The sequence below is a fragment of the Pyrgilauda ruficollis genome, unplaced genomic scaffold (genome assembly GCF_017590135.1).
Source record: "Pyrgilauda ruficollis isolate IOZ18807 unplaced genomic scaffold, ASM1759013v1 scaffold3, whole genome shotgun sequence".
In the NCBI taxonomy this organism is placed as follows: domain Eukaryota; kingdom Metazoa; phylum Chordata; class Aves; order Passeriformes; family Passeridae; genus Pyrgilauda; species Pyrgilauda ruficollis.
This window is the reverse complement of record NW_024524377.1, coordinates 20,121,270-20,265,448: the sequence shown is the minus strand read 5'-3', so window position 1 is coordinate 20,265,448 and position 144,179 is coordinate 20,121,270.

Below are 144,179 nucleotides of genomic sequence, written 5' to 3'. Positions count from 1 at the left end.
GTTTTGAAGTAAGTCTTTTCAAAACAAAAAATATTTCTATCAGTGAAGAATGAAATTCATTAGCAAATATGAAACTACTTGAACAGATTTAAAATGCCGTTTAGAAAGAATTTGTTATAGGTGGATTCCTTCTATTTCTTTCCAGTCTTTTGTTTGATTGTTTTTCATTTGGTAGATAAGTATTTGTGCCATACCCGTTCAAATGTATGTTATAATTGTGTTTATTAACCCAAATCCATCCATGCATAGTCTTCCAAGTGAATCTGTTAGAACTGATTGTGTCATGTTAGACAGCAGCAGTGCCATGACGTCAGTGATTACCCTGGAAACACGAGTGCAGTCTGCATCCGCACTCGGCTCGGCACTGGGGGTGGGAGCTGCCTCTTGCCTCTCTTCAGCTGAATGGAGGTGCAGTGCTTACAGCAGGCTGCAGACCGGCCTGGCACTGCTGCTGGAGTATGCTCAGGGCAGAACCTGACCACTGTAGATCATAATGAAGGTGTAGACAAAGTTCTGCATTTCTCTGTTAGGTAGAACAAAATGTCATTATAGAATTACACAGGAGGAGACTTCTTTGGAGTAAGAATTAGAATGCTTCTTTTCCTACATAGCTAACAGTATAAGTTAATGTGTGATAGTTTTTTTGTGGTTGTTTTTGGGAAAGAGCTGTCAGCTAGCTATTTTACTGAACCGACTGCAGAATTCGTAACATGTATTGCACTCTTCTTCAAAATGTACCTTCTCTTCTCTCTGGTCCTATGGAGGACTGTAAAATGCATATGTGTAACTTTATGACCTATCTTGTTTAATGGTGCCAAGGCCAGAATAGCAGGGTTCTCTTCAGGTGACTGCCATTACCAATACTGATGTACTTTCCAGTATATCCTAACTTTCACAGTGACTTTTGATTTGACTAACAGCTGCACAGAACCTGTCCCATAGTAGAGAAAGCTTTATTTTCTTTTTAGGAAAGATTTTCTTACATTATGGAAGTATTTCTTCTATTCAGACCACAGCTGAGAGATTTGCCATAAAAATTATATATTTGGAAATTTTTCAATGCTCTGTTATTGGCATTAGGTGACCATTTATTGGTTTCTTTGTTCAACCTGTAAATAAATGTAAATTTCATAGACAGTTTGGAACAGTTGCCTGAAATTATTTTGGCTTTTTCTGAGGCTGAGTGGTATATGACTGACTTGTAGTCCCTGCTTTGACCTTTGTATGGGCCTGGATGTGTGAGTTCATGTCGCAGTGCATGTGTCAGGTCAGCCTGCAGCAGCTGGTCTGAAAGAATTGGAGCAGAACACGGCAGTGAAGTCGATTGCAGTGTCAGAACCACTGCAGTCAGAGAGTGGAAACCAGGGCCCTGCCTCTTAGGGCATCTGTATCCAGCCAGCAGACAATGAAAGCAGCAGGCTCTAATGAGAAAAGGGAAGCCAGTGAAGGAGACAGACTCTGTGAAATTTATTAGCTGGTGCAATAAAGCTGCTTCTTTGGGAGTGAACCCGAAGTGGCCTCTGAGTTAATTTGGGATGAAAAGTCCAGTAAGGGAGGCAGTTTATTGGGGTTCATCCTCTTCATAACCCAAGATATTGACCCCTACGGTCTCCCAGCCAGCAGCAAAAATATCAGACTCTCCCATTTGTGCACAGTACCGTTTATTTTCATGTAATAAAAACACCCCCTGAGTCTGTTAACTATTATCCATTTCCCTTTGCAGGATGTATCGTACCAGTCATCATTGAGAATATTGCTTTCAGACTCATTTTAGTTTATAGCCCCAAATATTTCTTGTTTGCTTTGAGTAATTGTTTTCTGTTAAAAATTGGGTAGCTGGCTTGTTAATTAGTAAGATATAAACCAGATACATCACTACATTTTTAAAGCTATGGTGCCAGCTAGTGGTGAGAGATGATAGACAGTGTCTCAAGTGTGACACTTATCTAAGTGTACGGTATATTTTTTATTTGCATCATGATAACGTGACATTAAGTTTTATTTGTCAGTTATCAGTACCTTGTGACCAAAAAAATATAAAATAAAATGAGCCACTGCTATAATTGTACAGTTGGATTTAGTTGGGTTTATTTGAAACCTTCCTGCCATTATTGATGGAGTAATTATATCATTCATCAGAGCATTTGCCAGTGAAGCCTTTTAATCCTTAGTTTTTCACATGTGACCATCACTTCGTATACATTATGAACCTGTAGGTGCTCTTTAACTTTGCTGGAAATCTGAATTTCTTAAAAAATGCAGTAGACTTCAGTTGTAAGCAGCAGAAAGATGCTTAGAAGGTTTCTGTGATTGATTCACTTGTGCAAATTAAGGAGAACTTTAGTGTGGCCAATGCAGCTCAAAACTCTTAATTGATGCTATTTATTTAGCTGATACACCCTACTAAGATGGAAAGAAAAAAGTCCTGTATTTTATTAACATGAGAGGAAATTTCAAGCAATTCATTATTCATTATGCACTGTCTGTTCATATAAGCTCATAACAGAAAAGAAAAATACGCAACCCTTAAGAACATTTGTAAAGAAATGTAAAAAATAATTTATTTTTCTTTTTAACAAGGAGTCATTGACAGGTCATCTTTTCCAGTTTAATTAAGCAATAACCAATCTCGGTGAGGTTGTGGAAGGCTCTTGAATACTAATAAATAAAAGCAGAAGATGAAGCATTTCTTTCATTAAATAGTAGGAGCTGTTTATAACTCTATTACTTACTGTTAAAATCAATTATTATTACTAATACTCTTCAAGTAATTTATACCTGAAGGCACACTGAAGGTTGTAACACAGAACTTTTCTTTTTAAATGTCAGACATAGCCATGAAGGTCAGCTCTTGTGAATAAGGACACCTCAGATGAACACACTTGTAATAATATTTGTGATGATAGATCTCATGTTAGTGACAGCTGCCAGCAGCAAGCAGAGCTGCCACATTCTTCCTTCCCCTCTAATACATGTGACTACACTGGTGGAAAAATACAGGGATGTTTCTAATCCAAGGGAATGCAGAAAACAGAATGATTTTTGTATGAGATGGAATCAACCCAGTTAGACACAGAAGCAATTTATTTAAAAGAGGTGACTAAAATATTAACTTGAAATATACTGTCATGGTTTCATCATACTTTTCCTTCTGGTCTCCTTTCCTTTCCAGTGTGTTTGTGACACTTGTGTACTTTCTCCTTTTTCTCCTGTGCTGTTGCAACACAGTTGCTTTAATTTAATACTACAGGGATTACTTCAGTGGAAAAAAAACCTATATCCCTTAAAATATTAAAATGCAAGTATGAATCTTCATTGATTTCTTAACTGTGGGTTTTGTAATGTGTATTTAATGCTGTTGCCTAATTAATTTCTTTAATTGTTCAATTTATTCTGCAAATTGATAGTCTTTTAACATTTACATAACTTCAGATTCAATAAATAAGGGTTTAGTTTTTAAAAAAAAAACATATTGTGTGTTGCCCAGTTGCAACAGTCATAGATTAGGTACACACTTTGAATTTGAGGTCAACAAATGCATTCTACAGGCTAATTTTTCTCTTTTTGTGCTTGAAATCAAACAAGTGTCTATAAGCATATTATCAGTGTGTACCATTTTTATTTTATTTTATTGTAACTCCACTGTAGTTAAAATAACCTGCTTATTCAAAATAATCTAAAGTGATGTCAAGACTGAGATTAAATTGCCAAGGCATTTGACTTCTAAATAAAATAATGTGGAGTTCTGTGACATAAACATAAGGACCAGTATTTATTATGTTGATACATTCATTTGGATTGACAGTCTAACTATTATGGTATTAGACACCAAATGTATTTCTTGTCCTAAACTAATATTTTATGTGGAAGACAAAAAATTGTACAAAACAATTATTTTAAACACAATTTTAAGGTTATTTTAAAGTTTCTTTTTCACACTATTACTGGGTAAGATATAAATTTAGCAGTTTGCATTCTTTATTGGTCTAGAACATATCTTGTTAATACAGAACTGAAATAATATACATTTAGTGGATTCTACACTAGATACCCTTGTGCATCTCATAAAACTCTCTGAAATGTTTGTATTTAAAAATCTGTATGACACATTAAGTTCAGTGGGCTTAGAAAAATCCTGAGTTTAAGCATGAAGCTTAATTTGAAAAAAACCCCAAACTTAAAAAAAAAAAAAACCCTGTCTAAATTGAGCTGTCAAATAATTCCTTTAAATGCACTGATGTTGTATTGGAGTTGTCGTAGCAGAATGTGATACCATAGCTGATGAAGTGGGAAAAAAGCATCACAGTAATTTTGAAATCAAGAGGAATGTGTTTCAAAAGGCCTTTGGCAATAAAAACCACAAACAGACAAAACCACGCAAACCCCAAAGAAACAAACAAAAGCCCCACAAACCCACCAACCAACCAGGTGCTTGATTATTTCCAAAGAGCTCCCCCGTTTGAGTACCTGGGGCACCGTTTCTGCCTTCTCTTGGAATGCTGGCAGTGAAGCCCTCCACAGAGCTCTGTGTGGGAAGATGGAGTGCCTGGTATGGGAGTTGGCCACATCTGTCAGGAAACTGCTACAGATGGTTCAACTCATTAGCTGCCAGAACTCTTAGCAAACATCATCCGAGAGTATGGGGACCTCACTTGGACTAAATGTTAAGCTTGCCTCCTGTTCCGTGTCATTACATTTTCTGCAAAATATGATCCTTAACCATGTCTGTTAGAGACTGGATACTTTGGATGTAACCAGTCTGCAACTCTGTTTTGTTCGATTTGAATATGTAAAATAAATTAAGACTGGTTCCACCACCCAAACAGTGTCTCAAGTGTAGCTCACTGTATCTGTTAAATATTGGCTATATCTGATATTAGTACCTCTTCATAATGATGTCACAGTTGGGATGTGATGAACACCAATGTAGTATACACTTGTATTTGCAACAACCTTTCTTTAGTGTCATGTCTATAGTGTGATGTGTGCTGTCGCTCATGCAGAATTTCTCAGCTTACCTGTCTTTGTGTTGCTCGGTATTTCCAGCAGAGTTGTTTCACGTTTGTGTGTTGTAGCAGAGTGAGCACAGCAGGTGTTCCAGTTAGCTTTGCGGCAGAGCCAGCAGAGGGAGCAGACACACTGGTATTTTATGGTTCTGACAGATTTTGGCCATTTTTCCCTATTGTTTCTGCAAATGCCTATATTTTCATGTAGGTAGTCATTATAGATGAGAATGTGGGCAAATGTCTGTGTGCTGGAAGTTCAGTAACTGTGGGGAAAAGCTAAGCTATCAACTGTTTTATGATTACAAAATTATCTTTGATTTTGCAAAGATTTGCATAGATGATTTTGTGTACTGAGAGTCATTATTTGTGCTGAGTATTTTTTGGACCCTGGAAAGAAGATACTTTCCCTTAAAAAACCCTTCAGTTATACTTCAGGGCACACTGCCTTTAGAAAAACCACAGCATAAATTTAAGTACAGGTTAAAATGACTTCACACACTTGCAAGGTCAAGCCCTTAATAAATCACTATACACATTGTGTGCAGTTCACCTGTGTGAAATAGGCTTGAAAAGACTGTTCTGGTCACAGCTGATATTTGGAGATACATTTTGGGTGTATGCAAGCAGTCTTCTTTTTCAGTTACATCTAAATGTGAAAATGCGTGGAAATTGTTCTCCCATTCATGATCATTGTACCTTAGGCCCGCTCCCAAAGTTGGCAGGAATTTTATATGAAGAGGTGTCAGGGTAGAAAGGTGGGGGTCTTTATACAATCTTATGTGTGCTGAAACAATACAGTGAAGTAAGTATTACTTTGTAAATGATGTTGTTTGCATCATGGTTTAAACTTTGTTTAAATACTTTTTTTTGGTGATAGCATTATTGCACTCTGTGCTTGGTTAAGCCAGGCGGGGTTGATTATCATTAAGTGTTATTTATTTCTATTTTATTAAGCCTCCTTTTACATTCATGTTACAGGTTAATTTATACTTTTATTTCATGCACTACTTGGCTTTACTGATTAATATGCCCCATGGCATTCAATAAAGCCAGGCAGTGGAGGAAATAAGAGTGGTATTAATTTCTAACATTGCTATAAATTTGCCTTAATAAAACTACCTCAATAACACTGCAGTAGTAGTACAATGGATGCTTCCAAATTGCTAGCAAAGACACAACTGAAAGAACAACATATTTTTTTCCAGAATTTAAGAATGCTGTGCTGTCTTTTTACTGGTGTCCAAATTAGGCTACCTGTTATAATACTGAGTGCTCTTACATTGTGTTCTAAAACACAGTATATATATTTTTTAAAAATTAGTATTGTACTGAATCAATCAGTTCAATCATAAGCAGATAAATCCTCTGGGTCCTTTCAAGTGCCTTCTGGATTTTCATGACACTGTTACTTAACAGACAGGTTTCAAAATGTCAAGGAAAAAAGAAAATTTTGGACTATAAGGACAAACAGTACAAGAGAAATTAGAACAATGGATTTTCTTTTTATTAGTAAAATAACTACTATTGATTTAAATTTTCCGGTATTTCTCCATTGATTTATTTACATGTTGCTTTGTAGTAGAGGAAAATTTTCAAGAAAGAAATGCAGATAGGATTGATGAATATTAGTTTTAGGTGCACAAACTACTCATTATAGTTGTAAATATTTTGGCTATATTTTTTTATTAACTATTAACTATGATAGCTGTATTTTTTCAGATCCAGATTGTGAAATCTGTGTAGCATAAAATCCTTAAGTAAACTTTGCCATGTAACATTTAGTTGTGACAAATTTTTTTACTCATGCCTGCATTCCTTTACTACTCGAACTCACATTGACTTAACTGGAAATTTTGCTCAGAAAGAGGGGTTTGGATAGAGCTGTTATTTGACCTCAGTACAAAATGAAAGCATGATAAAGCAAGTTAGCACAGAAGAATCTGAACAAAACCACAGCCCAAAAGAATTGCCAAATCCTCAGAACTTGATCCTAGAAGGTTCATGGAGAAGCTCGTTCCTGAAGTCATTGGGATGTCAGCCTTCTCTGCGCTTTGCTAGGTCAGACCTTAATAAATCACTCAACACACTTTGCAGAGATCACCTATGGGGGGAAAGGCAGCAAATGTTTAAAAGGATTAATATAAACATTATAATAGATCAAACAGAACTTATTTTTACATTCAGGCAGCTATGAAAATAATACTGTCATCTTGATAAGTGTATTGGTTAGTTAAAATCAGATGGGCAGCACACTGACGGCTATAATTTGATTTTACTAAATAATATGAATTTACATAATGCACAGTCTAAGAATATACCAATGTAGATTCAAATTAAAATTGTAGGGTTTATGTAATGATCTTTGCTTAATATGTTTTTGTAAATAGTAACAAAACCTGTAAAATTGTCTTACTTACTATAAAACTTATATATATCCAAACATAGCATTTAATTAGGTCATATGATGCTGCTATAGTTTAACTATGTCAAATAATTTTGTTTAAGTGTTCTATAACCTTGTAATCATAGAGACACTGAAGTTAGAAATGGAAATGTTGTCTTCACATGTGCTGGGCACAGCCAGGTCTGTTCTGTGCCCTGCATACATGATGTGAGATATTTTGTCTGGGTGAACTTCTTGGGGAGTTCCATTTTATCAACTGTTTTCTCAGAAAAAAAAATTTAGTTTTTAATGGAAAACTAAATGTCTTCCTTTAGCTTTTTAACAAGGTATTAGCCTTGTTAAAACAATAGGAGTAATGACATTCACAGGTATATTTGATTCAGTGTTTTAAGGGGTGCATAATCTGCAATATTTAGGGGGAGATTTGCCAACTGCTGTGCCAAGCTGGATAGCTTACTCTAGAACTGTACTTCACAGAAGCTCCTATATGTGCCCCCAGAGTGGTAAAAAATTAGATTAGATAAATAGACCATTGATTAGATTGTTTGGCAGTTTAGTTTGCCAGAAATGATGAAAATCTGTACCATGTTTGATCTGTGCAGCCCATGAATGCTTTCTGTCTTTCATTTACAAGAGCAGAAGTTTGGGCTGCTCATTTGCTCTGTGGGTAAGGCCTTTGGGATCTATGTGAAAGAGAGTGAGAACATTTTCTTCCTGCTGCACACATAAGCAGCAGATAAGATTATGAAAGGAAAATTCACAAGACTGATTTTTCATGTTTAACCCCCTAATGCAAAACTATAGATCTGTTTTCTTCTTGGATCACCACAGTCAAGCAGAATAAGCTGCAGTGTTTACAAAACAGAAAAATGTGTGTTTGGGCTGAGAGCATAACATGCTGTTAAATATGAGCAGGTCTCTTCAGTGTTACCATTGTGGGGTCTGGAGAGTGGCATGAGTGAGAATGTCAGCCTGGGTGCTGCAGGTAAGGCAGGAAGGTTAAAGCAATGTCATTTTCTTTGACAGTTTAAAAAAAAGCAGTCTATTATAAAGGGGTGTCTAAAAAGAACGGTGAATCCTCCTCTCCATCTCTTGCACAGTACTTACCTTCATGCAGATGTTGAAACAAGAATATTCACTTCTGTTTCACTGTTTCTGTCTGTTATCAGTAGGACTAAACTGATGTTTTGATTTCTTTTGCTCTTCTTGTTTTATTTTGTTGTGTGTTGCTTTTTCTCCCCTACCCATACATCACGCCTGCATTTCTATAGGACACAGAAAATTCTGTACTTTCGGAAGGAAGTACATACTGATTTTCTATTCTGCTGGTCCATAAAATATTTCTCCTCTTTCAATGTATTTTTATGGAATTAAAATGTTGCCTTTATTTATTGGCTGGTGGTAAGTATTTATTTTTACACCTTCTTTACAGCATAATCTTGGAAGAGAAACTGTGCTCTAAAAATTGTTATTAAGTTTTACATTTCTAGCCATGCGTTTAAGTGACATTTGTTTCAGAGGGAATAGATCTCTTCTCAGATGACGCTTTCTGGGAACTAGAACCAAAAATCTAAAACCGATGTAGCCAAATCCTTGCCTGTATCTATGAGAATACCATAAATTGATCTGAAGAAACAGCCAAACATGATTGTAATTAGGATCACTGAAATATTTCCTGGATTCCTGAGGCAAAAACGAATGTAACACAGAAAAATAAGTATAGTCCATTCTCTATGAAAGTGTTGGCGTTGAGCTGATCTAGTGCTGATGCTCATGAGGAATTCGAACGGTGCCTTTATTTAGGCCTTCTCGCAGGCGGCATACTGTACACGGCCCCCGAAGTGCCTGCGGCTCCCCGCGCCGCGCCGCCCGGCGCTGCAGGGCGGGAGCTGCGGCTGCGGCGGGATTGACGAGCGGCGCTCCGGCGGGATAAAACATGCCATAAACTTAGCGTCACTCCCTACAATTCCTATTATATGATCATTTACTGGCGATCATTACGGGTTTGCTGTACGGAGAGCCGTGCTGCTGCCTCTTCAATCCCGCACGTAGCTCCATGGCAGCGAGCCTGCCTTGCAGCCTTTTGCAGCTACCATTTCCTACCAATAGTTGAGATCTTAATGACGAGATTGGAAAATGAAGGAATGATGGGGAGAGGAAGGATATCAATTTGCAACGTAGCCATAATTCCCTTCCATCTTTGCTTTCAAATATTTGTTTAAAATCCTGCTGGAAACGCAGATGTGGAGAAACGTCCACATCTATAAGCTATTGTAAATTGAATTCAGTTGATGAGTTCTGTATGGGTTGGAGTCTAACTGCAATCCCAAACAGAGATTATATGGTTATAGATATAATTTTAGGAATATTTGCCTCTGTCTGCAGTTTGTGGAAACTCCTTCCTTATGTATGGGCTGGAAATCAACAGACAGAAAGGTGAACTTCACATTTTGCCCACCACATTACAACTGCTCCTTACACGATAATAAATAATGCTGGCTATAACGATGATTATAACAATAACAATACTTTTATACACTGACATGAAGAGCAGAGCAGAGCAGACAAAAGGTCTTGCTACCAGGGAAAATAATCAGAAACATTTTGTGGACTTCCTGTCGTCACATTTGAGCAGATACTTTCCTATAATGTTAAGTAGTTGTTTTGGGGACCCTTAGAGAGTGTGGGTGTGGTTCGCTGTAGCTCATCCCAGGTATAGAGTCCCACTGTAACTGAAAGGTGCAGGCACACATTGCAAATTGCTGAAGTATGGCCTTTCTAATTGAAAATCAATGGGCCTCATTTTTTTGGGCCTTCCTTGGACTGATGCTGAGTAGCTTTATATTAATTGAAAGTTTTTATGAAATAAATAACTGGCATGCTTATAATGCACATATTAATTTGTCTAGAACTAAATAGTGGCAAAGGAGCTCAGGGAGGTTTTCACTGAGGGGTGGTGCTCTCAGCCTGGTGCTTTTATGAAAATGTTACAGTAGGTTTTACTAAACATCTGAAGTCAAGGCATCTGAGATAGTTTGGACAGTTTGTGTCAGCTACTACTCTATTTTTACTATGATCCCAAGATTTTTTCCTAAAATCCAGCAACCTTTGTGCTTGGGTTCCTGTTATAATCCCGCACAATAATTTCAGCTAGTCAATTTAGGGAGAGTACAAGGCTTTATAGCTTCAGAACTCCATCTAAGGAGATGTATCTAACAATATGGTTTTTTCCATGGTTATTTTTATCCCATTCTTTGTTAGAGAAAATATGTAGGAAAAATGTGTTTCTAAAATGTGTTCCCAACTATGATAGTTGTTACAAAGTGGAGTGTTTTTTTTTTTTTTTTAAACTCTGGAGGATGTTCCTCCAAATTGCTGCATTTCTTTTTTGGCATTTGTTACTTGGTAAAGAAAATATGGGAATGACAGAAGGAAAAGATGAGAAACAGGTTACAATAAATGGAATCTCTTCAGGAGCAGTACACTTTTCACCTCTGGGTGCCACTGTTCAACTGTTTCTTGTGCAATGACCATCTGCTTAAATGTCCAGCTCTTATTGGAGAAATATTTCCTGAAAGAAACCGTTAAAGAGATACTGCCTATATCTCTGCATAATCAAGAAGAGAGTTTCTGATAGATGGATATTAGTTTTGCACTGTTCTCATATGCTTTTAACATGCTGAACAAGGAAACAGTAAACGCTCCCCATTTGTTCAGTTTATTGAGAGTAGTCTGATGGTTTATTTAAAACTTTTTTAGTCTCTTTAGTTAGAAGTTGAAATGTGAATCTGGGGTTTTTTTCATATAAATGAATACTAGTGCAGATTTATTTAGTATACGGATTGACTGTAATAATTCAGTTGATTTAAACAAGTTTTACAATAGCAACAATGATTTGCTTTATTGCCCACAACATACATAATTCAAAAATCTATTGACTGATACAATTTATTTTCAAATACTGTAGAACTTTTAATATTCAGAGCAAAATTAATTGCAGTCTGTGTATTCAGCTGTTCCACCAGATTAATTATATTGTGACTATTTCTTCTAGAAACTCAGCCAGGGTAACTTATTGCTAAATGACACCAGACCTCTTCTCTGAACTGTTCTGTGATTTTAATTCTAGTCAAATAAAACTCTTCTATGAATGAAACCAAGTGTGTCATTTAACTCTTTCATTGCTATAAGATGTGTTCAGAACATTTTCAAAATAATAAAAATCCAAAATAATAAAATTGCATTTTATGTTATGAAATGTCCCTTTTCGCAGCCAGGGGCGACACTGCGGCTGTCTTGCCCATACCTTCGATCTAGTTCTTCCTGCACCCTGCTGAACACTGCAGTCTATCAGTGAAAGCCAGCAAGCCTTTTCATATCTGCACACAGACAATGGAAAGTTCCATGATTTCCTCATAAACAGGAATGGGCTGCATTTATTTTTGTTCAGTAGTTCTATATACGTTCTATATATGCATTTGTTCAAACTGGTGGAGGAAAAATTCAGACAAAAACATCTGTTAAAAATTAATTTCAACTTTGTCTCGGATTTGAACATTTTCTTTCTATCCAGTTTCATTGGAAAATCCCAAATAAATAGAACACTTCAAAATAAAAGAATTTAACTTTATCCTGGGAACATGCAGTTTAGGTTTTGGAAAGGGAAATGTGTAATAAAATGCTGTTCAAATGAAATTGGTGAGGCTGTAAAATACGTAAGTGGAAACTTTGAGGAAACTGGCAATGAGAAACTGGAAATCAAGCAGTAATTTAGGTTTCACACAACCACCCTTTGCATGTGTGAGTACAAAGGAGAGACTAGGAACAAGTGTGAGTCAGACCTCTCCTCTCAGGAACTGAAGGGACAGAGATTCCCAGCATCTGTTTCCTTAACTATCGCCCAGAGGATACTGGTGGTAAATCACAGTGAGTAAAAATAGAATCAGAAAAATAGCTCAAAACAAATGAGGTACTGTATTTTACAGTACTTTTGCAGTAGATCTGTATCCAGATCAGCTTTCATCTGTGTACAAATTGGTGTCAGCTTACATTCACTTCTTCTAAACAAATTGTTAATAAAATCACAAGCATAGCTAATCAGGAAGTTCCACAAAACAGCCCGCCAAATTTGATGCCTGAATGGGAGATTTATCCTGCTCACATGTTTTAATGAATGTCCTAATGTCCTAATGTCGTTGTTGTAGGGTAAGATGGCCAAACACTTTGGTAGAGTTAATCACTGCCCTTCTTTTGGAGTGAATGGGCCTGCATCCAGTTGAATCTACTCTGGTCTAGCCAAGAGACTCCAGCTGGAAGAGTGAGTTTGTATGTATGAATTATTTTAGGTGCCCCATTGATGTGTACCTATTTTCCATGTCATCAGTGAAGGCTGAAGTAATAATACTTTGCCTTGAAGGGCTCTAGAAAAATTTTATTAAAGTACTGTGAGTTCTTCATCTGGAAGATGCATATAGTCACAAGAAATTCTTATCAACTGTAAGAGTTCTGCTCAAACTATGCTCAAACATCAAATGTATAAAATAATGTTTTACCTATTACTTAAAGTTGAGATATTAAAAAAAAAAAATCAATGTGGAATCACCATGTCTTCAGTATTTCCTATTTGTTGTAAATAACCTTGTTTTAGGTATGGAAATATGATGTTACTCGGACTTCTAAAGAAAATCTGAGCCTTTTATTTTAATAATACATTTGTTTATGTGTAATTATTATGAGATACTAATGGAATCTATAATACTTCAGCAAATAATAGTTACAGGTTTTAAGAAATACAGCAGTTTTAATGAAATAGATTTCCAGATAAAAGAAGTTAACAATACTTAGCAGAGTTGATCCATCAAGTTATCATTGACAACTCTTAGTGACTACCATTTCATAATATACTATTGTCAAGAGAGAATAAAAACTTTGTCTTCTTTTAGTATTATTCCTGCTCATATTTTGAGATGTATCTTTTTAGACTTGTTTTATTAATAATAAAAGATAATTTTATTTCCAACACAAAGTGTTTGAAGAAAAGCCTTTTCTTTTAGAAAAGTTAATATTTTTAGCAGAAATAGCCTTTTTTTTTGTGGTTGAAGAATAAAACATAAAACAGATAAAACAATAAAAATCTGGCAAAAGAAAGCACAATCATATTTGAAATAAATACTAAATATAAACCACTGTTGATTCCAAGCTGCCAAGCAGAAAAGAAAATGAGGAGCACCTAATCTACTCCCTCCAATTGGTGTTATATAGAGAGAATTTGATTGAGGTAATTTTCACAAACAATGCCACAACAAATTAGCAACAGTGGTCTTCAAGAGTATTTAAATTATTTGGATCTTTAATTACCCAGTATTATAATTCTGGAAAAAAAAAATCTTATTGTTGGGTTCTGAAACTGTCAAGCTTAATGGTGTGATTCTCATCTAACCATAAGTATTTGTTGTTTATAATTATTTTCCTCTTTGCTCTATTGGCCGTTTATTCCGTTGGCCATGTTCTCTCGGTTATCACAGTCACCTCACTAAGGCAGTTTCCTCAGCCTCATATTCCTATGCCATGTGCTGTTATGCAAACACTAGCACTGACACAGCAATCTTCCTCTTAAAGAATTTGAATAGACTTTGACAATGACTAATTGTTGTACCCACCACACCCTGTGGCTTTGATGTATTGCATTGAATAACCAAAAAAAATTACTGAATAATATTCAGAAGTCCTCTTGATACACTGATGATCCAGCTCCCTTCAGTCCCTTGTGCTTACATCTGTTTGGGACATGATCATTTCTAGTGGCTTTTTTCCAGTAGTGTTTGAGTGATGTAGTGTGGTGAGTGCACCAGCTGCTTCAGGTGCAGATGGCGTTTTCCTTGTGTGCCTTTTAATGCCATTTGGCGTTTGTTTTTGTTTCCTGTGTTGACTCATTCATTCAGGTGCTTTAGTGACTGAAACCCCGTCTGATTTGGTTATTGAACATCATACATGTTTTGTCTCATATCTGCTGCTGAGCAAAAATATGAAAGAACATGAGAAACACATGAGGCAAAGAAGGCACCAAGCAAATTAAGTGATGTTAGAATTTTTTTCCTGCCTATACCTAGTTTTCCTGATTTAAAAACAACAAAAAAGAACATTATCTACATTATGTATATTTTTTCGGAATAGTTGAGATGTATTAATTATTCCAAGCATCCCCTGCTAAAATAATAGCAGCAGTTTTTATTAGCAATGAGGGGAAAACCCCAAGAACTTAAGGCCAGTACTAATTGCAATGTGCAATTTGCTGTGGCTTTCAAAATAATTATACTAAGCTAAATTTCTTTTCTATGCTTTCTCCCACTGATCATGTAAACAGCAACACATTGATTTATTTATGCTGCCTGTTTTGCCTTTCAGTCTCTACTACTGTAGCACTAGAATTTGCTGATTCATTCAGTAATGTTTTGCGACATCCATTTTCACACTGCATTTGGTTAAAAACCCCATCTGGCTCTGCATGACTGGGAAGCTCTGCTCACAGCTCCAAAATCAAGAGCTATGAAATGACTAAACTTGTCTGCAGATTGTTTAGTCACTGGAGGCAAGATTTAATGAAACTGTTGTCTGTTGTGTCATAGGAGACTTTGTAAGCAGTGCAGCTCATTATTTCCTGTCCTGAGTGTCTACATTTTAGAAATGGACTTCAGTATTTTTTGAATTAGATTTCTGTGTGTATGCGTGTAAAAAGTAAAATATATGTATGAAATTGATTTTTTTCTATGCATATCTATCTATCTATCTATCTATGCAAATGTAGTATAAAAACATTATACTTTCTGGAAGATGTGTAGGCTAATGGAAGTTAGATGTGATTTTAATATGAAACAGAATGATTTCTAGAAATTCAGATAGAAAAAAAAGCAAAATACCTGTTTCTGTGATATCGTGGAGAGAGCATTTTTGATTTGGATGAGCAACAGGGTTAATACTGATTTTAAGAGGCTTGCAGTCCCCTTGCCTTCCTACTGGGTCCTCTGCTGCAGGTGAGCAGAAAATAGATTATCCTAAAATGTGGGAGGATTTTGATCTGGTTTTTAGTAAAGACTGCAGCTCAGTTGCTTGTACAAACAATAATAATAATAATCCTTTCCAAGAAACAGGAGCTTTGATGTGAACTTGCTTGGAAAAAAAAGTGACACAGAAAACAGAATCCAAATTCTGTTCATAATGTTTTATTTCTCTTGGAGATTAGTTTTAGGCTTTCTTTATTTTGATCTGAATTATTAACACAATTAATAATAAATAATTGCATTTGTATACATATATCAATTTAATCTATGCAGACAAAATGGTGGGGGTTGGCCTAACAGTAGGAGAGACTGGCAAAATCAGCCTGCCCTGCTCGTTAATACCAGTGGGAGCAGGAGTAATACCAGAAGCAGGACCTGACATAGCAGTTCACTCTCAAAAGAGATGTGGCAGCTTCTTCTCTCCCTGCTTCAATGGGATTTTCTAGTGCTTACTTTGTATCAGTTGAAGTGCTTATCCATGTCTCTGTAATTCAGGATAATTTCTGATGAGGAATTATGTGTTGCCAATAGCTGGATGGCCTTGATGGGGCATCAAACAATAAGCGCAGAGCTGCTGGGAAGGAGGAGTTGGGATCATGCAGCCAGATGCAAAAGCTAAGGGAAGGAAGCAGGGAGATGAGCAAAATCTATGGGGCAGAGGGGAGACAAGGTTTCTGGTTTTCTGCTAGATATAGTACTAGGATTCTAGATTCTCCCATCTTAACTTCACTGTCACATAAGAGCATTGTATAGCAGTTATATTTTTTCAGCAAGTTGATGCAAATGGTACTTGTTGAAGTAATGCATGAGAAAATCTTTAGTTGCCTAACACCGAATCCTACAGGTCATATTCTGTTTTGAAGTAGATTTTCCCCTGGCTTCAGTTTTTCTGGCAGGTTTTCCAGAATAAGTAGAAATTGCATCTAAGTGTCAGTTTTGGTCAGTAGCCAGTATTTTATAGAAATCCACATGTAGAAAACTTGGAAAAAACCTAGCTTGAAAAAGATGCAGCTGTAAGTCCTATCTCTAAAAAGGCAAAGTGGTCTCATGTGTGGTGTTTTCTTGTTAGTAAAAAGAAAAATTTTGTGTGTACTTCTTTCAGTTTTCACTTGGTTTTTAAAAGTTTGCCTTTGAAAGGAAAAGCAGAAAGCCTGCAGTCAGTGATCCTTACATTCCAAAGGTGTGTCCTTTTATCCTCACAAGGTGGTTTTGCACTATCATTCCACCTCCTGGGACTTTTTCCTCTTAACAGCTGACTCTAAATTACACTCAGCTAATAAGAAATTTTAATTTCTTCTTGTTCAATAGGCACGCTTATTTGCTGCACATTACTAAAACTTTTTATTTGAACCTCGATTCCTTCCTGAGCTTTCCACAGAATTCTTTGCTATCGCACTGGTGTTCATAGTAATTTGTTCTAACCAAACTTTTGGAATATAAAGGACCATTATTCAGTTTACAGATGCAAAATGGAGACATATAGAAACAAGAATGTAAAGAATCTACTAATTCTAGAATTATGGCTTGACAGCAGTCTTGTTTTTTCTGAGTATCTGTATTGTATAATAGTACTAGTAATATAGTGGCACTTTAGGATTCCTGTCCCCATTGATTCCAATTATTCCTGTCATGCATGAAGAACACACATTTGGTGATCACTTAAAAAAATTGCTTTGAGTTACTTTCCCAATGTGTAAGGAGTGTATAAGTCTATAATAGCTTCTAATTCTGTAGGACAGGTTTCAGGAAATCATCTCTTCTGTTTCCACTAATTTTCAATTCTTTTAATTACATAGTTTAGCCCACATAATGTAACATATACTTCTGGTTGTGGCAAAGGTAATAAAAAATACCTGAAGAAAGCGATGCCAAATAGTAGAGGAAAGCTTTATGAAACATCAACCCAGGCATCATTAAAGTGGCTATTTGTTTCATGGCTAACTTTAATCATACTAAGTGGAGAACCTGATTTGAGATGACTTGTGAGGTCCTGAAGGTATTTGTGGAAATACCAGATTGAGTTCTGTCACATTCAATCTGGCTCACTAAAATGAAAGATAGTGACAATCATAGTGGCTGGACTCCAATGTGCTGAAGTTGCACTGAACATGAATTTTCACTGTAACTTCACATTGAAAATACCCCTGCACCCTTCTGCAATGAATGAAACAGTCTGAAAAGTATATAAAAATTCTAGCACAGAGCAGCTTCAAACTGTGCAGTCAGATAGGGACCCTGTGGAACAATTTATCCCAAACTCTTTTCTTTCAGGCCCCATCATCCTCTCTTGTTCCCACTTGAAACTGTAATTCTCTTTTCTTTTCAGGATGTTTCTAGGTGTTACAGGGATTTTTGCTTTAGGTTTGTTGTGGACTTGCAAGCTCAAAGCCTTGTTCAGTTGCTGAGAGATGACACTTTTCACCGAATAACAGCTGTATCTGTCTGTGTGTATCATGTTTTATCAATGTGGCTGCTACTTGTAGACTCAGTCATGACAACTGTTCATTGTTGGTGAAATCAAAGTTGGTGGTTGGAACACCAACTATTTGTCTTCTGTTTAATTGATTTTCTGTATGCTTACACAAACTGTAAAAAAATCTATTTATATTTCAAGCAATCCCAGACAGAATGTGAGGAAATGCTTCTATCCAAAGACACAAAAGACATTTGGGTCAAACAGTTACTTTTATCTGTCTATTTGTAGTGACTAAATGTTGCATGAATGTGTCTTGCTGGAGCTGTTAATGGACTGATGGTTGTATCTGTCCTGGATACAACAAATATGTGGAATTCTGCTTGCCACATTCAGTTACAACAGGTTTGGAACTGGTCCGTTTAATTCAGGAGATTAGTGCAGGATGCAAATTGATGTTGAATTTGATTCACTGTGGTTATTAGGCGTGTGAAAATGAAGAAAATAGAGTCTTGTGGAAAAAGCATTAACAGTTAAAAATCAAAATCTTTATTTCCATTGGGCATTTCTCCAGTAGGTGTTCCATGAAGCGTTAATAATATGCAATTAATTCTGTGAATGAGCATGTGCACTCTTTTTTATCAAAGGTTTTGAATGTTTGTGAAAACAAGATCCTTTCAGCTCTTTACATGACACTAGAAGGTCTGTCTGCTTTTAAGGCTTGTGTTCTTCTCCTGGGAGTCCAAGTGAAGGTAAACTTCAAATTTTGCTGAGTATTCAGGTGACTTGGACTAACTCTGTCTCTGGATCCACACATTGTGGATGCAGATTCTGCTGCTTCAATGCCTTATTGTAATATATAACACAGCATTTTGTCAGGAACAAGCTATGCGCAGAAAATGTATTTATATGATTTTCTTAAGATCTGAAGACCTGTTTCTTTATTCTCTCTAAGCTGCAGAACAACTGTTTATTCCATCTACAAGTTAGTGCACCTCTAGTTAATTGGATTAGTAAATGGCTAGGATGGAATATTTTATGGGAAATGACAGAAATGTTGAGAGCAAATGACTGGACAACTTTTATTCTTGTTTTTCTTTGAGCAAGAATAAGAGGATATTATGATTATGTTATATTTAATTGTATGCCTATGCAGTCAGCACTCTAACTAGGCTCAGAACCTGTCCAGTAGTATCCAGGAATATATTTTTCATTCCCTACTGAACTATTTTAATGAAAGGACATAGAATATCTTTACAGATGTGTAATAATGGAAGGGTTTTTTCTATATTTTTAAAGGAAATATTCAACAGCTGTGATATAAAATTGGTTATTTCCTGGCAGTTAACACTCACGTTTTGCATAATAAGATTTGTTTTCCTAGCAAACTGGTGCCTTAGTACTGTAGGATTAAAATTCTAAATCATATCAATGAAATGCCTGTTTCCATTTTTAATTGTTGAAGTCAGAAAGGGAATAAAACTACCTAATTGCAGATGCATTTGGATCTCAATTTTAAGAGAAAGCTGCCATTTTAAATAAGTTCAGTAACTCCTGGGAGCCAAGACAATTTTCAAAAGATAATAAATTTGGAAAAAACCCCAACAACCAAGCCTCAAGTGGTGTATATTTATAAACAGGAAAATCATTTTCAATTGAAGAGTGGTCTCTAGAGATCACTACACTTCCACAGTAAAACAATTCTCAGCTTGAATCCAATCCAATTTCATAGCTTTCTACTGTCCTATCATTGTGCCCTGATCAGTTAAGATGCTAATTATTTCCCCTTTGATCATATCATCCAATTCTGATGATATCAAAGCAAACCTAAGTGAATAAACATATCATTAATGGACATTTGGCATCATCAAGTGGCAATGCTCACTTTTGCCTCCTGTTCACTTTTAGTGTAATTATCGAAGTACAGTAAAAGTCCTTTGGTGTTGTGATGCAAATAGTACCTTTTATGTAAATGCTGTACACTTTCATTTCTTTCAGGAAGCAAAGGAGAAAGTGAAACTCTTCATGTTATTAAATTGGCTTTTTACACTCTGATTTGACCTTTACAAAATGAAAAACACAAAGTAAAAATGTAGTTATGTTAGGATTGCTGTATTGATTGGCTTTTTTTTTAAGGGAAAGAATATGGTTACAAAATGTATTCATTAGCCCATGGCATGTTTCTGACTCCAATGTTTTAACAGTCTTCCCCTTCCCCCAGTTTCTTTCTTAGTGGTTACAATACAGTATTTACTAAAAGGTAAAGGGCTCCATCTTGTCTGTAACATAAATATTAAATTTGGTGTTACAGGAGAGGTAACATTTATTTTAAAATTTTGTTGCTTTTCTGACAAAAATAATAGCAGAGAATCAGAACCCTGATTTAACTGTTCTTGAATATCAAGAACGTGTGCTTTAGAAAAAAGAAACACCTTTGGGCACCAGAACAGTAGGTTAGATTCTCATTTTATTTTTATACCTCTTTAAATAGTGCTGGACAATATATAAAGAACTTAAGCAGAGAACAGTTTATGTTTGTATTCACCTTTGAAGTCTTTGGGTTGACAGACTAACATAGAGCAAAAGCCGGTAGTAGATGCCTGAGGATGCATTTTTGAGCAGAGGTAAAAACAGGAGTATACAGGACAAGTTATTTGTGTTGCAGAATGGGCACTAAAGTGATATGAAAGAAGGAGTTATTTTGGAGCCTGATACAAAACCTTTGCAAACAAAAGTTTAATTTCTTTGATTTTGAATTGTTTCAGATTGGCAGCAACTTCCAGTTTTAAAGTCTCATTTAAATCACAGTATCATCAGCCAAATGCTTTCCTAGCATTGCTGAAACATTGTTTCAGCACTGATTTGTAGGAGAAAGAAACCACTTACTGAACCAGTGAGACCACTTCCGGAACATTTTAATTTTACAGGAAAAAGAAAATAACCATAGGATATTGAAAACAATAGGCCCAGCAGCTTTTTGCTGAGAGAAGCTTGACAATAATGGGCTTTGATTTAAATACTCATGTGAAAGTAGTTTGCCTTTCTTTATGAAATCTAAGAAAACAAGGAAAATGCTACTGAAGTTTCATCTGATTTTTTTTTTCATTGTATTTATGTCAGATTTATGATGTGAGTCTTTGTATCAGCTGTGTAACTGTTTAAACTATAGATTTTTGTAATAATAAAATCAGTTTATTAAGAGATATTTGTCCGATCTCAGATGAGATATGGACTACGTAACAGATCCCCAGAGACAAATTAAACATTCTGAAAACTTAGTTAGAAATTTTGCTGCAGATATTTAAATTTGTGCATTATTTTAATATGGATTGCTGTGTGTAAATGAATATTATGTTTTGAGAAAAATAGAATTTGGGAGTCCTGACTGTATAAGGATTTGTTTCTGTTAATATAAATACAGGTTCTACAAAGGCTTTTGTTACATTATACTCTTCCCTAAGCCCTCCTCTTGGCTTTTGCTGGAAACAGAATACCTGGCTACCTTTGTTTTGACCTGCCATGGCTATCCTTATTATCTGCCTTGAAAAAGGCAAGCATTCATACTGAGAATTTTTCAGGGAAACTGAAAAATCAACATAGCACTTTCTCCATAGCATTTTCTCCATAGAGATGTCACGATTCTCAGTATTATCCACCAAGGCTTTTTATGTCCTATAATTACAAGTTTGTGTATGCTTACATATATATACACGGGTGTATTTGCATGCACATATTTACATGTGTATACACACAAAAAACATAAAACACATAAAACATTCTTGTCTTTGATTTTATCTGTGATGATATGACCTTAAACATTTATGCTTCTTTGAAAGCATTCATAAAGATGTGCTTAAAACTGCAATGTGAGTATCTCCATTGACTTCAGACAAGCTCTCATATATTGCTGAAGCAGGTTATGACTGTGTACACTGTGTATTGTTATTATTTAAAGTGACCAACTATTAGTCATCATTTCCACATATATACTAAATCCTATTTCTTGTAAGTAAAAATATCAAAGAAATTTTCAGTTGAAAATTTTCAAGCATTTCTGAAAAACTTTATGATGCAACTTCCATGAAATTGATCTGTATTCCTTCACTTACCAACAGTTTGTTCTGGTAGAAATGTTTTATTAAGTAATAGATTTGCACCTCTTTACTTACTTGCCAGATGGCCAAATCTTAGATTTTTTGGGTTTTTGGGACAGGATTCACTTCATAGGCACTTCTGTAAAATGTGGTACTTGGACTATTTCTTCAGACATCATGGGAACAGACAAGCACTTCCATGAAACCACTGTTATTTCACTTGTCACTGAAACTCATCATTTCAGTTTCAAGCCCATAATGTCTTTCAGAAGATATAGCCACATAGTCACACAAAGTAGTTGCACATTTTTACAGAAAGGAACAAAAGAAAATATTAAACCTTTTTTGGAGTGCTGGAGCAGGTGTTGTCTGCATCCAACACTAGAATCCCCAGGGAAAATAGTAATCTCCTCTGAAGTAAGTGTGCATCTGCCTACTGCTTCTCCTGCTATGATGGATAGTTACAGGAAATAAACTGACTTAGCAATGATACAATGATTCTCACTCCCTTCTCTACTCCTGCTACTTCCTCCTATTTAGAATTAGTAGATGGATACTCCGATTAAACCCACTGTTTAGATACAAACTATAACACTGATTAAATGGATTGTTTTGCCATGGGAGACGTAGCTGAATTGCCCATTTTTCATTCAAATGTTCAAGCTTAGAGAAGTAGCTTCCAGCTCTAAATATATTGAATCACCATTAACCCAATGAAGGGGGTAGGAATACAGATATACCCTTCTTATTAGATGAGCAGAGTTGCTTGGCTGATAATTTGAACAATTAACTTGAAGTTTTTATTTAGATCCTTTTAAAATTTGATTCCACATGACAAGGTGTTGATTAAAATCGCAATAACAAGTATTCAAGGTAGTGATGTTGAAGTGTTTGTACAGGTCTGGAAAAGTCCCATTACACAGATGCTATGCATAAGTAACTGGTTGAAAAAGCAAAGGCAGAGAGACTCTTCAGAAATCAGGCTCACCAGAGTTATTAGTTGTTAACAGTTGGAAAGAAGCCACTTCCCATAGGAATCAGTAATTGAACCCTGTTCATTCCACTCTGTACAATGATCATGACTTACAAGTAAAACAAAAAGCTTTGAGAACAGTAGAAAATGCACATACAATCTAAGAGTGCTGAGTTTTGCTACGATGAATGCATATGGGAAGAAATTGTTTTGAGAACATGATAAAATATGTAAATGTTTTATTTGTATCTCTGTTTATTTCCACTTTCAATTTGGGTTTCTTTAGCACATAACAACTTACAATGTATTGTAAGAGAATTAAACTGATGTATTTGTGCTTATTAGTCATGAGGTTTTAATGTAACCCTCCAGATTTATAACAGCTTTTAAATGGACTCATAGAGTTTTAAGGCTAAAAGAAATGGTTATGATTATCTAGCTTGACCATAGACCATTTCCCCTGGTGATTCCTCATTGATTCTGATGACCTGGGGTGAACTACAGTAAATTTCATAGAAAGATAGTAGTAACAGAATGTGAATAATTTTCACATTTTATATTTCATATGATAATCTCTAAGCACCTTGTATTGTTTTTGCATACCTGAATATTTCCATTGTCTGCAACTGAATACTTAAATACACAAAAGGGTTCAAGGCTTACTTCATCATTTGCTGTTTTATCTCTTCATAGATGTTGCAGTTCTTAGTACATAGTAGTAAGTGACTTTGTTCAAACAGAATCAAATCTAGGACAAAAGTGATACAAGCCCTTGCTGGTCCTACCCACTCAAAATTTTCCTCAAAATAATGTCTCCATTAAAGTTTTTAAGTGGGTGGTGTGTTTTCTAACACTTGTTGTGAGATTTGAATGGGTAAGCAATCTGAAAGGATATCTCTCTTAAAATAGCATAATACAAAAAAATAAACTAACCTTCCTCATATTGAAAGTATATGGTATAGACACCTGGGGGCTTTTAGGAGGAACAAGAAAAGTGATGAGTGTAATAGCCAAATATAAGCTGAATTTAATTGTGCTGATAATTGTGTAGCAGCAATTTATCCAGCAGTGTTTGAAACTGTTTCATACTTTTAGTGGTTTTATGCTAAGGATATCAAACTAGAAGCCTTAGAAATGAGTACAGTTGACTTCATCATAGATGCAGGAGATGGGGAAAGTGGCATTCCCATTTGCATGATTTTGGTGGGAAAGCATTTAATTAAAATTATACTGCTCAAATTAAAGAAATACTACTTAAAATGAAGAGAACAGGACAACTGGAGAAAGTGATATTCTCTTTAAGGATGGAGTTTTAAGAAAGAATCACAGTCATGAGAACATGTTATTGCTCTTTGTGTTACTGAGAAGACATAAGATTGCATGTGACATAAAAACTAATGATTGGCCATACACAATTAAGTGTGAATGATTTGCCATACCCAATCATTAAGTGTGAATTTTATTTTATACTCTTAAGTAGCTTAAGCGTATACAAATTGATTGGTTTTGACACTAATTGGTTGGTTTAAAAAAAAAAATTTGTATGTATCAACCCTCCAAGAAATTATTACTATTACCAGTAATATAGAGTATCATCAGCATGATATGTAGCTATATACATGGAACATGAATGAACATCCTTATTTTATGAATGAAGATCCCAGTAGTGTGGAGATTCTTGAAAGCACCAGTGGTGAGAAATGATTTTGGGTTTGACTGCTTTTGGAATCTTAGGAAGGTCAGAACTTAAGAATAAGTTCTGTTCAAGTCAGGAAGAGAATATTAATATGTATGTTGGAGTCATATAGTCCTCTTATGACTGTCTTAAAGATGAGGAACCTGCCTCTACAAGGGACAGTAAAAGTCTTTTTTCCTAAGCTCAGGCCTGTGTTTCTTGACCTGAGGGATAATGATTTCAGTCTCCAATATTCTTCAGGTGTGTGTCTGTGTGTCTCAGTGTAAAAGATTTACAGAAAATACAGCTGCAAAAAGTTGTTCCGTTAATTAAGTAGGGAAAACCCTATGCAAAATGACCAGTGCTAGTTGGACAGTAATCCTCAACAAGGAGAATGGAGAATGTTACTTACATCTTCAAAAATGAATTTACCATTTCTGCTTCACTAGGGGGTCATTGGATGGGGCAGCAGAAGTAATTCCTTTCCACCACAAGTGGTGAAAAGAGAAATTTCCCCAAGTAATGCTTTTCATAAAGCCTCATGATCTTAGTGCTGTAGATGTATGTTAAGTGAAATGTTTCTTTTACTTATTGCTTGAAGCAGAGCCTATTACAAATTGTATTTTCTTCTGAAGTAAGTGAATGAATGCAGAGATTCTGGCACATTTTCCACTGGTATGAAAGGGAAGGAAATTCATGGTTTAATTGTTTGTTACCGTATTGCTTTCTGGTGTTTTGGCTGCTCATAATGATTGTCATTTGCTTTCTTTTGACTAGGCAGCTAATTAACTAAACTTTCCATAAATATTTATTGGCTTCTGAGTTATATGTGAAATTCAACTCAATCCAAAGGTAATTTTAAAAACCGTGAATGCTGTAGGGCTTAACTGTAAACTAAGCAACAGAGCTTAGCACACAGTGTGTGCTAATCCCACTCTGATTGGAAGCTGTAAATTTTCATTTCACCACCACTGGGTCAGTTTGAGTTCAGTTATGCTGCAGAATGAAGCAGTTTACACATTGCATTACCACTGCATGCTAAGTCCTTCTTTCAGTAGTGAAGAACTGATTGCCAAATTTCATTTGTTGAGGTAGGATCTCAATGAACATGAAAATCCTGTTCTATTAAAAAGATAGAAATACAATTTTGGGAAATATTTAAGCAACTAAATTGAGATAATTATAATTTAACATGTATTTTATATTTAATAATATTAATATTTTAATATTAATAATAAGAATTTATAAGACACTTCAAGAATTTGTGACTCCTAGTAACATGCTTTTAAAGGGTTAGTTTGAAATTCAAAAGCCCCCCTGGTTACTTGCGTATAACCGAAAATAGATTTTAACCAGTATTTAAGATTTTTTGAAAACTGTCTATTAGATTTGTTTTCATTTTAGTAACATCTGTACCAAATTTAAAAATTCATGCAAAAAAAGACAAATCACTTTCTAAAACCAAAAATGCATCGCTGGTGATGCATCATTGTCTTTTATACCTTTGTCATCATATCTCACAACACTAATACACAAATTTGTGCACTATACAGAGGGTTTAGTAAACTTTATTTTTCAGTGATTTATGACTATTGCTCTTTTTTGCATGATTCTGCAGAAGAAAGAACCTGCTACCTCTCTCCAGTGTAATTCAGAGCATGCCTTCAGTAACAGGAACAGCTCATATGCAAACAGGAGCTCCTGGCTGAGCTCAGAGGGGGCTGAGCAGCAGTACCAAGTCTAGCTGGAGGCCAGGAACTAACAGTGCATCTCAGGAGTCTCTAGTGGGCCCAGTACTGGTGCATGTCCTCATTAATGGTTTGAATTATGAAGCAGAGTGTACTCTCAGCAAGTTTGTTGCTGACATCAGACTGGGAGGAGTGGCTGATGCAGCAGAGGGCTGTGGACCTCAACAGGCCAGAGAAATGGCCCCACAGGATCCTCATGAAGTTAAAGGTAGGGAAATATAATAAATAAAGATTGGGGGAAATTTCATGGTAGGGAATAAGTCCATGCAGCAGTGTGTGCTGAGGATCAACCAGGTGGAAAACAACAGTGTAGAAAAGGACCTGGGGATCCTGGTGGACACCAAGTTGAGCATGAGACAGACACGTGCCCTTGCAGCAGAGATGGCCAGTGGCACCCTGGGCTGCACTGGAAGGTGTGTTGTCAGCAGATCAGGGAAGTGTTCCTTCCCCTCTGCTCACCATGGGTGAGGCCACACCTGGAATACTCTGCCCAGTTCTGGGCTCCCCAGATCCAGAGGGACATGGACATACTGAGAGAATCTAGCAAAGGGCCACTAAGATGATTGTGGAACTGGAGAAAAGGTTGAGAACAGGGACATTGAGTCTAATGAAAAGATTAGGGGTTGGGAAGATTTCAGCAGTGTATTTGAATATCTGAAGGGAAGATTTAAAGAGGGAGCCAGGTTTCTTTCAGTGGTGTCCGGTGACTGGACAAGAAATAATGTGCACAACAGGAGCTGAGGAGATAAGAGGGGTTTTTAATGTGTTAGTGATGGAACATTGTCCTGCAGTGTCCAGGGATATTGTGGAGTTTCCCCTTGGAGATACTCAAAAGCTGTCCTGGGTAACCTGCTGTAGATGACTGCCTGAGGAGGGGAGTTGGACAAGATGATCTCCAAAGATCCCTTCTAACTTCAGTTGTTCTGTGTATGAACTCTTACAGTTAAAATTATTCAATAAAAAAGACTAAATAAAATTAAAACCTTTAATGCCAAAAAACGGGGTTAACCTTGATGAATAATAACTATTATGTTGCTTTACCATGAGTTCTGACAGAGTAGTGCAAATGAAATATGATGTGTTCTGAATATTCATTGACTTTAATTTCTCGTTTTTTCCCTGTTTTTATTTTTGGTTTGGTTTGAGTTGGGTTTTTTTTTAGTTTTTTGTGGTTTTTACTGGAATGACACTGCCTTGTTGCAATAGGAATGTCAGCAGAGGAATAACAGAAGAGCTAGAAATTGTGCGTTAGTTGTTAGAATTTCATCATGATAGCAGTCTCCCTCAGCTGAGGATTTAGTGCTAAGCATCAAAAAGCATTCTTAGCAAGATAAATATTTATAGAGCAATCTCCGTTATTACAAATGATGGACAATGTCAGCTGAAAACCATGTGTACCCTTGATCTGAGTCATGACTATGGTTAAACTTCTGTCTGCTGCTGTTTGAACTGCTTGAAGACAACCAGCCACACCCATTCTGGTTAAAGAAATACAGTGACAAAAAATACTTCCAACTTTTTCATATTCTCTTTTCTGTTCTATTTAGAAGCTGGCAGAGATGTTACACTTACATGCAGAGAACTTCATCAAAATCAGCCTTATTTTAATTCTGCCTGGCTGATTCTCAGTTTAGAGAACCTGGAGACCAGATGCTGCAGGGTGGGTAGCCTTCCTGGAAATAAGCCAACTTTATAAATAAAGAAAAGTGCTCTGCAGAGAATGAAGAGCTGGCTTTCCGAAGTTGGGAATAATTTAATCAATTTGCAACCAAAGCATGACCAGTGATAGTTACCATGTAGTTCTTTCTGTTACAACAAATGAAATAGATAATAATAGTCAGCTTCAATATTCTTATTCTAAATCGTAGCTGGAAGAATAACAAGTCTGAATTTGGAGGACGAACATAGAGGGATTTAGGTGCTGCTAGATATTAGCTGACTCATTGATACAAGGGGCAGTCATAAGTCCCCTCTAACAACCTGTCTTCCTTTACAGTTATTAAGATCCATCATTTCATTAGAGTGAGTCACTTCTGAGGAGAAGAGGTCACTGTAGACTTGGTACCACACTACTGAGAGGTGGTAGAGACAGAAATATACTAGTTGTGATGGTTAGATGTGACTAAGTGCCTTGGTTTGTGAGAATATTGTGGCACATGAAATAATCTGAAGACCACTTAAATTGAAATAAAATGTAGAAAGCATCAATTTTTACAAGCCCTAAAACAGACAGAATGGTTTCATTATTTTGAGGTATCTGCCAGGAAAAATGAATGATTTTACGGCTATGGTAGGTCCTTCTCAATGAATTTTCTTTCACATTTATGGTTTAGGATGAAAATTTGTGAGAAAAAATCTAGTTTAAAACACTGTTTAATGGATGTCATTAAAACAATAATAGGCAAACAAACATATTATAAGGAATAGTTCAATGATCAAACTAAACTCTTAATTAGCTGTGACTGAATCTTTTAACCTTCACATCAGGACAAAAGCTGTCAAAACAAATGAAATTGATGCAAGAAAAGATTGTTTTCTATTTTTAGGCTCATGTCAGAGCTTTGAACTTATTTCCTTTAGTCTAAGACCCTAAAAATCTACCTAGTGTTATAAAACAAGTCTTTATGTAACAGGTGCAGGACACAACTATCAGTTCTGCTCTGAAATACTTGACAGAGAAGATCACTTAGTATACGTGATAAAATTGGTCTAGTGATGTTGCTGAGAAATGCAGAGGCTAGATAGGTTTCCTTGTGACCCTCAACTTCAGTTTCTCCAAATCTCACTGCTGTTACATTTGCACTCGTTATTTTCCTTGCTTCCTTCCTTTCCGTAGCCTCACACAAAACTGAGAAAAGCTTAGGTAGAACAGCCAGCTAAAGAGCTTTGATTTCTGCAACTCAAAATAGAACCTTTGATCTTGTCATAAGGTACAGATTTGAGAGCTGTGATATCATTCCACCAAGTGTATTGTGTGCATGCACTGTCTAAACACTCACATGGTGTAGGAGAAGAGTGCTTCCATCTCACTAAAAAAGCAATAATTCTTATTTTTCCTAAATGTATTGCCATTTCTTCTTCATTGTTTTGCATCTGTCTTATGAGGAAAGGCTGAGAGAGATGAGCCTGTTTAGACTGGAGAAGAGATGGCTGGGATGCATACATCTTACCAATGTATGCAAATATCTCAAGGGTGAGTGTCAAGAGGATGAGGCCAGGCTCTTTTCAGTGCACAAACAGGCACAAACTGAAACACAGGAAGTTCCCTTCCAACATGAGGAAAACCTTCTTTATTTTGAGGGTGTCAGGGCACTGGGTTCGGCTGTTCAGAGAGGCCAAGTCTCCTTCTCTGGGTATAATCAAAACCTGCCTGGACATGATCCTGTGCAACCCGCTCTAGGCAAACCTACTTTAGGAGGAGGGTGGACCAGATGATCTCCAGAGGTCCCTTCCAATGGCAACCAGTCTGTGATTCTGTTTTCTTCAGGAACTTAGCCTTCTTAGGTAAGTTGTTCCTAAAATTCAGCCAAAGAACGGTTTCCTTAGACACTGAAGGCAGTAGGAGTGGCACAGGCAGTGGCTGTTAGCTGGCACAGCCATGACTGAGATTTTTCACTTTTTGCTCCTGTAGAAAGCCATCAGTCAAAGGGGGAGTCATTCATCTGGAGCATTGCGGGTAAGCTGAGCGAACACAAACTGATTTTATGTGCTCATGACTTCCTGGGTTTGGGGGGAGCATTCTGCTTCATTTTCTGTGAAGACAGATTGTCAGCAAGCATAAGAAAAGTTCATGTGGCCCAATGGTTCCATAGTGCATAGGCTTCAGAGCTCTTGTTTTACTTGGAGGGTCCTACTTGTAGCTTCCTACTAATCTTGCAAATTCTACTGATGTGCCTGTCTATTTGGTACTTACAAAAATACATCAACCATATCAGCTTGACCTCACCAGGAAGCAACACTCTCCATCTGATGTATTTATTGAAGAGAAAAATGCTAAAAAGTTAGTCAATGACAACACTAGCATCTACATTTCATTTGCAGTCTTTTAAATCCATGACATTTACTACCTGGCAAGAAATGAGGAAAATAGCTTGTTCCAAATCGGAACAGAGTTTACTAGCTACTCCAGTGACTTGCAATCTAGAAGGACCATGTTATTTTTTTATCAGAATTAATTAAAGTAAGGCAATTCAGCATTTTTTTAAAATTTTTGTCCTTATTGGCTTAATAGTGTTTGATTACTATCTTGTTTTTTTCAAATGATAATTAGAAATCTTTAGTGTCTTCATTTTTCACTGTATGTTGACAGATTTCAGACAGCATTGCAGCTCATTTCAAACACAGTAATTACAAAATAAGAACAAATTCAAGGAGGAATTTGCCTTCCTATCAGCTGGTTTTATATGAAAATCTAGCTAACATGTTGACTGCTCAAGTTCTTCGTGTCCCTTAGGCATTTTTATAAGAAATAAACTTTCAGCATTTATACAATTTCTATCTTTCCCATATATTGATTTAGTGCATTCGGCCAAGCTGAATTTCTGTAACTGCTTCATGAAAGTAATAGGCTGACTGTCTTATCAGGCTTGGAAGAAATCCAACAACTCTAAATACCAAAGTACTTTTTAATAGTCCTCTTGGGACTTTTTTATCATGTGTTATACTCTGTGATCTGGGTTGTTATCTTTTTTCTTACCTTTATGTTCAGAATGGAATATAATCAATAACAAAACTTAATTCCAAGCTCATTTCTTCCCACTGTCAATAGACAGCTCATCTGTAATTCATTGTCATATCCATCTTTCGTGCTATACCTGTGCAAATTTAGCAAATGCTCTCCTCTTAGAAAGCTTTTGTGAAAAGTAAAGACTTTACTGGAACTAATAGGAGATAATGAATTTTCAAGTTTTCAAATGTTCCACATTAATGACTCCTTCAGGTAAAGCCCAGGATTTTACAACTCACACTTAAAGAAAGATTTCTTTCTTATTAAGTAAGAGGGCTGCATGCAAACACTTGCTGAATTCAGTGACCATTGGGTCTCCCTGAAGAAAAACTTCACTTGGAACTGTACAGACATAGATATTAAAGTAATAATAAACAGAGTGTTGCAATAAATAGTTTCATTAGCACATTAAAGAACTACTACTACACTTCCTTGCTTTGAGTTTGACAAACATGCAAAATGTCAAGACATCTTCCTTCTGCTTGGCTTGGGTGGGTGGTTTAGTATCATTTTCCTTTAGTTCCTGTCTGTAAGAATTGCCCCGTAGGGGTTAATTAATTTTTAGAAAAGGAAGTGAGATTTTTGGGTGGAATTCACTGTAGAACTAAAAATTATCAGTACTACTTTTTGGACTCTAGAAAATAAATCTTTATATATAGATTTTATTCTCACTCTTTGCAGACAAAAATATTTTCCTCTTAGGTGCTTTTATGAGCTTCAGCATGTTTGAAACACGGCTGCACAATTATGTGCAATAGAATAAAGTTTGCATTTCAGAGTTAGAATCTTAGTTGTGTCACTGATAATGTTGGTCATTGCCTCATTAAATGAAAAGGATTATTTTTATCTTCTGTTACTAGGTGATAACATAGAAGAGGATATTTGTATGGAAACTTGAGTAAGAATCAGTACAGGAGAGACATATAAAATGGCTACAGTGTAATAAAGAAGTATTTGGGTTAATCCATTGCCATCCATTTTTATTCTCTGTTCCACTCCATTGCAACCACAAATATGAACTTGACAGATGTTAGTAAAAGGCTGGATGTAGTCCAGGCTACAATGGTTGCTGTGGATAAAAAGTTTAAAAGTTTTGGCTCATGGCTGCAAGAAGCTGAGGAAAAAAAAATAGGAAAAAGAAGAGAATTTGGAATCACTGACTGATAGACAAAACATGAAATAAATTGATGAACTGTAAAATAAATTCATACTGAGAATACAAGGTTGATAGAGCTTTATGAAAGTAAGAAAGTGGATAGCTTGAGATCTGTTTTTTGTTGTTATAGCTAATAAGGTTGTTGAGAGATAAGTAATTTATGACTCATTTTACATTGTGTGGTGGGATTTTCTGTGCTGGGATTGGTCAAGTGAAAAGCACAAGTACAGGATTAGTGAAATGGGCAAGCATTAGCATTAGGGGATAGTGTGTCATAATTCTCATGTAAATATGAGACGAGGGTTCAAGTTTCAAAAATCATGTTTAAGACCCTGCACTATGGTCCAATATTTCAGCTTAAGTAAGTGTTTGTGATTGTCAGAATGAGAATAAAAATTATGAGCTTGGAACACAGCTCACCCTCTCTTGCCAAGGTAAGGATAAGCATATTTCTTTATTTCACTTCCCCAGTGCCACTGGTTTTTTTGGCTAAGGGCATGGAAAATATATCTACCTCAAGAATACAGGAGTGTCTTTGTGACACACAGTTGGTCTGTTCAGCTATCTTTAATAATGCTGTCTTTATTCACCAGACTCCTTTCTCACCTATTACGTGTTCTGATGTGGAGTTCAACAAACCCTATTGTATTACAAGTACTACTACTACATAACTGAGCTACTTTCTGCAACTTAAAAAGCTGTTTCTAGCCAAATAATATTTTTTACTTACTATTGCTAATATTGTATACTTGTTTGGCTCAGGAAAGCAGGAAAACCTTGGGCCTTGGCCAGAAAATGTTCCTATTGTTTTTTTCTGAAGAACTGGCAGAAAGAAGTTTTTTATTTTAACTCAGTCTTCACTGCTTGGCAAGCAAATGCAGTCTAGACCTCTTTAGAGATAATATTCTAGAAATGATAAAATACAAACAATAGAGACTTACATGTCTGTAGTGAAGTTCTATATCTTGGCCCATTCCCATTTCACCTTGGCTATTTTTCTTGTAGCAATGCATAATTTTGTTATCTGCTCTTATATCCATTATTCAAAAATCCCTCTGTTTTCAGGGTTAATAAAGCTGAAAACTAGAACTTCATCCTTCATGTTAATGCCTCAAATTTGGCTGAGGTGTTTCTTCCATTATTGGGAAGAAAGCAGTTGAAGTAGCCCTGTAGACTGGTTATTTATCCAGGAGGGTAACATCTTTTATGACCAATAGGTATTTTTAGAAGAAAGACAGAATGTTCCTTCAATAAAGCTTGCAGAATCTTTTCCAGTAGAGCTATGCCTGTTTGATGGAAAAATTTTCCAGAGGAATGTTCATTCTGTCATAGATATCAACAGAAAATCAGCAGGGAGGTGAGCTTTTATTTTCTTGCCAGGTTTTGTACCAATCAAGCAGCTTGTCAACAGCTGCATGACCTCTTTTCTAAGCTCTCCAGGCTCTTGACCTGGCAAGCTCTCAAGCTCCTTGGTCTCCCAGTTCATCACTTGGTGGGCAGCCAGATCCTTCTCTGGCTGCTGGTATGGATCACGGAGTGGCTTGCTGCTGGCTCACCTAAACTTCAAGAGTCTTGCTAACTGGCTTTCTTTCCTTCTTCTATTTAGCTCCTCAAATGCCTTTTCCACAGACTACCTCGGGCCTCATCTCCTTGGTGTTTGAGGCGTGGTTCCTGAGAATGGTTTATTGTCCATCCCACTGGCTCCCTGGTGGGTAAGCATCAGAAATCCAGCTTGTATCCAGCTTGTAAATCTGCACCTTGTCCAGAAGGTGCTTCCTAGCTGATTGTCTGTTCAGCTGCTCTATGGACTCTCTGTAAGGCAGGGAGCTGGTTTTTGCTGATGGTTGGCTCATTAGCATTCACCATGCTTTTTGAAAACTTTCCTATCACAAAACCAGGTTAATTAGGAACATAATAAAGTTTTTTTAAGACATCACTACTTAGAAAGTTTTGATTTTTAATTTTTTTATTTTCTATTATTTGAACTCCTTTCTAGTACAGATTATATTTTTTATTTTATTCCTTATACCTCACATGATTAGTAAGGATCTTAAAGAGCAGCTCTTGAGCTTTTCTCAAATGCTCTCAGCAGCTTGAGAAACCAGGTAACAGTCTTTTGTAGTGTCAGTCAGTGGAGATAAAAGATGTGCTGGTGATAGTACTACCTTAGTATTCATGATAATTATGATGGCCAGACTTTATCTAATGAAGTGATAAAATGTCTGCAACAAATCTTCTGTCAATACTTCACTCTTTTGGAGTATTAGTCCCTGCTCTAGTAAGAGGTGAAATGGTATGAGAGCATTGGGAACGGACTTGTAGTGACCTCGTGAGCCAGCTCCCTTTCTGTGTGTTTTGCAATGAGCACAAAGCTGTTTTGTTCACACTGCTGCTGTAGATACGTGAGGTCTTTCCGAAAGAAGCAGGGGAAATTCAGACAGAAAGATACACTTCTGTGTAGCTAAGGGGATGCAGTTAAAGGTGGTGAGAGAGAAGTCCTTTGCACAGTTGTTTTGAATGTTTATTTAAACAAGATATAAATCTTCAGTAAGTGACCATTCTTCAGAGCCAGTAATCACCCATAGCTTCAGGACCTAATGTAGGCACTGATTCATATTCTGTCTCCTTTTCCAGTGCTCCAAGCTATTCAATGTTTTCCTCTCTGGCACATGTTAGAAGATGATAAAAGCTGTTACAAATCTTATATCCACATTGAAGCTTGGACAACTGTAGTGCACTCTTGGTATTTAAAAGCTATTTCCTGCAGGCAGTCAAGCCAAAGGAATGTATCCAGAGTATATTGCAGAGATTTAAATATGTCTCTCTGACTAAGAAGAAACCCTAAATCAAGCCAAAGCAACATTTGCATACCTTGTAATTAATGTGAAAGCTTTGTACTATGTCACCAAAAACTCTCAACCTGTTTTTTGGCAACATTTAGGTTGGAAAAAGGTGAAAACAAAGCTCTGCAAATTACTAGAAGTAATTTATAAAATTGAAGCAATTAGCTTGGCTTGGCTCAAAGTTCTGGATCTGACTGGGAATAAGGATTAGTTTTTCTGAAAGTAGATTCTTGGAGTATCTTTGTGAACTGTGATGCTTATAGCAAGATTTATATTCTAGGAAAGAGTAAAAAATTATATGCTTTTATGTATACTATATAGGAAAAGAGAAGAGGATGTTACTTGCATATAGTAGAGGGAGGAATGGTTCCTGCTTTTATGAAACAGAAGTTCTCCTGAGCCTAGTGGTCCTTGCTAATTTAGCTGGTATTATTTATCATTATGAAAATGTCCACTATTCATGAGGTTTTATTAATTAATAAATAATTTGATTTCTATGGTATCAGGCAAGTATTATTGTACACTATACACAGAGGTGGTGACAAATCTTACAGAAAAGTTTTATCTAATGAAGCAGTAATGCTTGGCCTGGCTAGTAACATTGTCAGTGCTTTACCCAGTTGTTCCCTGTTTTGGCTCCCTATGGATTGGAGCTCAGTTCCAAAATACAAGCTGTGTCTAGGCCTGACCACAGCAGTCTGAAAAAGTTAACATCCTCACCAGCATAACATAGTCCATAAACATTCATAAAGCCAAATAAAGTGTCAGGCAATGTGGGAGGACTTAGAAATCCATTAATGCATGAACAAGAGTTTCACAGAAGCTGGACATGCATTTGATAACGCAGATCTATTTGAGAGAGAATTATCTCAGACTTTACTGTTCCAGAATTCATTACAAAATTCAGACTTGTTATTTAGTTCTTCTACTTCCAAATTTCTTCCTGTGAACCCTTTGGGAGGTATTATAGAAAATACTATATGATATTAGCTAACAGGCTTTTAGAACTGGTTTTCCTAGCAATTTGAATGCCTGCCAATGTTAGTGTTTTTGCAAAAGTGTTTCTTCCTTTCCACACCCTTTAAACATCCGTAAAGTAGTTCCGAGAAAAGAAACAAGTGTAAGGATCATACAGTATGTTTGGCATTTCTGATAAAGAATGGCCTGATTTATGTGCCTTCTGCACACCACTCATTCTCAGTTCATAGTCTTAAACCCCTTTTCTCCTTGCACATGCATTTTCTTTCTCCCTCATAAACAAAGAGGGGTTCAGAAAGGCAGGTGAAGTTGGCATATATGACTTAACTGGTGTTCTGTCATGACAAAAAGGGAGGGCATTTGTTTTTCTTGAAGGTTCCTGGTAGAAATCACTGACTTTTGTTAATCCACGTACAAATACTTAATCACAGAGGAGACCCGCTAACCATCTGTAGGGAAAGCCATTGCTCTCCATTTTTCCAGAGGATACCAGGGTTTGTATCCTCTTACTGGATCCTGGAAATAGTAAGAGGCTGAAGCTGAGGTTCTTCTGTCCTGCAGTGAGTGAAATTAATCAAAAGAGCAGTTGGGGCATGTGTGACATCCCAGAAAGGTCTTTGGAGCTCTAAGTAAAAGCTGGTTTCTACAGTTCATTAGAGGGTACTTCTGCACCACTCTTTTGTAAGGACCATGAGTAGATTTCTGAGCCTAACTTGAAGATTTTGTAACATAAAATTTACAAAATTTATTTTTCTCAGTATTCATTTCAATGTATAATTGATGTAGACAATGCATTGAAAGCTTTTGGCCTCCCCAAAGAAAGAGCAGCTCTGTTAAGTCTACTCTCAAATGCTTGTAGGGATTTTTTTTTTTTAATTTGGACTTAACACTTGAAAAAGGGAGAATTCACCTTTTTTTGTCTAAATTATCTACATGGACTTGCTTAGGATCTGGGGCCATTCCTGAAAGGGAACATACTCTTTGCTATTATGGAACTGTATAGTAAAATAAAGCCATTTGCAGTAAGGATGTGCTGCATGTTGTAAAATTGTTGTTAACCTTAACCACAGCATCATTAAACTGCTCAAAAAACGAAGACTTTGCAACACTTGGGCATACAATTAATATACAATTAATATATTTACTCATCTTTATTTAACTAGGAACAACCTCTCTCTCAGCTGCAATCTTGTACTGAAGCTATTTGTGGCCAAGGGAGCACTTGTAACTTCCGTCTCTCTTATGTAGTGCCTAAAAGAAAATACACTTGCCAAAAATATATATATACTTGCGGGGTATCTATTTATAATGTGTAATTGTTAGAAGATAGAGGTTGTCACAGGTGAGGAGGGTTGAGAACACCTAAATAGATGCTAAATATGTGCAGACCACCAGAAGATGGTAACTTTGCAGGACAGCAGCTCATCTTGAATAATCTTTATTGAGAGACTGCAACAACTCTACAAGGGTTCTTAAAAGCTTTTGTGTAGACAATCTGTGCAGCAAAGAGAGAGTAAGTAGACCTTGACCCCACTGACCATTGTGATCTACTCTGTCAATGATATCCACACTGAAGAGAAGTCATTAGTCTGCAGATTGAAGTCTCCTGCAGCACTCCCTTACACATCCAGCTCTGCATTCTCTATGCAACCACATGTTGATAACATGCATATAAAATTCTCTATTTGTATGTGCTGTGCAGTGGAAAACCAATATAGATCCACTGAACCTCAGAAGCATTCTCTTGGAACTTTCATTTGACAATAAAACTCCACACTGAAGGAAAACCTTCCTGCTCATGATTTTGGATTAATTCAAGACAACATACAGAGTATTTTAAACATTATTCTACCATGAAATTTTTTCATATCTGAATTAAAACAAAAGAGAAATAATATTTTCTAGAAAAGATAGTTTTTAGTAATGGATTAGTATATATTTGCAACCTCAAAGATAGAGTTGAGGTTGAAAATTTATCATGAACAGAAATAAGTATTACTGGATTATCAGGTATGGTATGCTAGGCAGTATGTTGCAGTTATTTCATAATACTTTGAAAAAAACTCCTTTTATTATTAACTTCAAGTTCTCTAGTTCAGTAAGCTTGCCAGAATCTTAAATTTTTACATAATTTATCTTTTTTATTATTTTATCTGGAAATTGTGCTGTAGCCTTTAAAGATAACAGTAAATGAAAACAGCCTGTCATTAATGTGTGAACTCCAAAAGATAGGGAGTTCAAGAGTCTATGCATATTCAAATAATAGTGAGGAAACAGAATTACAGTTTGGTTTAGTTTAATAGCTGCACTAGAAATATAATAAATTCCCTATTAAAAAAACAAACAAACAAACAAAAAACACCCAAACAGAATTAAGCTGAAAAAGGACCTACAAATTAAAATGTAATACTTTTACTGTTTGCTTTTAATCAGTGATGAAAACATTGTCTATTACATATATAGTCTTCTCTCTTTGTAGGTCTTACTCTCATTTTAAGTTTTGACTTTATCTGTGTGTGAATAAAAATGTATTCATGGCAACAGGTGGATAATCAACAAACAAAGTTATTTTGAGCAACTTCCTACGCACTCCTAAGCATTGAGAATGTTTGAGCATTGCTTGCAATTGGTTTTAATTTTCTTATCTTTCCTGAGATGAGGCAAGATAATAAGGTATTGTTTTGCATGTAAAACACAGAAAACCTGGAATGTGCTAGGAATTAATAACATATTGTGGGTACTGTCGTGGGCAACACAATGGCACGTGCCACGTTGCCCACTGTGACCTGCTCTGGGCCAGGGAATGCTTTTTCCCAGGTGTGCTACCAGTGTTTTACTCATGTTTCCAGATACCAAATAAACTCCATCTGCTGGGATTTAAGAGATTTGTCATCCTATTTCTTTTAACAAATGGTAGCCTTTACATTCAAATATAGCTATGGTAATGTAGCATGTCAGATATTTTGTGTTGGTAGTGAAAATACACTGAAGTTGAAAACATTTCTATTGCTTTATTGGAAACAGCTCCTTTAATATGTTGCTTTAGTATATTCTTCTGAAATTTTTAAAATTTTCATACAAAAGCACATGGAGTTTGTACTCAGCTGAATGTAACTTACATTCAGAAATAACTCAGTTTTGTTTGTGTTTTCTGAGCCATCTGCAAAGTAAGCACAGGAATCAGCAAACTTGCTTACCAAGCCAGTTGTTTGTCCTAACTCAGGTCAAAACACTGAAAATTTGTTCTGTGGTTGTTCCCTGAAATCCGAATGACTTGTTATCAGTCTTCCTTTGCTTTTGATCTGTTGTAGGATGATGTGTTTTCCTAATGAAGCAGAATCTCTCATTAAGTTCAGGAAACAGGATATAAGGATAAGTCAATTGACTCAATTTATGGGCATAATAAAGCAGGCCCTATTACCTTCAGCAATCAAGGCAAGATGAAACACAAAGTTGTAAAGTTATTATGACAAATAACTTAGTATTTACCTGCAAATATAGAGTTAATATATTGTGGTTTTGAGGCAGAATTTGAGGCATTGAAACCTGAAAACAATAATCGTAATCTATTATTAAATGTGTCATCTCAGAATATTTCAGAATTTTTTCAAAGCTAGAAATGTCTCTTACTAAAGCATGATGAACTACAAGAATTTTTTTGACTATTTCCTAATGTCTGCTCTACATCTTCTTTCAGCCTTTCTGAGTCAGTGTTAACAGCTGGGGATTTTTTTTCCTTACTTACAATATAATTAAAAACAAATTTAGCAGGAGCATAGAAGCTTTGTCGGTTGGAGGCCTGTTAAGTTTTTAGGAAGGTTGCTAGCAATATATGCAGCTGTACGTGACAATTATGAAGTTTAAACAGCAAAGCAGGGGAAAGAGACTGAATTTGCCAAATATTGTTTCCTTAGTATGTCGGTGAAAACAAATCACTGGATTTGTGTCTAGAGTTCTTCCTGCAGCATGCTGAAATCAAACTTTTTTACATGTACTTCATAACAGAAATTACAGATGAAAATTAATAAGTGCAATAGATGCTTCCAAACTGCATGGAACACAGTAGCAGGCAAAGAAAACGTAAGCAATTGGGACGTGTTGGAACAAGCCTAGAGGAGGGCCATGAAGATGATCAAAGGGCTGGAGCACATCTCCTATGAAGGCAGACTGAGAGTGGACGTTTTTCAGCCTGGAGAAGACAAGGCTCCAGAGAGACCTTAGAGCACCTTCCAGTACCGTCAGGGGCCTACAGGAGAGCTGGAGAGGGAAGTTTTAGAAGGGCATGAAGTGGCAGGACAATGGGTAATGACTGTAAACTGCATGAGTGCACTTTTAAATACTGGGAATAAATTCTTTATTGTGAGGGTGGTGAGGCACTGGAAGAGGTTGCCCCGAGAAGCTGTGGCTGCCCCATCCCTGGCAGTGTTGAAGGCCAGGTTGGATGGAGTGGTCTAGTGGAAGGTGCCCCTGACTGTGGCAGGGGGTTGGAACTTGATGAACTTTAAGGTCCCTTCCAACCCAAACCCTTTTGTGATTCTATTTAAGCTATGGTGTTTTGCCTTAAAGGAAAAGAAGTAAATTTAATTTCAGCTGGAATATAGTCCAAAACTGGCAGAGAGATGTTGATTATTCATTTAATACATTGAATTCCATTTACCTATATCCATCTCAGTTCAAAATTATGAAAAGAGGTCTTGTGCTTGTGCATTTATTGAGTAGGTCAATATTGCCAAAGGAGGAATCTAGGACAATACAGAAGGAAATGTGTAAAGCAAGTTGTCAGTCATGGGTACTATTTCCAAGTATGGAACTATGGTGCTCTGTATGGGTTGTTATTCTTGGGAATGCATAACTCATGGCTTTGACCACCTAGAACATTTTCTGTAAAGCCAGATTCATTCATCTGGGTGTCTTATGTACAAATTCAGGTCAAACAAAAATACTTCACTTATGTTGTTTTTGAATTGTTCAAAATGTCTTCTGTGGTGTAACACAGGAAGTGGATATTCTACGGAGAACTATGTGAGTGACCCTTACATACAACTTTTATGTTTGTTTGGAAAGTGGTTTTGAATCTTAAGGAATTGTAAGTGTTAAGTGCAAGGCATCATGAATATTATACAACTGTATGTTCATTGGCATTAAAATTCAGAAACAAATTACTTCCAGTGCCAGAACTTTTTCCTGTGTTCAGTCACTTAACAGGCAAAATTAAAATGAAGTATGAGCAGCGCCTTTCCTGTGCCAAGAAAAATGCTGCATTTCAAGACAAGGGGCAAAGAAAGTAGAGTCAACATTGGAAACATTTTCACTATCCATTTTGTACAACTGCTGCAAAAAATTATCTTGTAAGCATATTTACCATGTCTTACCATGTTTTTTCTCCCTTGATATCTGTGCCTAAACTTCTGAATAACTACTGTTTACTACAGTTGTCAAAATAAAATATAACAGCAGGTACAGGGCAGATGCTGTGTAAAGTAAATGTAATAATGATAATCATGATTTTACTAACTCAGTGAAGGAAAATTTAGCTTGGGAAGAGGGATGAGTTTGCTGTCCATCACCATTATCTCACTCATCAGCTAGCTGTTGCTCTGGGCAGCTGGTATGCTATCTGCCTCTCCTGGACTCAGCTTGGGTTTTGGCCAGAAAGATTTGCATTTCTTTTGTTTGCTTCTTGTACTTGCTGTGAGCAGTAAGGAAAAGGAGACTGCTGCTCTGGGAGGAATTTGAAACCTAACACTTACAACACCTGAAGAGCCAGAAAGCATCATGACTCTGTGCTCTAGGATTTGTAGTCAGTTGGGAGGAGCCCAGCCTTTAGATTTAGCTGATTGTTAATTTTTAACTTCTCAGGGGAGAGTTGCAAGCGGCTATAATAGCTGGGTCTGATTTTGCAAGAGTATTTATGATGTCCCTTTAAAAACCAGGATTTTGCTGCTGTTAGGCATCTTGAATAATTTTTGAATGCTGCTTGTGCTCAAATAATATCCAGAGAGGGAAGAGAAATTAATATTTTTGCCTTTGTTCTTAACTAAGCTTTTTCTGGGATAGATTTACATATGTAACTCCCATTCTTCTGCTTCACTGACTTTTCCTCTTCAAACCTCATTTGAAATATATTTTCTTTCTCCTGTGGTTTGTTATTTAACTCCATTACTTAGTTACTAAAACTATTTACTGACAAACACATAGAGTGATACAGACTGACTTATGGACAAATGTTTTATTGCTTCTCCTCATAGCTACAGCTGAAAAAGAAAAAAGAAAAAGCATACATGTTGAGATCTAATAATATGATGTGCCTGCAAATTAAACATGGGAAGCTTAATAAATCTTATAAAAATTATTAATATTTTTTAGATTTAGGCATTTTCCCAGCATATTCCCCTCCATCTTCTAGTTTTTGAAAGCAGCATAGAGAAAAAGCACAAACTGACTTTTCCCCAGTATAAGGAAGGTTAGAACCAAAGCTAAAGGCCTAACAAAAAAGAGGGACAAAAAGAGAATGCCCCTGAACTGTCTGGAAGAATTTCAAGTAAGCTTTGGATTTTAGTGAGCTTTGGATACACTCCTTAGTGGTAGCAGCAATGTAGGCAAAATTCAGTTTTACTGTGATAGACTTCTGAGAATGAAGGCTGGGATTTGAGGAGACTAAGGGTGTTAGGGGAAGGGAAAGTTCAGCTGCTGTGAGTCTGAAAGCAGCTGTTAGTCAGTGGGGCTTCAGACTGAGGCATTGTATGTAGAAGGTTGTATGCAGGGATGAAGACTTGTGAAGTTAGTAGAGCTCTGAAGAATTTGGCGTCTGAGAAACCACAGCACTTGATTTGAGAAATCATGAGATCACCTCCATCTGCAGGATCCATAGGAGATTATGATGGTGAGCTTTGGGGGAGAGCTTAGCCACGTAAGAGCAAGAAGTTAGGGCAAAGGGACTGGAAACACTCTATAGGTTTTGGGATGTGCATCTTTGTAGAGTTTGTAGTTGGTAGCTGGGCAAGTGTAGGCACACTGTGGTAATTGGGACTGGGACTGTGGCCAAGCCTCATCTGCAATGGGCTGCAGCTGTGAAAAGCAGGTGAACAGCATTGAAAGCAATGGGACATGGAGTGCCCAGGTGTTACTGACCAACCACCAAAGGGAACAGAGGGCACACAGGTGCAATGCATGAACATGAGAGTATAAAAGGTTGGGCTAAAGAACAAGAAAGGCAGATGCTTGCAGCTTTCTGAAGTGATGTGATGCTACTCTCTATGGGCAGATGCCTGGAGCCTTCTGAAGGGGTATGGTTACTCTGTGAGGCTTGAAGCCCTCTGATATTGTATGGTGGCAATCTGTGTATTGTGGCTGTCTTGACTGTGACATGTGCTGTGACAGACAAGGACATGGTTTTGCTTGCCCTTTTTAGCCCTTCTGGGGATTGGTCTTTTCGTTCCTTGCAGAAGGTGCTGTTCAGCCTTTGAGGATCTTGGAGGAGGAAAGATGGGAAAAAGGAAGATAAGTTCCTATTTCAAAGAGGTCCCTGTGTGTGGGTGGTTAGGACCAGAACTGAGTCTGGGCAAGAATGGTGTAGATATTGAAAAATAATTTGTAGTCATTAGAGTGGGGCTTTCTTACCTTTGGAGAATATCTGCTGGTACTAAGAGGAGCAGCCAGTAATGAGCACTGTGCCTTACAGTGTCCTGGGCGGTAGTGGCAGGAGCAGCTGCTGTGAAAGCAGGAGAGGTGAAGAGTAGGTCTCATCTCAAGGTGTGTCACTGCAGGCTGTTCCTGCTCTCTTGAGTGAGCCTTGTGGTCATGTGTGAGCACCACAGGGAAGTTTATAAGCCCTTCTTAGGAATTGTGTAGTTCTCATTTAAGCTAACAGTTGTATTAATAATGAAACAGGATAAAACTGAGAAGATATGTAGTAAATGCTGGCTTCCAGGCATACATATTTCTTTTTAAAGTTATGTATAAAAAACCCTCTGTAGACCCTTTGTGAATGAGCAAACACAGATCCAAGCAGTGGCTGCAGCAGCCATAGGTGACTGCTGAGTAGCCAACATTTATATTTCAAAAAGTCAGTGCACATTTTACAAAGTTCACTGCACATTCATGTGTCACTGCATGTTTTTGTAGCCCTGCTGTGCATGCAGAATTGTCTGTTTTCTTCAAATAGGAAATAGTGTGAACCTGGCCAGTGCTACATAATACCATAGACTCCTCTTCTAACATATGGATGCTTTCTTACTGTAGTAGATAAACAGCTAAACACTCAGTGGCTTAATTTCTTTTTCTTTTTATAATTCTGAGGCATTCAGATGCTTATCAGATCCTGATGGGCTTGCTGTTTTTACTTAGGCAAAATCACTACTGACTTTGAAGCCCGTATCAGCTTTGTTTAGCTAATGAGCATTGACTTGAGAATTTGGCCCCAAATTCCTTTTATAGATAAATCATCTGGAGCTCTCACGTAAGCAAACTACTTATGTTTCCAGTATTTTTTGGGTTTCCTAACATCAGAAACATCACAGAAGTGAATGACCTTTCTCACAATCTTTTTGTTTCAAAGTGGGATTGGGAATTTAAAATAGAGGTTTATATAAAACACAGTTTTCCTGGCAGGAAAGTGAAGTAAGTTCAACAACTTTATGCATAGTAACACTCCCACAGAAACAGATAGCAGTAGTATCAGACTTCAGGAGGAGCAAGAATGACAAAGAGTGCTAGGAAATAGGACTGTGTGACCAAACTTCTGAGGACTTACAGCTGCAGAACATTATATAACATGTGGGCAGCTACACAGGTGTTATAAAACTGCTGGTGTTTAGCTAATTTGATTAGCTAATTACCCTTATAAAGGGACAGCCTAAGCTGTGTGAAACTCCCCCATCTGAAAACTCATTTTGTTGTGCTATTTTCAGATTTTCTCTCTGCAAATTGCAGTTAAAAATAATTGGAAATCTAGAAGGAAAGAAAGAAAAAGAATCCAATTTGTCACTAAAAAAAAAAAAATCAACTTTTAAAATTCCTCCCTGGTGGTCTGGTATTATTAAATATTCTCCTTGATTTTTTTTTAATCTTGGTTTATTGGAGGGAGAAAAACAATTATCTGTAAACGTAATTTTTAATGCATGGTAATAAAAATAAATGGTATAGCTCTGCTGCTGTTCACCTAAATCTTCTTCCCTGGTGGTCTAGTGGTATTAAATAATCTGTTCCACATGTATTCATCATTTGCTGACAGGAAAAGGAAAACTTTTTACATTTTATTGTCCACAAAACAAACACAGTGTTACTTAATCAGGTGGGTAAGACTTCTCTGAGGGTCACTCAATAAACAAAAGAAATATATTACTTTCCCAGGTGGTGTAATTTTAGCTCTTCTGATTTACATGACAATTATCATGAAACTAGAAGAGAAGAAATTATTTCCAGGGTGCTCTTTGCGTTCCGTTCTACTTTGTCCAGGTTATGGTTGCTATGGTTTCATTCTTTTCTGTAACAAATTAGCTCAGTAGTGAGGACTTGCCACAAATTATCTCATTGCTGATGAGGCATTCATTTACTGCAGGGTATTTACTGTCTGTCTTACACTCACACATACCATCTTTTCTATGTAAATCTCATGGTGCTTTACTGAATTAGGTCAGCAAACATGTATTTCTTAGTTTTTTAAGAAACTGATAGACTGATAGGCGGTGATGTGCAGTGTGGACTTGCCTGTAGCTGTGTGGCCATTCCATAAGTGAGGAAAATAGAATCCCCAATGTCTGAGGTTTTTTCCCTTCTTGCCAGCGTCTACTATCTTCTACTTCAAAAACTCTTCGAGTTTGTGTTCATTAAATCTTCATTTTAATTTTCCAAATGCCCTTTAAAAAAGCTTTCAGCAATGGAAGTGGAACACATTAATTCTTATTCACCATGTTTTTGGCATTTGTGCAAGTTTTAGAAATGATGCTGGAGTAATTTTTCCTTTAAAATTAAGTTTAAAACAGTTTTAAAGCTAGTTTAAAACAGTGTAAAGACATGATGTGTGTACTCTCCTCCCAGAGAATGCCAAAAAGGCATCAAAGATTTGCTGGACAGGGTATTATTGTATTAACACTGGATTTTGAAAATGCAACATTTTCATGCTGTTGTTTTTTTGGTTTTGGCATAAAGTAAGGTATTTTAGAGATTTATCTGTCCTCACTGATGATACTTCTCATTTTGTAAAGCAATATATATGATTTACTTATTAAATTCAAGCTGATATTATTAACATATAAATCTCAAGTTTTATACTGGGTGTATACTTCATATGGCACATTGGGGATGCTGACAGAAACTGCTTCATTTCCTTTGGGTTGTTTTACTTTGATACAGTTTGGACATTGAAAACAGCAGTGGGTAGAAAATGCACACTGGATCACTCTTAAAAAAGCTGGTGCAGGGGCTGCTTTTTGCTGAAAAGCCTGTAAATAACAGGAACATAAGAGGCTGCCACGAGATGTAATTTTGTTCTCATTATGCTTTGAAGGCTTGATAACTTGAGAGAGGTAAACCACCAGAGAAGGATAGATTTCCTATGACAATGATCTTAAAAGTAAAAGATTGTTCTAAATAGTTCACAGCCCTTTCTTGGAAGCACAAATATTTTTGTTTTAAAATAGGAAGATATGTACTTTTGTTTTTAAACATGAATTGCTTTTATCTCAGAGGTATAAAACAATTAACTTAAACTCTGATAAAATCTGTAGTTTGTAATTGAAAACATGTGCATTGTGGGACCAGTGGAATGTTTCCAACCAGGCTGTGTGTGGCAGAAAAGAATCTCTACAGAGCTCAAAGCATTCCTGGTTTTATGGTAAATGTCTCTCTCTCCTCACTGAATTCTTATTAATCAGTTTTATTTACATGGCATTGTAGTGATCTACTGAAGAGTAAAATGCTTTAAAAACATTTTGAAAGATACAAAAGAGTCCTTGAGGGAGCAGACTTTAATTTAGCAGCAAGTTCCATTATAAACCACATTCAGTGATAAAGCTTGACAACAACCCAAACTTGTTATGTATGTGTGTATGTGCATATTTATTTTCTAATGATGTTGTTGGGATGTCTTCTTGGGAAACTCCCTTACAGTGGAGTGATAAATTGTTTGTGTGGCCATGATAAGGATATGTTTTATTAGGATATAATACTTATTCACATTAACTACCATTAATATGTTATAAAGACTTTTTCATTAAACAACTGCTCTCTGGGGCATGTATTTCCAAGGGATAGTAACACAAACCAGAGTGCTGACTTTGGGGCAAATGTCACACTGTTAAAAGTGAAGATTGAGAAGGAAAACCTAATCTAAACCCTATTACTTTTGTCTTGCAAACAGCCTCTTTTCCCCAAAACTATAACTTTTTTTAAAAAATGCTTCATTTGAAAAGAAACACAAAGTTTCTAGAAATTGCTAAGTTCTCAGCACAGGGTTCTATTGTCCCATTCTCAAACTGAACATAATTTATTTCCTAATTCTTTTAAATGTAGCTCCATAGGGTTGAATGGGTTTTAATCCCTGCAGTATTCCCCAGAAGGTGATCTTTGTGTAGGTATACAGGAAGAAAAGTTTTGTGTTACAAAAGCTTCCTAGGCCTGCGTGTAGTAACTCCCATGGCACTGTGGCTGCTGCTGTGGGGCTCTCTGTAGTCCTGTTAGAGAGTTCAAAGAAAGCTCAGATATATCAGGGTGAATTGCAGATCTATTTGCAGAGTCTATGAAAAATTCACGATCTGATTGTGTAAATGAATTCTGGAACAATTTTTGATTATGTAATGATGCATGGGGTTTGCAGGTATTTAATTATTGCTTTTAAAGAGGCCAGTGATAAAAATGGAATTCCATTGCATAGACTGTCTACAGAAATCTTTCTCATAGGATGGTGACTCTGCAGCACAGACCTCTCTAATTTAATTTGTTTGAGAAACTAACAATAACCTTTGGCGTTTATTGTTCTCTCAGAGACCCCACCATAACTTGAGAAAGGCATTTTGCTAATGAAGTGTGTTACAGCAGAGGAATGCAATGTTTTATTCTCTGCTCTGAAGAGGTGGGATCCTTCTGGTCTCGCTTCTGCAAATTCTTTCTAATTTCAGAAACTCAATTCTCAAATCTGAAATCATTACTCCAGTAGAGCTGCTTTCAATATCAGTAGAAGAATGTAAACAACTTTGAAAGAACTTTAGATTTTTTTTTTTGGGGGGTTGGTTTTTTTCCTTCATAAGCCAGTCTGAGGAAGAAAGTTAGCACAGGACATTTCTCTGAAGCCACCGAAGAGTTTTGGTGTTCAGTGCTAAGCTTTAAGTTTGGAAAAAAACCTCTTAGCTCTGGGAAAGGCACAGAGATATCCCAAAATGAAAACTGTTGCATTTTCAGGACAAGAAATCATGACTAAAACTAGGAAGAAACAGTGTCCTGAGCTCATTCAGCTACACCCACCAAATCTATCTGCAGCATTAAATTTTTTTGTAAAAGATGAAAGATTTGTCATACCACCTACTCTTGTGCTAATATGTTTTAAAGTACTGGGAACTTAAATATTAATTAGAATAAAAATAGTATTTAGTCTAATATGAACATGAATCTAAAGAAGGCTAGTTATGTTCAAACAGAAGGGATAATTTTTTCACATGAAGAAAGTAAGCAGTGGAATTCCTGATCTCAATATTTGTTTAGTGTTGAACATGCAAAAAATTGATTGTGATTAAAAAAAAATTAGACAAATTTGAGAGAAAAATATTAAACAAAAAATTACTGCTCTGGCTTAGGAAGTCTTTAAAGTAGAGATTGCTAGGAGGTCAAAGACTAATCTGAACAAGCACCAGCATATGATATATAATCCTTCTGAAGCATCCTTATTGGCTGTAACAGGAGGCAGCATGGGGGATTAGAGAGATTTTGGTATGGCTGTTCTTCTGTTGATACACTGCTGCAATATCATTACTTTGACAGCACTAGTGCTTTGTCACAGAGTAATTCCTCTTACAAGCTGTTAGTCTCTCTGATGCTTGCACTAATATCAAGGACATCAGTCTTCATAGTCAAAGTTAAGAATTAAAATAGTATTTATGAGCATTGTTCTTATTTCTTATTGCCTCCTTTTGTGACTTGGAATTCTTCAGCTTGTGTGCCTCTGCTTATCTAACTTAAGAAACTATTTTTGAGTTTATATAAGCTAAAATTCTGGGTGATGTTAAAATAAGAGTCAATTGATACTAAAAAGGTTCTACCATGACTTTTCTTTTCATTGGTCTCTTTAATTTCCATATTTTCATATTTTTCATGAACTGTTAGTGCAAGAACAGTGATGTAGAACGGTGAAATATCTATCTGGAGGGGTAAAAAAGCATGTTTGGAAGGGAAACTTCAGTTTTGACTTGCAAATCTGAGGAAAGTATAATTAGTATCTGAAAATCCTCAAAAACAGTAGTATAGTCTTAACCTATTTATTATTATGCATTATAGCAATATGTTAACATGCTTTTAATCATATGGAATCAACACACTGATACAGAAATTATATATCAAATCTTCATGACTTTTAGTCATTTCAGCATATTATACTGTATTTCTTTAAGGCAATCATGAATCAAACTACAAAGCTTCTTTTATTTTGGATTCTTCTTGAGAATATACTCGTGTACATCTGACAGGAGAGGGGTGTTGCTGCATGAGAAGCTCTGAGAAGTGGTGGCAACCCTCACAGCCCCTTTATTTCAGGCAGTCTTTGCTTTGCAGTCATTGCTGAAGCAGTTTGAGCAGCCTAACTGTGCATGCATGGTGTCATACACATAGCTGTAAATAGTTAAATGGGAGCCTTTTTTTCTTTAAATACTTATCATGTCTAAGATATGATCTGAAGAGCAGTAATTTTACTAAAACAGGGAGGTCTGCTGTCTTTATGTATATGCTGGAATGTGTACTCATCCTTGGAACACGACAAAAATAAAAACATTTATAGACACACGGAAGCTAGAAAGAAGTCTGAAAGTGCTGCTGTTTAAAAGAGAAATTTGAGCTGTGACTCTGAAATGACTGCGGCTTGCAGATCTGTGGGTAAGAAGGCTTGCAGTGGCAGGGTGGAAGTCCAGCCCATTTCAGATCCAGAGGCTGGAGACACAGCTGTTGGACAGCACTGTGAGACCTTAGTCCTACCCTACAGGCTTTCAGTTCTCGTGCCAGTGGAGTTGTTGACATGAGAGCTCTGGGGCTTCCCAGGGTGCAGAGCAGCCCTTCTGCACAGTGTGAATGGGTAAGAACTTTGTCCTAATGCTGGGAGAACATGGTGACAATGTAGTCACTAAAGAGTCACTCAAGTTCTAACACTGACTAGTGACAAGCAAGGCTTGTGTTGTGTCTGTCAGGTTGCTGTCTGGACTTGGAAGAAAGAACTGTGTATGGGAAGTTCCTTCTTGAGAAGGAATGGAAGCTCTTCTGAGTGCAAGGATTTGCATTCAGGATTATGTTCAATGTAAGAAATGCGTTCATTGCAGCATTTGTTAGTTGTGGCTAATAAAACCAATTAGGTGACATCATCAGAAATTGATATTTTCTTAACCTATAACATAGATTCTATTTTGAACCTATCAGATGTAGTTTGCATTATCCAGATAAAAATCAACAAAAATAGGTTCACTGTAGAAGTGCTTTAAAGATTCAGAGCCTAAAAAGGAACATCCTACTGTTTTTAATAATATTTATAGTGTAGCATCCAGTCATTTTAGGCTTCCTAAAATGCCAAAATATCTAGGCATACTATAAAAGTTTTGTGTTTAGAACTAGAGTGAATTTCACCTTGTGAGTAGTCCTACGTTGTGATACCTTTGACATTTGCAGAGCAACTGCTGAGATTTCTCTTTCTTGCCCTGTCTGTGAAATGCTACTGCAACATCCTCAGGGAAGTATACAGCCTGTGTGGTAATAATAATGAGAGAGACTCTTCTGCTCTGCAAAGTAGAATAAAACATTTTTCACATATAACACAGTGTGGAGTAGAAGTGTCTTTTCTTACTAAATATTAGTGAAATAATATTATAGGACAATGTAGTTCAACATTTTTTGTTGTGTGAGAGTCAAGTGAATGCGAGTCAATTTAAATGGAGGTATTGGAAATTAAAGGTGACGATTGGCTGGGTAAGGTAGTATTGAATGTGCAGAACAGCTTGGAGCAAATGAAAGGCCCTTTTTTGTGGTCATAAGGTCATAAAATAGCCCAAAATATGCGTATCAGAAAAAAGGTTTGACTGATGGGTTAGAAACTGGGTACAGTAATAAGCTGAGCACACAGAAATCTTCCCCAAGAGGGTAGGATTGCTCTGCCTTTGTAAACTGCTGGCCATCAGCTCCTTCCAGGGCAGAGAGCAGGGCCTGTGGTGATAGAAGCAGCTGGTTCAATGTTTCCAGGTGTGTGTTTGTCTCCACAGCTGCTGGTTGAGCATAGCTCCTGCAGCTACCCAGGAAAGCTGCTTTTCCAGTGGCTTTTCCAGCCTTCATTATCCTCACACTAAGCACTAGAGTCACACTGTGACATTGAGCATATGGACATGTCCTATGAGAAGCACTTCCCCACAGGTGAATAAGCTGTTTCATGTGAGAGGATGAGGTGGTTATGGGTCCACTTTATATGCAGTCTGCACCTTCCTTGAAACAGGTCAGAGAAGCTGAGTAATGTCAAACACTGGTTTGATTTGGCATATGGCAGTTGCAGAATTAGTAGTTTTCTGAGTAATTGAACTCTCTCCATGTATGTTCTTCTTCCTCATCTGCACCTTTATCCTATTAAAGTGTATCAAAACGCTATCTGCTCATTAGGGAATGAATGCACCTCTGGCAGTCCATAAACTAAGGCCAGCGCTTCAGGAGTGCTGAGAGCCTGGCAGCTCCAGCTGATAGCAACAGGAGTTGCAGGTGCTCTGCACATCTGAAAATTTAGGGCTGTTTTTTTTACCAGAAATCTGTCTTAAGCATGGCTGTATGTGTACTTGGGGAAAGGTATTAAAAATGCCAAATCACACACTCGTGGGCAAATGAAGAACAATAATGTTTTTATTATGTTTTTATATGTACACTTGAGATAAATCTTTTAGAGTGTCAGAGTGAAAATAAAACCCTTCATATCATTTGCAGTTACTTGCAATATATTGAACATCAGAATAGATCTGCAATTTTACTGAGGGCTAGCCCACGTGAGCCTGCAGCCCATGTCCTGGGGCAGATCCTTGCAATGTGGAGAGCCTCAGTATGTTTCAGGCACTGGTTGAGAGAATCTTCTTTGGAGGAGTGAAGTTTATAGGGACAAGAGAGACATAGCACTTGCAAGGGATGTCAAAGGAAAGTGTGTTTTGAATGCAAAAAGTTATAAAATGCCATGAATTGAGCATCAGGTATTAAAAAAATTACTGGTCATGATTTTGGCAATGGGTAGATATTTCCCACTTCTTAATTCTCCTTTCAGAAAATGAGAGAGTAGTACCACACAAAGTAATAATACTTCCTCATTTCATAGATTTTGGCTTTGGTTTTTCTTTTTAAGAAAAATGTATTTTTATTATATTGAGGATGCCCACGTAGCACTGAACAATTCTGTGTTTGGGGCTACAGGTTCAGTGGAGCAAATAGAGAAAAAACTGCATAAGTACTCATTTGCTGAACGAGGCAGGGATCTGCAGAAAAATACTGCATGCAGTCATCTCATTAAAAGCACCATCACAGACTGTGTAGAGCTGTCTTCTGAACTTTGTCTAGTTTGCTTATTTAGCATCAGTTTTATGTAGCTGTGTAAATGTGTAACTATATTAACCATCAGAGCTTAGTGGAATTGTATTTGCAAAAAGACTGTTAACTGCATGGCTGTCACAGGTTGTGGTGTTATAGACATGGTTGGTTAGTATAACAGCCTTTTCTTGCCTGCTAATTGTATATTCAGTATTTTCATAAGTGCTAGGCTCATTCAAAATTTAAAAACAACCCCTTTGACAAAAAACCTAAACAGATTTATACTGGTTAAATGCATTAGTCAATGCATTTATTTATGAATTAATAAAATCTGTTACTTAAGAGAGATCCTGGCTGTGTTTACAAATACTAAACAAAGTTAATAATTTTTTAGTATATTACGCTGGTAGTCATTGGCTGCATAAAGGTTAGGCACTGCATTTTTTTAATGCTCTAAGAGGCTAATATTAAAGTCTATCAAACAAACCCCAATCCTATCTGCTGGAGGGAGGGGAAAAGGCACTAAGAAAGCAAAAAAAAAAAAAAAAAAGAAAACCTAGTATTCATAAAAATTTTGTTTGCATTCAACACATAGCAAAGCCTTTAACTATTATGATATTTTGGAAAAATTCCTTGACTTAAGACAGATCCTATTGTGGTTTTTGTTTGGGTCCTGTGGTTTTTTTTCTGCTTTTTTTTTTTTAATTTCTCTGAGAAATACAATTTTAGAGAAAAATAGAGGCCTTGAGTTAATGCCTAAATGTTCTGTCCCTTTAAGAGTCTAAGCTTGATTGTGATGAGGAGCCTGCATTCTTCAGAGTGACAGTAGTTTAAGTCTGATTTTTAAAAAGATGATTGAAAAAAAACCCCAAGACTTCCTTCTACAGCAGCTTTCTAGATACTGAGACTGAATCTCTTCCCCACCTTGTCTGCAGCAGTGTCCAAAAAAATTCTCAATTTCCTAAATATTTTTTAAGTGCTAGGACTAGATGCCAGTAGGAGGTAATTTTTCTTAAAAAAAGAGTGGAAGAGTAGGAAGTTCTAAAGAAAGAAAGAAAAATAAACAGATGCAAAAATGGGGAAAGGAGGAAAAAATAACAAATGAATAATAAAATATTTAGTGCTTTTCGATTAACTGTGCAGACAATTAGTATACTGGTGGATTATATCACAGAAATCATGCATATTAATTTTTTGCAGCCATTATCTTGTATGTGATTTACTCCCCTCTAATCGTTAACAATGCTATTAAAAGGTGGATGTGGATGAAAATTCTTGGTAGTGTGCAGGAAAAAAATATGGCTGAGGATCAGGAATGAACCTGAAAACCAGCAGATTTTAAAGGACAGAGTGGGAGACTGGAAGGGAACAGAAACCTGAAAGGAAATGAGGAAGAAAGAATAGAGCAAAAACTGTAATCTGACTCTTTCCAGTTCCTTACGGTAGCTGAAATGCTTTTCTGTTAAGATGCCTCATCTCTTCCCCAAAATGCTGCAGTTTAATCTCAATCCTGAACAAACCTTCTTTTCATGAAAGGCAGAGCCTTTTGGAATCACACAGCTTTTCTCCACAATGGAAATCTGTGTGTGTATCATGAAGAAGATAAATATGTGTATGAAGAAGTGTCCCCGGGGTCTTTTCCAAAGCAATGAAGCATCCTTGTTTCAGGTTACAATGGCAGCTTGAGGGCAGCATTTCCATCCAGAAGAAAATGGCTGTGACTCTTCGTAAATAGAGCCCTTCTTGGAAAATGAGAAAATGCATAACAAGGAATGTGTTAACCAAAGAGAGAAGAGAAACATCAGCAAAATGAAAATGAACGGCTGACACATAGTTGGGGAAAGGTTACCAGTGGGAATTTCTTTGTCTGAATGGATGTTTTGCTGTATAAATAGATGTGCTTTTGTCATCATGAGTTGCTAGTATTAATTAAAATTGTAATCAAATTTCCCTGGTGCTTTTCACACCTGAAAACAATAGTCCTTCACACAGCTGTAAGGATTCACTGAGTCAGAGTTTTCTGTTAATGTTCATATCTTATGTTCAGGTACCAGCTAATTAGACTGTGCATTTAAAGTGGGATTTTTCTTTCTATTTTTTTTTTCTGTGGTTTTGAGTAGAAATGTTAGGCTGCTGCAACAGAGCAGTAGCAGTGCTTTGTGACTGACAAAGCATATCATATTACAAGGTCCACAATAGGTTTTGCATGCCTGGCACTTTTTTATAAACACAGGCTCCGGGCAAATGTCAGCTGGTGGGAGAAAGAGCTGCTGGCCAGCCTAGCAGAGGGATGCTGTGGCATTGTGTCTGTGAAACAAGATGACTGAAGGTTGTGGCCTGCAGCCTGGCTGTGTGATGAACTCTCCAGTGTTTGCTTCTTGCCTCCCCCCCCCCCCCCCCCCCCGATACTGATAGCAGCAGAAGAAATGTGCACACTTAGATCCATTTTATAAAATGCATTGGCCCAGACCTAACCACTGGGCATGCCAGGGGCTGTTGTCTGCCACTTTGTCCCTCAGATACTCAGGGAAATTCATGGACTTTCAAGTTTAGCAATTACTTTATGCGTTTACAAGAAGGGAAGGAAATAGGGTGATAATTTTAATAGCAATTAAAAGGCAAGGATAAATTGTGAGCATAAGTTGTAGCTGCTGGTTACGAGAACTCCCCATATTGACTCAGCTTCCGGTTCTGGACCATCTGTTGTTTCACATCCTGAATTCTGAGTAAAAGTCCAGAAGGACTTTACCTAAGCCAACAGATATTCCCTAGTGGAGGAATACACTTTTGAGTCTACTGTACATGAGAGATAGAATTGAAGGGTGAAGAATGAAAGCTATAGGTGCACAAGGACATATTTTCTTACTATATAGTTGGGATTTTGTTTGCTTGGGTTTGAAATGTGCAGGATTCATCTCATTACTTGTTCCACATATCAGGGCCATGTCTTCCTTCACACATGCTTGAAAGAATGAAGGCCTTCAATAGTTGATTTTCTTACATTTCCGTTGGCTTGAGTATGTGGTTTCAGTCATTTCTTTGAAAAGTGTAAAGTGGCTTATTCCTCTGCTTTGAGTTACTGTACTTGTCTCTTAATTTGAAAAAAAAGCCTATTTATTAATCATTCTAACAACAACAACAACAAAAAATTATAATTAAATTGATACATTATTTTTGTACTATTTCACAGGAATTAATACATTTAGATAGCATAACCTGACAAACTGAGGGGGAACCTTTATGGGATCTTTCACCTTCACAGAAGCAAATCATCAGCACCATGATATTCATAATCCATCAGTTGCTCTCAAGAATGCTGCAGAAGAGGCAGTCACTTCCTTAACGTGTTTGTATGGGGGCAGTATAGAGAGCTGCAGATTTAACTGGATTGTCTGACCCTGAGCATGCTCAGATCAGTCACAGCACTAAATGAACAACTGATGGGGTTAAAAGGTCTCCAGAGAAGGACTTTTTGATTGAAAAAAGTCTCTTTTTTGATAGAAATATTAATAAATATGGGCCCTAGAATTTAGAGTTTTCTATATTTTGACTGTATTTATTTATATGTTAAAGGTATGTTAATCCACATGTTTTATAATGAAACAGGGTAAAAGGGTGAGAAAGGAATTAACAAATGTCATACAAAAGTCAGTCTGCCTCTCCTTGAGCTTGACATTCAATATCTGCTCTCAAAGAGCTTTAGTTTCTGGCTTATTGTTCTATGCTTTAATCATTATTTATATGTAAAAAATTTAGTGAAGGGACAGCTTTTAATGAATTCTGCATTTTCATGAATGTGATTCGTTGTTTTAATGCCTCCTGCCACAGGGCTTTTGCTGATTCCTAATTCCTAACCCACTTGAGTTCTCTTTCTGTACCATAGCATCTTCCCTATCACGCCTTCACTTGGCCCTCTGCAGAATCCTCCCTTTTGCTGTCCATCTTCTCCTCAGTGTGCTGATGGGAAGTCCAAACTGATAAACCTGAGCCCCTTCTCTGCTGTTGAACAGCACTGTTTTTGTCATTAGATGATGAACTGTCTGACATTAATTGATTAGTGTTGGATTCATAGATATTTATGAGTCCTACACTTTAATTGCGCACTCCATCAAAAAAAAGTTTATTTCCTGCATTTAAGAGCTGCTTGGTGATTATTCCTTAAGAATTGGGGGAATCTTCTGTAATCTGTTCTTCATTGAATGCACATTCTGTGTAGGATCAAAACCAGTCTGAACCAAGGCACTTATGAGTTTATCCATTAATAGGCTTGTTTCTCTGTTGAAGTTGAGAAAATCATAGCCTTTCTTGTATTGGCTGAGATGGTGGTAACACAGAGCATTCATGTAAGCCAAAAGACCCCTTTTGGGAATGAACAACCTTCAGAAATATTGTCTGTCTCACATGTATCAGCCTCATTTCTGCTGCCATTGAAGCCAAAAGCAATTTTCCATATGTGGTGCTTTAGTTTTATTCTACTAAAGGTAATACATTGTTTGAAAAATCTTCATTAAAAATCATGTACAGTACTATTTATGACATGCATAATGTCCCAACTGATCTTTCTCCTTTATTCTGTTTTTCATATGCTGTCCCCAAACATGTCTGATCTTCTTTGCACTGTGAGTATTTGTGCTAAAATCTATTAGAATCTTTCCTTAGGCGAGTCTTCTTAGGTAGCAGATCTACAGATACAGATGTGTGTATATTTACACAGTTTATTATTTGCATAAAGATATGGGATAAAGGCAGTATTTTGAATGTAAAGAAGTTGCATTAACTGTTTATTCAGAACTCTTGTTGTGTTAGCTGTTTTTCTGCACTATAATATATGCTGAGTTAATAGTGGCAGCTTTATGCCAACTTTCTAAACCTGAATTATGTCTCATAAGTGGCATAAAATCTCACTAATGTAATCTGAATAGGCCATACATAAAAATATTTTCTGTTCATATAGAAATCCAGAAATTGCTCCAAAGAGATTGAAGACCTGATTATAGTGAAATAGCAACTTGACAAAAATTCAAAATGTATATAAATAATCAAATTAAGGAAATCCAAAAGCCTTACTGTAATGATCAGAAGATGTGAATGGTTAGAAATACATTTTGGGCCTTTGAGTGGTAGCATCAATATTAAAGAATGACATTTGCTTGGAAAAAATCTTTTAGCAGCATGTGACAGCCCTGGACTGAGGGGGAGCTCTGAGCTGATCTTAGAGCTCCAGCATTACTGAGGCTGCCGGGTTGTCACTGTGTAATTGCATCCAGCTGATTTCCTAGCGGTAATCCCTGCGTTTGTTGAATTACTCAAAACAGCTCCTTCTCTCCTCTCTTCCCCATACCATATATTGAACTTGCATTTTACAAGGTTCTGTGTCTATTTATTTGTTGAATTACTCAAAACAGAATACATGGTACAACTCCTTCTCTCCTCTCTTCCCCATACCATATATTGAACTTGCATTTTACAAGGTTCTGTGTCTATTTTTCCCAAATGCTTGCAATTCTTTCTTAGCCTAAAAATTCCACTTAATAAGGTTAGTTTCAATTTTGTTTGCCTTTCCCCCCACCACACCACTCCCTCAAAAAATCTGAGGCATACACTTAGAGCGCTCTTTCATTTGTAAACTGGATGGGTACTTTACCATAAGCATGTCCTCAGTATTTTTCTTAGTATTAGCATTGGCATTTTTTGGTTGTTCTATTGCTTGATTTAATTAGTATTTAAATATGTTGCATAATAGCAAGCCACACATGTCTTGTTCTCCAATATATCTGGAGTCACATTCACTTAAAGTTCACTGATGTTTGTTCTTGGGATTTTGGCTTGGCCAGAGAGAAAGTTATCCACAGAATTTAAATGTGAACTTCACAGGTGTTTTAAGATCAGTGGCATTTGAAACTAAAAGTTTGATTCTGGTCCACTGCTATTCTTAATTTTAGTTTGTTTATTACTGCTACTGTAACAAATGTATTTCTGAACCCATGATTTGAGTTGTCCCTGGTACCATCAACCTCACACTTAACTTCTCTGTATGGTAAGAATGACCTGAAAGGAGTATCCCTTATCATTTAAATCATCATATTAGTTTTATAGGCAATGGAGTGAAACTTTACCCAGATCCACAAACTGAGTTCATTTAGAGTTGGACAAAGAATGATACCCTTTGCTTAGATGCCACACTTAGGTTGACTTTTGAAGGTGATATTCTCTTTTATGTATTTGTGGTTTTTTATAAGAGAATCCCTGTAAGGCACTTTAACATCACTCGCCCCTGCAGTGAATGTTGTTACAAGCATATGTCTCATCAGGTAGCATACCACAAAGCATGGTGTGTCTTCCTAGGGAGACTGTGCTAAAAGCTAAGGTGATTAAATGGAGAACAGTGGGAAAAAGGTGTAAGGACATGGAAATAGGGGGAGGTGTCCTCTGTAGGCCAGTGGCACTGCCACTTATAAAAAACCATACTGTAATATTTCACTATGCTTTATTTTAGAGATGAGATTTAATTTTTTTTTGGATGTAACATAAATCCAAGCACAGCAATGGTTAGATTTAAGAAACCACAATATATCAGTCTTCATAACAAAAAAGAGTATGGATGATCTTTATAAAATAAAAAATTGATTTTTTTTCCCTGCTTTCTAGGTTTTGTCAGTTTGAGGCTGATTTCTGAATAGATTAAAGTATTTTTTCTTACTCGTGGAACAGCCTGTTCTCTTCTGGTATTGTATTCCAGGAAAGATTCACTGGGTGCATTCCTTAAACATGACTGTGCATAAAGCATGTGAAGATCAAGGAAAAAGAAATTGCTTTAGACTAATAAGTTAGATCTACATCTTTACTATTGTTAGGCATAAATCTTCCTGCATATAGGTCTAAACAACTTCTTGTGATAGAACAAATGGTTCTGGAAAGATAGTTATGAACATGAAGCCAGGGAGTATGGATTTATGAGCTGTTAATTTCAGTAGGAAATGCAGCCCACTGTTTTCCATGTATAAAAATATCTGAAATATATCTTATTTGTTGAATTGCAGTTACATCGTCACTGGTGTTTTCTGCCTCTATACATTTTCATATTTCAACAAAGCATTTTGAGATCCTTACTGGTTCTCTGTTTGGGTTTCTTGAGAGTTACAGGTTATGTTCCATGATTCCATTATATTTAGGGTCTTAAATGCTATTTATCATTGTAGTTCTGGGCTTAGCAGCTCATGAAGGAATGGGACTAATATCTGTCACGTGTTGGTCATGCTCTCATCATCTCCCCAGAGAACAAGCAATGGAATGTCTTGGTTTGCTAGAGATTTAAGTATTTATTTTAATAGCCACAAGTTGGTACGGGCTTATTTTAGGGACAGCAGAATCATGCACTGGGAGTGGAATGGCATGAGCTTTGCAGCAGTCTTTATTCTTTGTGGGAGTTTGCTTCATGTATTTGGGTGAGCTGAGAAAGATCTGTCCTCTGTTGGCAAAAAAATGTTTTTTCTTGAGACATCCACTGTTTTAGTAATAGTTAACAGCCTTTCATCTAGAGCTTGAGTTTTTCTTGTGTTTTATGGGTCCAGACTGTTGAGGAAATGAGTACATGGTAATGCTGGAGGCCTTGGGTTTGCAGATAGCCTTGTACATGTACAAACACCAAAAGGATCACACTTGGAATGTGGTGCTTCATGCCTGGCCAGCTCCGTGCCTAACATTCACACAGAAAGGGCCAGAAGAGGAAAGAATTTTATATGTAAAGACACAAAATATTTTGGTTTTTCATCATAAGTACAAGTCCTGTCTGGAGTAGAGTGAAGTTTTGCAGCATGATGGGAAATAACATTGAGAACTGCATCATTGTAGTCATTGCGGTAATTATGTCTATAAAATTGCAATCCAACCTTGTAAACTATTGTAGCATTGCTCATAAGTAGCGATAACTTGTCTTAAAAAGTGTTTGGTGAGTTGGTATTTGCAGATCAGGTCTGTCATTAGAGGAAGATCCAGAAAGTGTGCTCACATAGAAGCAGTTTTGGAAAGATTTGAAGTTGGAAGGAAAGAATTTCTGGCACTTGCATGATTTTGAGATCAGGTCTATAATGCCTACTGTAACAGAGTACTGCTTTTATTTATTTTAAATATGTAAAGTATTTTTAGGAAATTCAAGTTTTACAAAATATTTCCTTGTGAGAATCATAAAGAGATGAGTGGAATGTGCTGTCCTTGTGCTAATTAAAGATTCTCCAATCTATAGTGTCTCCATCATCTGCATAAGAGCATTTATGTACTGCTTGTTTGAAGATGACCAAATTTGTGGCACATAAAATAGCACATTTGCAAACCTTGAACTCTTTCCATCTAAAATGATTCTTGCTAATGTTAGATAACCATTTAATAGCTGTTCAAGAGAGAAAGAAAAACAGAAATATGTCAAGAACAGAATATATGTATCTGCCTGAATGTATATATCTTTATAGTTACAACATAATGCAAATGGGATTTTAAACAAAAAACAGTTATTGAGGAGTGGAAATGGAGTAGTATTAGTACAGTTTATCCACTACATAAATTAAAACCTGCTAATATTTACAAAAGTGGTATTTCCTAAGGAATTTCGAAGTGCAAATACCTGGACTAAAAATGAAATGGACATGTCTTCTACTATTTTGAATAAAGGCCCCTGATTCTGAAAGCGCTTTCAGGAGTAAGGGACTGTGAACATACCAGCAGCTGACTGCTTCTTCCTGCAGCTGATTTTGTTCAGAAATTTCCACAGATGCCCAATCCTCTGATCCCAGAAACACCCATTAACTGTATTTTGCTATTAGTACTAGCTTTAGTGGGGCTACTGATATGAGTAAGACAAGTGCTTGAATAACTTTTAAGGAATCCTTTCCTAGGTATTAGTGGACAATGTGAGCTATTAACTAATTAATGTGCACTTGTGAATGGTGATGCAGACGCTTAAGTCAGTCTTGCAAATTTGCTAACCCTAATCATTACTGCAGTAATGCTGCTAGTGTACTTAGTTATCTTCAGGTTTGGGCCATGGCCTTCAGTACACTGGTAATTTAATAAAATTTCATTTTAGGCCTGTGACAGTTTAGTGTTTAAATCAATCAATGTTTTTAAAGTACTCTTAAAAGTGTCTCTTTCATTGTGCTCTCTGGGAGAAAGAAAGCACAATGGAAGGAAAACATCTCTAGAAGCAGCTGAGTAAGGTCTTTCATAAATATTCAAGTGTGCAGTTTTCAGCTGCTGGTTTGATTGCTAAGGGGCTAAGGTGAAATCTGTGAAATGTTCATTGGTGAAAAGATTACAGCCCAGAGCTGTCCTATAGATCCTTTATACCATACTACAGTAGACTCACCCAGGGACAGTATAAGCTAACATGACATTTCATGGGAAATCAGTGCTCAGCAAGACTCTGTGCCTTATTTTGCTGGTCTGATTTTTATTTCTCTAAAATAGAAAGACTGGGACAAATCCTGGGAAATATTCCTTAACTGGGCCTGAAAACAAGAGGTACATGGAGACAGAATTAAAGATCACAACCTTTGAGGCAGGTTGACTCACTGAGGAGATTTACACCCCTCCTGGTTTGCCAGGCACAGTACTTACATAATGTTATACCTACTTTGTTTTCTTGACCAATCCTGTTCTGTCTTGTATTCACACCAGAAGGTTTATGAACTTGCAAATATCCAGTGAGGTCTCATGCATTTATTTGTTTTTTTCTGGTCCCAAATTCCTATTTGATTTATTTTCTAACAATCTTTTAATTAACCCTTGGGATCTATGGAAGCTCTACTGGCAGTTTCAACGGGATTATAGCTCTTTATACTCCCCTCTTACTGCCTGGTAGAGTGGTATTGATGAGTTGCATATTAGTTTTCTGTGGTGACATTTCCAACTTCTCCCATAATATTAAGGACATGAAAGAGGATCTTAAAAATCAAGCCTGAAGCTGTTTTGATCTCCAGAAAATGAGTATACATACAAGGAGGATACTGTTCCTTCCCAACAGCATTTCAATTATTTATTTCCCCATAAGAATTCCTTGAACTGCTGGAGCCATGGGGAAAAGTATTTTAGAGTTCCCAGAGATATTATTTTCTTCTGTGTGTAAAGGATATGATCTGCATGTGGAAGGTGACTGCATGCAGCATTGAAGGGGATTCGCTCTGATGCTGAAAGACTCTCTCATGATTGGGATTAACATAAATGCTTAATTACTAGAATTTAAATACTACTGTCGTGGGTTGACCCTGGTTAGACACAAGGTGCCCACCAGAGCTGCTCTATCAGTCCCCTCCTCAGCTGGACAGGGGAGAGAAATGATAATGAAAGGCTTGTGGGTTGAGATAAGAGCAAGAAGAGATCACTCAGCAATTACCATCATGGGCAAAACAGACTGGATTTGGGGAAATTAGTTTAATTATTACCAAACAAATCAGAGTAGGATAATGGGAAATAACCCTGAAACATAAAAATATTTCCCCCCTGCCTCTCCCTTCTGCCTGGGATTCATTTTACCTCTGTTTTTCTCTACTTCCTTCCCTGCAGAGATGCAGAGGGAAGGGGGGATGAGGGTTGTGGTCAATTTATCACATAGCTCTGTCACTTCTTCCTCAGGGGAGAACTCCTCTCACTCTTCCCCTGTTCCAGTGTGGGGTCCTTCTCACAGGAGACTGTGCTTTCCACAATGTAGTTCTTGAACTGCTCAAGCACAGGTTCCTTCTGAGGCTGTTCTTGGGCTCACAGCTGCCTTGGGGCATCTTCCTGTCCTGGCACAGGGCCCTCTGTGAGCTGCATGTGGATCTCTGCTTCCCCATGGGCTGCACCACAGGCTGCAGGGAAGTCTCTGCTCTGCCACATGGAGCACTTTCTGCCCTTCCTTCACTGACCATGCTGTCTGCAGACATGTCTGTTCCTCTCATATATTCTCACTCTTCTCTCTGCTTCTGTTGTTCTCTGCAGGGTTTTTTAACTCCCTTTTGAAATAAGTGATCCTATGGCCAACTACCACTATTGCTTATGGGCTGGGCCTTGGCCAGAGATGGGTCTGCCTTGGAGCTGTCTGGTGTTGGCTCTGCCATATCTGGGGGAAGCTTCTATCATCTTCTCATGGAAGCTGTAGCTCACCTAAAACTGTCCTAAACTATAACCTAAACTGTCACACAAGCCCAATATAATTGTTTTGAATGTGCTGCAGTGTAACAGCACTGCAGTGTACCAATTCTGCAATAAATTCATGTGAGAAAGTGTAAGACTCAGTTTAACAAAGATCTGAACCTGGAATGCCACATTGTCACCAAAATGTTGGCCTAGACCCCTGCATGAGGATCCAGGTCACAATCCTGCTCCTATAGACAAAGCCTTTTTGGAGACATTTTGCAGGATTACACAGAATTATGCACAGATGGGCTCTCAACAGGGTAAAGAAGCAATTTCTTTGAGAATTGTGTATATAAAAATACAGGACAGTATTATATAATAGACCACATTATATTATGCCATATATTTCTAAATGTCCTGACATGTTATAGTTTTTGCCATTGTTATGGATTTCTTTCATAGCTAAAAACAAGTCTGAAGTTAATAAGGATATTTAGTGCAGGCAGAAATGACAGTTTGTGTTGATTTACACAATCATATAAATGCAAAATGACCCCCTGTCATTAAAGGAGTTGTGCTAGATTTACGGCAGTACACACAAGATAAGAAACTGGCCCAGGGTAGGCACTTTAGCATTAAAACACATGCATTTATGGGGTGAAAATGTATAGCAGTAAGAGATGTGAGGACACTGGGAGCTTCTTCTGTCTGCCAGGACCAGCAATTGCCTGGGTCAGCCTGCTGTCTAGGCTGGCTTTCACAGTACCTGCTTCTGTAAAGAACTTTCAGATCGCGAGCACAAGTGACACCTATCCAAAGTTTGCCAAGGACAGGAAGAAATAAAAATTCTTGTGGCCCAAGCTGTTCTCTGTATTGCTTAAGCCACTGGCTTCCATGGTGTATAACATGTGTATGATCAATAGAACAAATCCACACCTCTTTGGTGTACTAGTGACAAAGAGTTGTTTTTGCTTAGAATTAGTTTAAAATAAAGCTGATGACAGTCTTCCTTGGTATTCTTTTTTTGATGGAGACTTTGTTCTTTCATCCTGTATAAAGTTTTTCAGAGACAATTTAAAACTTTTTTCTAAAGTTTTTTCTAAAGATAGCACAGTGATGGTACAAAGAGTTGTGATACTGGTCCGTGTCTTGTTGTACTGTGCCTGTGATCTCCAAGTTTCATGTGCATGGGAAAATTTTCAGCTTCTGGAAAAACAAAAATATTTTTTCATGGAGATAAGAGACAGATTCTTATTCTAGTATCTTGAGAAATATCCACTTAATCCTTACCACTATGGATTTAATTTTAAGTTATTGTCTTTCTACAGAGATGAAATGTGCTGGTAAGAACAGTAACAGAGTAGTCTGGCTGGCACTCCACGATTATTCCGGTAGGTACAACCATCCGGAGCAGACACTTCCAGGATTGATAGCAAACTTCAATCGTTCAATACGACTGGAAATACCAGCCCATCTTTAGTGAAGGGTACTATTAATAGCCAGGTAAAAGCATTTGTGTATTAGAAGATTCCAGTTATGGTCATATTGTGTCAGGAAGATGTCAGTGTTCTATCTCGTCTTGCTACTAATGATTGCTAATACAGTACTTACAGGATAATAGATGAAGAGGGATGGATTACAAAGTTATAAATCAATCAAAGTTTTTGTGAAACATTTATATGGTTTTGCAGCTTGTTAAATCATCAAAACCCTCAGATTGATTTTTACTTTAACAATCAATCCTCTCTATTTTTTTAACATGCAGTCAAGAGTTAAATTTTTCTAACTATAAATATTGAGAAAAGTATTATGACAGTAGCAGGAAGATTTATTACATTCTGATTGCAGAGCTGAGAGGATGTATATACTATACCACTGAAGTGTCAAGATGCAGAGGTTGATTAGTCAGAAAGATTTTGTTTTACACAGAGGGAACTCATCTATATGTTCATCAGTTGATATGCAGCAGGAATTCATCTGCACAATTCCTTACACTTGCAGATGGTCTGATATCAACCTGCATATAGGATAACATTCACTTTTCCATTGAGAACACTTAAACATTATCTGTGATGAAGCTATGGCAGTACACAGGTAACTGTCACATCTAAGGCTGTACAGCTACTCAATATTCATCATGGCTTCTGATAAGCAGTAAATGACCCTAAAAAATCCAGGCTTTCTGTTCACACATGTACCCAAATGGTGACATTCTAAAACAGTAAGTCTTTTAAGGGAAATATAGCAATTAAGTGTCTGAGTATAACTAGCTACTAGCTTTTAGCTTAACAGTAAATTTTCTATTTTAATACTATCCAGTAGTTATATAAATATTTGGGAGTTGAGCTTTTGACAAAGTTTTGCAATTGACTGATCTGTAGATCAGGACAAGATCTACAGATCTTGTAAATCTGCCAGACATATTTTGTGCAATTAATACAGTTTCCAAAAGAACATGGGCTTATTAGGTGTTTATCAGTTTACTGTGCAGTATTTAGAAAGCATAGCACTGTACACAAAAAGTTATGCCAGTCCACTGCACTTCAGTTGAGGAAGAAGATTCTGAGAGGCAGATCAGTAGTGGGGAGGTTCTTTGACAGCTCATGCAAGCATCCCTTGTAACCCTAGAAGGCATTTCCATCACTGGCACCACCTAAGCCACACAGCCCTGAAGACAATCCCTCATGGGGAATGCCCTGGGTGCAGCTGTGTGCAGATGGGGCGTGCAGCAGCCACCTGAGCTGAAATCCCCCTCAGGTGTGCTGCATTCTGCAGCTCTGTGCAAGGGTGGCCCTTGCAAAGGTGCCCTCAGCAGCCCAGCTAAACCTCTTTGGCTTTAGCTAACCTGGGTTACTGCTCAAATAGAGCACACAAGGAACATATATAAGCCCAGTTTGGAAATGCTAAGCTGGCTATTATTTGCAGTTGTCTGCACATATATTTTATCTTCAACAATTTTTATTAAGAAAAAAGTCTTGCATTATGTGACCAAAACACTTATTAGAAGGATTAAAAATAGGCTAATGACAGATATCAAACCATATTTGTGTAAAGGGAGAGATTAATTTGGTAGATTTATTTCCAGTGGAGCCCTCCAGGGATCTAGACTTGTTTTGATACCAATATTTTTGTCAAAAAACCCCTAGACAATGATGAAAAGCATTAGTTCCTAAAGTCTGTAGGCGAGACAAAAAAATAAGTCAAGAATGTAAGCAGTAATTCTGTCTTAGAAAAATATAGTACCTTATGAATATTATTTCAATATGAGCTGTCAATGATGTGGCTAAAACAGGCAAAGGCTTCCTTGGCTGTATCAGAAGAAAAGTACCTGGAAACATAAATAAGTTCAAACAATATTGGCAAGATCACTTATAAGATTGTGTTGTTTTCTGGGGACCACACTTCAAGAATTAGATATGGAAGTAAGAGAGTCCAAATGCAAGCCATGAAAATGATACAGATGCTGGAAAACAAGCTTTATTTTTCCAAGAAAAAGGCAAGGAGTTCTTCTTACACAGCTTCTGAGAGATAAGGTCAAGAATCACACAGATAGCCTTCGATGGAAAAAAATGTGATAATTGGGCTTTTCTCTCCTGCTGACAAAGCATAACAAGACTGAGTGGCTGGAAGCTGTGAGAGTAATTAGATGCAGGAACTGCTTGCCAGGTGAACTGGAGGACTCCTCATTGCATAGATTTTTAAGGAAGGGAGAGTAGAGAGTCTTAAAAAAATAAAGTAATCCAGCTTCAATAAGAAACTTTAATACCTGTGTGTTTATAGGGACAAAAATATGGGGAGGGCAGTGAAAGTTTTGGAAAGGATTGCTGAAGATTTCCAGTTACCTTTTCTTTCCTTGGAGTTCTTTCTTTTAGAGCTGTAGCAAGAGCTGAAATACTTGCATTGCTCTCTTTGAAGTGCTTGTGCATTGCTTTGTGACACAGCCAGCTCTGCATTAAGACAATGGTTATAAAGAGTTCTCAAGCTTCAGAGCTTCGGCCAGTCAAGAATAAATTTCCCCAGGCATCCAATTAAATATATAGATCCAAGGATTTTGTTTGTTTTCAGCTTCCTCTGAAGGCATAGAACCTGACTATAACGAGACGTGGGACGCCAGCTAATGTGAGCTGGGGTTCTGTTATACAGAGAATCCTCTTGGATGTGACTGACTTGTCTTGCTCCTGTCCTTGTGTTAGACTGACTGATGTCTGCCAGGGAGTGCACTGGGAGCCCACACGGGGCAGGCCCTCAATAGGGGAGGCTAGAGTTCATTTGCTGAGACCACCAGTGTGTGTTTCACATCATCATTTTCCCTCCTCTGCTGAAGTTTTTCCTCTTGGATTCTCATTTGCACTCATCTACCTTCTGCCTCAGCAAGTACTTTAGTACCACCATGAGGTCAAATATTTTGGCTGGATGGGCTACCTGAATGAAACTTAATGGCTTCAGATTAACAAATGACCAGCTGCAAGCATCTAATAATTCTCTCTGTCTTTGAACTATAAAATTTTGAAATATAACATCTAATTACTTATATTTAGGGCTTTTTGCTTAACAGAATTAATGTTGTGGTTCCATTTTCTCCTTAGGTCTCATTCAAAGGCACTCCTACAATTCTAGGGATTATTATTGTCCTGCAAAAAAACTCTGAAAAATCCTACATCCTTCTCATGGAAACTGTCAGCACTGTTTTTACTTGGTGAAAGGTGTCAAAAGGACACATGCCAAAGCTTGTGCTAGTCAGGATGAACTGCAGTTTGTACTTGAGCAAACTGGGAGGAAGACACATGCTAGGGCAACACAGTACCCTGTGCCAAGGAAAAACTTTGGTCATTGTATGTTGGCAGTATGAGAAGTACAAAGGGGTCTGGAGTAGCTTCCTCGTTCTCTGGTTTTACTGGGATGTGGGGTTTGCAGCATGAGGTGTGAATGAAGACTATACTGCTTAATCAGAGCTTCATGGCAGCAGCACTGGTTCCTAATATCTATGTGATATATGCTAGTATGCTCCATTTGCTTTATTACTTTGTAGAGAGGTTTGTAGTTTAACCAGTGTTAATGATGAACTTGGAACTGTGATGCATCCAGTTCCTTTAACAAATGCAACAAATTATGTAGCCACATTCAGCTTCACCCAGAAAACCAAAGGTGCTTTGGAGCACAAAAAGTGTAATTCTGGTGACTGCTGAACTATTCAGTCTGCTAGGGCATAGGTCCAGCAACACTGAAACACAGGTGATGCTTGAAGTTTCTGTGCCCTTTGTTTGCTTTTAACTTTGCACCATAACAAGGCTGCATGACAACTCAACCCACCGTGGCAGGTGTTTTGTAGCCAGTGTTTTATTTTTTATCACAAAGTTTAAGGAAAATAGCCAGTTGTGTGCAATTAGAAAGGAAAAGACAGTGACAGAAACACTGAGAAATTCAGGCATGTCTTTTAAGCTCAGGTATGAATTTGGCAGCCCTTATAAACAGGACCTCTGCTTCTCTATAAGATAGTGATCTGATTTAATACTAAACCCACAGTTTGAGGAAAAACAGTTAATTCTGCCCAACCTTCTGAAACTCATCCTCAGATACTTTTGGTGAATATTTACTGGAATATATTCTGTTTGCATTACAGATTGTGTTGAATGCAGTCATATCTTTCTCACTATATGGGTGTGAACAGCACTGTACAGAACAGTGCTATCTCTTATTCTTTCAGTTTTGTTATTTGCAATGTTACGCTTTTATTTTTCTCAACAAAGGTGTGCTAACCATTATTATAAATATATACATATGATTGCATTTAATGGCTACATTACAAGAATGCATTTTTAAATTTTTAAAACTATATCCCAAGTCAAATATAGTTAAAATCTTATTTGAATACATTGAGTAGTTAATTACTGAAAGTGCGAATCAGCTTTGCAAAGGGTTTGCAAGGAAGAAAAGAGCTACATTTGTCATGTTTCCTATAAATTAATGTGACCAAAGGTAGTGCTAAAATACTTGGCAAGAAAAATCTCCCATTTAGTTGTATCCCCAAAACCTCAGGTCCAGGTTTAGCTGTACTGAGAAAACTCCTAGAAATTAATGTGAAATGAAACTACTCCTTGGATGGTCTTTCTTGCTTGTTGAGCCATTAAATGAACTCCTTCAATGCATTTCTTGTTTTGATTTTTCTTTTGGTACAAGTGTTAAAAACCGAAGACATAAAAAGAATAATGGGCTGCTTAGGATAAAGCATTTTATCACTGACATTTTTCTGAGATTAGAGAAAGCTTTTCAAACAAAAAAATGAAGTCTAGAAACTAAGAAAATAAATATTGTTTGAATTATTATCATTGTTCTCTGTATCACTGCCGTAAACTTCAGCTATAATGCAGATGTTTCATTGTATACACATACTTTATAATAAAACAGTAGGACTTCTGGTCAGCAAACAATACAGGCTTTCCTGAATTGCTTCTGCTTTTCCACTGCTTACTTGTATTTATTGATATAATATTTTCCTACTTCCTGATTGTGTAATGAAGTTGATTTTTTCTTTATTTTTACATACAGAGGAAAAGAAAGCATCACATAAAGACATCAACTAAAATTAAAGCAAATCTCTCATTCAACTGAGTGACATTTTTGGGTTAAGTCAGATTCTATTTTTCATTCATTTTTGATTAATACCCATGAAGGTTTTATTTTGCTTTTACCTGGGCTTTCTTTTCTCGTTATGTTTTTAGATCTGGACTCCCAATAATGACTGTACTGTTTCCCGGCTCTGGTGCTTTTGTTGAGGTCATAAGTTTCAGACAGATCTTTCCATATTTTGCTCCAGACATTCTTTCTACTTTCCTTTGACAGAAGAATGGAGACCACATTTGTGGTATTCCTAAATTAATTATGTTTTTCCAGGCTTAAAATATTGTGACAGATCAACAAAACAGTAGCAGAAAACTAATTCCTTCAAAAAATATGAAAAAAGGAAGTTGTGTAAGATGGTGTAATTAATCTTGCAATAAAAATAATTGTTTACAGTTAAAATTAATGTAACATGCATTCCTCAGCAGATAATAAATTATGGGTTTTCTCATTAGCATTTGAATTGATTTCCTCTAATTTCTGAGGAACACATGAGCATGTGACTAGATTAAGTTTAATTGGACTACAGCTGGCACTGATTGTGTGTGGATAGGGTGGGGGTTTTGACTGATTTGGCATCTTCCTGCATTGTGTTTCATTGTCTGATTCTTCCTGTTCAGCCTTTTCTGCACAGGTTATAAGGCACTGTAAGAAGTATTGAAAAATCAAAAGGGGTAGAACCTTCTGTGAACACAGGAAAAAGTGGGTGAAGTGTTTATAGAAGGTCTGTGGTGTCAGGCGGCACGGCTGACAGTGAGGCAGCCATGGTGCCGCAGTGGGGCAGCCCCATGGTGCAGGCATTGTCAGAGCAGCGTTTGTGTGAGGCACTGCTGAGCGCCTCTGCAGCCTCCACGCCACTGCTGGCACTGCAGAGCAGATCCACTTCTGTGTTTTGTTCCAGAGCTCAGTTTAGTGCTTGAGCAGCGAGGAGCTGGGGCAGGAGTACACACATTCCCTCTTCCTAATTCCGTTGCACAGGTAGTAAGCTGTGCCAGACAATGAGATTTTAAATTTTGCTGCTAGCATTACTGCAGTTCCTTTGTCAGCCTAGCGAGCCCAGATTTCATCCTACAATAGCCACTAATACCTGCCTAGGGAAGGGCATGAGATTAGGTCAAACATACAGTGATAATCCTCTCTCTATCTTTTAGTTATCATTGATGTGCAGCTCTAGGAATTTATGAAGCAAAGGTGATATCTTTGTTTGATAGCCCTGGATGGATTTTTCACACAAGAAAATATCTAACAGATTTTTAAATTGATGTTTTTAATTTTTAAAATGGTGTAAATCTCCAGCTTTCCTGGCATCTTGTGTCTTATTCTGTTAGTAAAACTGTGTATTCTCAGAACTGCTTTAACTTGATACTGTCTAATTCTTGTATTCCAAAAGAATACCTTTCACTTCATGCAAATTCGATTTTTATACCTTGGTTCATATCTTCTCAGAGACAAGGCTTTAAGCCCTGGAATCCTGCAAAGATTCCTGCTCTATTTGATAGTTTCTGTGAAGTCACTCCACATTCCAATTTCTTTGCCTTCCTTTTCCTTCTGTTTTTAAATTTTGCTACAAATCTTTGAGCTAGAGAAGCCAAAACTGTTAGTGAGAACTCAGGAGTAGCTAATTCTGGATTCATACAGTGACAATGATTTCTTCTTTTTTCTCTGTTCCTTTCTACAGGCTGTAGATTCATAGGGAGTCCCCTGCTATTCAGTGTGACTGAGGGGAGCAGAAACAAGTAAATAGAGAAAGATTCAGAGGGCTACCTGTTAAAAGGAGCATCATGCAAGTAGTGGGTAATTTAGAAACTGTTCTTGTCTTCTACAAAGACATTTCACACGCTGAAAGAAAATTGAAGAATCTGTAAATGGCAAAATAAATTCAGTGGAGGAGGTACTGAACTTGGGGCATATGGTGAGATTATTGAGTAAGAAAGGCCACAAGGTATAATGGAAAGGCAGATGCTAATAGTGAGCAATTTAATAAGAAATGCAGATAGAGCACCAGACTCACACTGTAATTCAATTTAGGTCAACATTTGAGGAAACATATGAAGAATGAATTTGGATCATGCTGTATAATCTTGGTTTTGATTTTTCTCAGTCATTTTTTGTCTTCCAGCTTTCCATCACAGCTAGAGATGAAAAACAATGTTTACTGTTGGTTCATGCTGTACTGGAAACAAGTAACACATGTGAGGGGAAGTACAGAGCGAGTTTTACAAGTCAAATTTAAATATTTTGAGTAACAGATTCCTCATAGAGTTTTCCAGAACTGTTTTTAAAATGTGCACTGAGAAGGCAAAGAAAGACATTAAGAATGAATGGTAGACTAAGAGACTTCATATTCATGGAATTATCTTCAGACATTTCTTCCTAAGTAAGAAAATCCCTAGATGGATCAAACCTGATTAGAAAGGGGAGGAAACACAAAAAGACATGGTGGGGTTAAACTTATCCAAAACTATAAAGAAAATAACAAAAAGAGTGAAGGATCTAGGTTTTGCTTGCATTTGGATTGAGGAGTTGCCTACTGCATAAGGTGCCCCATTCACTCAGCCCTTCCTGTTACATATACATTGTAGAGCATAATTGGAAGTGTAGACCTTGCAACTTATTAAATACTTGGTTCCATCTAGTAGATACTTTTTGGCAGAAATGAAATACACAGAATTGCCTGTTCTGCCTACTTCATCTCTTTTTCCTGGGAGGTCGATACTCCCTTTTGAAATGTGATCTTAAAAATACCCAAGACATTTGCCTGATACATGTATAAAACAATTTTTTTAATTATAATTTTTCCTTTATTGGGACAAATATACTTTGCAGTATTTATTCCCCAATGTGAGAGTTTGGCCAGTAATTATACACTTGATTTTGCGTCATGGCTTCTTAAACCTCTGTGAACACTGAGGAATGTAGTTTTATCTTTCATCTGAGACATTACAACCCAAACAGTGCATTGTATGTTAGCACCATGCTGAGACAATTTCTTACCACTAATTTGGAAAAAAGAACACCCCCTTTTCAGGGGCTGACACTGTCACTTCAGATGGGCTTTTCATGGATTATTTTCTGCCAAATACTGTTCAGACATTTTTGATGTATTAGAAGTTTGTGATGTTCAGGAAGGTCAGAACCCTAGATATCCTGGCTACAGACCAGTTTCAGGCTGTTTCTTGGGACTGGAGCTGTTACAGTAATATGTTGTAATCAGGAAAGAAGAATTTCAATATCAAACTGCATTTTTCAGTTAGATCTAGATATAATCCTCTAATTATATGTAGTAGTGTATTTGTGTTTATTGTTATTGTGTCATACACCTGGTACTCACAGTGTTCGGATTTTCCAGACAGAAAAAGTCCAGCTTGCATGTAGTATTTTGAAATTATTTTTTAATGCTGTGGATGTGGGGTTTTTTGTGTGTGCCAAGGGAGATGGGATTACCAGGCTGCTGATCAGCTGGCAGAGGGATGCCCTTTTCAGAAGCAAGTTAAGGTTCAAAACAGGGAGGTTAGCAGCAGTGATGCTTTTGCAGTGATTTCCAAGAAAGGCAGCTGCTGGTGCTGTGCCTCAGGTAAGAATAATATGGTTGTAGTTGAGAAAAAAGGAACAAGAGCAATTAACTGCAAATCTGATCAGACCTGTTCTGCATTGTGCTTTTCTTTTTTTTTTTTTTTTTGTACTACTTTTGTTCCATCTCCAACTGTGATTGAAAAACAAAACAAAACCAATCCTTACTGTAAAGTACAAAAGTCCATCTTATATCAGCTTTAATTTGGAGAGATGTAACTGCCCAGCTTCTCAATGTTGCTTTAAAAAGCATTGCAGGTTTCTAGGGAGCCTTCTGCAATCAAGGTCTCTTTTAGCCTCCAAGCCTCACGAAATTTTTCCTCTGTTCTCAGTTTATATGCCTATGTCCTTTGGAATTTGAAGATGTTAGGTGATCTCGACTCTTGCTGCAGCAACATGCTCTGATCAAAGTGCACAGTACAATTTGATTGCAGCAAAACATGCTGTGTACCATCTCTAATAGCCTGGGCTGTCAGTACAGGATTTCAGCCTGCTGAGAACTTTCAATCTTCTGTGCTTAGTGTGCATTAAATCTCTCATCATCTACAAAATGCCTTCCCTCCCCTACTTACTTTGGGCTGTAGGAGAGCTATAGTCCATAACCTTTGTTTTCAGTTTTATCATAAATTGAAATACACACACACTTAAATTTTCCTAATAAATAAAGTGCTATGTTGTTCTAAAGCTGCCTTTTCACCTCATTACAGCTCAGTGGAGTGGAGAGTGATGTCATGGTTGACCCAGCACCAGCATGCCCATAAATGATACAGTATGTTCCCCCCTTTACTTCCTGGCTAAAGCACTGGGAAGGAGCTTAACATGAAATTCATGCCGTGATGACAGATTTAAAAGTTGCTACAGACTGTAACAGACAGCAACTGCATTTTGCAGACATACATGACACATACCACTCTCTTGTATTCCTAAGTGATGACATTTTCAGTTTAAAGACTTATGCTTCTATTGCGCATTATGGCTGTCTGTCTACAGAACCAGGCAGGAGGAGGGAAGGAAAGGACAGGATAGAGAAAACACCAAACTGCATATAAAGCTCTGCTTGGAGAATATGTATAATATTAGTCAGTGGCTGAAGGCGTGGGACACAGCAGTTTTCAAGCAGGCTGCACTGCTGCTCTGTGCCTTTTGGGGGATTTTGGCTGCTTGGAGGCAGACAAAGCAGTTGTGCTTCATCTGGGGAAATGGGCCCCTCACACTTTTAACAAGGAGACTCTGAGAACCCAAACGGTGCTAAATTGTAAATTTGCAAGCAGGAAACTAACACGCCAAACATGAGACACCCTTCTTTGGCTGGGCTTCCCAAGCAATTAAATAAATAGCCATCAGGTTGTGTCTCCAGGGCAATAAAACATGCCACTGTGGAGAATTTACAGGAATGGGCCAGGGAGGGTGTTGCCTGATAGAGAGCTGTGACATTCTGCATTTGCACCTATGTCTGCTAGAGAAGCTTCCCGTGGAAGTGAAGCTTGATTGTAAATATAAACACTGGTTTATAACCTTGGCATCTCCCTTCACCCTCTGCTGACTGTCCTTTTCTGCAGCTACTCAGCATCACAGCATACATGGCAGGTAAATAGTCACTCAAACAGATATAAAGCAAAATTATGCAAATATGTAAGAATGGATTATAAGAGAATTGCACTGGATCAGAAAACAAAATTACACCGGCCTCTTATCAGAAGACGTTTCATACTTTTACTGCAGTTTGTGCCAAATAGACAGCCTCCTCCACTGTAAAACATATCCATTAATTTCCTTCAGGATTCTTAGGTGCCTGACCAGGGTTTCAGAAGAGCTGAAGAAATAGGATACCCTTGAGAATCCTTCCATGTGCTCTTTGGAGACACATGTATGTAGAAACAGGATTTTATTATATTTTTAGATGCTAAACACTCTTAAGTGAAAGTTGGAGGAAATCAGTCCCATGCAGAATTATGCCTCTAGCATGGCAGGAGTGCCCAGTCGCAAGAGATGTGATCAATAAAGCTTATAGTTTATGCACCTCAATATTGAGTGTCCACATTTTGATTTAAGGAGTTTCCTGTAACATAACCCATGGGGGCTAAATTTTCCTGCTCTTCATGAGTGAAATGTTGCCATTTGTTCAATATTCAGGTTATTTATCATTTGGAGTCCTACCTGAATTACTGAAGTCAAATCTCACGGAAAGAGGCAATTCTTAAAAGGAGTACAAAGATTTTGAATAGGGTATCAACTAATGAAGAGTAAAGTTGTTTTAATTAAATTAAAGCTGAATCAAATCTTGAACACAGCTGAATCACCAAGGTTTTGATTCCCAAGCAAACTTTTTAAATTTAAAAGGAGCTTTGGAAATTTTCACCATATTAAAATCATGAAGTCCTGCAAATTTCATTAACAGATTGAGATAATGAGATAGCCAGCTTTGGTCCTCAGCTGAGGTTGCTTGCAGAAAGGTTGCAAAAGCATGTCTGCATATGAAGATCCAGTTCTTCAACAAAGAATTATGTATGAGTGATATTTCAAGTATATGACCTATTTTGCAGTATATCCTACAACCTGGAAGTTATGTATCAGTAAAATCTGAAAACACCTAAATGCCCAACCCTCTGATTTTCAAGGGATGTCACACTATTTTTCCCAGCCAGTCTTAGTGGAAATATTGTGAACAGTTTTGAAACAGATAGTAACGCAGATGTGGTTTTTTTTCTGTTACAGGTGCCTGAGCAGTGGGAGCATCCTTTTCATTTTTCATTCATCCCAGTTTCCCACATGCATATCAATTTATCTTTGTCACTTGCAGAGTCTCACTTAGCTGAGTAGCTCTCATTTGTCCCCTGACCTTTGACTGCTCCTGGTTACGTTGGGTATTAAGATGAGGGAAAACCAACCCGAGAAAGGTGATTTTTTCCTCCATCAATCCCTCAAGGAATTGCGCCTAGTCACTGCAGAAAATGTGAGGCTGTGTTGTAGCTTTCTAGATCTATTTGCATTCCAGAAGATTTAACAAAAATTGCAAGGAATATGAAAACATATTATTTAGGAAAAGGAATTGTATTTTATGGAAGGTCAGATAAGGGTAAACTAGTTTGCAAGTCATGCAAACTTCTCAGCAGAAAAATGCATTGAGAGTGAATGTCAGATTTTTGTAAATTACAGGCTTAAACCAGAAATTATTAGATTGCCATCAGTTTGCTAATTTTGTTCTTTAACAGCATATGGAGTGTGGTTACTAATTTTCCAATGTTTAAGTATTTTGTAATGAAACATAGCTGACTCTGTAATATGGAAGAAATTAGATACTGTTTAAAATTAGTGGCTGGTTCTCAAACCTGAAGAACGGACCAGTAACATGTGAAAAGGGAAATCTCCAGGGGTGGAATATTGACCAAGGTAGCAGGTCCTCAACCAATGAAAGCACAGCAAACTGAAATGTTATTAATCACTACTTCTGGTGTTGGGGGTTTTTGGTTTTTGTTTTTTTTCTTAAGCAATATCATTATTTGCAAAGTGTAGTATTTTTAAGTATAGTTCCATAAAAAATATTGTGGTGTTTTTTCCCATTTAGTTATCTTTATTCTGATTATTGCTAAAAAATTAGTTCATGGTACTTTGCTATTTGCAAAGTCTTCTCTGGAGATTTGAAACCAAAAATGTCGTGGGTGTATTTTGCCACATCTTCATTTGTGTGAATCATCCCACCAGATCTTGCTGACAAAATGGGCTGACCTAAGTAAATGCCACTTTACTTTTTACATTTAAAAAGAGATCCCTGTGCAGGTAGCAACAGTTAATTAATAAAACTTTAAACTGGAAGGAAAAAACCTGTTCTTAAATATAATTTATAGCTGTTAAAATTGGAGCACAAGAACTCTGCCTCTGACCAATTGCATGAGATTTCATGAACCTGTATTTAATTGTATAAAATGTGATTAGCAAGTTATAAGTGTATCAGGAATATAAGATTAACTCTGTGTGCTTAAACCTTTTTTTTTCTGGGATGCGAACGTTGCCCTGCCTTGCAGAAATGGCCATCTGCACCCCAAAGAATTAACAATTTACTTGGACTGTAGCAACCATGGAAGTGATATCAGCTAGCTCTAGTTGCCATCTGAATCAGCTGGGAGCTCTCCTGGACATCCAGGTGAAAAATAGTAGAATCAGACAATGACCTGACAGTAGGAAGACTTCAACTTCTTTAGGACATTGAAATCCTTGAGAAAGGATCAAGTCCAATTAGGCTATAAATATGGATTTGAGTGGTGAAAGAAAATGTATGCTCCAAATTCAGGTGCTTTTTCCTGAATGAAGAGTTGGGAAGAGGTCTGTAGTATGGAAACCTACTTACATCTGGTAGTTCAACAGCTGGGTTGTGTAGGATGGTAGCCACAGAGCCAGAACATCCCTGTGGTGACCAGCCCATGGTACTCACATGATAACAGGCTGCTGCACTGTCATCTACCATTTTCTACAAGTCTGCTGTGGAAGAAGTAATCTCATTACTTACATTATTCAGGTGAGGTTGCTGGCCTGCTGAGCATTATTGGGAAAGGACCTGACACCTGAGCATCCTCAGGCAGTTTGTGATTAGAAATGCCCCGTAAATATGTGGCAAAACTTTGCTGATATACGATGATATATGATATATGCTGATATATTTGAATGTATATGTGCTTCTGGATTTACACATAGAAAAATACATGCCGAATGCATTGTGTTACATTTCAGGCAGATATGCTGGAAGTTAAATTACAGTGACAGGGAGATTGACCCCAGATCTGATTAGCATAGAACTGAAAATGTACACTAAATCATCCTATTTTCTTTATTTAAGAGTTGACTGGAAACAAGTCTGGAATTATTTAAACTGGTACCCTTCATTGTGATCAGTAGGAAAATCAGTCCAGAATTTGAGTGTATAAAATGCTAGTTGTTCTTTTTCACTTTCTAATAGTAAATGGGTCTGCAAACCTTATCCTTAGAAACACAAGTTATCTTCTTGGAGTCAGTGGTTATACATGTGAGGAAGACTGGATTACTTGAACTGGCGTTCAACAGCAGTAAAGGAAAAATACCTTTCCTCTCCTTTGCCTGTATTTAACAAGCAATTTTTATTTCTTATTGGAGACAGATATGTCCAACTACATCAGTGCCACATCTTTATGTAATTGTAAGCCTGTTAGAATTCAAAGTGTATTTCCCTTTGTTGCTCTCCATGATCTTTGCATCACACTGAAATGTTGTCTCTGATTGTTACTGAGTTGATGCAGATCAGAAAGTATGGCAAATTTACAGACAAACACTGGACTGAGACCTCCTGAACTACTTCGGTCCACAAGAGGGACACCAGATTTGTGCATGGGAATAGAGAGATATCAACTGCCTTGAGATATGTGACTGATGGACACATGTCTGACTTCCATTCTGCTCCTAGTCTGTTTGGCAAGTGAAGCAGTGGGGCAAAATTAATGATCACGAGGTGTGCTTTCCTCTGGAACTCTGGCTAATATATCCTAACTGGTAGGCACAGGACCAGTTGCAGTGAAGCATGGCAGCCTATGCTGGACTTCAGGAAACCATGCTCCAGGCAGCAACTCAAATTTAACTGTTTGCTGTGGTATTCTTACACGTTCATATGTTAGGACTAGTCTAGGAGGTGACACGAGTGTCACATTGACAGCATGGTAAATATAAATGTAGATTTGGAGTTGAAAAAGTACATAGATAACATGAAAGGGAGGAACACATCAAAGAATAAATATCAGTGCTAAAAGCACTTCTTGCTATATCCTTGTGTGTATAACAATAACAGACACAATTCTCATTTTGTTTAAAAATATGCTTTTAAATTATTCTCCTCAAACCCTTTTTTCCCTTTTTTTCTATTTTTTTTTTTCTAATGGCTACCAAAAAAAAAATTTATAACAACATGGGGACAAATCCAGTCCTGACTTGTATTTCTCCATTGGTCTGTCATTTTCAGTTGTCTTGTCTTGGAAAGTGAACTCTTGAGATAAAGATCCAAGGAGCTTTTATAGCTCCCATCACAGTGTGTTCAGGTTCATAGTCATGTTCCTGCTAATACATAATAAATAAATTTAAAATCAGTTAATAGACAATGTTCAAGTGGATGCTCAAACCTGAATAGCAGTCACACCAAAAAGATCACAAAAAGGAGATGCATAGGAGATTAGTCTGACAGCCTCATTGTCCTTTAGGCAGATCTTGTACATGTGATAGCTGTTGGGATTATTTTCATGCCAAAGATGAGCACATTGTATAACTAGAACAAGTTTGTAACATGGTATTGTAGAAAACCACATTAACAGAATTTTGGATGGCAGATGCAAAGGCTTTCAAACAGCTGTGGTGATGGGAATTACCAGAAAAGGTTAAAACCCAGACAGTGATGATGTCTGGTAATAACTCATTTCACCCATCATATAGTTGGAATGAATAAGCAAAATAAGTCAGGATAAAGGATGGCAGCAGATGACCATAAATGACAATGCAAAATAATTTTTCTGTGGTAGGAGAGATGGGGGAAAAAAGGCTTAGCAGTTAAAATAGTAATTGTATCTCTTAAAACAGCAGATACCTCTTTATCTAATATATGTCATACAGAGCCACCGACCTCTGATGACTGAATCTCAATTTAAATTTCTCTAAAATTATTGCAAAATGTAGTATGGCTTATTTTTGTTATTTAGAGCTGATCAAGCTATTCCTAAAGTATTTACAAGGCTTTTGCCAGCCAGGTTGTGAACCTCACTTGACAAAAAGCAGTGCCACTTCTCGTAGCTGCTCTCCAGTAGGCTGAAAGATTTAACATCTGGACAGCACTCTGGCAAAACTTTCTCTGATTTCAGATGATAACATAAATGTATCTGTACTTTTGTAAAATTCTTTCTGTAAGCAGATTGTTTGTTTCCCTTCCCTTCCACCTGTGCTAATGGGTCAAGTTTTGAATAGACATTTGCATTACCCAAAATTTAGAGATTCAGAACTGAAGCATCTTACAGCCAAAATAGGTTATTAAAGACCCCAACTGAAGTTTTCTGTCTGTTCACTATAATAATCAGTCAAATACTATATTCAAGTACCTATAAATGAGGGAATCTGGATTTGGACAGGTATTAACTCCGTGGCTTGAGAGGATAATGCTGGTGCTGTTGTCCTCTTGTACTCTTAAACATCTGCTGTATTCCATCTGACTCGTGTGCAAAGTACTCTGTGTACATATGTATGAGCAAGAGTCATCTGTGAACTAGTAAGGACTAACTGGACCAAAGCTGTTGGGTTTTTAGGGAAAATGGAACATATTAATCCCTGTCTTTCATGACCAAAACCTTAATCCCAGAATATCCTTTCAAGCTATTTTCAAGATTAATTATGCTTTGGCATCCTTAAACTAGTGTCATTGAAAATAATCTTCTCCCAGAGCTCATACTGTGCTGATTGTGATTCTGGTAGAACATTTATGTATTTACATAATAAATCTATCTGAAGTAATTTTTAGATTTGTCAAAAATCAGTACAATTAATTTTCATTCTCTGTTTGAAGTCTTAAAATTAAATCTGTGATTAACCTTTTATCACCTAAATATATTGACTGATAGTCATGCTTGCTAAAAATAGAATTTATGGTTCTGAATGCTGGTCTAATTTGACAATCTTGCACCAGTGTTTCGATTCAATTTCTTAGTGTTTTTTGTCATGTCTTTCCCTTTTAGGACTCCATTTGCTCTGTCTTCACAGATGTCAGAAACAGACAAGACCAGTAAGTGTATTCAGACTTCTCTCACCTTATTTTGTAGGCTTTTGACAACGTGTTTGGCTGTTTTCTTAGATCTCTGGGGAGACATCTGTGATTTGCCAAAAGTCTTGGTACATTTGAATTATCTGTGCCCTGGGGCAGAAAGAAAAAGGTTTTGGATTTAGCCATAAGTCTTCTAAGAAGATACTTTCAATGCTTTTAGTTAAGACATGTTTTAAAAATGTTTAAATGGATGACTTCATGCTTCATTTTATGGCATTCCTGGAATACTGTTACAAATACAATAAATGTTCATTTAATCATGAATACTATACTAGTTGTCATTCGTGAGAGAGTGCAATAAAGTCCTCACAAGTTCTAAATGGCCTATTTTATATAGAATACAATATCCTTGAGCTATAGCAGTGATGTTCACGTTAAACTCAAGGATTTAAGTTTTAAATTGAAGGGTCTTTCTCTTATTTCGCCATGCACATGACTTCCCGTAGAAGTTAATCTCTAAATGCACTGAGTATTCCTATTTTATAACATATTTTATAGGGAAGATAATTGCTCTTGTGCTGCTCTTTGGTCCAATTCTGTTAAGTTTATTCTAGAAATCTGTCACCTATAAAAGCTAACAAGAACATCCTCAATAGTTTTGCTGTGGTGGTACTGCCTAAACACAGGAAGGGAACCAGATATGGCCCATAGTTTATTCATACTCTTTGTGATATTTATATTTTTAAATAAAATATTTTTGCTTGTGTTCATCAAAATATGACTCCTCATCACAGTCTTCTAAGCCAAGCCTGTAATATACATGATTATGGTAATTTAAAAATGAAACATAATGTGGAAAAAGGACATGATAAACTCAAATCATCTTACTCTTTATGGCTCTAGTAAATATCATACCTTAGGCTAGACTGAAAATGTTTTGAGTTTCAGATGCAAAAGTCTATTTTGAAATGAGTCAGGCAACAGGCTTTTCCTTACTCATTACCATTTAGCCTAAAGATCTTAGGAATCTGGTTTTGTTTCATTATCAATTTATTTCTGAGAAAATCATTGTCCTTATGTAGTACTAAAATCATAATTTCCCTTCAGTTTGTAACTGGGACAAAAGGAAATTATCTACCAATTCTATGAAATTAGTTCTGTTCCTGGATCTTCCATTCTCTGTGTGATGCCTTGACCGGGAAATTATTATAACAGATACTCCTCAAAGAGTCTCAGAGAGGAGCAAAAAAAGATTGTTTATATTAAAATCAAGCAATCGTCTAGATAGTTGTTCTTATTTGAGAGCAGTAAATCTTTTTAGTGAGTGGAATAAACCAGTAAGAATAACTAGGAAGGCATTTAGGGAATTACACAAAGGGTGTGTGGTTTAGACCTTTTCTGGAACGCAGGCTGCAGTTTAGCTGTCGAGTCACTATCATTCTCCTCAAAGGTGAAATGATTTAGAGGCCTAGAGAAACTTAATTTTTCTTGATCACCATGTGCAACCTGGAATTTTAATGGCAGGCATAATTAATTCTTCTGATGTTAATCATCAGGGCTGGGCTCCACAATTATCAGCCTAGTGCAGCTGGGGCATGGTGCAGACATGAAAAATTAGGAAAATGAATCAGTAATAGGGTGGCAGATTTAATCTGCATCATGAAAACAAAGTTAAAAAGAGGGAGATCGAGAGAATTTCAGCTGAAGCTTTTGTGCCAATGAGCACTGACAGAACTGAAAAATGTTGCCGATGTCCAAAGTGATTGGTAATTACCAAGCCATTGAATTTTTTATTGTCAATTTATCATTGCGCCAGAGGTTAAATTTAACATCTTCTTCTAAAGCCATCACTCTAGGAGGAAGGCAAGCTTTGCATCACGTGGACCAGGAGTCAGTGAAAGGTTAATCAGGTATTCCTTTAGTTTGTATGTGCTTTCAAATCAGTCTTTCCTTTTGTGTCCTTTATGCTGCATAATACCGTGGAGTATTTTCTAATTTATATCACCTGTACATTTCAGAAAAATATTAGATTGCATTCCTCAGCACAGCACCATCTGCCTTGCTGTGTATTTATAATGTTGTATTTTCATACTTCCCCAGGCAAATTTTACACACATTTCAGTATGTATATGGAAATGTTATATATACAAAGAACTGTATGATACAAGGCAGGCATTTTCCAAACAAGAAAAAATATAATCTTAGTGTCTGAAAGTACTGCAGGAAATAATAAAAAAAATCCAATATAATTTGTTTTGCTATTTATTTATTCAATTATCAACTGTGTTATTTGGTTTGCATTTGATTTTTGCTTTGTTCTGAAGCAGTGTTGTTTGAGAATGATCCAGTTTAAGATCAGGGAATGTTTGGAATGCTAAAAACGGCTTTTGGACTGAGGGACTTTGAGGGGAAGGCTGTTTGCATTTTGCATCTTGTGTGATTCTGAGTACAGTTTTGGCACATAGCAAGTAAGAAATATTCTCAATTCATAAAGGAAGCTCAAGTTTTTCCTCTGAATCTTTCCCCCTCAAGAACATTTAGTAAATGGTAGGGTCTCTTTTGGTGCAAAAGCCCTAACAGACCGAGAAAAGGACAGTGTTGAAACATCCTTTTAGTAGAAATATGTGACAGAAATATACATTCATGTGTTAGGGACTAAATTGAGCCCTGAAGTAAATGAAAATCTGTTCAATAAAATAATAGGATTTCTGCTTCTCTGTTTATACGTTCAGATCTGCCCTGAAAATTCCAGATACATATTCTTATACTCCTTGCTATGTAGCTGTCTTTTAATACAATGTTAAATACAACTTCTGTCTACCTAAATTCCTACCTAAATTCTGCTCAGTAATCTCACTTCTGTTTTCTCTATTTTTTTTCATTGAGTGTTTATTATAGATTCCAGACTGTGCTCTGATTAAAGGAATTGTATGCATTTTCTATAAATTAAAAATGGAAATGGCCTTTAGGGGAGACTCAGTAGAGGAATCAATGCATGCATTAATTACTGCAATTCATTACCCAAATAAACACAAGACTCAGCCTTTTGCTGGGTACAAATTTAGGGACATACGATGTTTACAAGAGACAAAGGCTGTGATCCTGCTCATGTTAATCTACAGATCAAAGTATGTGAGCCCATTCCTAGTGGAGGCTCCTTTGGGGATACCATAGCTGGGATCAATCCCCCCATGCAGGCAGTGAATTATTGCTGCTGAATACAAAAGCTGCTCACGTGACATCACTATTCCCTAACAACAGGGATACTTGCTCCATATAGTGCTTTAAAAGAGCATATTTTCTTGATACCTCAATTTTCTATAATTAAACTCAAATAATAAAGCAATAGCTGTACAATGACCAGATTCATTTCATTAACAAAAATATTCCACAGTTCATAGCAATACTCAGTCATTTGGAAGAAAAACATGAAAATATAATCTTTAGCTTCCCAGAGGCTTTCTAGAATATAAACAGAGAGTTAGAAGATACATAACAATTAAAATTATACAGAATAAAGTCAGTTATTTATTGAAAAGCTTTGCTAATTTTCTGAATTAGTATCCTTTCTTTTCCTTAAGAAGAGACTAGAATATTGGAATAACGCAATTTTTCCAACAGCATCTGGATGCATTTCTGCATCATATTTTATAGATGGAGAATAAATTACAGTATGAAGGCTTCTGTTCAAACCAGGGCACAGAGCGTGATTTGAATCTTAGTGTATTTTGCCTGCCATTGTGGGTGCAGGTTCACCCCAGTCTCAGCAGCTCACAGCAGAACACCAGCCTTTTCCTTCTTTCCTGTTGGAACACTCAGCATTTTAATGGGATTCTGACCAAAACTGCAACTAATTAAGAATCAATTCAGGACCATTAGTAAGTGAGACCAAGGTAGCCAGCGTTGCATATTTCAAAAGAGTTCACTTTAATGAGAGGAGTTCTTGGACAAGGGAAGAAAAACCCCACAAGCTGATTAAAGATAGTGCAGGGACCTTCTCCGGTTAAACTAAACAACTAATGCTACACAGAAAGATGCTGAACTTGTAGTCCTCTCTAATTGATCTACTTACTGTTCCTTAGGAAACTCAAAACAATAATGAATGCAGGTATTAAGTGTGCATTAGTCATTCAACAGCTATTTATAAACATTAGCAACTGTTACATTTTACAGGCTTTCTTCATCGGAGAAACATATGTTATCTTTTTTTCAGACATATAAACCTTAGAACTGTCAAACCATTTTTGCCTCTTTGGGCTTTGTACTTCTGCGACATCTGTTTATCTGCACTGCATTGCCTGCAGATGGGATTTTTAAAATTTGTTAGAGGGGTTGGGATGCCATATTTTTGACAGCTGTAGTTTTGTTTCACCACATAGCAAAACTTTGCTAAAAATGCAGGGCTTTGGGGGAATGATTTCATTGTCATTATTTCATTAGTTGTATCAATTTTTCCCCCTTATCTTTGCTATTGTGAGTTATGTTAATGAACTGGTAGTATGTAAATGTAGTCATTTTAGGAGAAATCGAAAAAGCAATATATGACTGATTGATTTTAATTATTATAGGGAATGCATGCAACTGTATTGATATAATCTGATATTAAGGAATTTAAATCACTATACAGTAAATTGAAAGCACAAGCCTGAATATATTATGTGGTAAGTCCTAAACCTCACACTGACCTCAGCTCATGAGAAACTGCTTGGGCAAGGTTTCTGGTTTGAGAAAAAATGAACAGACAGACAAATCTCTGAGATTAAATCTGTGTGTTTGAGAAAATGTACGAAGAGCTTTTTATATTCCCAGCACAGGAACATGAATGGAGACCTAGTGCAACACCTTTGTAGTTGATACATATTTAAGATATTTTGTAAAGTTAATAATTTCCACAGGGATTTCTAGCAACCTTCATTATTTTAAAATAAATTTGGCCACAGAGGAGAGAATGTGATAGAACGTCTTTCCAGTATGCTTGTTTGAAAGAGTATAATCTTGGCTATTTAATTTTTTTGTTTTCTATTTTATTTTGTAACTTGTATTTCTAAACAAACAGTGTGCAACATCCTATTGCATTAAATATCAACATAAACAATCAAAAAGAGGCAAATAAATTTTGGAGTATTTGTCTTTATAGGAAAAGTAGGCCCTAGTCAGGAGCAGAAGGGTCTCCCTGCCACTGGCATTTACCTTAGTCCTTGTTCTGGATACAGGTGCTCTTAATACAGAGGCTGTATACCTTAGAAGTCCTGGTTTTATAAGCTGTATCTTTATAACCAAGCTTCTTTGGCTTCTTTCAGAAAGGAAGCAGGATTTGTGTTTGTAATGACAGGTAACAGTGTGAACAACAGAGGAAAATAATTTGGGGAGGGAGGAAAAAGACTACTTTAAGGAGACTGGAAATAGATAGGGACTATGTGTCAAATATGCTTTTAAAAAAAAATTGAATCTTACTTGGATATTGCATTATTAGTAACCTCAGATATATGTTGACATTTAACAGTGAAAATGTCTGACAGATCAACATCTGTGAACTCTTTTTTTTTTAATAAAAGAAGCAAACAGGTAATTTCAGCTCTTTCTATTCTGTGGGTTGTGTGCTAAGGTCTGAGAAGGATAAAAATACAGAGTCCTCCCACACTCTCATCAAAGCTTTTGGTTTTTACAAAATAAATGGAATGGAACAAAATGTCACTTGACTGTATAGGATGTTTGCAATGGGGACAGGCCAGGAGAGATGTGACCAGTATTTCCAAGCCAGTGGAGGTCTACAGACCCAGGCATCAACCCACAGTCAAGCAAGGCTCAGAACTCCCAGATACTATAGAAACTATAGAAACTATTTCAGAGTACATGTGCAACCACTCCACATCTCATGGGAAGAGACTTCTAGTGACCTGAGCCAAAAGACACAAGCAATATCCTCCTTTTTTTCTTCACTTTTAAGAGTTGATCTGAATATTTTTCAGTTTCTATTTTACCATCAGTTAGAAAAGTAAAACCAAGCTGCCTGAGCTGAAAGAGATCGAGCACTTTTAGCACTTCCATCTTCCGGACTTTATTTTTGCACACATATAAGCTGTGAGGATCTCCTTATGCTCACTTATGGTCAACCTGTTTAACATAGCAATAATACTGCAATACCATCAGTACTGCCAAGTTCAAGCCTCCTTCCCAGTTTGCAGGTGTTGTACTTTAGATTTTGGTTAAACATATGTTCTTTATACATCCTCAGTTTCTGACATCTTCCCTCTATGAAAGCAAGGAACCTCAAATCGTAGTGTGTTGGGGATAGTGTGTTGGGGGCTTTTTTTTTTTTTTTTCTTTTTGTTTAGTGTGTTTCTTTAGATATAGGCAATTATTGTATAATAATATCTGACAGGGGCTTGGTAAAAAGGATGATATGCTACTGAAGATTCTACATCACGTAAATAATGTGTCTTGTTCATCAATATCTCTGATTCTATGGAAACTGAATAAGTTTGAATTGCTATTATTTTTTATTTTTACTTCTTGGCACGCATTTACTGTATGCTTTCCCATGCAGTCTGCCAGGAACTTTTTGCATGACTGCCAGCAATATGGAGAGTCCAAGTGTACAATTACCTTTGCCTTCCTTTCTGAAATTCATGAAAGGCATTTCACATCCTTACAGGGAAGATCCTTCTATCTCTAATCAGGGATTGGAGGAGGTGAAATACAGCGGGAAGTGCAGTTCTTTTCCTTTTGTCAGATATGTAGCATTGCTTTATTGGTTCTCTTCCAGAATGCATTCCCAGAGGAGAACTGCCCTGTCTCTGTTGCAGGAAGGGCGAATTGCTCCCTCAGGGATGAGGGAGCCAAGGGTGGTCAGAATAGAATCCAGGCAGAGACTTCACTGACAGGGCCAAGTCCTGCAGTGTCTGAGCCAGGAAAGCACAGCAGGGAGTGACAGTAACAAGAGCTATTGATAGAGCAGTGATGACTGAGGCAAAAACAAAGTAACACGTCAAGCTGAAAGTCAGTCTGGGAAATAGAAGCAACAATTCAGTAAGTCTAGGGAAAAGAATATACAGTGTACCTCTGGCAAGGAGTGGGTACCTACACCTGAACTTAAATGAGCCTCCTGAACCTGTGGGAAGGGGTCTTGTGAAGGCCTTATATAAGGCAAATGAGGTCTGTTAATGCACTGAAAGCTGAGGCAGGACTTTATTGTTTACAGTTCAGTCTGCATTTGCTCTGCTTCATCCAACAACTGAAATCTTTCTTTCTTTGTCACCAAAATTTAACTTACACTATGTCTCTGGACTTTCCAATTTGTCCTCTACTCCCCACCTCTGCCTTTCTTCACTGGTCTAAGACTTTTAATGCAAAGTGACAGCAAGAACAGTAAAACCTTGTTATAATGTCACTTGAGGTTTGGATAGAAAATAACATTTATTTTAAAAATTCCATGACCTCGTAGCAATTTTGCTGTTGGCACTGTGCTGCCTACCATGGCTACTTGGAACTTCATGGCCCCAGCAAAGATTTTTTTGAGTTCTCAAACCAAGGAGTGGTTTCTCAAGAAAGACCAGAATGTTTCTTGTGTTTGCTGAAGGAATAATGTTTGCAACACACTGCTGAACCCACCTGATACTCTCCAATAGAAAGCAGGGGTGCACTCAATATTATTTTAATAAATCGTAGCCATAGAGTAGGATGAAGAAATAAGGGCAGACAAGAAGTAGGTGTGTTAACATTCATTTGAAATTATTGATGCTGATAAAGCAGTCTGCTGGCTCTCCTACTTTGTTGGATAGCAAAACAAGGCCACAGAGTGCTGAGGAGGAAGAGAAAAGCAATGATAAAACACTAAGGGTCATTATAGGCAAGGAACAACATTATTAGGAATTGAACTGAGCAATGGCAAGGACTGCCTATTAGCCCATGTTTTGCTGGTGCTGACTCAGTGTTCAAAATACGGCTTTGCAGACACCTCCAATAAAGTGTTTTTTCAATACAATATGTAACTAAGTAGGCTAACTTATGAGATAAACATATAACTTGACTTTAAAATACCTAACTAGTTTTTTGATAGTGCTGTAGAAAAGAAAAATCTTTGTATTGAAAAAAAAAAACCAACAAACTAAACATAACCTAAAATTCTGTCATCTCCTCCCCAGCCCAACTAAGGACTAGCTTCCTGAGGAAATACAGTCAAGGACAGCCCAGCTTAATTCTATAACTTCTGTTCAAGTGGCACAGCAAACCTGGCTTTTTGAATTTACTGTCCTCTTAGAAAACAAAACTACATTCTTTAGATTTTTTTAATTATTTGGTATTGTGCCATCTCACTAACTGTCCTTTCTTTCCACTTAGGGAAAGTCTGCCTTATTTACAGCTGTTGAACCAGCTTAGCTCCCACCTCTAAAAATATAAGATCAAGAAGTACATGAGGTACAGCAGGCTAGGAGATATTATAATGTACATCCTACATCAGTTTTTCAGGTTCTCTTGGGAAAAAGCTTCCAAGATTAGGTGTACTTGAGTAAACTTCAGAGATGAGGATTTGTTGTGTGATTGCAAAGCCTTTGGACTTCTCTCATGATTGGAGGGGTTTGTGGACAGTATATACACGACCAAACTACAAAGTTTTCCATTGGGAATTCCCTGTCAGTAACTTTTGCAAGCCGTTAATGTCAGGTGAGTGGAGTAGGACATGTACAGGTGAAATAGTAATGGCAGGTGAAGACTTGACCTTACATGAGGCAGAGGGCTGTTAAGAAATCATGCCATACAATGCTGTGTGTAGCTGATCACTGCTACTAAAAAGAGCATGAGGAAAACTGGCACTTGGGTTAAGCAAAGGCATTATAACTAGTCACTCATTTGAAACTCTGAATATCTGTAAACCTCATTTGTTTTGTGTTCATAATCTGTTCCTGGCACCAAGGCTCACTGAAGTAATTCATTCACCTGTAGAAGCTTGTCTTGTCAAACTAATTTGTTAGGTTGGAATATGGAAAATATAGAGTATTCAAATTGCAGTAATTTTGATCCCAACATAAAAACTGTGTAAATGAAGATCCTTTTGTTTTGATCAAACTGCATGGTCACAGCACCTTTTCTGAGCAAATTAAGCTCTATGGGATGTGTGCAGAAATCTGTTTGTAAAAACCAGAATGCACAACTAGGGACTGAAAACTGAATGCAGTGGCCATCTAAACTACACATATCTTTCAGTGAGAATAAGATCTGTTTGTATGATTGATGCTTTATGTTTTTAACCTCCTTCAGGTAAAACATTTGCTTCAGGCAGAATTTCTGCAAAAACTTTAGGACTGGCCTTTTTGAATAATTTCTCTCTTTCTCTCTTTCTTTCTTTGAGGGAAGTAACAAGGAATGACAGAGCAGTAGTGTGTAAAGACAAAGCCAGGATGAATATTTTATCTTACCAGTGATACACAAGTGTTAGTCAAATGGAGAGATGACAGTGAAATAAGGAAACAATTAAACTTCAATAAAACAAAATAAGGAATAACATTCCAGTCAGATCTAATCACATTATGTATAGCATAACTTCCAATTGAAAGTCCATAAAACCCAACCACACCTCAGCCAGTTTGTCTGGCATCTGTCCTGTATAATAAGCTAGAGGTTCCTCGTGGCACAACTCCAAGTTAGTTTGAAGCCATGTCTGCAGTGGGGATGGCACTGAGCCATGTTTCCAAAGAAGTAGAATAATTTTTCTGGTGGGAAAGGTCAGGCAGTACAGCACAACGAGAAATGAGATTCCCTTTTTCGGCTTTTTCTCCATTCTCAATCCAGCAAATACATCTCTTTTAATAGTAAAATTCATTCAAAACCAGAAAACCTAACATTAAAGCAATGTTAAAGATCTGTTTGGACTGACAGGCATCAGGAAATCCAGAACCCAGGCAAACTGGGTTGTATCACTATAAAACTTGCAAAGAATTTTCAAGTTGCTGTTTACCTTTCCTCTGTCCTGTAAGTCTCCTCCCAATCAAGTTTTTTAAACTCTTACCTAACACTGTGAAAATGGAGAGAATGTAATGGATTCTCATTGCCTTGTTCTGTATTTGATATGTGCAAATATATGCATGAATATAGTAGTTAATTTGCATTTATCTTCCATTTTAAATAATAATCTTATTCATAATGCATAAATGGATTCCATATGCTATCAGACAAATCATTTCTAATTTTCTTTATGGAAGCACATATGGGAACTGTATTCACCCAGGGTCAAATCCTGGCTCCATTGAAGTCAATGGCAAATTTCCCACTAATTTTGCAAGGGCCAGGATTTCACCCTTGATGTTCAGCCACCCTAATAATACAAAGAGCCAATATTGTTCTCTCTTCTCATATGTCGGATAAGTTTGAACAAGAACTGAGTTATCACTGAATTAATGTAATCCATCCCTTTGCATTTTCTAGCTTGCATCAAATTCTTTGCTTGGGTTGAGTGGGATACAGGTTTAGAGATATAGTAGCCACACAGTTGTCTGTGAGTGTTATCAGTGCCAGCTATTTCAGAGACTTTGCAAAGACAAGCAGAGCAGGTCACTGGCAAATGGCATAGGAACAAACATTCTCTGGAGAGGAAGGACAATAGGGAGCTTTCCTGTGACTGGAAGCATTTCTTAGGGAACTGGGCCTGTAGCATCTTTTGACAGCTTATGGGTCATGACTGCATCTGGTCTAATAGAAAATGATTTTTTGCCACATTGCTCATTCTCTGTGGCTCTGCCTGGAATTTAGCAGATGTGTAGAAAGTGGATTTCAAGCAGTTGAATTCTTCTTGCAATCTGAATTTTTTCCCCAGGGCCCCTAACTTGCTTCTCTATAATGTGACAGGAAATGCCCCCCTGGTGGTTAAATGGTGTCCACTGTGGGATAGAGGTGTGTCCAGTCATTTGTCATCAGTGCAAATGCTTGGATTCATGGCTAACATTGTGCAAACGGTCCCTGCTTCTTGAGAGAAGATAATCTCTTTTGTGGCTCATGTGGAGCAAAGATAGAACTTTGGTTGAACTTGGTGAGAACCAGAAGTTCAAATTCCTCTTAATTTCTGTGCTGGATTTACAGCATTCCTCTGGCACCTAGAAGAGGGATGCACATTGAGAGAAACTTTTTGTGAAACTGACTGGATCATTCTGTTGTGTCTTGAGTTAGATGAAACTTTGTATCATCTGTTCCAGAGATGGGTGGCTGATTTCCAGGACTGACCTAGATTCAAATTCAAGCATCTCTAAAATTCACACAAGTGAAGCTTCTGAAATATTTTTGCTTATTAAGTCTTTCAAATATGTGTAAGCAAACCCTTCATTTTCTTGCCAGAACCAGGCTGGACATCAGTAGGAATTTTTTCACTGAAAGGGCTGTCAGACAGTGGAACAGGCTGCCCAGGGAGGCAGTGAAGTCACCATCCCTGAAAGTGTTCAAGAAATGACTGGACATGGCACTTAGTGCTGTAGTTGACAAGTTGGTATTTAGTCAAAGGTTGGACTCCATGATCTCAGTGGTCTTTTCCAACCTTAATTTTTATGATTCTACAAAGTAACTGACATTCTGGCTCACAGAACAAATGGAAATATTTCACTTAGCATATACACATTTAAAAAGGTTCATCAATTAAAAATAAACATCAGTTTGAAATGAAAAAAAACCAGAAATTTCCAGTTAGAGAAAGAAAAGACATTTCTGGTCTTTTTGCTCCCTTTTTTGACCATAAATATTAGTCTGGTTCAACTAAGATTCTTGAAGCATTGTGGTTAAATTGCTGTTTTGACAAATCAATTCATTATTTGAATTTATGAAAACATGTTACTCAACCTAATTAGTTGTTAAGATCCATTGTTTTGCAGTCATTTCACTAGGAAAAAATCCTCATTAAGTAAATCAGCCAAGCTGTTTCCTGGTGCAAATATCAGCATCATCTACCAGCGCTCCCAGCAAGATCTCTGGGGTCACCACCACCACACTGCTGTCTGCTGAAGCAGACGTGTTCCATGGGTAAGGACTATGAGGTTAGGCATCATGTTTTATGTGAGAAGATGGACTAAAGAGCTGGAATAATAAATTATATTAATAGCTTGAATTTTAACTAATTTATCTCTGCAAGGTATTATTCCATTTTATTTGGTCTGCATTTTTATTTTCAGCTCTAAGACATGACAAGATGTGAGTTATGATCTATTCATTCATATCCAGTTTCAACACAACTGGGTGTGAATTAATACTCCATAATTCATATAGTGGAGTGTCTTATTACAATTATAAAATTTTATTAGAAAATGTTTTTTAATATTTATATTGTTAATTAAATGATGATGAGTCTCATAAATTCTGAACAATGAATTAGGTTGTATTAGGCACTATTCAGATTTCATCTGTTAGCCAATCAAGGTACACAGACTTCTCTATTATTTAATATGCTGTATAATAATGTGGGGTCATGAGATTTTTCTTTAGAATGAGGAATTTCTTATTCAAATGGATTTATCAGAAAATTTTCATTCCTAATTTCTAAAAATAAGGGTCAGTATGGGAATACTGTTTGCCTTTATAGATGTTAATTCACTGAATATAGCAAAGAACATTTAATTCTTCATTTGAAATGCAAGTAAACCTCAGGTCACATAAACCTTGGCCAGTTAAGCAGTGTTGGTTTTGGGGACAGCAGGAGTGTTTCCTCTCTGCTAAGTCTCCTAAAGCACTTTAATCTTTTGTATTTTGGATCTAGCTCTGCATTTCATGTCCTCATTGTGAAAGTCTCATTCCAGGTCTGTTTGTGAAAGCACTTAAACAAGTGCTCAAAGTCGAACATATGCTTCAATGTGTCCTAAATTAAACTGAGATCTGTAGTACTCTCAGGTATATAGAAATGGAACATGTGGTGCATAGTGGAAATTGCAATTCAAGATAGATGTGAATTACAAGACATTACTCAGATAAAGACATCCCAATTCTGATCATTACCCCTGAAAGCAGAGCCATGCCACCTACATAAATGATATGGAAGAATGCAGCAGTGAGAGTTAGATAAAAAAGCTGACATGTTCAGTAAAAAGGTGACTGTGTTTGGTTTTAAAATATTGTGTGATAGTAAGAAATAATTTAAATACATTCTGTATATTCGTAAACATTCTTTTTTCGATTCTCACATATTTTTCTTGCTGGTTTCTTCTGACAATTTCCATTTGAATTTGATTGTACAATGGATGAATTTAATGCCCATAGAAGCTAAATTACTTTGAGTTAGGTAAAGTGAAGACCTGCAGCGATACACCAATAATTCACCTCCTCCCCAGCCTCTGATATCCTTTTGATTACAGATGGCATAAGGGTTTAATCCCAGGCAGAGGTGTGCTGTGCAAGGATTCAGGGCTGAGTTGTTTAAAGCAAGGATAATGTGTGGCAGCATTCTTCCCCCTCAGGTGTTGCTGTTGTGAGTGCAGCCACAGTTGCCTACTGCTGCTTTATTAATAATGGAACACTCACAGAAATTCCATGCAAAATTGATTTTTGAACAGTATGTAAGAATCTAATATGAAGTCTTAAAATGTCATTGAAAAATTTGTTTGTAATTTACTTTGTCACTAAGAACTTACTGCCCCACTATAAACAATTTTACTGTATTTCTCCCCATTAAACAACAATTTTTTGCATATTTGTTCAGCCTTCTTGCTGTGACATGCCACTGTGAGCTGATAGATAGATATTTAAATCCATACGTGGGCTCTGTTTCTTTTGTTGCTTATTCAAATAACAAGTGGATATATCATTTTCATCACAGTGCAGGTGAATGGTGTTAATGGTTCATTATCTAACACACAATGTTCACTGATGAATTGCAGATGTACTGTTTGGAGAAGAGTGAACATGCTTCTGTGGCTGCAAAAATGGTTCTTTTTTAAGCTCCTTTTTTTTTAAGCTCTGAAAAAAAGACTGTCAAGTACAGAGCAAAGATTCCTGGGGTTGAGGCCCAGGACAGGGGAGTGGGAGAGCTTAATTTTCATTGTTTTGGTACCAGAGCTTTCTTTGGGACTTGAAGTATTTTGCTTGATTTAACCTTCTGTTCACTGACCAAAACTTTGTCGACATAATTGCAAGCGATAACTTTACATGCAGCTCTCAATGTTGTCACTGATTGATAGTAAGCATGTACAAATAAACTGTAGGGACTTTTAGCAGTTTAAAAAGGCTGAAGATATTTTTCTGACTCATTTCTTTATCTCAAAAATTGACCTGAATATATGTTCACAGTTTGCACAAGTTCCACTAGTATTCTCTAAGTGTGTGGCATTGTTATTTTCAGTATGGACAATTGAAGCTTGGGGTAAATGTCATTTCACATGCCAGCAATACTTGGGGGGCTTGATAATCAGGGGTTATGGCTCTGTATTTTCTACAAATGGCTATACTGTGTTTCATGAGTTTCTGTAATACAACAGGAATTGCTTGTGAAAGACACAAATTAGACTTCAGAGTATGTTGTTTCCCCTGCATTTTTATCGAGTCCCTTCCTGTCTGTCAGAGAAAGCTCTTAACATTTTACACTTCTCCCTATTCCTTTAGTAGTATAATCCAGGCTAAAAGGTACCACACTGGACTGGATCTCAGAAGATGTGAATTCCATTTAAGTGTTTCCCACAGTCTTTTTTGACCTTGGAAAGTCACCCTCCTATGCCCACTTCTTACCTGTATGTTTGGGACAGTAATTATGTGCCTTAATTGTCTAACTAGACCATCAGCCTTAGGAATGCAAGCTGTATGTAGAAAGTAGCCAATAATTCTAATTTTAGTAGACACTTTAGTGTATGTAAAAATATGTAAGAGAAGTGCAAAGCTTTTCTGGAAATGATTCTTTTCTTTCATGAACAGTCTCCTAAGCAACATGGAAGATATGAGATGATACTATGGAGTTCTACTACAAAACCTTGAAAACACAGTGTAGAGTTGAGACCTACTGGGGTTTTTTTACCTTTCTTCCCTGTCCATGAAACCAGTTGATGTTTTTGAGAAAAGGAGTACTAAAAAGTGCTTAGAAGGAAGGACTATATGAATCTGCCTTGTGTGCATACTATTTGTTTCAAGAGTAGCAGCAAAAGTCTGAACCTTGGCAGGAAAAATATGGGCTATGGCTTGCCTTATGCATGTCTTGGCTTCCTGCACTAAAGGAAATCATTTGGTAAAATTAAGCAGACCTATTTTGTTTCCTACAATATTTGATGAGCAAGAATACACTAATGTTTGGCTAATCTTTCAAAAACTATATTGTGCTTTCACTGTTAAGGGAAATTTTTAAGTTAGCATTAGCATGAAAATCTACAGATGTTATCTCTTTATCCTTTGTCTGAGATCAGATTTATCTGAGTAATCAACATTAAAAATGTGTAAATTTGTGGCAAACACAATGAATCTTGAATATATTAAAGAAACAAACAGATGAACCATCTGGAAATGAGACGTAGATCTGAAATAACTGCCAGTGGCACAATCCAAGCATAATCCCTGGAATAATTTACACAGAGCAACTGTATCAAGAGCCAGAACCTATTCTTGTAGAAGGCTGAGTTTAATAATGACTGCACATTATCATTCAACTTGCTGGGTAAATATTGACAAAGGAGTGACACATGCTGTAGAAATGTATCTATATCCTGCATTCCCTCTAGGGAAACTTCTGCATTCTGAATTTTCCCTACTATTTTTTTTTCCAATTGTTGTTTCTATGCCTCTCTCATCTAAAATGACTGCAGTAGGTGTAGCTCTGCAACTACAGGAATCAGCTTGTTATCTTTGAAATTATTTTTGATAACTCATACATACACATTATAGGGCATTAGTGATTATGCCTACAAATGCCTATTATGTAAAATAGGATCATTTGATAAATGGCGAAAATTTGAAGATCACCATTAAGTAGACCTTAATTTTGCCATATACCATTAAGGATTCAGATTTAATTAATCAGCTTTTCTTCTTCTGTTATCATCTGAAAAGTATCATAATCTCACACTATTCATGATGGAAATCAGTAGATTTTTCTATGTGTTTAACTAATGTGATTCAGCAGCGTTTGTTTTCCTGTAGCACTGGAATGTTTTGACAGCCTGCAATTCCATTGGTAGTGATCATGGAACGGCACAAATTAGATCTTGTATTCTTTACACCTTTACATTGCTGGCAAAGGTGAGACACCCCAACAAACAATGCATCTTGAGGAATGTTTGCAGGGTATTTTAATGGTGAATATATTGCAAACCTGGATAGAAACTAGGTTGCAGTATATCTTAAGTGACTGATTTAAACCCATACCTAATGTATCTTGTAGGTTAGCATTAATTTGACTTGCTGAGTGGATGGGATTTATGGGTATAATGCATTGCACTAGGCAAATAAAAACATCCTCCTTCAGTAATAAAGGTGAAGGCAGGCTCCATACTGGCAAGCCAAGCACTGTCTTCAAAGCTTTAGCTGTGTAATAGCCATCTTACTTCTGTGGCACAGAGATGCAACATATTGCAAGTGACCCATCAGGAAATACCATTCTGCAATTCTACTTCAGGCTTAGATTTTTTTTTTTTTTGTAATTTAATCTGCACCCAGCATTTGTCTCTTCAATACAATTCCCATTTCCCCCTTCTTTTCCTCCTTTCCACTTCTTTATTGTTCTTAGCATCTTAGCTTTCTACTCCCTCAGGTATTTCACCTTATTTCAGAAGGTTTGATCACCTTCCTCCTCACTTTTGTCCTTGTCTGACTGGTTCTATAACATATAACAACAAGTAACATTAAAATGTTTGTGCTGGTACTTACTAGTACATCATGCAAACATAATCGCAGCAAATATAGACTTTATTCTGGAAAACTTACAGCTGTAATTAAACTTGCAATTTTAATTAGATTTCCAGAACAAACCTTGGAAATTAACATGGAGAAAAGGAAGAGATTTTCCACATTAGCAGGTAGCAGGGTTAGAAATAGAACCCATCAATATCTTTGACTTATTACAGTTCTTTGTCATTCTACTGGTACTTTTGCTTCTACACTTTCCATAAAGAAATCACCCTTATTTTTCCTTTCAGGAAAATATGATGTTTTTATTGTGAAATCTCTTTTACAAAGGCAAGGGCTTAACTTTCTGAAATGAGGCTCCATTACACTTGAAGCTGAGTCTCTAAAAAAGACCTAGTTGGGACTCTACTCAAAATATGATGTGTTTGTCTGAAATGTAACCTATTTTGTAGCTTGATCTGTCCTCTTCAACAGGAGTTTGAGAACAGTTAAATAATCAGAACAAAATAGTTGTTTCAGTCTGTGCAAATGGATTGGATGATGGTTTAAACAGATAGATGAGATTTCCCTCCATTTGTGGGGAAGCTGTATGTGTGTATTTAAAGATTAAAGGTGTGTTGAGTATTTTTATTCCACTCACTCCCCACACTTTTTTTTTTTTTTTTTTTTTTTTTTTTACTTTCAGGATTACTTTTTAGATGCTGGCAAGTGTTTCCTCTTTCTAAAATCTGTGGAAATTATGATCTCTCCTTTTGTCTTGGCCTGTGAGGTCAGCCAAAGGTTTTTGCCATTGCTGAGATATATTTATTTTTAAGCTTTAAATATTTGACATCATAACAAATTCAAAAAACTTGTATCTTGCAGGAATGACCCAGAGATTTGTGAATCAAAATAGGGTCTTCCCTTGCTAATAATGGAAAGCCTTTGAGATTTTGGCAACTGAGTTTTGTTTGTTTGACATTTTGACCCTGAGCACTCCTAATCCTAAACAGTTACATCTACTCAAGTGAGCTAAACGAACATACTCAAGCAAATGGAGTTCCACAAGTGCTTAAGAGCTTGCTGGCTGACTTTTCGAAAGATATGCTCTAGTTCAGCCACAAATTACTTGGCTAGACACTGGAATTGCTGGGTGAAATTCTATGGTCTGCGTTTTGCAGCACTTCTGACTAGATGATCACATTGGTCCCTTCTGACCTTGAAATACATGATTGGGTATTAACCTACATTAGCAAAGCCAGGGTGAGGAACACAGGAACTGGGGCTTTAACAAAGTTTGTGTGGGTTTGAATTTTACTTTTAGCAAATGCCCTTATTAAAAAAAAAAAAAAAAAGTCTGCAAACCCTAGAAAACTACTTAACAGTACTTAATTACTTGCCCAGTTCAGTGTTAAGGAAAAAAAATATTGGTTAAAGAGGACAAATTTCCTAACTGCTTTTGCTTTTCTGAGTTTTGCTCCAAGGCTCCATTATGTTCTGCAGGGGCTCCTGATGTTTCTGAATCTGCACAGTCTTAGCTGAACATTTGCTTCTGAGAGGTTTATTGAACCCAACAGAGTATGTTTGAAATCAAACATAAGGAATACCTCTGGGATTTCCCATCCTTAATTTATTGCTGTTTCTAGTTATAGATGTTTCTACTTTTAGCTCTTCAGTCTGTATAACACCTATAAGTCCATCTCTCTTAGCAGTGGTTTGAAATGCAGAATAAAAAGTCATCTTTCTTGTAAAACAGGAGAGGACTGACTGCTCTTGCATGGTTGTTTGGTGAAAAATGTAAAATTCCTCAGCTGTAACTGCTGGGAGTTGTTAGGGTTTTTCTCTACTAGGAATTTGGAATTAATTTTCAATTTCAGTGTATAACTATTTCTTTCTAGTTTGTGAGCAGGACTGAATAGTGAAAACAGAAAATGCTAAAATGTGTTTAACAGTTTAATTCACCCAGAAGTGGTAACTCTCGGAGCATCTCTGGTTTTGGTTGATGTTGCTGATATTGGTGGCTATTGTGTGATGTCAGCCCACAATGAAATCCAAAATTGGTCTAAAAAGCAGTCTGTGTAATGCACTTGTGACAGCTTATATCTTCCAGCTGGAGGATTGGCTTGTTTAAAGGCTGGGCTTGATGCAGCTTATATTTCTGCAACATGAAAGACTTAGTGCTTTCTCAAATTTTACAGTTTTTGTCAAGTTGGTTTTGATGAAAATAAAGTACTGCTGATTGTACAGTGATATACAGAAAGATAAAATGGTGAGGTGTTATATTTTTACCTGCACATTGTGGTGAGAAATAATAGATAGGTAAGTTCATGGTCTTCATGTTGTTTCACTGTAGCTCATCCCAATACAGAAATACTATGTCTTAGGCTACAAGGGAGCTCTCTAAATCAAGACAATGTAGTCAAGAACATAAACCATGTCCTTATTGATCAGAACCACACAGAACTGCTTTAAAGGTCTGTCCCTGTATGCACTGAAGTCAATTTATTCCTTGATAATTTCAAGGTCTAATTCAGCATACCAGAAAAGACTGTGCCTAAATGGAACAATAATCTAACAGCTCAGCTTAGATATAGTTGTTAGTTCCAGAAGAAACTGCTGGAATTAACCCTAAAAATGCATTAGGATCTGTGATATTTGTTTTCTTGATTTTTTTCACCCTTTCTCATTTTTCTGTTTAAAGTACGAAGCCGTAATTTTAGTCACTAACTCCATGTAGTGAATGGTACAACTTATGCACTTTAAATTTACTGTACAAAATGGTTTTTAAAGTATAACTGCACAAAAGTCCACAAAAATGGTGATGGAAACTGTGCTGGGATGATGCTTCTGCATAGTGCACTTGTCACTGTACTTGAATAGTGTGTCAGTGTTTAGTTGTCATAGCCAATTCATGCAAAAAAAATATTTTCAAACTACAGGAGAACTACCTGTTTTACAAGTAAGTACAAACTTTTCATTTACACCATTTTTTTTAGAAAATAGCAGGGCAGTCTTTGCACTCTGCTTTCTGCAGTATGTTCAGTAACAAGCTATTTCTGCATTTTACTGACCACATTTTTCCAAGACACTTCCATACAGGCAGGAACCTGAATGACTTCTGCAGCTGCAACAGTAAGTTCCCATTACCCTTGATCAATACTAGGCTTGAAAGGCACTTATGACTTCTTCTTCTTCTCTCTGATAAGCAAAAAGAGAGAATCCCTTAAAAGCTTTTAGATTGTCACAATTGGTCCTACAATGAGAAGGCAGCAACATGTTTTCCCTGCCTTTCAGTCTGCTGGTTCCAGTACGACATCTGCCTGTTCTGGGTTGTGTGTCAGCCAGCCAATGTCATCCAGGCCTCAATCCTGGCTAGACATTGAGATAGACAGGAAACAACACAGCCTGAACCTAATGAATAAAAGATGGGGGAACTGCCAGAGCATCCTGGTGACATCACAGATTGATCTTTTTGACCCTCTTTGTGGAGACAATGACAAAGAAGTTAAATGAGAATAGTGACAAACAAAGAATCTTACTATCTTCAGAAATGATTGTTCATTTTCTCTTCATTCCCTCGAGCTTTTTCATTTAGGTCTTGCTGAGCTTGGAAGTTTCTCCCTCTCTCTTTTGGAGGCAAGTACAAGAATTTTCTCCGTTCCTGGTGAATTTGTCTGCTTAGCATCCCTGATATTTAAATCCTATTTTCCCACTGATGCACTCAAAGAAGAATGTAATTAACTACATTATCTCTGTGTAGGAGTTACATAAATTTACTTTAGAGAAGAAGACTCAATGAGGGGATAATTTCCTCCTTTGATATGTCTGACTCCTATTGATTTGAATGAAAATGTATGTGCATCTGAAACACAATTTACATAGAAGAGGGCCTGAACTAAAATTTCTGAGTTGACCTACTAAAATAGGTGGAAGAACAGGAGACAAACTTTGCTTCCCATAAATACCTAATTTTGCAAATAGCCTGGAAGTGTAGGAAAGTATTTTTGAAGTGCATCATGTTAAGAGATAGGCTAATTCAGTGAGCAGCCATGAATTGATACAGCTAGATAAATCAAATACAGTAAATGTTTATTGTTGCAAACAATGCAAGGAGTTTTCTTTCATTTCCCCATTTCAAGCATAAAGGTAAATTACTGTAGGAGCAAAAGGAGTGACAAATCATAGGCTGATGTGTGTGATGTTTTCAATATTAAGAAGCAAACAATCTCTTCAGTCTGCAACCCTTACCAATTAATGAAGAAGTATTCTTAGAGTAACATCATTCTCTTGACATTCTCAGCATTATTACTCATCACAAATTCTTATCTAGTTCTGAGAATGGCCTTTGTTGCCATTCAACACACCAAAGATCCCCATGCTGTGTCTGTTTTCATAAAGGAAAGCCAGTGACATGAAAACTTTCCTTATCACCTCTGAAATGTGAGAATGCCCAGGTGTAGGGATTGTTTGTGAGAGGTGTAAAGGCCTCAGTGGCATTTGTGGAACACAGACATTTTGCAGAGGCTTTTCCATTTTGCTGCTGACAGACCTGGGAGAGGAGCCCCCATCCCCCTGCACAGAGCCGTGTGTGCCTTCCTGCTCCCTGCTGGGAAGAGCCCTATGTTTGTCTGCTCTCCTGCAAGAATCACCTTATCTGCTGGGCCAATGAGACCATTAATGGAAACCCTGTACTATGCCATCAGAGCTCCACTCCTTGATCAATAGTTATTTACTTCTGAGAGGTCAGAGCGTGGCTAATATAGCTGAATAATTTTATTGATAGATAACATAACAATGAAAAATAAAGTTTAAAATAGAAGATGAATGAATTCAGCACTTTCTTTGGGGATGAATATTATTATTTGAAGATTTTAATGGCTGGTGGAGTGATGAAAGGGCAGACAACAAAAGCTTTGAATAATTGTTCCAGGACTATAATCAGACTTCCATTATTGACCTCTGCTAATATTCTACTGTAACTGTCTGCTAAATTGGTTCCTTGGGGCTTGAAATATACAGTGATGTTATGAGTTCCTATTGTAAATTGCCACACAGAAAAGTAGCAAGTCTCTGAAATAGTGCTGGCCCTAGTTTGATCAATACTCAATTCTAAGCAGTGCAAGAGGCAACTGTTGCCATAGAAACATTGATGTCACCGAGGTTGAACAGAGGCTCTTACAACAAATCATTTCCTTTGAGCAGTTGTAATTGACTATATGTACAGTTTGCTGTCACCTGAGACTATTTACATCAAGCCAGTAACTGAGCTGCATTAGTTATTCTGGGAGTAAGAGGGTTAGCTCTTCTTTTTGTGACCTTACAAATACCTAGGAGGATATTGCCATGGCAACCAGAGATGTAACAGGATGAACATTAAGGTAGCTACATAATGCAGTGGCATTCTTTTGGAATATGACGGGTAGTTTTAATAAACTTTATCTAGCCATTGCATAATATAAACCTTACATTGGCTATATCTCTGTCACAACTTTTTGACTTTTAGAAATGTTACCCGGGGCATAGGTAAAACCAAGAATTTTTGAAACTGACTACTGAACTTTAATGCTGCCCATTTTTTACTGAGATGTTACAGAAACACAGTTTTACAGGACTACACCATGAGTTTGAGATGGAGGGCATTTTTCTGCTTTCAGATATACTGGTGCATGTTGATTTGCAGGTAGTGCTTGTTTCAGAATTTGTCTCAATTAGTAAGGTCCATTTTCTCAGTTAGATAGGTATTACTTACATGTATTTTTTAAACACAAAGTCAGCTAGGTGCCTAAATACCTTTGAGTTCAAATGTCAGAGTCTTTTACTTCAATGGAGGTTTTAGAGTAGGTACTGTATAAGCTCCTTTAGTACTTCCCCCATCACATGTGCCTTTGTTCTCTGAATGGTTCCTCTGGAGCCAGTGGAACATCATCATGCCCTGCATTGCTATGTCATTCCGTGGAAGGGTGAGATTGGGTTTTAAAGCACCTTCAGTGTCCATCAGCCTCCAAGCACTCTAAAGAAAAAACTCATACCTCATTTAGAAGCTTTAAATGCAAATCTATTACACGGCCATGAAAGTACATATCATAGTACTTTAAAAAGGATTAGTATGTGATGTGATATCATAATTACACAAACCTACTACATTCTGTAGTGTAAATATAAATGCAGTCAGCTGTCAGTCACATCGACCAACATTCTCTGATATATCCGTAGTTAAAATACTGTGCAAGTATATTACAAGCTGCCAAATTTCAGATATAAACAGCTAGCCTTCATGTGCCTAAAATTGCATGTATATACATTGTTTCCATTCTTTACACTGCAAAATTAGTATAATTGTTCATTCTCATGGTATGATATATAGACCTAATGGCTTATGTTGTAACTAGTGAGGAAAAAGATTGTTATGTGGGTTTTTAAAATACAATGCAAATGAAATTTCATATCACTTCTTTCACAAAATGCCATTTGCATGTGTGAGCTCCTGCTTATGATAATGCATGGTTGACTCACAGAAATTAATGGGCACAAGAGATAGAGTCCTCCAAGTCCTTTCTAAAAAAACAGCAGAAACAATGCAGCACTCAAGAGCTGTTTTAAAAAGTAACACATAAATACGATATATAAAAAAGAAGGTTGTTTTCATATTCTAGGACATATCTATCTGATGAGAAGGAATAAACACTCCTTCACCTACCCAGTGAGCATCTCAGGCTTTCTTGGATCTTTTTCTGAAATTAATGCTTGCTGTTATTGACAAAATCCAGGGAAATTTCACCATTGGTACAGCAATTTGTGTACTGGAAGGGTTCAGAAAGATTTTAGGCCATAAGTACTGTCTGTGTATTCAGGTAAAAATATTGTGACACTTTCTGTTATTTAGAAATACACTTCGTGGGAATGTATTTTTGAAATGCAACATGAAATCACAGCTGTGTAATATACAGTATATAAAAGTAGCTGAAAACAAAATCTGTGCTGACACTTTGATTTAGATACAATAAAATGAATTTACTGGGAAGAACTGAGAATGCTGCATTCCTTTCTTCCTTCAGTTTCAAGCATAGGCTTCTTTCCCTACCTACCCATCTTTTTTCCTAAGGAGCGCTGTGTAACTTTAAAGAGAAAAATCTTTAATGCTATATCATTTTTCTGATCCTGTCACATAGGTGACTGAAAAAGAACATTACCCTGTTGATACATTTAAATAATCCTCCACTAGAACCCAAATGCAAACATGTTTTTAATATCCAGAGACAGTACAGATGAAGGTCTGGTGGTGACTGTTCTCATTTTGGTTTTGGGTGGCAGTGTCAGCTGTTTTTTGTTTCTGGTCTAGTTCACATTTTAGATTTAGCACACCATTTTGTGATTTTGGTTTGCTTCCACTGTGGAAGTTGCTGATAGCATGCAAATGACCTGCTGCTTGCCTAGATGAGTCTGCCCTTCCATGAAGTGCTCATGACTGGTATTAATTCTGAGTATAAAACTTGCATAAAAATGATAGATGAGATTGGGATGGCATTTGAGATGTCAGTATTATACCAACTAATACAGTGGAAATATTTCAATTCTGAAACACATTGCCAAAATGTGAACTATAAACATTGTCATGGAAGCATCAAACACAAAGGAATTGAGAAAACTGTTTATGTAACAGTCACTATTTTGGTAACTGAAAAACTGCCGGTCCTCTGTGTAGTCAGAGTAACATTATCAGTGCAGACATGTTAAAAATGTGTGGTACTGAGAGGTAGGGAGAGCACTGGGCATGGAAAAACAGCAGCAACATAAGTACAAAAGGGTTGAGATTCTGCTATCATTACAGATATCCCTGTACCCTCCATGATTCAGTGACAGAGAAATGCAGACACTGCACCAATAGCCTCTCCAACAAAGAGGCTGCAGGGTTTGGGACAGGAAGAGGTTTTTTGTACTTTAGATGTGCTAATGCAGACCAGGACTGTGAGCTGTGAGTGCAGTATAGCCAAGGGATGCTTCTTGGAGCTTGATGAGCTCTACAAATGTGTGTGTGAAATCCTCACAGAAAGTCTCAGGTTGCCAGTAGTCTTTGGCGAGCGTTGGATATAAACTTTCCGTGACCCACAGAGACAGCTATGCTCAGAGAGAACGCTGAGGAGGTTGAAACTGAGGGTAGGATTCTCAGGAGATGGAGGCCTAGAGAAGGAGAGCTAAGTTCTCAAAACTATATCTCACAGTCAGTGTAATGAATTCCCACAGGCTGATTAAAATGAACCCAAACCAAAATCTGATCAGCACCGTGCCCTCTGTTTTGGAACAGGAATGTGGCAGATCAGTTTCGTTCCTCTCCTTATCGTGTCCCTTTTTGCAATGGATATGGTTCATTGCAACAGCTATTTCTAACTGGCTGCTCTGCTAATTGTTGCAAGTGTAACACACTCGACCAAACATTTGTCTTTAAGAACCTTTGGAAATGCAAAGGTCTCGTGGAAAGAAATGAAATTGTTTTCCAAATGTGAATGTAATAGAAAATCAGTAAGGAATTTTTTCTTGGCCCAGGATACCTTTTATGGCCTGTAATTCTGAAAACTGCTATTCTCTCTCTTTTTCCATCCCCTTCTCTCCCCTTGAATAACTTCTCTGAATTCAGCATCAATTACTCTTGATAAACATTGCTATTAAGTCAAGTAAGAATCAGCCCCATTGTCTTAAGTGGAATTTTCTCTTCCTTGTCCTTCCTGGTACTGCTGTTACGTTTTAATTTTGATTTGTCTGTCAGAAATACAGCCAATCAGACCTCTGGCATTATTATATTTATGCTCTTAGTTACAACATAAGCTACTACATACTTTGTCTTAGTGAGAAAAAAAAAGACTGGTTAGAAAGACAATTTCTTCTGTTAAGGATCTCAGAAAAATGTCCATATCCTGGAGAAGCAATCAGCCTTAAACTTCTTTACTAATATTGGCCAAGTGTATGCAGATTTCTTGATTACCATGAGTTTGGGGGGTTTTTTATATGTTTTTGTTTGGTTGGTTTTGGCTTTTTTTTTTTTTTTCTGAAAGAACTACCAAACCATAAATCTGGAAAAATATCTAAATTGCATGTTAAATATCTACTATATGTATTAGTTACCCCCTGGAGGGCTAGACATGACTGATTGTATACAGCATGTCATTAGCTATGGCTGCGTGTTTGATGCGAGAGACTCCTCTTTGAATGGCTTCAGGCATGGAAGTAGGTTTGATCTCTAAACTGTGCAGCTGTGGTAGCAGTAATCCTTAGTGTGTCTCCAGAGCTATTGCCTGGCATGGTTTTTTTAGCCTATATGGGGTGGATGTGTGTGCCAGTCACAAGTAGAATTTGGTTGGTATAACCTGGGATCATCTTCCAGCACACACACTGACCTATCTTGCTTGCAGTCCTATGATGGTAAAACCTTCTTGTGAGGGGTTCATCTATGCTTCCATCTAGGGTTAGAAATTTTGGTGTCATGATTTATCCTGTGATTTTATGCTAGTTCCTCAGGGAATCCACTATCTGTGATGTCAGCAGGCACTTTTACCAACTTGCTGTTATCAATTTCCTGCCATGATAGACTGGGTGTGGTATTGTCTGAACTCATGGGAGTGTTGCAGAGATCTTTCCATCCTTTAATTATGGTATTTCCAGCAGAATCAAGAGGATTTCCAATTCTCTTTCTCTATGACAGGGACTTTATTTGGTTGAGTTCCCTTTGAAGTTCTAGCTACTTCCTCCTCAAAATGAGTCTCTGGGGCTTGGCTGAGAAGTCTCCACATCCTGGTAACTGCTTCCTCTCCCCACTCTTTTTAGTCAGCTATAAGACTGCTAAATGCCCTTTTCTGAGGCTTCAGTTAAGACATAATGGGACTGGAAAAATGAAAGGCTTTCCCATAGGACAATACATAGGATAGTACATAGGACAGTACCCCAAACTTAAGAGAAAACGGGATGAGTGAGTGTAAAATATTAACAGTTCTTTGTATGGGTTACAAGTAGAAAGCTCTTGATAAATTAAACAGCTGCCTTTTTGGTATAAAAAAGAAAAAAACTCTTGCAGAATTAGTAGTCTTTCTCCACTCTTCCTTAACATTTAATTTTCCATTGATAAAGGTTGGGTATTAGCAGTTATCATAGATGTATATTTAGAAGGGCAGATCTGCAGTGGTACACAAGGCTGCCATCTAGCTGGCTGTCACTGGTGGATGGGTGTCCACTGTCAATGCCTGGAGAATGTCTGTGCCTGGGAAACTGAGAGAGGATGCTGTTCTCTCTGAGAAAGCTCTGCCAGCACAATCATCTGATTTGATACTGTCTTATTGCATGCTAAAGACCTCTTATTGCATGCTAAAATGCCCACGGGCTTTTCCATGATTGATTCTTTCATTACTGTGACCCTGATAGTCAGGGTCTAGTTTTCTTTTCCAGTTTTCTGGAAAAGATCTATGTTTCTCTGCCCTCACCATACAATGGAGAGAGGAGGAAGACAAATCTTTCATGGCCTAGATATTGCTGAGGAAATGTTCTATAGGGGCTCTTGGGCTGTGCCATTTTCTTGGGCTGTACCTTTCAAAAGTAGAGATGCTGTGTGTGTCCATTTCTAGGATGCCAAGCCTTGACTCCTCTAGGTGCTATCACACATTTTTGTGAGGGAAGTAATGAGTCTCATCTATCCCGGCTGTACTGAGACCAAAAGGATGGGGACAAGCAGTGAAGGGGTGATGTCCTGCATCTCACAGCCTCAGTCAGGCATTCTGGTCCACTCTGGGTCCCATCCCTGCCTGCTGGGCAGAGCTCAGCATTTCTGTCCTAGTGCCTCCCCTCAGTCTGTGCTGTTTCCTGAGCCCTTGGTCACACTGTCTGAGCAGAGGCAGGGAGCGTGGGCATTCAGGCAGGGTCTTTTACAGAAGGAATTTGTGACAGCTATGATGGATTAATAAGAAGTTGTGAAAAAGCAAGAATCAGGTGGGGACATGAGGGCAATAATAGAAATTGTTTCAGACTACCTTGCAGGCCTGGGGCTGCCTGGCTGTTTAGGACTATGAGAAAACCTGGGTTTAGCTGTCCACAGCACAACATCCCAGTTTTGTAGATAAATTGGCCAGTTGGAATCTACGTACACACTGGCTGTCTAATGCAGAGGTAATTTCTTTGGTCTTTAGTGAAGTATGTCCTACACCAAACCTAGAAATCCAATGGCAAAATACCCCATTGCAGCAGTAAAAAAAAAAAAAAAATTTAAAAGAAATCTTTATTTATTTTTAGAGCACCTTATCACACCATTTGCTTTATCTCTTTATCAAGGCATTACAGGGGTCCATTTTCCCACCCCTGGCAATGCTGTTTTCACAGTAGTTTTTGTTCTCAAAGGATTTCCTTGACATTCTATATTTGGGTTACTTTCAGTCAATCCTCTCTGGTAATGACAAATATAGGTACTTTTTATCTAAAGAGTACTAAGCATTTTTATTGGCACCATATTTTTAATGAGTTTACTTTCTTCTCCAATGCTCCAATATAAACTTCTGTCTGGCAGTGGATGATAAATTAATCTTCATTTTCAAATTCCTTCTATACAGTTAATTTGTTTGTTTTTTTTTTTTTTTTCTGACTTTAGTTAGGAGAATGATGGTCTTGCATTAGTGGTGGACAGAGCAAAGTAAGCCTGTTGTAAGGGCAGTATTGAAGAGTAGTAGAAGAAATGTTCTAGCAAGATTGAGAAAGCTCCGTGGATGTGTTGAAGCACTTGTGCAGCTGTTTCTGTTTTTTGATGTTTACAGAGAAAACTTTTTTCTTGAGTACATTTTCTTGCTTCCATCTTCATCCCTTCCACCAGTTCTGCAACTCTAATGCAATTCTGACAAACCTCCTGTTTAATCAGTCCTGGGAAAACCGGACAGCCATGCATTCCAAACATTAAAATATTGCACTGTCGATCTGTTTTGGTGTTGTGGTTGACTTTAGATCAGCCACAACACTAGTTTAATTTTGGACACTTTGTGAAAAGTTATGTGTTAGGAAGTATGGTTGGACCTGCATCCCAGGCTTGGTAATAAATTATGTTCATTAGATGCAGGTATATTTGCACAAAGTGAACTCTGTTCTTTCTGAGACTAGAATGGGATATGCTGCTTTGCAGTAGAGAGCCTGACTGATGTGGAGTAAAGCTTAACACATACCTAATTACAAAGCAGACTTCCCCTTTCTGAGACTCAGAGGCATTAATTAAAGAAAGAAATTTATTACAACCCGCTCCATTATCTCCAGTCACCTTTATACAGATGAGGACTAAATTATCTCTCTTTCTAACAGAGTATGCACACAGAACTATAGCACCTTGACAGAGGCTTTCTACATTATGTAGGCGAGCAAAACTGGATTTAAGAGAGACAGTCCTCTTGCTAGATCTACTTTGTAAATCATTTTTCTTCTCTGTCTACTCCCTGTTTCTGAGAAATAAGTATGAACCCATGAGTTAACACCTTTTTAGGAAAAAAGTTTTGGCTCCTGGTCAAGCATCCTGGCAGGAGCATTCAGAGCAGATGCCATACTTGTGCAACTGGCACTGGCACCAGGTTCAGGTTGAATGCTGTCCAACACATTGTGCGTGTGGCACAGGTGTTGGAGGCTGATTTCTTTGAACTCCTTGAATGCTGTGTCATTCCAATCTGCCTTGCATCACTATAGCCTATTAGAGGGATTACTTTGCTCTCCAGATGAGAAGGGGGCTAGTTTCATGGGTTTGTTTGATGAATTGACAGTAGTTCCACACCAGAAACAAGTTCCATTCCTAGGAAAGAAACTGTACTGGAACATCTCCCAGGTTGTCACATAGTTATTCAGAGTGGGAAAAGAACAAGTAGAAAAGGCAGTCTTACAACAAGAATGGTATCTAGAAGAAAGTCACTTGCTACTGATACAGTTCTTAAAGAAAAATTCAAGTATAAAAGTTTGTCAAACATCAGAAAATTTCTTGCCCCCCTCACAGACAGAGACTGCTGGCAAAGGGAACAACCTGGGTCCCTTCCAACTCAGAATATTCTGTTATTCTGTGTATGTGACAAGGTATTTTCTCCAGGGGTAGGTCTACCTCCCTTCTCTTTGCTTAGGTAGAGATGTCCAGAAATGCCCTCCCTGGTTTGTGACTCATATACACTCGTATGTATGCTGGGGGCAAAGGAAATAGGCTTCTCTCAGATGGCCTTCATATTCTTGAATTCATTCCTCAAGAGGGTCATATGCCATATTGTTGCATACAGGTAAAGATATTATAAAAGAAAAACCTTACAAAATCAGGCCTTGCTCTGCTACATGACCAGCTAGCCTATAAGATCTCATAAGAAAGAATCAAAGGAATGAGAAGCAGTTAACACAACAACCTATTCTAGTAAGAAAAATAGGTTGCACCTGTAATAACAAAAGATCTGTCCCATGAGAATCCACAAAGTGAAATGTAGACACCTGGGTAAAAGAGTCTTAGCACCTACCTACAAAACACCTTCTAACCAATGAATTGAGTGGCAAGAGAACTACTAGCCAATTGGAGCTGAACAAGAGGTCTGTGAAAACTGTTTAAAATAAGTTATGTGAATAAAGAATTGGCTTTTTCTGCATAAAGAAACTGAGTCCTGTCTGCTTTACTGCAACACCATATCCCTTCTCAGCAGCAGTTCACAGCTACCATCTTCCCTACGCCAGTCTTTGACTTCACTGTTTTAGGCTTCCTTTTGGTATTTAACTCTAATCTGGTGCCAGTCCTAGTTGCATCTGTGTCTCTGCTGGGACACCTGGGTATAGCAGATCTTAGGAATCATGGCTCTGGAGCAGATTATTGAAAGCATGAACCCATGTGTTGGTGGCTAAATAAAGGTCATTGCTGCATCCCTGGCCCAGATGGCAACTCTGAAGATAATTCCTGCTCGTACAGTATAAGCAGCTTTTAGTAGCCTCTTTCTTACTTTGGCTGTCCATGTTGTCTCAGCTGTAAGGCTTTTGAAACAGCCCTGGACACTGGAGGTAGTGTTCTGTAGGTGCACAGTTTGTGGTAAGGTATGGTGTTACTTTGTGTGGGCAAATGCTTAAAGCCTTCTGAAGTGGTTTGGTTTTACTCTGTGTGGGCTGAAGCCCTCTGATATTGTATGATGATATTTGTGTATCATGACCAGCTGGACTCTGACATTTGCTGTGACAGTGTTCCACAGAGCATGAGGACACTAAAACTATTAGGCCACAGAATTTTTGGAGATTGGTGCTGGGGTTGAAATTGTCATTATATAGAGTGTGTGAGTGGGTATCTTGCAGCCTGGGTCCAGAGTTTGCAAGCTCTTCACAGAGTTGCCCCTAATGCCTGCGAAAGACAAGCCATATTTATCACCTGATGAGGAGAGACTTCAGGGTGGATCGTTCTGTAACAATATTTGCTGTGATGAATAGCAGATTGAACATAGGCATATGAAGGTGCTCTCTCTATAGGAGAGCATTCAAGTTATCAGTGTTACAGAGAGTTTGCTTTATTAGCTTGTTCCTAGTTCATCTAATGAATTTTCAGCTTTCAGGACCCCTCCATACATATATTTCTCACTGAAGGGCGAGGAGAATAGTTTTTAAAATCACAGGAGAAGTAAATAATTCTGAGCTGTGTTGAACCCTGCTGCCTAGCCTTGTGCTTTATAGATAATTGTTCATTGATCTGTCTGGTGGGAAGGAACTTCTGGATCTCATATGAACATCCTGTTGGTTCTGGGAGATGGGATTATTTCCCTGTCTCTCTTTTCTCCTAAACTGTATATTTTTTTAGATTTCTGTTTTGAAAGAGTGCCAAATAGCAGGCTAAGTAGGTCAAAGTCTGTAGGAGAGGAGGAACGTGTATGGAAACTTAAAACAGACTCAGTGCTGAGGTAAGGAGCTTTTGGGAAAAGAAAATGCATCCTGCAGTTTCTTTTCAGCTCCAGCATGTTTAGGATGGGTGACTGATGGCATAATTAATGAGTAGTCAGAATTACTGTGCTAATGTGTTGGCATTTTGTGCAAGTGTGCAGTGATATATTGGAGAAGTGTACAGTACCTGAAACCAGGCAATTGTATTAACCTTAGGCAAGATTCTTTTCCAGACTGAGCTTTCCTCCTCTTCCAAAAGACCATGTTGTCTTCCTGCTTTGTGCTCAGTAGGGCACTATTGTTACCATTCTTTGTAACTGAGAGGATAAGTAGGATGCCCAAGAGCTTTGTCTAATCATTTAGCTAATGATCCTGCTCTGTAATATCTGTTCAGGTGTTTAATTCAGTTTAGATTACTACTCTGATAGTCCTTTCTGGCTGTTGGTTTTGATAGGACTCATTTCTATATGCTGCATCCCCTGAAAAAGGAAGGTCATAGTTCAGCTATGAATTACTAAAAGTGTCTTTTTTTACATTGTGCCTCAGTGTTAACATTCAAACCAAATATTAAATTTGATTTTCTATTATTGTGACTTGTCTGTTTTGTGAGTCAAAATATTTAAACCCCCAGAGTTCATAGCATGACAGTAGGGATGAAGCAAGTACTAGTGCTCCGTGCAGTAATAACACCCTGTCTGTGTAACCAGGGAGGAAAAAAGGCCAAAAACCATTCCACCCTGAAGTGTTTAAAAACGTGGCTCTATAATATGCTGAAGAGTTTACAGGGTACAGTTGCTAGAAGAGACAAATTAGCCTGTGGGCAGATGCAGGGACTGCACTTCATTATATTGTTCCAAAGCCAAGGGAGAGAACGTCATGCCCTTGCCTTTAGTGCTGTGTTCTTGTGTATTTGGACATGTGGGGCCAGACTCTTAGCCAGAAATTTAGAGCACTTTGATGTGCAGAACTTTATACATCTTGGTGCTTCAGACTGCAAGGTTTAAAATATCTTCTGCTACATCACCACCCATATTTTTCTCCAGTATCTAAACACTTTAGTTTGGTGTTTATTAACTGCCAGTTGTTGAAACAGAGTAGGATATTCTGAGGAAGTGTTGTGATGTGCTCATTTATTATGTTCTTTTGAAAATTTTTAGTAGAGACAAAACCAAATCAAAATGGCTAGACAAGCATGAATGGAAGACTCCCCAGATCCCCATTTCACCTCTCACTGAAAAGTCATTAATGTTGTGACTAGTCAGCAAATCCAAAATCTAGCACCTGTTTGCCAGATAAAAGCCAGCTGCACTGTATTTTCTTTAAGCCACCTGCAATTTGCATTGTGTGTGCAGTACCATTGTTCAAGTTGGTTTGCTTAAGGTGTTTTGGGATATTGTTTTTGTCAAAGATGAAAGATTGATGCAATGGAGTGAAACCTGTAGTAAGACTTTGATATCAGTATTTGGAAGTAATGAGGTTATATGGGTGTTGAATTTTTGACTTTTTTTCTTTTATTTTTTTTTGTTTCAGTGACCCAACTTAATTTTTTTTTTTACTCTAAAAATGTATTTCACCTCAGTTTATTTCTTCATTGGCTTTAATTAGGACATGAATTACTGAAGTGAAATTAATTCTTCTTAGTTTTATTTCAAAATATTTTTATGAAAACAAGTTTTCTGGGCAAGCTATTCTTTTTAATGCACTCAGGACGTTCCTGTGATATGGGGTTCATTTTGACATGGTTTCTCTTCCTTTCAAACAGAACTGAAATGTAAAACTACTTTCTCTTTTTCTTAAAATTATTGTCGTCTGAAGTGTCTGGAATTCTGAAATTGAAGTCACAGAAAATATTTCTTGTCTGTGTTCAATCTACTGGCATTTTCTGCCATCCTGCATTTTGTTCATAAATATTGGTTAAAGTCCTACAAGTTTTTTGCAGCCTGTGAGGTAAGATCGGGTTTACCTTACTGAAGTCTGAAGTGGCATGAGAAGATGGACAGAGACATTACATTCTAACCCATTAACAGACAGCAGGAAGGGAGATGGGTTCAGTCTCAATTTTATATTGGATAGCACAATACTTGAAGTTCCTCATTATAGCTGATATTATATTCTGAATTATTTTTCATTAGACTGTAAAAAGAACTGATCATAAAGGGTGTGTTTTGACATTAGTAGGATTTTAGGGCTTGATAGACTTAAATTCAGATTTTAGGTTTACTGTGTTTTTACTGTATTTTCTTGAGCAAGTTGCTTGGTTTTGGTGTGGCTAATTCTCATACTGTAAAAAAAGTAGGAAAAACAATGCTTGTTTACTCTTACCCACCAAGATCAAAAGGGTGATACTCTATTACTTACCTGGTATGTAAGATGCAGCCATAGTCTGTTGTCTGGGGTTGACTCTCAAACTGTAGAAAATTAGCAGAAACTAATATTGGCTATTCTGAGTGTTTCCTAGCTCCTTCAATTTCATACATGTTCTGTGGAAATTCATGTTATGTCAAGAGATGAAGACGTAGCTGATGAAATTTTAAGTGATTCAGAGAAATTGCACCACAAGTGCAGTAATTGTGATTCTTAGAAATTTCACATTGTCCTGGCTTTTCCTCTTTCTTTGTGGTGCTAAATCATGTTGTATAGCCATAAATCCTTTCCTGATGCCTACTTTGCATATAAGGAATTCCAAAGTGATTATTGCAGAGCTGTTTGTCAAGAAGGGAAGAAGCAGGTGATCTGCATACCAGTACATTGGTTCATGTCACAACTCAGGCATTAAATATGGTCTTGGTGTGTCAGCACCATGCAACATTCCATTTCTTTACAAGTAATAGGCAATTGCTAGAGGTATCTCTCAGTCACTTTGTGCAGAAACATAAATTTATGGAAGTTTGACTCTGCCAGCTTAGACAAAGATAAACTATGTTTAAACACTTTGTCTCCTAAAACTCATCCTATTTTAATTGACAGCAAATCCTTCTAAAACCTGTTTTTGATGTAGCAATCTTGGTCAATGTCTGCTGTAACTTAATTTTCACAAGAATATCTCTGAAAAAGCTTTTCTTATTGGAAAGTAGATTTCTGCTGCATACTGTTTATTCTTGATCTCCTTGTACAAGCACAGAATGGTAACTTCTGTGATGAAACTGGTGTTTCCTTAGAAAAGATATTTGAGCTAAACAGAAGGGCAGAACAAAGTCACTGGCATTATATATCTACAGTGAGCTTTAAGAAATGAGTCAGACTTACAGATGGAATGATAGTTTGCCTTGTCATGAGAACACATCTTCAAAATGTTCCTGCTTTGGAAAAATAAAGTAAAAACCATAAGGAACCACTTAAGGAGGCTGCATAAATAATTTGCCATTTGTGAGCAATATATGCAAAACGATAGGACTGCAAGGACTGTATTTGATGGAAAAGCTTCTAACCATTTAAACTGCCATCCTGGTGTTTATTACCTGAATCACCTCCGGGAGGCTGATAAACACCTGTGATCTGCTGGTAATTCAGGAAAGGAAGCAGCACTCTGCATGACCTGCTTTTTTTCTCCCAAGCAGTCACGGTGTAATAAACAGTGTACAGTGATTTTGAACATGCAAAGAATATATTTAGACAAGTTAAGGCTACCACTCTTGGCTTAATGCTTAACAAAGCTAGCAGCAGAAAGTGGTTTAGTACCTCTATGTGGTGTACATAGAAGTGGCAGGAAAGAGCAAAAGACAATAGGAGATAGTGGTACTTGGAAGGCAATTCAGCCATTTCATTTATAAATGAGAGTAAATGGTAAACACCTTAAAGAGAAACAAAGAAAAAGCAGGTGTTCCTTTTAACCTAGGTGTTTTAAAAGTTACTACATGACCAGTAAAGTAATAATTTCACAGAAAGCAATATTTAAATATATCCATCATCATTTAGATCTTGGACACATACTTAAATATTATTGATTATTTGCAATTGTGTGCATCCATGTGTAAGTATATTAAACAAAAAAGTAATAGTATCATGTCACTGGTTAGGATAAAGTACAAAAATGGAACTGGAGTCCCTAATTACTAGTTGTTTGGGTTTTTTTTTTTTAATTAAGAAAACCACAAGCAAATTATAGACATCCAGTTTATAGCATTGCAATCTTACAAGCTTGCTCTCATGAATATGGTAATTTTTTATTTTATGCCCTCTTGAGATGTCTTGTTAAAAACATTTTATTGGTGATCCTAAAATTCAGTAAATTTGAAGCCCTTGGCACCCTGAAGATAGTTAAAGTTCTTCAAAAAATGTCGGCAATAAATATTTGGCAAATATAAAGAATATGCACATTTTTCCCAAGTGGGTGATATATTTTTTTCCCCAGTTCTTACAGTCAAGTGATGACACTGCAGTTCAGAATATAAGTGTATATTGATATTTTTCTTCCAGAAACTGCATGTGTGGCTTAGAGTGCTTCTCCCACAGAGTTATTTTTGTGCAGACACCTGGAAGTGGTTACACACTTGCTCCAGCTTGCAGGCTAGTTTTGGACAGTCAGGTGTATGTACGAGCAAGTGGTCTTTATTTGGAGCAATTAAAATTCTAACATTCTCTTCTCTTGACATGCAATTACTAGGGCTCTGCTGTTCCCACTAATTGCTCTTGCTGGGGACATTGGTGAGGAGCCAATGATTTTGATGGGTAGTGGATTATCATTTTTACTCTGCTACCTGAGAAAAAAATCATTTGCAAAATCCCATGTGTAATTAGCAAGACTCATGATTAATTGTCCTGCAAAATTAGCTTCACTGTTGCTTTTATTTTACTGCTTCAAATATTAATTAATGTTAACTCCTTTCCTTCAGTCCTAGCTTTTGAATATTCAACATGGCTTTGAAAAATTAGTCAGGGCTTCTACTTGCATTAACATGCTGGAGCTTTGATTTCTGAATAAGTATTCTGATTTAAAAGATCACACGTGGGTCATAAATAATTTTTATAGGAGGACAAACAAAGCATCAAAGCATCATGGGAAGGCATTCATGCACTAACTGAAAGTAAATTGTTTCAGTAATGATTCATTCCCACTGTGCTTTTAGGGAAACATCAGCAAATATGCAAAACACTGCATTGTGTGGGGCAAAACAATTATTTAATGCAGCAATCAATGTATATATTTTCAAAGTAGCAGAGTGAAAAGGATAAAAATATTGGTGGAGTTTGAGCAATTGCAGTATCTGTTCTATTTCTAGGAATTACAGGTTCTCAAGTTTTGGTGGTCTAAGGTAGAAAATGACAACTGTCTGTATGTTAATGCCATCTGCCGTAGTGCTCTCAAACCACCTATATATTTCCTGCTTACTATGATGGGATCACAAAGCACAGAAAGGACCTAGAGATGAGTGTTTTTGGGTCACTGGGGTGCTGATGAATTGAATTCACAGGACAGCTGATTAAAACCAGTAGCAAGATGTCCTGATGCCCCGAAGAGCTTTGGCTTCTGGTTGTCTGTGTCTTCACTGTCCCAGAACTCAGAGAAGAGCTTTTTTCAAGAACTGCAGGTTCCTCCCAGTACAGCTGTAGCACCACATGTAAAGCACGCCTGCACACCAGTATAGGCTGAATTTTGCCCCTGCATCAGTTCTTGCTTTATTTCTTCTCTGTGTTTTGAGCATGCAGCTAGATGAGTTTCTCCACACTTCAGCTGAAAAGCCCTTGCCCTCCTAGATATTCTTCTCATTATGCAATCATCTCCTTGTAGTCTTGCCATAAAATTCCAAGCTGACCCCAGGAGAGAGCAGCAGGGGTAGGGGTGACAGCATGGTTTATTGGGCAGCATACTTGTCTTCCTTATCAAACCTAACAGGTGAAGCAAATTTGGGAAATTCAGTCTCACTTGCTCTTTTCATTAAAGTGTACTGTGCTTCGACAGCACATGGTTGATTTTTACTTGCTTTGTTCAGTCAAGTGAATGAGTTCTTTTGACTTTTCAGTCATCTTTATAACTGAAATTAATTTAAAAAATCAGACTCAAATCTGACTTTTGTTTTGTCACATTGTCTACAAATAGTGATTCCAGCTTGTTAAAGAGATTTGTCAGTCTTCACACCTTTTTCTATAACCAAATCTCAGCTTTAGTGACTGGCTTCAGTGCAGAAGCCTTTTGGCCTTGTTAATAGGCTCAGACACATCCTTCTCTTCTCAACATTAAAAAGGCCATTGTAGATGTGTATTAATTCAGAATTTCTGTAGTGTCTCAGAATGTTTTCATACATGAGAGAAAACTAAGAAAGAAATTCCAATCTGGATTCAAACATCAAGAAAGGTTTCACATTTTCCTTGGAACTTCAGGGACCTTTGAGTAAATAAAAGGATCTGTGGGCCTTCTGCTGTTCATCTGTAATTGCTTAGTCAGACTAAGGTGCAACCATGATTCACATGCTTTTCTAATTTCAAGAGAAACATTCATGTATAGCAGTGGTTGCAGAGAAGGAAGCAGGAACATTTTGCAGATGTGCATGTATGGGATGCTTGCTAGAAAAATTCTAATTTTGTCTCTGTCATCTGCTCTTGGAAGCCTTTTCTACACGGAAAAGAACTGTCATCTATTGTGATAAGGTCACATTGTTTTTCCTGTGCAATCATAGCTATAGAGACAAATTTTTTTCTGAAGCAACTTTTTTTCTCTTAAAGATGACACTTTAAGAAATGACTTGCTGCTTAAACACACTCATACCATGGTATGTCCTGCAGCATGCTACCAGAGAGTAACGGTGGAATTTGCATCACAGCTAGGGTCTGGAGGAAGGAGTCTCATTTGGGAATTTAAATAGGAAGTATTTCAGACCTGGTCCTTTCCAAAAATGAAGGCTTTGGTCTACTAAATCAACAGAAATTAAAGAAGCAAAAAAGAGAAGCTGAAATACAGAAATTATGAAGGTTGAGACATTTCCATTTCTATACTTACTGGTCAGATATCCCAGGGGGAAGTCTCCAGCGGCAGCAGGTTTTCCTGCAAAATAGAAACAAAAGAAATAAGAGTTCATTTTATCTTCGAAGTGATAATGCAGCAAGTAGCAGTTGGCTAGCACAATCTTCCATCTGTGAAAGAATTCATAAATCTCCTGCATCAACAGACTACCAAGTTGAAGTTTCTAGAATCTACATGATGCTGCACCCTTCATTTTCCAGTGATGCCCAGAGAACTTGCACATGGAATTCTACAGGAGCAAGTGGCTTCAAGTTTAGAGTCACAGGCACACTGGTCATTATCCAAGTTTCTTAGTTAGTAGGAAAACGTTTGGAGGGACTGAATAAATGATTTTTCAAGGTCCTTTTAAGTACAGCTGCTTAGAGAAATTAAGGTTTTGCAGAATCTGGGTATAAAACAAAAGTTACAAAGTTAAAGCCCTCCACATTCTTTTACCTTTTTTTGAGTTATTTTAAAATCCATATTTGCATGTAACATCCATTTCACAGAGTGGGGATTTGCATTGAGGATTATTTTGTTATTTGAAGGTCAGAATCCATCCTTAGTTACATTTAATTTTTTATTTGGCATGAGAATTTAGCTTTAATAGCTGTGGCTTTGGCTGTGCTGTATAAAAACAGCCAAAGTTTTTTGAGAAGAGAAAGGTACCTTATGTTTATGGAGCATGGGCAGAGCTCCAGCCAGCACCACACTGTCTCTGCCTGCTGCATTACCAATGTCCTGATCAGCCTTTGGGGAGGCTGGATTTCTCTTTTCCACCTATCTTTTCATCTCAGTTTTTTAGTTAGAAAAAAAACCCAAACCAAACTATGGGCAGAGAATCCTAGCCTGGTCTTTCTCTTCTAAACAACTATCCCTTTAGCTTTTTCTGCTGATTTGTACTCTTTCAGATGCTAGCAACAAATATGAAAGTTGTACAAATTTCAGTTTAAAAAATATTACCATTTGATATGTGGGGAAGGACAGAGGAATGAAAGATTTTTCTTTACCTCTTGGGAATTAAAACAGTCTTCCTCCTTAAAATTGGCCTCTACCAGGAGGCTGAAATACTGTGAAGGTTAGCTACAGCTTTATCTGCTGTTGTGATGGTATTTACTGGATGATGAATATATTAGTTAAAATTCAAATTGATTATATAGAGGGGTAATGTTGATACCATATTTACTGCTTTAGTGTAGTCCAATCATTAGTGTGGGAAGAGTGGTAAGAAAATAACTTAAAAGTGACACTGTCTGAAATGCAGGAAATGAACAGTGCGTTATAAATAATATATTTATCCTATTATGTTAGTTTTTCAAAATAAGCTTGGAGTTAAATGCAATGTTTGATCAGTAGGTGCATCTATACTAGCATATTATTAGTCTGTTTAGTCACATCTAGAAATATGTTCTTCATATTTGTGGTTGCCAAAGTAAATAGAAATCAATGAAAGTAGCAAAAGTGCTGAAGTCATTTCAATAAGTGAAGCGCTCATTAATTTAAATTTCACACTTGACATTGTTACAGACTAATCATAGAAAATAAGGCATTGACTTCTAAATATGTTCCAAGCCAAGGAGGAATCCTGCAACTTTGTTTTCAAAGTGGCATTGACATTAGAGGGAAAGACCTCTGACTGCAGCAGTTTAGGCAGATGGTAATGATATGGTAAACTTTCTCAAAAGCCTGAACTCCATTCATATGGGTGACATAAGCTTGAGCAGTTAGCAAGCAAACAATATTGAGGCACTGGGACTGAACATGTTCTAAAACATCAAAAAGCTCTTCCTGCCGTTTTCAAACATCTAAAAATATGTGTGAAGCCTGTTCACAATTTAATGGGAGATATACAGAGAGCTGGGGGTAGTTATACAGGAAATTAGAAAAGCCTCATCTCATCAGAGTGAAATAAATATGCCATCATATAAGAAAAGTAATTGGAGGGGTGTGTCAGTTCTGTTGATGTCAAGCAGGTGTTCATAAATTAGAATAAACATTTATAATTGATATTAGTGATAAAGTATTTTAAATTACACTGAAGAGCAATACCTGACTCGCCTCTTTCTCCTTTTAAAAAAAGTTTGGGGAAATGCAATTTTCCCCAGTTATCTTAGCCAGCGTAGACTGATCCTCTACTCACCTGCTTTTCTGTGGAGCATCCAAATCACAATGCATAATGCAGCATGCAGTGCCAGTAACTTGCAAGACTATGTTGCACTTGCAGTAAATAGCTTTGCTCTTAGGTAATGGAAGGCAGGTAGGTGACATGGAATTGGTGTTTTCTCTTTGATAGGTGCAAGGATGCTCTCTCACTTCTCTTTGTTGTCTAATCAGTTCCTTATCCGTGGAGAACTCCCATTTATGGAGAATGAATGTACCTCATTCTTCCCACCTTGAGAACATCCTCTGTTGCTTAGAATACTCAAGAGAATCCAGAATTGCTTTGGATTTGCACTCATGACATAACACACAGATGCCTTCCTGTCAACCCTTTTTGAAGAGTTAATTTGGCTTGGACTTGCTCCTTATGCAAGACCCTGCCAGTGTTTAGTTCACTGCTAATAAAATGGTGATGATTGTTGTGAAAATATTTTTTGATCTGGTGTATGAATAATGACTGAGAGTTTAAATATTAATCTTGTGGTTTGTACACAATATATTTAAGAGCAGAGGTATTTTTTTTTTTGCTGTTACCATCTCTCACTTAAAACAGGAAAAAATCAGTAGTAGTGATAAGAATGGTCTTAGTATAAGATTATTGCATACATCTGAATGCAGTACTAGGATTTCTGAAGTCTAGTATTTACTCAAATCTTTAATAGTGGATAGAGTATTTTCTGATCTAAAAGCAGAAGACTGTAAAAATGTACCTGCTGTTTAAGTGGCCTTCTGTATCACAGTTCTATGTGGCCAATTTTTTCACTAGATTCCAGTGTAAATTGGATAAAGTATGAGGATATCAATGTGAATTGGAGACCAGACCTCGTTGAAAATTTGGCCTTTAATCTAGTTTTATGTGTCTGCTTAACATTACTATTGGTTTTTGGGTTGATTATTTAGGTGGGTTTTTTCCAGTAACAAAAACATTCAACAGAAATTTTGACTTTGTGTTTACATGCTTTGTGAACTTAAATTTGTGTATAGAACTGTCAGACCCACTGAGCTAGTGATTTTGTCTTTGCTTAGTATAGCTTGAAGTTACTGTGTCGTAACTTTACAGTTTACAAACTGGTCCAGTTCCAGTCTGATATGAAATGACAGTAAAACAGATTCCTCTTGGAATATTCAGACAATATTTACAATACAAGATTACATTCCTAAAACAAGTTATTACTGAGAACTCTCCTAATAAATAAAACAGCTGGGGAGGTGATATACTAAAGGGCTTAAGTCAGCACAAGGTGGTGGCTTGCCTTCCATTTTGACCAATGTGCCTTTGGGGAAATAAATATTTGTGTTGTAATTTACAATCTACTGTAAGTTTCTCATACATTTTAAAAACCCCACCCTTTTTCCCCGCTAAATTCTTGTTAGTTCTCTCTATTTCCTTTAAAATCTTCCAACTAATAGTAAAAAGAAAAGCATTTTTAGTAGAAAACCCAGAAATATTAAAATACTATGCCAAATATAGTTAAAATATTATGCCAAATATGATATTTAATTTGCTGTAAACCTTTCATTAGATAATATCTCTGTAAAAAAAAAAAAGCATGAATGTCCTGTTTTGCCCTTCTGATTAAACTTGCGAACCTTTTCTGACATTCATGTGGAGTTACACTTGAGGCATTGACTGATTCTGTCCATGTTTACATGGTTGTTTGTATTTGGGGCTCGTGTCCTGTGTATCCCTGAATAAATGTCCTGATCTTTGAGCTGTGGGATTGAGGAGCAGAAGGAAGGTTGCAATAAGGGTGCTTTCTTCCTCAAGTTCTGACCTTACCACTCAAGTCCCACCTACCAAGTAGGTGTAAGACTTCATTGTGAGGTAGTACTTCTGTCCCAAAGTTTGGCTCATGCAAATGAATTTTTGCACCATGTATAAGCTTTGAGAACACATTCTGTTTGTGCAAAGAGCATACAATTGTTTCAGTATCCTTAAAATAAAAGTATGGAATGAAAAGGGGTGATGTGGGGTGAGCAGGAGTAGAAGGAGGAGACAAAATGATTTGAACCATCTGCAAGAAAAGGTAGGCAAACAGCTGCAATGGGGAGGGCACACACAAGCAAGGAATGTGTGCAATTAGATTCTGCTTCACATAGGGGGACTATAATTTCATTTTATGACTTTGTTGACAATCCTCTCATTTCTTTTTTATTGTGAATGACATCATCAATACCATCAGATGATTCACTAACAGATGGCTTTGCACCATTTCCAGTATAATACCCAGCATATCATGTTATATTTACCTGCTTTCTACAGAATATTTTACCTGGAAGGACTGCACTGCTGTGTAAGAATACTTTTAACTGAGGAATCTTAGGTAGCTGTCAGTGGGAGATAAGGCAATAAACAAAACCTGGATAGCTAACTAGTTAATGAAGGAAGTGAATTCACATGTTTTGAACTTACTTGTCCATTTGCTTTTCATTTGCTTGTTCAATTTTCTAGAAAGGCAAGAATATCTTTTGATTGGAACACAGTTCCAACTGAAGTGGGGAAAAGGAAAACTGTGCTACTGCATGGTGTGCTGAAGAGTGAGAAAATGCCCTTTTCAATATTTTTTCCCCTTGTAAACTTGTTTTCTGTTCTTTTGCCAGTTTAACTTACAAGTAATTTTAACTTGTTATTTTCTGGTGATTTTGACACTTAGAAAACACCCTGCTACCTGTATGACCTCACTATGCAAGTGCAAGTAGGGCTGGAACCCTTACTGTGAATAATCTATGGATGAGCTCTGCCCACCAAGAAGGTTTTAAGGCAAGATGGTATGGTGAAGTGTAATTTTCTTTAGGGATTCTGGAAAGGATTGTTGGGGATAGATGATCTGGAAATAGATGGTTTGGATTCTCTAAAATGAAGGAAAGGAGGAAAGGATTCTATAAAATCAAGGTCTATATTAATAATATTTGCATTTACTTCCCAAGTCCCATATTTGTATGTCTAAATTAATGTAATTAATCCTTATAGGTAATCTTTTCTCCTATATGTTTAGATCTGTCACGTGGGTTTTTGTGCTCTATTTGAAACCTAGCAATGCACCCATTAGCTTTACATAAAAGCTAATCAGTTGATGGTAATGCTAATCCTATAGTGCTGGTTCCTCTGATCATGCAGATTAATAGTTGGATTCAGTGATCTCAAAGGTATTTTTTAACCAAAATGGTTCTATGATTCTATTCAGCCCAGCAATGTCCTTTACAGTAACATCTTCTTATACTTGGTCTTCTGGAGAGCAAAGCTGTCAGAGAAGTGTGCTAGTTTGGTGACATATTCAGGGCAATCAACTCAGCTCCCAAAACTGCACAGTGGAAATGCTGCATGAAGGAGGACTGCACACTCAGGCTTTGTGTGATACAACTAAGAAAACTGTGATAAGATTAGTAGGAAAATAGACTTGTATGTTAGAGCAGAAACCAAAGAATGGGGGGTCCTTTATGCCATGGATAGCAGATCTTTGGAAATCATTGACAGAGTATCTTGTAGATACTTACAGTTTACAGTGGCTAAAAAGAGGGGTGGAGAGGTTCATTGATGGTTTGTAAATGTGTAAGAATGACTTCTGCTTCAGAATGTCACCAGGCTGAAAGTAAAGAGGCTGGAAAATGAGAGGGAAGCAGGTCTTCCCTCTTATTCCTCCACAGACATCTGCTTATGACCTTGGAGGCAGAGTAAAGCAGTAGCTGGACCTGCTGAGCTGAAGCAGTTTGGGTCTTCTGAAGCACAGCAGAGCTCTAGTAATGAAACTTTTAAATAACAACATGCTAATAGGTTTTCTGGTGTGCAAAGTGAGAATAAAATCTATCTGCCCTGTTGTAAGTTGGTTTTGGTATATCTAAGTCCTTTTCTCACTGATTTTTACAAGGTGATAAACTTGCAGACGGAAATTCTTTTAAGCCATAAATACCATGCATGCTGTCATGCCTAGAAGTGTAGATAAAGCCAGTGGGATGCTAAAACCAGTTGAAGTGCATTCCTTCTCTACCTGGTTTGCTCAGCTGGAACTGTCTGCGATCAGTTTGGGTGTACAGTGTTTGACCCTTGTTTGTGGATATAAATGAAACAGAGCTCCCATCACTGAGTCACAGTGCCCTGAATGACAAATTTCTACGCAGCAGTTGACCTGAAAAGTGGAGGCTTAACCTCACATGGAAGCCTCTGAAGTTTCTTGTATCTGGTTTGTCTCTGTAAACATTCTCCAGTCTTTCCCCATCTTTTATTCTTTACAGAAAAGAATCCTATAGTTGCAGATGTGGTCTCTGAATTTTATATTCTGTTACACTTTTCTTATTTTGGCTTTTTCATATTATGTGGCTCTGGAGAACAAGGTGGCATAACATCCACCAAACTTTGCTTGAGTTTGAGCTACAAACAAACTAGGTTTTTTAAATTATCATTTCATGTATTGCAGGATATGCATTCTATGCATATTTTTATCATGCCACAGTATTTGCAATGTTACTTTGAGGTTTCCCCATTGCAAATCTGAGTAATATAGGTAATAAATTGAGGAACTTGGTAGTGTCTGATTGAAATATAAAGTTGTGAGTATAATACTGAGAAGTGATACATACATTCATTATCTTTTACTGATCATCAGATCCACAGTGTGAAACCAAAGGTGGAAGACAGTTGATGCACATAGTATTACATTTCCTGAATATGGAATTTGCATATGAAAGTGGAATTATCAACTCTAGTCTTTGCATCATACTAAACAGAGAGTACAGAAAAAATTACTTCTGGAGCCAGGGTCTTAAACCTCCAACATTAAGCATGTGCAAAAAGAGATATTATTTCTTCTTATCCTTTCTAAAATTCCCCATTGAGTATAGAAATGCCAGTAGTAACATCATGTTCCAAAAATGCAGAAATTCAGGGATGATGCACAAATAACTTGTAAATTGGGATCATTGACTGAACTCATGCTAGGAGAAAATTGATATTTTACATTGGGAATATTATTTGTCCAAGTGTTTTCTGTTCACCTTCACAAAGGCAAGAGGCAGAGTGTAATCTATTATCCTTCAGTTCTACTGTATAATTTCTTTCTTAGAAATGAGACACTCCCAATGTCATATTTAGATCAAGAGATTGAAATGTTATTACATTTCATTTATTCAGGTGAAAAAATTCTTCCTATATCTGTTTTCTTGCTGTATGCTGTGGAGTTTTCTTGGGCATTGAGCAACACTTTAAATTACATCCCAGAGGCTAAAAGTGAAGAATTCCAAGCTAGAAGGCTGAAGAAACTTTTGTGTGTTTTGGAGAAATTCCTGAGCAACTTCTATACTTCTCTTGCTCTCCAGTAATGGAAAAGGTCAGCCCTTGCTGTTTCCACAGCTGCCTCTTCAAATTTAGAGGGAGAGTAAACAGACAAAGTCATGTTCTTCAGTTCATCTGTAGCAGATTTTTCTGGAAAATCATGATGAGGACTTAAAGTGTGGACTTGACTGCTTATCTCGAATTTTTCATTTTCCTGTTTGCTCTACTGAGTGGCAGCTGGGGAAAAAGGTAACTGAATTTCTTAATATTTTCATTTCTGTTGAAGATGGTAAATATATCACTTAGAGGGGAATATTCCTGTTCTTCTTTCCTATGTGTGCTTATGACCATCTTGCACATTTTTATGACTATTTAGCCTGTTTAATAAAATTATATATTTGCATACAACATTAGAGGAAATTGACTGCCTGTACTCCATTAGATCAAGTATCTTGTCTATGTCTGGGCAACACCAAAAGGACAAAAGAAGGCTGCAGTTAGTATTCCCAGAGTATTCTTGCTGTATTGCCTGAGCTATGGCACAACATCTTCCAAGAGCATTTCTAGCCTTTCCAAAGGCAGGCAGACATTCTGCAACTGTGATGGCACCATGAATACTTGCATATAGAAGACCAGAGTGTTGTATTTACTACAGAAATTATGTAGTTACTGCAAAAAGTCAGGGTTTGTGTTCCCACTTAGAAAGCTCTGGTTTTTCTTGAAGGCTGTGAAGTTCAGGTTCCAAGTCCCTGTGGCAGCCAGAATTGATGTCACTGTCCCATAGAGACACAGGCCTTCCTGTTCTTTCCTACTTGACAAGTCCCTGTAATGACTTTCAACAAGGTAATGTAGAGGAAGGAGGATGGCATTAGAAATCTCCCTCTAGCTCTCCCTCCTTGCAGGCACAAGCCTGAGAAAAAAAATTCTCTCAACTTCATCTAAAGAGGATCAAACACCTTCTGCTGTTGTTCCCAGGGATTGTTAATTGTTGTTAATTTCCAACACCTCATTAATTATTTGCTATTAAAGATGTGAGGCAAATGCCCTTCACTCATGGATAGTCACGAGAATGGATCATTAATAACTACAAAAATTTTTTACTTTTGAAGTTGAAAGGGAGCTTGTATGAAAGTCATGTTACTTGCAGGGAAAGCCTGGTGCAGCATCAGGGTGTCATTTCATAAAGGGCAGGGTGTGAGCAATGCCTTGACATGCCAAACAAACAAAACAGGGAACAGAGATAAAACTGGAGTTGATGTAATCAATAGTGGTTAGAAGCAGCTCCTTCCTCTCTGCACTACTAATTTAACTTGTTTTAAGAAGAACTATTTTGATTCAATGCATGCTGGTGATACTTACCATATATAAAACTTTTAAATCCTATAAAAATGCACAGTAAGGTTTATTCTTTGGTATGCAAAGCAGTGCATTAACCTAGCATTCTTAGTAAGTCTGAGAAGCCTCAAACAGGACTGAGACTAATAATAAAAGTTAACAGTAGGGCAGTCTCCAATCAAGAAATTCATAGCATAGATAGCTTGAACAGTCCTCAAAAGTACCAATGTGTTTTCTAAGGTGATGCTCAGGAATTTTCCTTTATCCTAGGAGTTGGGAAAGGATGCTTATTTTTTGGTGATAGCTCCTTTCCTTCCAACAAACAAATTCCCTTCCAGAAAAGGAAGCAATTCCTTTTCTGCTACTATCACAAGTAGCCCCTTTCCAGCTTGTATTTAAAGCTGAGCTTGTAAGAATGGTTTCCACAACAGCAAGTTTGATCTTAAATTTTTGAGTAAATCTACAGGTAGTGTCCAACAGCCTCTTCACTGTTGGCTTTGGCTTGTGGGTCTGCTCTACCTTACCTACCATGAAGCTTTGTCAGAAATCCATCAGATGTCATTTCTGGGACTTGCTTGTCTTTGGCTATTATTCCCTCCTTTCTCTGTCCTGGCAAAGGTGCCATCTTAAAGCTAATCTTAAAATATGTCCATTCTGTGGCTTCTCTTTCTTTTTACTTCTGTCAGCTTTCACTTTTATCTAGAATATTTGGTCACTCACTGCACAGACATTTAGCAATGACAGCTCCAGACAGCTGGCTGAAAATCAGTATTAGATTATAGCCTAAAAACCAAAATTGTATTATAGGCTGATTGTCCTCCACCATTTTAGCTCCAGTGATTGAGTAACTGCCAAAAGAGGCAGTAACTCCTGCTTCTGCAGCCAAGACCAAGTAGAATTGTGCATCAAAGCCATCATTTGCCATTGTTCACAGCATGGTATACCCACTTTAACTTTTTTTTTAAAAGATATTAATACAGAATGCAATGAATTTCAGCAGCCGGGAAATGTACACACCACCCCTCTGTGCCTCTTTAATGGGCTCCTTGCATTCTTCAGAGAGTGGGTGGGTTGCTGTTTCAGTAATTTCTGGAGCAGTTATTTCTTTAGCTGCTGCAGCTTTTTCCAAAAGGGGCTGTGAAGCAAAGCCAAGAGGTCATCTGGGCAAAGACTGGGAAATCCTGTTCTCCTAAGTCAAGTTACTTATGAAAATAATTCCATATATGATACATTGCACAAGAAATCTTAAGCAGAGCCAAGCAATGTATCTATGTCTTCTAAGCTGTGTTACACCTTTAATACCAGAGATTATCTTCCAAAGCTAGATTTGAATTCAATGAGTTGAGCATCAGACATCCACCTTACAAACCAGTCAGTGTAGGGGAGTTCAGGCTGCTCCATAACTGCAGTTCCCAGATGCTGCAGAAGATCCTGTTCTCTGCTCTGAGAGGAGAATGGGGAATCATAATGCTGGAGATCAGCTAATTAGGACAGTACATGAGTAGCTTTACTTTTGTCTTTTTTTCTTTGCTATATGATGTGAAACAATGAAATAAATAACACAGACTTACATATTTTTTTCTCTAAAGCCTTCTGTGCATATTATAAATTAAATGGTGTTAGCCTTTTGTTTTGCAATGAAGGCTGAAAAAGGACATTAGATCATCTGTTTAGTTCTACAGACAGTGAAATTTCACCTCTCCTGAAATTGTCTCACACCTTTTACTGGGCTGTGGGATCTTCTCTGCAGGCCTCCAGCTTTGCTTTGGAGAGATCAATAGGCAAGACATTCACTACTGTCCTGATTATTTTACCCCCAGAGCTGATAAGCCTCAATGATTAATGATTTGGTAATCAAAAGTAAATGTTTTCTGTAAAAAATACAGGGACTTTGCAAACACTTAAATGTTATTCTCAAAAAATATTCAATGCATATTGCAAACTGAGAATTCAATTAAAACAGTAAATTATATCCTATAGCCTTGTCTTGAGTTTCACTTTAAAAGAGATAAAACCTTCCCAGGAAGTGTTTTTACCAGGTGCCAGATCTCTATTTGTTTTAGAAGAGCTGAAGCATAATGAAGTACCTGACTTAAGACTTTACAAGATAAGAAGTGCCTGGTTGGTGCTAAAGCTTCATTTTTAATTCATTCTTTATTATGGGAGTTGTTCTCTCTGGGAGGGTGAGCTGTGATCAGGAGCATAGCCAGGACAGATAAGGCACATGAACCCTGGCCTGAAAGCTGACAAACTACCACAGCTGAGCAGTCACTTACACTGGAGACAGATCTCTTTCTCTGGGACCAGTTCAAGCTGAATTTATTCTCAGTCACCTCCAAGAAAGACTCACTAAAAATGGAATGTACCACAATGATATACGATTTTTAAAAGTGTATAATCTATGTGCCTACTGGTTTCTGTCAGGAGGTAATAAGAAAAGGGAACAAAAGCAAGCCTTCCTCTACACATGTGCATACCAACATGTACACATGCTAATACAGACATAGAAACTCATATGTGTATATATAATGATAATTACATATTACAGAACTTATTACAGTGAACTTCAGATTTAATCAAACAAAATCCCAGCCAACTGGGTTTAATGAATTAGAAAAAACTAAACCCAGGAGACCATGAAGCCATATGGATGCTCTCTTTAATGGGTTTTCTTGGAAGAACTTCATATTTGGTTTGAAAATTAATTTTGTGATTCCAGTTTGAGTTTTTACGTGTTCTACTGTGATAATTATTTTCTTGATTTCATCATGGCTGACATGTACTCATTAGTGTTTTGTGTTTACCTTGCTTGTATTGCAATACAATTTCTGTGTGGAGAAAGCAATGCACCATTGCTTTGTTATGTTATGCAGTGTCTAGCATGGTGCCTAAATGCTCCTATGTACTACTGTATAATTAATGTATGGTCATGATGCTTCTATTTCTCTGTTTCCATTTGTGCTGGAAATTGATTTGATTCATGACTTCTGTAAAAAGTTTAATACTTGAAAATCCTGAGCCTCTCATTTCCATATTGGAAAGAGACCAAGAGTAACAAACAAACGAAAGTTTTAAAGGAAGCCAAATTCCTGGAGATAAGGTACAGCTGTAAAATGTTTAAAAATATATTTGCATACACAAGTACAATAGCTGTGTCTCCAAACAGGGTACAAACAAATACACATCTGTAAATTAAAAGCTTGATTGTGATGGACCAAGATTTGGTTCTTCATATCATATGAATATGTTCTTTATTATGTTGAGGATATGTTTACCTTTAATCTGACCAGAAAAGGTGAAGTCTGTTTTTTTAATTATCAGTATAACATTTTATAATTCTTTAGTTGTAAGCAAAACTCTTTTTCATTGCAAAACAAAAGCAGAAATCTTGCAACCAGTGTATTTATCTCTCTTCAGGGGCTGGGGGTTAATATCCAATAGCTCATAACATCTTTATTATAATGCATTTATAATGATTTACTGGAATGACTCTGTGGCTAAGTATCTAATGTCAAAGACTAGATTTGGTGTGGTGGAAAATGTCGTATCCTTGGGTAGCTCTAGGGAAAATGAGACCTCAGTCAGTGCTTTCTGTATAATTCTACTAACTGTAATAAGAATAGGGGTAATTGCATTAATGTCAATTAAGCTATTAATAATGCCCATCTTGTCATTCCTAAATATAGCAGTCACTCATACATGCTACTGTCGCCTGTAAAGACTGTATGCAAATGAGATCATGGCTTATTTATGCTTTAAAACCTGGCTGACTGCCAGTCTTGTATCTCTTGTATACCATCAAAGTAGCTGCTGTTTTGGAGAGAAACCACCTAAGGCTCTTGAAGAGGCCATGTCCTGTGATGTTGATCACCTCATACTACACACACAGCTCCTTTGTAATTTGCAGACCCCCCAGGATGCCAGCAGGGCTCTCTGTGTCACCTCCATTCATGCCACAGGATGTTTTGTCATGACTGGCAGCGAAGCTCTTTATTGGAATGCTTGCAGCATCTCTGTGCTCTAGAAGAAATGTCATCTCTGCTGATGACTTCAGGTTTCCTGTGGGGTAGGCCATAGCTAGGAGTGCAACTGCCCTTGCTAACCTCCTGTTGTGGGCTCTACTATTTTGGCTGCATTTGTGAAACAAAATTAATTGTTTCACAAAGGCCAATTAGAAAGTATTAGTTTAAGTAGGATTACCACTAGACAATTTTAAGACAGTGATCTGGAGAACTGCAAATGGACACGCAACCTCCATGCAACATGCACAGATCTAGATATTTTTTAAAAGTTGCTGGAAATTGAGCAATAGCTTCACAGAATCAAAGCCTACTTGCTGTGTTGTGCAGTGCTTCAATGATGGTGGTCAGTTGTTCATCACCAGCTGCAATGTGCAGAAAACCAACATTAGCAAATTTCAAGGGTTATCAAAGGGGTCACTCGCAGAATTGCACTGTCCTTCAAACAAGAGGAGAGAAAAATGAGGGGAACCTTTCAGTCAGAGCTCGTGACAAATGAGGCCGTGGCCAACTCCCACAGGAAGACAGTGAGAAGTACCATGATGTGCCTACATCAAGGAGCAGGAAAGGAGGCAGCAGATGATATGTGTGCATTAAAGGCAAGAGAGGAAAGGGAAGTGAGAATGAGACTGGAGCTGTTTGTGAACACCTCTTGATACTCTAATGCTGCTCAACCTCCTCCCATCTCCAGAGAGCCCAGGGTAAGGTTATAATAGGTGAATTCATTTTTGTAATAAAGTTGGCTGTAGCTCTAGGCCATAAATCACAAGTTCAAGTGCTCAAACTTTTACATTTCTGTCTTGCCTCACTCTCTCTTTCTATTTATACTTTGATATGGATGAATCACTGAATCGAAGGCAGGAAGAGAGAGTAATTCTTCCATCCCTATAGAGAATAATACATTTGTGTATGAATTATTAGGCATATTTTCTGAAGAGAGAGTCTATTTTCTTCTACCAAAGGAAAATATAATTTCAATGAATCTGCTATTCTTCTAATATTATTTTAATTGACTTCCTACCACAAGTTTTAATGAGCCTGCAACTGCAGTGAGTGCTAGCCATTAGATGGACTGCAAGTTTTTCTCTTATGCAGCTGATTCTTACTCCTGACTCAGCTTTCATTTGTTCCTTCTTTACTAATTTATTTCTTGTTCTGGAGAAGTTAAAATATCCTCAGTGATGCACTGTGTCTCAAAATTATGTAATCCTTACAATTATTAGCATTTTAAGAACAGCTTAAAGGAGGCTTTGATACCTCCATGTCCATTTTTGTCCCTTTGGAGTCAGAACTTTGTCACCTCTGTTAACTAAGCATATTTGAAACAGCTGTTTAAACCCTCGTCCCTCATTTCTTTTATAACTTCTCCCTTTAAGTACCGGTCCAGTAAAAATGGCTTCTCTGTTTAAATAAGGGTCCAATGCAGAATGAGAATGAATGTTGTCATATGAAGTGCATTTCAAATGTAATAAAGCAGAAAGGAGTTCCTGGCCCCTGTGTCAGTTGTAAGAGGGTGCATACTGTGATCACTATAGCTCAGTGGCTGCAAAGCAGAAAATGAAGATTGTAAAAACGTCACATAAAGAAAAAATGCACAGTGGATTCGTTTTGCGATGCTCATAATTCAGTAATGCCTTTAAGTAGCTAGAAGAAATATAATAAATGTTTTTCCACAACATTGATCATACTGTATCAGAGGAAATATTAGTGTGCAGGGAGCCATGATTATGCTGGTAGTAATTCTCGTTGCAGAAAACTCCTAGAAGATGGGACCCTTTATAGGCTGAACTTTTATTGGCTGCCGTTATTTACCTTTAAGAATACACCTAATACACTGTCCTATAGCTAAATATTTTTGTGAAAACTCAAACCAGCCACTGTCAATAAATCAAAAAACCTGCTACCACTTTATAGAATTTATGTTTTATTATGGACAGTCTGATAAGTTTTGAGATACAAAAAATGACCAATAGACCAAAACAAATTTTCTTGCTGTGTTCCAAAATCTGGATTTGGTCAGACAGGTTTATTGTGCGTGATCTTATCAAACCATTGCCTGTAAGTATAAAATATCCTCAAGAAATGTAATGCAATGTTAGATTAGGCAATAGATTAAAGTACACAGTTATCTGAAGGTTATAAGCAAACATACCTTGACCACCATGGATGATCTCCCTACTGTACTACAAAGCCCACCCAAAGCCACCAAAATGAGTCTGGGCTTTGGGCTGGGTGAGGAGCCCAGTGTGGGGTCCCAGTGCCAGTCTCCTGCTCCTCAGGCTGGCAGGATGCCAGAGTGCTGGAGCAAGGTGTGGGTCAGCCCTGCAGAGAGGAACCACGGGGCACCTGGGAGAGGCTAGCCAGGGATGGCACATGGGCACCATGAAACCAAAAATGGAGAGCAGAAGTTGAGGTGAGGAACGTGAAATGTACCAAAATATTCTTCCATGGATGCTGAGATGGGCCTTCCCCTGCACTGCAGGGGATGAAGAGGCTGAAGGTGATGTGAGAAGAGCTTGTATGCCAAAGCATATGTTGCTGGCTTCTGGGCCCTGAAATACCCTGTTGTCTCTAGGGAAGGCACTAAAATATTCATGTTCATTTATCATTAAGCTCCTTTTCAAGATCATGGTTGAACATAGTTACAGCTTTAAGCAAGGAACTGTGCTTATGTATTTCTGAAGTCAGGCTGCTTACAAGCCCAGCTCCTGCAACAGGGCCTGAACAAGCAAGTCCATTTACTTATCATTGGCTCAAGCCCTGCAGGGGCTTGGTCCCATAAGATAGGAATTGCTTTTGTTTCCTTGATAGACACTTTAGGCAAAAGTTTGATGTGATTGTTTCCCTGAGTAGATGTTGCCTCAATCTTGAAACTCTAACCATGTGTAGCTTTTTTTCCTGAAAGACACTCTGTGGCTTTTCTTACATTTAAAATAGCAGGGTTGTATTTTCTTGCTTAGAATGAAAAAAACAACCACACTCCCTACCATGTGCTAGTAGCCTGGATTGGAAACTAAAGATCAGTTCTACATGATCTGTTCCTTGGCTGTATCACTGCTTTGCGACATAATCTTAGACAAGTCATTTAAACTTTCTGTGGTTTAGTCTATCTAGCCTTAAAGTAATTAAAATAATAAGCACATCTCTTAGCAGTTATTGCATGGGAATTAAATAGTTAAAGACTTTTGGCAGGTTGTGTCAAAACAAGGAAACTGTAAGGCTGGGAATTAGCAAATGCATAAGTTCTGTTTTGCGTCTTCATACAATTTTTTTTTAAGTAATGAGCATTGTTTAATGCTCTTTTGAATGAATTACTGTGACAGACCTTATTCCGTGTGGCTTTATACAGAATGCATGCATATTTGTTGGTCTGGGTGGTCTTTATTTGCATATGAATATTCGAGTTGTAAGTGCAGCGATGGAGAGTGTTACCTTAGTACAAAGTAGGTCTGTAGGTATAACATGAAAGAAAGTGCCATAAAGGAGGAGCGGCAGGATTAAACCAGAAGCCCTAAGTGATAACTGACGCTAAGATTTGTCAGAGTTTTGCTTCAGAGGGGAATACACACTTCAGGTGAGATGTGGTGTAGTGCCAGCCCTGTGCAGTTCTGCATACTCGAGAAGACTCTCAGCCTGGAGCTCAGTGCTGTCCCCCACGGGGGCGCAGCCCCCAAACGCAGAAAAGGATGCTGCTCTGTACGGATACAGTGAGCAGATTTTACAGCAGCTCAAGATGCGTTGCTCTGGTTCTGTAGTTGCATTTTAACCCGAGGGCAGCCTGCTACCTTTCCGGGGGAGGAGGAGCGGTCATTTCTCTGTTTCAGACGGCGCTGTTGCCGGGTGGCGGGGGCGGTGGGGCTGTCAGCAGCCGGGTGCCACAGGATGGCACTGTTGCACACGGCTGGCGGCAGCGCTGCCCGCGGGAGCGCCGCCGGGCACCGCTGGGTGCGGGGCACCGCTGGGTGCGGGGCACCGCTGGGTGCGGCGCCCAGGAGATGTCCCAGCGCTAGCATATGGCCTCGCCACCAAAAAAAAAAATCACATAGTTTATAATAGATCCTATTTTAATCTAACTTAATTTGAGTTGACGTGAAATGAAACAGCAGTAAAGCCAAATATTTTAGTTGTTCTGCACACCTTTATCTGCCCGCATGAACAGTGAGAAAGCTGAATTTAGACTGATTCATTGTCAGCGTGACGTAATATAAAATGAACTAGACCAAGCTATTTTCATTTTCACTATAAATATCAATGGGATGGGACTGCTGGTTTTGAAAATAGTTTGCTCTTTAAAATATTATGGGTTCTTTTGTTTAAAATCATAGATGAAATTTTTCATTTAACTCAATTGACTACTGTATTTATGCTTGCTACTGTTTTTTAGGAAACAGTGAAAAACGGGAAGGTTTTTCTTTTCCTCAGTTCTAGAACAGATATGAGTCAGACATTCATTCCTCATTCAATTCTGTTCTTAATATAGGAATTCTTATGCTTCCATGAGAATTTTTGTTTGATATTAAAAAAAGTTTTAATTATATTGAAAAATTGTGTATTGTTGTGAATTCAGCAGAACCTCTGTGTTCTTTATTCCCCTTCTTTTTCTTTTTTTTTAATGTTAGAGTACATAAATTGTAGAACAATTACAGGCTTAAACTCCAGCTATGGGATTTCTTTCTGTTCTTGTACATTATCACAAAATTATGTTGCTTGCCATCTATGGGACGCTTTGATCCAAAATTTCAGTCATTGTTTCCACATTTAGGGGCTGGAATGAACATCAAAGAAGTGGGTGTACTGAATTTGCTGAATGCCAAAGCAGTACAATAACATGCAAAGGATATAAGCAAATCCCAGAGGTAAAATGTGCTGCCAAATCTTGCACATAATAGAAGCTCCAAAGTGACAGTCTGTCTTTGACAAATGCATAATGATATCAATGCCAAGGGAAGGAACTAGCATGCTGAAAGGTGAATAAAAGAGTTGGGAACAATTTGCTACATTTACACATTTCCTCAGTGTGTTTTCACACAACAAGGAAAGCAGATGAGACAAATGTATTAGGTAATCACTGGAGAAGACCGTAAAACTGCAGAGGTTTTTTAGTAACCTGGATACTTCCTTGCCCTGTGATGAGTTTTTAAAAACAAAGCATGGTTAGGAACAATTGCTATTCTAAAAGAATAAAATGCAGTCCACTGGTATGTAAAAAATGGTTAATTCTCTTTTCCTTTGACAAGATCACATTTAATGCCCATATGGTAGTTGCAATATGCTGTTCTCTTTCCTGGTTGATAGATTCCTAAATGCTTCAAATAGTTGCAAAGACAAGTTAAGGATTCCATATGAATTCACTGGATTTTCCAACACTGTGAACTAACAGGGTAATTTAAATGGGTACTAAAATGTAAAAACATGAGAATGACTGCACAGAAACTATCAATTTATCTTGTAAAAGATCTGAAACCTACTTGTTAAATTCATTTTCTTTTCCTTTCTTTGAAATCAAAACAAAACCCAAAGTGAATAATAGCTGTAAAACCTGTGACAAAAGGCTTCCTTCCCCAGTATGTACAACATTTAGTAGAGGTGAGTCTCGGGCAGTTTAACAAATCCTAGTGTCTTCTGGAGAGGAAAGGTTTTTCCCAAGCCTGCATGTTAATGTTCATCAGAGGGAGTCTCACAGAGGCCCACTGAACAGCAGCACTCCTGCTGCAGCCTCTCAAATATTCAGGAGGAAGCTCTGCTGTAATAAAACTTCAAAGAGATAACAGCTGAGGACCTGCTCTTCCCCCATTAGTTTTCCTCCCTATCTCTGGTAGCTGAGCAGTCACCTCCAGTTTTTGTATGACTGGTGACTGAAAGCATGGCTGCCACATGTCAAGAGTGCTGCTCAGGTGGTAGGTACATGGCCAGTCAGCATTTTGGCCAGGTGATGGCCATGTTCTGGTCATATGATTAAAAAAAGGGCTATTCCATCTTTGACAAAGAGAAGGTTAGCCTTTGCAGGGAAAAGTGACATATTCTTGCCTGGCTGTGGTTCCTGTACTCCAGCTGCAGAGGTCTAAGGAGCAGTTTAAAAATTCTAGGTTGGGTAACATTCCTTCTGTTCAGTAACTGTGAAAAAAGCTTCTGACTGGCATGGGGTTTTGTTGAGACTGGAGGGAGTGTTTCCATTGCCTGGAAACATGGATTTTCACTTTGCCATTGACTTTGGGGCAGCTGATTAACTCCACAGCGTGCGCCTGAACTCAGTTACTTGGGCTCTTCAAGCATCCCACAGAGGCACATATATGGTTTAAAGCTGCCTCTGTCTTCCTCTTCCTTCTCCTTTTCTTTCCTACCCTGAAGCTACAGGTAGAAAACTCGGCTTTGGTGAAGTGTAGCAAATAATATAATTCTTTATAGATACAACATCCTGGTTTGTGCAAGCAATTAGGAAACTGAATGTCGTGCCCAGATGGGGACCTGATCCTCTATGCCTTGGCTCCAGTCCTGCATTAGATTTGTAGAGTGTGTGACCTACATTCTCTTCCAAAGAAGGCTGGGTAGGAAGGGACATCTGGTTTGGATTGTGGTTGCTACTAAAATCTCTTATGAAGCAGAGAAAAGAGCTGCAAGTGGTGAGACAGAGGTGCATCTGTTATCATAAAACAGAATACATACAATCACCATGGAAGAAACTAGACAAATAGATAATGTAAACTAAATTAGATGGTGGCCAGTAGTGAAGGTGGGAATGTCTAGTCTTTTGCATTGTGTAGGTAAGGTGTCAGATCCCATGGCAGCCACATGCGAACATTGAGAATGAGCCTGCTCACCAGTGATAATGGGGGTAAAGAGAAACCATCGAGAGCTGGGAGATTCATGGACACTTTGCCGTAAGGGGAAAATAGTGGCAAGGATGTCCCATCAACTTCAGGGTAGTGGTAACATCTCCTCAGTGCCCCTAAAGACATGCTTCTTCCCAGGACATCTGTGCCAAAATATCACTATTTCTGCAACTTGTCTACTTGATTGATTTCTTCTGTTGCATCCTTCTCTCTCGTCACAGAGATACTGCTGGAAGAGGTGCTGGGCAGATAAAAATATCTCTGGAACAGGGGGGACAGAGATATGGGGACCAGAAACTCAGGTGGAACTCCTGTAAATCCTCACATTTGACAGTCTAGCCAGAGCCTGAAGATGAACATGCAGCTATGCCTATGACTGTAGAAGGATGTTAGTTTATCTTGACTGTTAGTGAGATTCTCTAAGTTGCTGGGCAAATATATACTGAGCCCACAGTAAAAGAAGAAAAAAAAAAACCCTTTGAACATTTGTTAGCCTGGAAAGAATGGTTTTAATCTAAAACTTAAGGAGAGAGCTGGCAGAACTCCATACACTAAAATAATTGCCACCAACTTGCATGAGGGTAAAAACCTACATGTAATAGATAGGTACATGTAATAGTTCATAATACAGCCACAAGGAAAAGAAACTAAACAGGTCATGAGTATTATTAGTAATCACACTGACAAAGATAAACAAGGAAAACTGAAAATCATATTTGATTGCGTGCAGCTGAACTGAAATAACAGACTTGGTGGCAGAATTCATATGGCTGAAATATTAATATAAAGGATATAGATGCTTCAGGAAGGAGAATCAGGTTGAAAGCAAGGAAGGATATCATGTGCTCCTGTGTCCAAAATTGAGCTCAAAGTTTGTGCATGATGTTAAAGAAGACATCTAGAGTCTCCCACAAAGCATTAAATCTGGAAGTTCAAGCAAAGGATAATTTTGATTATTAAGCAGCAGAATCTTCTAAGGCCCTGAAATCTCTGTGCTTTAACTATTAAACTGTTGGTAAAGGCACTGATCAGCAAGTTCTTGGTTATGCTAGTTAAAAGGGAAGAACTGAAGGTGAATCAATCTTGCAGAAGAGTTGAGGTTTATGGGTTTTTTTGTAGAGATAGTCACAAAAAAATTGGAAAACATTCTCAGATTCTCGCTTTCTACATCAGCAAAAGGACCTTTTGGATTTGCTGAACAGGTCCCAGGCATCCTCTAACATCTGGCAATATCTGTGCTTTGTTTAAGCGAGGACAGCAAATACAACAGGGAATTCACCTTCTCTTAGCACTGTTGTATTGAATAATGAAAGTGTAGGGACTCTGTTTAAAGCTCAGTGAAGATCAGGATTGTTTTCATTTTATTTCAGCTTAGCTGCAGATTCCTTATGTTTGGACTTTGAATTTAGAGCCAGATTTATTTTAGATTTTGCCTTCATCAGGTAAATTATTCTTGTCAGACATCTTTTCAGTCCTATGACTTAATGAGACCTCTCAGCCAGGACTAGGCAAGTCACTGGGGGCCTATTCCCCATTACTTCCTCTGTTTTGCTCACCTTTCCAGGCTGCCTCCATATGTGCTGTACACTGTGGTTGGGAGTACACACTGTGACTGAGTTTTGTGACTCTCTAAAATCCTGAAAGGTGTAGTGTCTCAGGGTGACATTGTCAGGCAGATAATTTTGGGTTCATTAATCTCCTGTTTCACTCAGTCAAGTAGTGTTTGTTTCTGATTTTCTTGGACATTGAAAGGGCCTGAGCAAACAGTCAATGCTTTTCTTTGTGTGAGCAGTAAGAAGCAAGGTCTGAGGAATGCACATAAGATGTGGCACTATTCCACTGTGGAGCACTCAGGGCAGCAGTGTTTGGGTGGTGGGACTGTGACAGAACTCACAGGCGTAGGACAAGGAAAAGGTGCAGCAGGAAAAGTAAAATTATAGTCTTCAGGAAGATGAAGTCTCCTGAAGTTAGACAACTAGGAAAGAAGCTCAAGAGAAGGATATATGATGCTGTGACAGCTGAAATATTTTCTACCTTTTATTGGATCAGACTCTGCTAAATGCATCTACTGTAGCAGCTGGCCAGGGTAATTGATACAGCTAAAAAGGGTAAAGTCTTTGCCTAGGCTAACACAAGGGCAGAAAACATTTTTTTCATTTTCTTGGCACACTTCTTAATTATCCCAGAATCAATCTCATCATGGTCACCTGAAATTTGTTTGGAGAACACAGGAAAGATGGATAAGAAAAAATTTTAAAAGTTGCATGTGACACCAGTTCTTTCAGAAAGGGAGATGAAGAGAAAAAGAATTCTGGATGCCTATTTATCCAAAGGTTTTTCCACAATCCATAATGAATTTTTAAGTCCCAAAAGATGATATGGAAATAAGTAGCAGCCAATATGAATTTGTGAAATTCATCCACTTGATGAATGTGAATTCATCAGTAAGTAGTCATGTCAGATTGATTTCATTTCTTCTTAAAACCAAGTGACAGGGCACGAGTAAAGGGGGAAAATTATAAGTCTCAGGTATTCCTTCTGTTTGACACCATGTTGCAGCATGGCATTGTATTGTACAACAATCTCAGTACTGTTTAAGGCCTGAGCTTGTTGTCATATCAGGTTTTGGGGCACCAAACTCCTAGAAAGACACAAAGGTAGTTAGAATCCAGGGGAGAATAACCGGATCACAACAACATGACATGTATGAAAAATTGGAAGTGTATTGTATTTCTTTCTCTAGAATAAAAAAGACTGATGGACCATGAGAACAGCCTTTGATTTTATTTACAGCAGCCTTTTACAGGAATTATTTGTTCTCTGTGGTAGGTAAAACAGATTTGCTCTGGCAAATTCATACTAGACCTTAGGAAACAGCTTTCTGACTCTGAAGATGGCAAAACTGATTTTTTGAAAGGGTTGTTGAGTCTTCATCACTGAAAATGTTTAAGAATGGGTTTAGGAGGAACACTTCTTAAATTAAACCTGCCTAGAGAGAGGGCAGAGACCTTCCAAGGGAATCTTATTTTCCACTGCTTCCCGGACACAAAGTCAAATGTCTGTCTGCAAGCTGTGGTTTCTGGGCCATCCAGGGCAGGAGATCTCTTTGCAGCACAAGAATATCCCTGCTTTACCTGCCATAGGTAGCAGCACCCCTAAGGTGATACACCACTGTGCTGGAAGCTGCAGTGTCCAGCCAGGTTCCCTCACGTGCTCTGGCTTTACTCTCACAGCCTGACACTATTCTTTGGCACCTGTGCTGCAGTCAGTCTTCTCCAATACAGTCAGTTTTTTCCTGTGGAAATGCAGAGAGGTGTTAAACATTTTTTTTACTAAGTCTTTTACTATCCTTGTGTTTTCTCTAGTCTTTCTACAGTTGATAGTGAGTAATGATGAAATTTAACTTAGCGGAAAGTTTTTCCTGAATATGCAATCTTTTGGAATTGTGTTTAGATCTTCTGGAGTCCCCAGTAAATTAGAGCATTTGACTTTTCCATTGTTTCAGAACTAATAATTGAAGTAGCTAAGTGTTCAAGAACATAAAAATGTACAAATGGGTGTTAGTTGAATGAATGTGGTAGGATTTTTTCTGGCATGAAAAGCACAGTATTTATGAGTTAATTTAATCAGAGAAGAAAAATATTGAGTAGGTGACGAAGTAAAAATGATGACTGTGTATTATATTTTGCCATGCAGCTGAACAAACACATTCAATGACAGACTTTGGCAGGAGCTGCAAAGATGTTCTGGACAATGGCATGAATAAATATTAGGTGTCATACACAATTCACTGCATTCCAGGCCTTGAGTAAAACCAGGTGAGCTTTGCCTGGAAAACTTTGATGAAACAATGTGAGCATGTTGGGGAAATGTAAACATCTACAGTATTCTCCCTAGCTGCTTTGCTGTAACATTTTCATTTGCATCAGCAACAAATGACATTTTTTATCTACTCTCATTGCACTTCTAGGAATCAAACTCCCAGCTACTTTGGAGTTTGTGGTAGGCACTTCAGTAGTGTTGCCAAATGAAAGACTTTATGCTTGCTAATCAAAGTATATTGATCTTCTTAATTTCCATTGCTGCAACTACTTTGCAAAAATAAAAAGAAAAAAAAAATACTTTAAT